The sequence below is a fragment of the Podarcis muralis genome, chromosome 5 (assembly GCF_964188315.1).
Source record: "Podarcis muralis chromosome 5, rPodMur119.hap1.1, whole genome shotgun sequence".
Classification (NCBI taxonomy): Eukaryota; Metazoa; Chordata; class Lepidosauria; order Squamata; family Lacertidae; genus Podarcis; species Podarcis muralis.
In genome coordinates, this window is record NC_135659.1 from 71,512,423 (window position 1) to 71,616,736 (window position 104,314).

General features: G+C 44.5%; 1 protein-coding gene across 4 annotated transcripts; it reads left to right on the plus strand.

Moving 5' to 3' along the window:
* Positions 1–8,385: 8,385 nt before the first annotated feature.
* MTCL2 (microtubule crosslinking factor 2) lies at positions 8,386–93,857 on the plus strand. Of its 4 annotated transcripts, none has more exons than XM_028734848.2 (15): positions 8,386–9,528; positions 37,912–38,136; positions 47,914–48,072; positions 60,244–60,306; positions 66,675–67,904; positions 68,889–69,062; positions 69,459–69,584; positions 70,990–71,220; positions 72,419–72,526; positions 74,249–74,419; positions 83,604–83,855; positions 85,214–85,279; positions 86,497–86,567; positions 88,476–89,937; positions 90,946–93,857. In XM_028734848.2, exons 1-15 carry the CDS (start codon positions 8,773–8,775, stop codon positions 91,093–91,095), a joined length of 5,244 nt encoding a protein of 1,747 aa, XP_028590681.2. In that variant the 5' UTR covers positions 8,386–8,772; the 3' UTR covers positions 91,096–93,857. The 4 variants fall into 4 exon arrangements, with proteins under 4 accessions (XP_028590681.2, XP_028590680.2, XP_028590679.2 ...); XM_028734847.2 differs by having other exon boundaries at positions 74,252–74,419; positions 85,208–85,279; XM_028734846.2 differs by having other exon boundaries at positions 68,892–69,062; positions 85,208–85,279.
* Positions 93,858–104,314: the final 10,457 nt, after the last annotated feature.

A 104,314-nucleotide genomic window follows, 5' to 3' on the forward strand; every position in this document is an offset into this window, starting at 1 on the left:
GCAGTTCGAAAGCACCTCCGGGTGCAAGTAGATAAATAGGGACCGCTTACCAGCGGGAAGGTAAACGGCGTTCCGTGTGCTGGTGCTGGCTCGCCAGATGCAGCTTGTCACGCTGGCCACGTGACCCGGAAGTGTCTGCGGACAGCGCTGGCTCCCGGCCTATAGAGTGAGATGAGCGCACAACCCTAGAGTCTGGCAAGACTGGCCCGTACGGGCAGGGGTACCTTTACCTTTACCTTTAAGGTTGGGGGTGGGAGGGGGTGTTCTCATCTAGACAGCCCAGGACCTCCATATACACTGCTCAGGCTTGCTTAGTGTGTGTGGCAAGCCAGACACTTTTGGGTTACCTGACCTCTAAAATCAGACCTGCTATGGAGCGCTTTATATACAGTTCATATTTTATCAAAGATTTACAGCAGGGCTGGGAAACCTGTGGCCCTCCAGATGTTGCTGGACCATAATTCCCACCATCCCAGATAGGCCAATATTTTAGTTTTGTGGCAAAAGTACTGTTTTGGTCAGATTTAAACTATGGCTTCAAATCCATTTGCAGCCATACAGAGAGACAACTGCCTCGCTGCCAGGGCTTCTGACACAATATAATGGTGGAGTAGACAGCCCCATTGATTGCTTTAGCATGCTGTGCCTGCAGCTGCTGTGTGCAAGTCACATGACTTCCTGAGATGCGCTGAATGCCAGCTTTGATTTACACGCTGATAATGTAACATTTTATGAGACACAGAGCTACAAACTACCGACGCAGGAGGACAGCCAAACAGAGAACACACACACAAAAGCAGCCACAGATTTATCCCCAAGTTATTGTTTAAATGCTTTTCTAGTGGAGGAGCATTTGTATCCACACTGTAAATGCTTGTTGAGATGAATTTCATAGAAACATTGAACTCTTGTTGAGTATTGCTAGATATCTTTTTGAATTTGCCAGTGCAAACAGAACCAATGGTTGGATTCTGATGAGGCTAGGTTCATAAGCTTGGGGTCCTTTTTCTGAAGTAGAGAAATTTTGGGATAGTGAAAAGTGGACAGGGTCTGAGTATTGACAGATAATTTCAGATGGAGTGCAAGTAAGTGCTCTGATGGTAATATGCATTATTTCACTTGTTTCAAAAGGTGGAAAGTGAGCATCATTGATTTTCTCTGGACTGATGCTACAAAGAAATATTCCTGCAGAGGGCATTGAGTAAGCCTGAGTCCTCAGTTTACCAGGGTTGGTCACTGCAGAGGCTGAAGCAGAAGCAAAAGGCCTGATGGAAAATAACAGCAAAGTTTGAAGAGCTATGTTTCCTGGTAATCATCAGGCAAGGTAAATTGGAAACAGCTACAAATTGTGCATATACACAAATGAGCAAAGCCTTAGGGAAAGCAGTAAGCAGTGGAAGTACAAGTTTAGTAGATACCATTGCCTACAGATGCAAAGAAGATACAAACCAGAATAAAACAGAGACAAAGGACCATCTGTAATACTGTTCCCTATTATAATATTTTTCTCTCAAAGGACAAAGCATCCGGAAAAGAGGCAGGGAAGTAAAAATGTTAAGATGCATGGCAATATGTAGATTTGAGACAAATTAGGACTATAAAGTGTTTCAGAGAGAAATAAAAAAGTGTGTGTGTGTGTGTGAGAGAGAGAGAGAGAGAGAGAGAGAGAGAGAGAGTTGTGAGTTGTGGTGGGGTTAGGGTATATGAGGCCTTGAGTCCTTTCTAATCCCCTGGATCTATCAAGGGTTGAGATCTGGTGGAGGATTCAGTTGTTGAAGCAGCCAGGCCAGTTTCTTGGAAATGGACCCTAAGAAAGGATACTGCTCTGTGGCAGAGGGCAAATGGCTGGGCTCCCCTCCCTCACCTGGCTCGTAGTAAGAAAGACAAAAGCTAGAGTTGTGTGTATGAGCTGAACTTAAAGCAGGCAGAAGCCAGAGAGTGAGAGTCATGATGGATTTCTGCTTGAATCCAAGGCTATGGCGATGGGAGGAGCAAAACCTTCTGGGGTATTAATGCTGTGAGCCCCTTCATCGTAGGCTCAGGTTATGTACATATGTAAATAAACTATTTTTCATACATATACCATAGTCTCCATTGTACCTCATTCCAAGGAAACCAAACCCTTGGTAAGCACCTGGAACCTCCTGGAATCTTACACTGCTCAGAGATTGGGATGGTGTGCAACATTACATTGAAAAATAGATACTTTGATATTTTAGTCCATTTTTCCGGTAACAGTCCATAAGACTAAAACTGAAGGATTCTGACCTCATAATAGTGATAATTTTCCCATTTGCCATCTTATTGCATAACTGCCCATTTTGGAAGGTTGTGTCAGTTTCAATGACATGTTTGCTGTGATGAGATGGCACTTCAAAGAGAATGAACACTGTAGTAATAATAATAATAATAATAATAATAATAATAATAAGAAGAAGAAGAAGAAGAAGAAGAAGAAGAAGAAGAAGCCCACCCATCCATCTGGCTGGTTTTCCCCAGCCACTCTGGGCGAAAACATATAAAACATGGTAAAACATCAAACATTTAAAACTTCTCAATACAAAGCTGCCTTCAGATGTCTTCTAAAAGTTATGTAGTTCTTTCTCTCCTTGACATCTGAATGGAGGGCCTTCCACAGGGAGGGCGCCACAACCGAGAAGGCCCTCTGCCTGTTTCCCTGTAACTTTGCTTTTTTATGCTTCTTCTATGTTGTAGTTTGGAGTCATTGTTGCAACAATAAAGATCAGGCCACCTGGCTGCTGGTTTGCTTCAATATCTTGGCTGTAGGCTTTTTTGACTGTCCCACCTAAGCCTGCGGAACTCACGGCTGCACAGTGAAGGCTGCAATCCTATTTCAAAGGGGAATTTTACTTCTTCTGAGGCTAATAGCCATACAGAGGGGGGCAGTCCCCATTCAGATCTCAGTGGAGAATGAAGTGATAAACCTCCCCTTGCCATGCTGCCTTCACAGTGAGAATTGCACTCCTCTAACTCCTTTTATTATTTATTGAAAATCAAGATTCATAGTTGCCTGGTACATAATTTAAGTGCACTTCTAATTTGGGTGGTCTCGTGATTGCTCTCAATAGGACTTGACATCTTGGTGCAGATGTGTAGGATCAGACTGCACATCTTGCATCAAATGACCACCACTATTCATGCTATTGTAAGGTGGAAAAAGGAGGATGAAGCTGGGGATTTGCATGGCACAGAAGTACAAAAATATATTTCAGAAAAGTGGATGTTGAATAATTTAAGCATAATGAGAAATGTCCAAAGGAATGAAGTGCTACAATCCAGGCTGGTGTTTTTTGGTCGCTTTTTTTTTTTTAAGTGGCATGCTATCTTCTTTTCCCAAAAGGGAAGCCATGTCTGTCTTTTGCAGCAGAAACAACAAAGAGTTTTTATCTTTCAACCCAGCAAAGGGTTGAGTCTGCCTGTCTGTGGGCTTCTTAATGTCAACTAATTTGAATTGACTGACTTGTATGGTATCTCTGCTTTCCTGTATTTGCTCATCTTTTAATCTCATCCTGCAAAATGTTCCACCCCCACAAGATCTCTCTCTATTATCTTCACTGTCTGATGAAGTAGGCTCCTGTCTACAAGAACTTATGCTGCAAGAAATTTGTTAGCCTTTGTCACAGGAGTCTTTAGTTGTTGTTTTTTAATCTACTCTTAGCACTTCCATGAATTAAATCAAGATAGGGCCCTCCAGATGGTGTTGCACTACAATTCTCATCACCCTGACCATTGGCCATGGCAACTGGGGCTGATGGGGGTTGGAGTCTGGAAGGCCACAAGTGGCAACTGGAAGGCAACAAGTGTCCCATCCCTGAATGGCTTGCAAGTACCGGTAATATGAATCATAGCCACACATAGACTCAATAAATGCCCTAGCCACAGTTGTTTTTGCTATTTTGCAAAGCACTGTGTTTACATCAATTTAATCTTAAGTCAGGGCTGGAAGGTTGCAAGAAGCATCCAGTCCAGGAGACGGCTTTGTCTGGCTATTAGGAGTTTTTTGTAATAGGATAATAAACCTCATATTCTGTGCATGCTGTAGAGCTGAAGAATGAATCCCTATTCCAGGGGTCGGCAAGGTTTACCTCGCCTGGGACAGTTCACTCCAGCGGAGATCCCTCTGTGGGCTGGATCACGTGCGCGCATGAGTACGCCCGCCCGTGATTTCCAGTGTCTGCGCAGACACGTTTTCTGGTGTCTGCATCTGTGCAGACACGATTTCTGGTGCCGCAGAAGTGAGTCCCCGTGCTGTGCCGGTTTAGCACAGTGTGCGGGGACTCGCTGAGTGGGCGGCTGGGTTCAGGGCAGCTCGGGGGCCGGTTAAATGACCCCTGTGGACTGCTTGTGGCCCATGGGCCTTAGGTTGCCAACCCCTGCCCTATGCTTTGGGAGTTACGCATCACATGCGAGTTCTGCTAAGCCCCCCCCCCCCCCCGTGTTGTGTTGTGTTGTGTTTTTAAAGGGCTGGACCATCCTTGCTGTCCTCTTTAACACAACTGATGTCAAGCTCACCACCATCTCATATTTCTTCCAAGGGCTTCAAGGTGACACATACAGGCTTCCCCTTCCCCTCACAACAGCCCTGCAAATTAGATTAGGCTGAGAGCTAGTGACTGGTCTAAAGCAGGCACCCACAACCTGCGGCCCTCCAGATGTTTTGGCCTACAACTCCCATGATCCCTACCTAACAGGACCAGTGGTCAGGGATGATGGGAACTGTGGTCCAAAACATCTGGAGGGCCGAAGGTTGGGGATGCCTGGTCTAAAGTCATCTAGTGAACTTCACAGTTGAGTTGGGATTTAAACATGGGCAGTCCTAAACTAGTGTGTGCAAAACAATTATTTCTTTGAACCAGTCAATGTGAAAGTACTTGCCCTACTCCTGTTTAAGAAGTTGGAAATTCCTGCTTTATGTTGATCAGAAGCAGACTTGACATGGTCCAGGTCAAATTAGATGCAACGTCATCGGTGCAATTAGCAACTGTTCACTAGTTTTGAAAAAGCAAATTGTAGGCATGGGGTCTCCCATCTGAACTCTGATGTGGGGAAGCGGGTTTTGTTAAATTCTTTGCCCCTGCTGCAGCCCATCTGGATTTCGTGCCTGCTATTTGCATTTGGGGTGAAAACTCTTATTCCTTTAAATGGCAGCTGTATCCACAATGCAAATCAGGAATACGGTGGGGTGGCAATCTGGATCAGAACTGCAGCAGGGGGCAGAAGGTATAAAACAAAAAACAAAAACCCTACCCGCATACCATGGTCCTACTCCTGATTGGGACCCTTGCACCTGCGATTTACTTTCGAAAAGCAATTAATTCCAAGTACTAATTATATGAACTCTGGAGAGTCCCATGGACTGCAAGAAGATCAAACGCATCCATTCTTAAGGAAATCAGCCCTGAGTGCTCACTGGAAGGACAGATCGTGAAGCTGAGGCTCCAGTACTTTGGCCACCTCATGAGAAGAGAAGACTCCCTGGAGAAGACACTGATGCTGGGAAAGATGGAGGGCACAAGGAGAAGGGGGCGACAGAGGACGAGATGGTTGGATAGTGTTTTCGAGGTTACCAGCATGAGTTTGACCAAACTGCGGGAGGTAGTGGAGGACAGAGGTGCCTGGCGTGCTCTGGTCCATGGGGTCATGAAGAGTCAGACACGACTAAACGACTAAACAACAACAACAAAAAATTATATGCACGGTGTCACATCTAGTTTGGCCTGCCCTGCAGAAAGAATCTGATGCAACGGCATCACTGAAGTTCAGCAGAGTTGCATCTGGTCAGTGCCTGAATGGAAGGCAGCTTGAGCTACTTGTGTATGCTTCCTCTAGCTTTGTGAAGGAAAGGTAGGGTATAAATGTAAATAATAAGAACAAGCCAGTTTTTAAGCTACGATTCTCTATAAGGGAGTTTTGCATAACTTAATTTTTAACCCAATATTTTATGGGAATTTTCTCACATGAAGAAACACAAAGATGAGATCACCATGGGCTGCACTTTCTTAGAAATGGAACGACAGCAGCATCAGCAACAACACCAAAAAAGAACTGCTGGAATACATGAAACTCCAAAACTCAAGACAAGGAAGAGGTTAAAGCTGTAGGATGAAGCCAGGATAATATTCAGATTCAGTTAAGGCTATATATAGAAAGTAAGGGAAGAACCCTAAGCTGGATTGATTGTGTTTGGAAGGGAACCAGAGAGGCTTTATCCAAACAAGCTGAAGGAATGCACCTTTGGCAACTGACTGTAATAATAATGGATATAAATAGTATTCCATAGCATAAAAAAACCTCTGGCATTACAGACATTGTAGATAAATAGAAAGGCTGTATTTTTGATAGCAGAATAATGCAGAATTCTAACTGCAGAATAATGCAACTCTCTTCAGATTATTCCAAGTAGTTTGAAGATAATGCTAGTCTTGATTAGCTGCTTAATTATCAAGAGGCTGGCTGATGTAGAATCATCATCATCATAAATTAACACTTTACAGATTTAAATAAAATAGCAATATAGTTGGCAACAGTGTTCAGCTTGAACATCTGGCCTGCATTGAAAATAAATCAAAGTAAATCCCATCAAGAAGAGAAAAGGAGTGTCAATGTGCATGCAAGCAATAATGGCAGTCTGGAGCTGGCATTGGACAAGGTGAGACAGTGCTACAATAGGGATTCAATGTTTATACCCTGCCTTTTTTCTAAGGAGCTCAAAGCAGTGTAAGTGGTTTCTACTCCTCTGTTTTATCCTCAACAACAACGCTGGTACTAGCTAGGGATGAAGGGAATTGTAGTCCAACAACAGCTGGGAACCCAAGTTCGAGAAACACTGTGAGTTTAACTTCTATGCCACAGTCACACCGGCTCTCTTCTTGAGACATGTCTGAGCCACACAGTCAAGGACTCCTCTCACATGGGGAAGGTTGTAGAGAGAAAATGAAGTCAAATATCGAAGGATAAAAGTAGGGAAAGAGAAAGTGTTTTGGTATTGTTGCAAACCACTGTGATAATTTTTTATGATACAGAGGCATATATTTTTATAAATACTATAAATAAAATAATCAAAGTCAGTCTAATTTAGCTATGTATGTATCATCTGCTTGAGCGAAGTCTTGAGTTTTAGAGCATGTGCAGAGTTCTTTTACCGAGGAGTGATTCTGAGAGCATCTTTGGACCCCTGATTAGATGCTTTCAGGAAGAAATACTGTGTGTAGCACAGTGGGAGAAACAGATGAGCAAGAGGGCGGGTGGAAGATGGTTTAAGAAGTTCACCTCCAAGGGTCCCGCAGCGGTGAAGCTGGCCTTTGAACTATTTGAAAAAAATATATATTTGGATTTGTAGTATAATGATGCACACACACACACACACACACACACACACACGTACACGTGTTCAGTTTGATGGAAGTCTAGCTTAGGAAAGCCCAGGAAGCAGATTTATTTACACAGTAGTAACACAGCAGGACATAGGAAGAAATGCGGAAGCATGGAGACTTGGATATGAAGAGAGTATAGAAGCCACTTCTGATGTGGCTGGTTGCTTCTTTCCCCTTACTTTGCAAGCTACTACTTTCAGAAGCGAAAGGAAATCTGTCATAAAGGCTGCTTCTGCAGAAACAAAAGGCAAACCGTATTAAATTACTCATGTCTTCTCTCGCTCCCCTGTCTGTTCTGTGGTTCACCTGCAGGGTCTGCCTCTTGTCCGTTCTCCCGAATGCAACAATTGCAGGGCTATTTCCTGATTTTTTTTTGCAATGATGGGCCAGATCCGAGATATTTCCAACCTGCTGGTCCTTTGGTTTTCTATAGGAAAAAAATCTAGCGGAGTTTGCAGAGACGGGGACATGGGTGTAGTCAATATTTATTTTTTTTGGGGGGGAGGCATTATGGGGGGGGCAAAACCGAGTTATCTGTGACACAACTGGTCAGTTAGTTAATTGTTTCTATTTATTTATTTACTTGATGGGGGCGGGACGGGGAACAGCATTTTCCCATGGACGGGGAGCAGCATTTTCCAGCCTAGTAGTTAGTTAGTTAAAAATACAGATGTGTCGGGGGCGCTCAGGCATATCCGGAAACTGCAAATACTGCAGTCTGGAAGGAAGGCGTACCTCTTAATCCCAGATACAATACGAAGCGCCACTGTAGTGCCGCTAATGTACTCTGCGTGTGCTCAGAAGAACTCATTACCCTGCATGTTCCTCCAGGGCTGAACCCCGGTGTAAAATAAAATCTAGGGGCTGAGAGCTCTGCTTGTACCGCTTCTGCCCAGTCTGCAGGATCCCGGGAGAAAGACGAAAGAGGCCGGCACGCCATGTTTCTCTCTCTCTGTTTTCCATCCACAGAGGGGAGAAAACTGCCTCGGCGCTCAGCCGTCCGGAGAAGGAGGTCGCTGTTGCCTCGAGGATCCGAGCGCCCCCCTCGGGCGCCTCTCTCCGCCTTTTGTTCCCAGACCGCGCGCGCGTCACCGGCTTAGCGGCTGGGCGGAGAAAGCAGAAGAGGGGAGGCAGGCGGAGGAGCTTGTTGCTGCTGCTGCTTTCGGCGAAGGAAGCATCGTCGCGGCGTGGCGGCAGCAGCGGTTTAGCGGCCAAGCTGACCCTGTTTCGCTCCGGAGAGACCTGTCTGGGGAGCGCGCAGCTCCGGAGAGAAGACGGAGCGGGTTTCCTCGGGCGCGAGGATGAGAAGCGACTGTGGCCCCAGAGCGCTCCGGGGCCCCCAGTGAGGAACCGGCAGCGCGCCTACAGCCCGCCGGGGATGGCAGCGCCGGCTGAGGCGGAGTCCAGCCAGCCCCTCGCCTCGGCTCCGGCGCCGCCACCGCCGCCTCCCGAGAAGAAGAAGCTCCAGCGAGCGCCGTCCCCGGCCAGACCCAAGGATGTCCCCGGCTGGTCGCTGGCCAAGAGCCGTCGCGGCAGCCACCCGGGCTCGCCCGCCTCGTTCTCCTCCGGGAAGCCGGGCGCGGGGGGCGGGCACTCGCGCCGGGCTGGGGGCGCCAAGGATGGCCGCGGCGACAAGAAGGGCAAGGCCACGCCGCCGGCGGGGGCCAGGGGCGTCGGGAAGGGCTCGGCAGGCCGCGCCGGGGCCCGAATGAAAGGGCGGAACCGCCTGGCCGCGGCGGGGGGCGAGGGGGCCGCGACCTCCGGCGGCTCCGCCAAAGGGTCGTCGTCGCGCCCTCAGCTGCCGCTCGCCCTCACGGACAGCAGCTCGGAGGTGTCGGACTGCAGCGCCTCGGAGGAGGCCAAGCTGCTGTCGCTGCTGGAGCTGGGCGGGCTGAGCGGCGGCGGCAGCGACACCGAGTCGCCCCCGAGCAGCAGCGCCCCGGCCCAGCCCGCCAGCGCCTCCGCCGACGGCGCGTCCCCGCTGCCCGAGGACCCGTCGACGGCCGCCTCGTTGGCCAGCAGCCGCCTGCCTCTCAGCGCCTCGCTGGCCTTCTCCGACCTCACCGAGGAGCTGCTGGACGCGGGCGTCGCCCGGGAGCTGGAGGAACTGCGCTCCGAGAACGACTATCTCAAGGTGAGGGGCGCTGGGTTCGCTTCAGGGCAGCTCGGCGGGGAGAGAACGAGCTCTCGGGAGCTGCGCTTCCCCACAAAACACCCGCCGGTTTCCCCATAGCAGCATCGTGCAACAGATCCCCTCCCCGACCCTAATCTCCGAGCCTCGTGGGACAAGGGAGCGGGCACTAAGCGGACCCAGGAGGGGCAGGCGTGTCCTCATCCGAAAAGAAGTCACGCCCCTCCTCTCCAACACCCCTCCCTCCCCAAAAGGAGGAACCCTCCTTAACTAAATTTTAAATTAAACAGGTGTTTTTCAGCAAAGCGAAACATTGACACCCCCCTGCACAGGGAAGACATATTTTAAGCTTGCAGGCCGTTATCCCTGTGGAACATGTTGCGCATCCTCAAACATGACATCTCCCTGCAGCCCTGGTCTGCATGCAGAAGGTACATAAGACAGCTTCATGTGTTCCTAAAAGCAGCAAACGTCTTGCTGTGTACCACTGGGAGATCATTTCTTGCCTTCACCTCTGTGCCTGGCATTGCATTACTGAAAAAGGCTTCTTCATCTTGCTGTGTGGTAGGATTAATGCCCCCTTTGTAACAGATCTTATGTGCCAGATATATTGTGACCTTAGGCAAGACCTGTTGCCACCCAGAATTTCAGAATGCTTCCTTGGAACTGGCGCTCTGTAATGAAAGATGATCTCCACCGTCCAGCATCTACAGGATGCTGGTTATGTGGAACATGCCCACATCTTCAGAGGCAGCACCTGCTGGCTTTCTAAAGCTCCTTGTAATTGGCATTCCTCTGCCTCATGGGGCAGTTCCTCCCCCAGCCCAGCATCAGTTCCTTGGAGCAGACACTCCATAGTGTCAATTACTTCTCTTCTCTAGAATCAAATGGAATAGCTGCCCCTCGGTCATATGTAACTGAGGCTTTGCATCACCTTCTAGCACAACAGAGCCCCAACATATGTAGAACCAGATGCCTTCTAGTGACATTAAGACCTTCTCTGGTATCAGAGAAAGCCATGTTGGTACTGATGCCTCTCATTCCTAAAGAAGGTATTGTATAGCATCATAAAGCCCCAAGGAGAAATATTCTTCATCTCATCAAACAGAACTTGCATATCCTTAGAGGAAGATATCTTCTATCTTGAAATCAAAGCTAATTCCTCACATCCCGGCATTTATTTCAAATTCTTTGCTGCCAGAATCAAATTCATAGTTGTCAGCGTCATGCTAAAAGGTGCCCAGGATTTTCTCTTGTAATAAATAGCTTGACTCTCTAGCACAAGTCATAGCCACATCAGTGTTTCAAGGAAGGCAGACTTTGGGGCCTAATTAAGCAAATACTTCCAGGGGCTATGTGCAATTTCTTAGGGCTGGTTGCAGGTTATTTTATCATCGTGGGAAGCCACTTCCCTGTGGTGACTCTGTATCCAAGTCGTAATGTAAAGCACAGCTCCTGATTGCTGAAGAGTTTCCACTGCATTACTGGGTGTTTCTAGGAATGCCTGGCTGTAGCATAGAGGGTCTGTGTAGAATCTGAGGAATCTGTATGATGAGTGTTACTGGTTATGACAGCTGGGACACAGAGTTGTGCAGAAGCCAGGTGAATGTGTTGAAGCACATCCTTTGACAGATATGTTCCCAAATCTACATTTGCAAACGCCTGGTGTATATGGCATTTCCAGGGGAGAAATGGTGAAAAGGGATGTTTTCACCACTCACATTTCTGCAGATTTTTCTTTGTAAATCCCCACTGGAGACATTTTCCCATCCTCCTTTTTCTGCTGATTTCAGAGCCTGTCTGGACCAAAAATGTTGAAAAATGACCAGGGAGTGGAGGGATTTGTATGGAAAAATTGACTGGTAGGGAAGACAGTGTTTGATCCTTGTGGGAGCTGGGGGCTATTTGCAGGGAAGAACCAGTGATTCTCTCCTGCAAGCACTCTCTCTTTCCACTTGCCAATTCTGTATTCTGAATACCCTCCTACAATAGCATGATGAGTGAATCGTGAAACCCATGTTTCTATTGTAATGTGTGGTTCTCTTCTTAATTACACTTGGTGGTGCACCTCTAAGTTCCATAATATTTATTAGTTTTGAAATTCCCAATCTGGCAAACAGATGATCTGATGTGGGGCAGCATTTGCATTCATCTCTATGTATCAGAATTACCCATTTTGGAGGTAATTAAGTTTTTGCAGGGTTTATTTAGTTTCAGACACACACTTGGTCCTGTTGGGTGTGCTCCCGTTCCCCACCCAGAAAGACGCAGTATATTTATATAGCTCTATACAGACTTTCAGGGCCCATCCACATGGAAATTTCTAAAAGTTTTAGAAGCACTTTTAGTATGCTTCTGGACTCTCCCATACATCCACATGTTGTTGTTGAAACTTCAGCATTCTCTTATATTCCTGGCTGTCCATGTGCAGATGGGCTGATCTGTCAGATACAGTATTGCATTCTACAATGTCAGTGCATTTTCCATCTTCAAAGTGGGGAAAATGTACCTGCTTTCTTGGAGGATGTTTTCCATGCTTCTGGTTTTTAGCTTAATTAATAGCATGGAAAGCTACTTTGCAGATGTGTCCCTAGAGTGACTTGGAGGAATCGTAGTGTTTGGATAATGTAAGAGCATTGCTAGACATGTAGCCCTGTGCTTTCTGGAATGGTAGGGAGTCTTTGGGCTGTTGCCAAGCTCAGCTTTTGCCTTGCTTCTCTTGGTAGTACTACTGAGCAGTGATGGGTTTATTTTGCAGGATGATGTTGGCATGGCAACGGTAGTAGGTGTTTATTGAATGGCTGCATATAACAACCAGTGGATTAGGTTGCTGGCTGAAGCACAGGCTCTTAGTGCCTCTGAGAGGTCTGGCAGGGTGGAGAGCAAGAGTCCCTTAAGTGTAAGATTATATTGTATAGTATTTGGGGGGAAAGCAACCAATATGCTGGTCTAATCTGATTTATATAAAACAAGCTAGGAAAAAAATCATTAGATATAGAAGATGGTTGTGCAACCATTTTTCTGGGGGATGCTTTATCTACCCAGGTCTCGTTCTTGCCTTTCAGAACAGTTGTTCTCCACTCTTTTAGCTAGAAGAGCCAGCAGTGGAATCTGGCATTCGGTGGGCGTGCATCCATGTGTAGCGTATCGCACCTGAGAAAGTCATCTTTTGCAACATCCATGGCTGAGAGTCCTTACTGACCCACTTGGTGACTCAGCCCTCCCCCATTTAATTACTGTGTTGGTCATTCCTACTCCCATATATTTTCAATCTGTGTCCTGGGTTTGCAATGTGCATGATTTCTAACTACTATGTTCAAGTAAGTGTTGGCTCCTATTTTTCCTACAGGCATTCCTTGTCATTAAACAAATGCTGTGTCTGTTCAGGTCAACCTTACCTTGGGGCGGGGGAGGGGAGAGGGAGGAGTAGAACAAGGGTTGTTTTGATGGTTTAAATACAAAACACCTGACTTCACCTTCCTTGCTATTATTATCTGCATTCTAACTGTCGAAAGCATAATAGATGAATAAAATTGTCCAGTAGCACCTTAGAGACCTGTTGAAAGTATGTCAGTTCCACAACATCAGGGGTGGTATTAAATTAAGCTTTACCCTGAGAAGACCCATTGGAATTAATGAACTTAACATAGCCCTGTTGATTAATTTCAGTGGGTTTATGCTATGTAAAACATAGTTGAACACCACCCACACTCAGCTCTTCCATAGGATTAGACAACTGCACCCGGTGGCATGATTCAAGGGACAGCCACATTAGAAGTTCCAGCACACAAATCTTGCCTCTTGATTTGCCCCTTGCAGTTGTGACACTCTTAGTTCATGGATGCCCTTTCCCTGCCTCAAGGCCAGCACTATGTTCTCCCTGCTTCTATTTGGAAGTTATGGATCTGAATATTTTTTACGCTAGAATTACACAGGCTTATAGTGTAAACCCATTACACCCACACATTTTATATGCGTGCAGCTCATTCTGATTTCAGAGGCTGGTGAACTTCTGAGCTATAGGGCTGGGGACTGCTTAGTAGAGTCAGTTCATACAAAGCCAAATAAAGTAGTTGGTAATTTTCTTCCCTTCTAAGCAAAGGGGAAACTGGCAGGAAGTCAAGACTTAATTTAGACTGGCCCTTCTTAGTATTCTGATATAAAACGGCTGTGCAGATTCAAAGTTGCCATGGTAATATAATAACATGCCATGCTAATTGGAATTACACAAGGACATTTATGCTAAAAACTGTGGGCATGATTAACAGGGCAATCCTATATATGATTCCTTAAAAGTAAATTTTAAGGAGTTTAACTGCAGTTTCTTTCTAGTAAATGTGCTTAGGTAGGACTATAGCAGAACACTGCAGTTCTATACATGTCTACTTAAAACTAAGTCCCATAGGGTTTAATGGAGTATAGGATTGCAGCTTAAGTCTCACTTGATTTTAGTTTTATATAATTAAGCGTGCACTTCACACACTCACTAAAATCTTAGGGACTGTTCGAGACTTGGCATTTCTACATGTTTGGCGATACGTCTGCTACTGTAAGGGTTGATTTTATCAGCCTTTGAAACTTAGCACCTTGTAGTTTGTTTTCACTCTAGTCAATTTCATTCTAGTCAATTTCAGCTAAATTATTTTTTCTCTATAAATATTTATTTTGGTAATATGATTGGTGACTAAGATAAGAAAGACAAACTTTGCAAGAGCTGATCTGCTACTTCAAAGCAGACCTACCGTATTTGCAAAATCTCAGTTTCTGTTTGATTAATTGACATGATCAAGATAAGCTTTTCAAATTTACTAGAGCATAAAAACAGAGTAGTACAAAGACCACACGTTCAATTCACAGTAGTCTTAAAATACTGTATGGCAATACAAAGTGTCACAATGTCCCCCCCCCCCCCCCCCGTCTAACATCTCAAGAGATCTGGATGAATACAAACTATTAGATTTACTTTCAGCAAGGCTAGCATTTCCAAGTCAAGTATGCTTGAGCTGCCCCAGTCTTGGCACTCAAAGCTGACCTTACAAAGAATTAAAAACAGACTCAAAAGTTAGTTGAATTGTAGCCTGTCATCTGCTCCAGTGTTGTATACGGATGTGATCCTGTTTGTTGCAGCAACAAAGCTTAGACTGGAGCCTCCATCCACTTACCATACTTAGGATTCACTTGACAGTGCTACCCTCATTTGAGGGAACAGATTTCCCAAGTCATTTATTTCCCCCATTCACCCTTTCTCGTGTATATGGTAAACACAGTGTTATATATCTGTCATCTACAGCTGTTTTTCAGGTTGCTGACTTAGCTGTCCAGTACACCTTTTGTGAAGGGATTGCTTGGTGGGTATGGAATTAGAGGCAGAACTCTTAATTAGAGGCAGACTTGTGGGGTGGATTAGAGGCAGACTTGTGGGGTGGAGACTTGATGGCACAGAACAAAGGTGGACATAGTTTTAGTGTTTGATTTCGTGCAAACTGGCTGAGAATGCTGCAGAGTTCCCTCCCCCCCATGATAAATTGTTGAGAAGTGAATTTTACGAGGCATCTATGCACAATTCAGATACAATAGTAAACCTGGGGCAGTGTCTAGGTCATGGGTAGGCAAACTAAGGCCTGGGGGCCGGATCTGGCCCAATCACCTTCTCAATCCAGCCTATGGATGGTCGGGGAATCAGCGTGTTTTTATATGAGTAGAATGTGTCCTTTTATTTAAAATGCACCTCTGGGTTATTTGTAGGGCATAGGAATTTGTTCATTCCCCCCCCCCCAAAAAAAAAATAGTCCGGCCCCCCACAAGGTCTGAGGGACAGTGGACTGGCCCCCTGCTGAAAAAGTTTGCTGACCCCTGGTCTAGGTAGCTACAACTATAGAAATCTGACTATACTATACAAAACTATACAAATCTATACAAATCTAGGCAGCAAGGCCTAGATAGCATTTCCTAGTAAGACAGTATGGTGGTGATGCCAGTAAGTATTTATGCCACCTGGGGCACTAAGAAAGAGAGAATTTTGGAATATTTAATAGCTGAAAAAACAATGCATCTGCCCTTTTTAAAACACGCACATACTCTACTTTCATCTGAAACCTGCTGTTATTTGGGGTGTACTCCTTTCTTGAGGATACTCTTTGAGCACCATTGCAGCTGCATCTAATCTTAGTATGCAGAACGGTGGGAGAAACCTGTCTTATGGGGCGGGCAATTTTTTTGTCACTTACTACTCAAGGGCTGCATGGTGTCAGTGTGTGGGGATGCCTTTGTTTTTGTTGAGTAAATTTCTCCACCCCCTCCTCTCACACACACTATACACAGCCTCCAAGCTTCATTATTACACACTCACTCATAAACAGAGTTGAGATCCCATCATGTCTCCTCCCTCCCTCCCTCCCTCTGCTGATTGGTGCTGGGAACAGTTGAGGATTATGCAGATTAGGATACACCTCAACACTTTCCATCCCCTTGACTGGGAGGAACCTATACATCCCATTGTGTAGCTGATTGGCATTGGAAACAGCTGTGGAGAGAGCTAATTAGTGGCCTCACCAGCTTTTCCCAGTGCTAGTTATCTGGATCTCATCCTGCACCACCTCTTGTTTCCCTACTGATTGGTGCTGGAAACAGCTGAGGGATGTGCTGATTCTTATAGTCTTCAGCTGTTTCCAGCACCAATCAGTTGCACTGCAGGCCACATGTAGCTCTTGAGCTGCAGGTTGTCTCTATGTGAATTAATGCAACAAGGGCTAGAAGCTTATGTGTATTTTGTTGCATAGTCCATTCACAGTAATGGACAGTCTCTTCTGTTTAGTTGTTTACTTTTGAGTTCTCATGCATAGTCAAGTGTTTCTGAAGTCATAGTAGTGAAATGGGGGACCCATGGGCAAAAAAAATATTCCTTGGAACCTATTCTTATGACTTACACCTGGTATTGGGAAATTAGTCCCTGGTTGACTCCAAGGCAAGGGAATGAGTAGTAGCCTACCAAAAAGCATATGTTGTCTGATTATTCCTTTCCATCTTCATTTTTGGAGAAACCTAGTTTCAGAATTGTAGGTTTAGCTAATTTTCCAAAGACCTAAGCATTATTTTGCTGCCTCTTCCAGCTGGTCAAAAGCCCCAGATGGACAGAAATGCTCCACTGTAAACTGAAAAGGAAAGTAAGCAAAATGAAGAATATTACTTGGTTGTTTCAAAGAAAGTGAAAAAGCTCCTGGGATGTGGTTGGTAAGCTGCTGTCTGCAAGATGGAGAGAGGGCTGGAGGTGAATTTTCTTGCCTTTAAAGGTCATCCCCCCATTAATGCTTTTGATAAATCACCCTGTCATGCCCAACTTATTATCTGGGGCTTATGAAATATTTCCAAATCCCAAGCACTTTGCTTTTGCAATGGCTCTTACTAAATGTATAAATGAAAATATATAACAATCCCTGTGATTTTTTTAAAAAAAACCTCAGACAAATCACAAAAAGCTGCTTGTGTTTGAGAACATTTAAGCACAACAGTTATTTCTTTTTGGATACAATGTTTATTTTAAAAACATGTTTCTCTAGGAGGAAACTGTTAAGAGTTCACTCTTGATTGGTTTGCAGTTATTATCACTATTATTTTCCTTCTCCAAACCCAAGCTGTAAAAATGTGGACAAAGTCAAGATTACTCGGTGGGTTTTGGTTTCAAAGACTAGCCCTTGTTCCTTCTTGCGTATAAACCCATTGCTGGATTTTTAGTTGTAGTTTCTGGGGGGAAATGCACAAGCTTGTCAGAAACGTCTGTCTCAAAATATCTATATCTCTGTAAGTTTGCTTCAATTCTATTGATCCGAGGAGCACAGTGCAGTCGTGTGTGGAAGCTCTTGTCTTAAGCTCTGTAGCTGAAGTTTTCCTTCCTGTTTCTGAGGAGTTGTACTGATAAGGGATGAGCAATCCACTCCATTTGACTAGTAGAATAAACATGCAAGGACCAGCCACCTGCTTCTCCTTTTCCTTTCTGGCTTCAAAGACCTGTTAAGAAAAGGAGATGGGAACATTTTCATGCTTGAGGCACTGTGCCTTTAAGAAACACAGCAGCCAGCCACGAGCCACCGCCTTGTCATCCCAGTGTGGGGGGAACAAGAGCTCTGAGTCCCTGTTCAGCAGAATGGAAAATGTGAGATGTGATATGCCGGCAGCTGCAGAGGGATGTGAAGACAAAGAATGGCACTGGAGATTCCATTTGCAACAAGGGGAGGAGAAATCTTCGAAGCCAATCACGTTTCAAAATAACAGGCATATGCCTTAGATAACTGACAGATGGGATTCGGAGTGGCCTTAGCCCAGGGGGTCCCAACTGGCCTTCTGCTCATCTTCCGATTCAGGCTTTTCCTGCTTGCTTTGTCTTCATACACCCCACATTAAAGTTGATCACCTCATGCCTTTCCCTCAACCCTCCCTTCTTAGTAAAAAGCAAAACTTGGCTATGAGTCTGCTTTGTTTTTTCTGTCTTCCCCAAGTGTGGTAGGGATATACACCAGAAGTCAGCAACAGGAAATGCTGGTCCTCAAACAGCCAGTGCTTTCTTATATTATTTATGTATATCCAACCTTTAGTCCATGGAAAGCCACACTGCAGGAATCTCATAAGCTCTAAGCTCCTAATTTATGCTTGCTTTTCCTCTTAATTTTAATAATAATGGAGCTGATAGGTGATTCAGAAAGTGTGATCCACAGAACTACCACTTCCATAAACAATCTGGAAAGTTGCGTTTTAGAATTTTTTCATCAGTTTGCATTGCTTCTCATCACATTGGTGCAAAAAACTAATAACATGTGAGTTCTTTGTGTCCCTAATGCAGCATGTAATAAGAAAAGCAATTTGTGGCACCTTTTAGTTTTCAGATAGAGCATATTTGCAGTAGCATTGCTTGAAAGCTTGTGGTTGTTTGGTTGTTAATTTATACAGGACGGTGTAAATCTGTGACATGATTTCCTCTCATCTCTCCCCTCCCCCACCTGCTGCTCCTTCTCATTACAGTGGTACCTTGGGTTACAGACGCTTTGGGTTACATACGCTTCAGGTTACAGACTCCGCTAACCCAGAAATAGTACCTCGGGTTAAGAACTTTGCTTCAGGATGAGATCAGAAATCGCGTGGCAGTGGTGCAGCAGCAGCAGGAGGCCCCATTAGCTAAAGTGGTACCTCAGGTTAAGAACAGTTTCAGGTTAAGAACAGACCTCCAGAACAAATTAAGTTCTTAACCTGAGGTACCACTGTATAACTTCTGAGCTGTCTGCTCTTTTGTTGGCAAGATGTGGGCACAGTGTTATTGTAGGGTTGCCATATTTCAAAAAGCAAAAAACCTTTTAGGAAGACCTCAAAATTGTTGAGTTCTTTTTAGACAAAGCCCAAAGTTGTTGTTGTAGTTTATATATTGGATTACATTTCAGGAGATGGGAGACAGACTGAACTTGGAAACTGCTGCATAGGATTGGATTGGAAAATCAAATCTGTGGTGGTAAAATTGAAGAAAGGTGGTCTATATTCTTTATACTGAGTCAGCTCGTATTTCTGCTAATTCAGTATTGTCTACACTGACAGCAGTAGCTTTCCTGGGTTTCAAGCAGGGTCTCTCACCCCCCAATCCTACTAGGAGATGCCTCGGATTCAGTCTCGGACATTTTGCATACAAAGCATGTGTGCTACCACTAAGCTGCATCCTTGTTGTTTAATAGGTCATAAAGTCCTTTGTAGCAGTTGCTGTTTGGGAAACGAGTCTTTTTCACTTCATCACGTTAATCCACCTAACCTGGAGACCCTGAAACTACTGCAGTCATATGGTGGCCCATCTTAAGACTTCCCTGTGGAAATCTTTCCTTATCTTTTCCTTGCGTGAATTACAGTACTGTTCCTTCTGTCAGTCTGTGGCTGGCAGTTAATTGAAAACTGCTGCTTTTGTTCCTTTTAATCTCTAAGGAAATGTTCGCTTGTTATCCCTTGATACCAATTTCCATGTTGCAGTGCGAGATCATAAGAATATGAGTTCAGCCCTTGCCATACTAGGTCAGATCAATGCAGCATTCCAACTTCCATGTTTTTCAAAATGTGGGCTCCCTGAATTAATACTGCCTTTTGGCGGTGAGGGGGGAGAACTGTACAAGATTATTCGACAATACTATAGTTACTTCTCAGTGTTTCCTTAATGTTACTAGGTATATGTAATTTTCACTGACATTATGGATGTAATAGGCAATTTAACATCAGTACAAAATACTTTCTGATTAAGACAAAAACCATTCATTTGAATCAAAAGAGAGGGTTTCAGATTATGGAGAACAGAAACATTTATTTGAAACAGTGAGGAGCTATCTTGGAAGGCGGCAGTTCAGGGATCACTCTGGTTCAGCAGGCTTCAGGTTGAGGCGTTGACTCTGCATTAGAGTTTGGGTTCAGCACTTCTGCTGCTGGTGTCTCTGACTCTTCTGATATGGCTGGTTCCTCCTCCGAGTCAGATTCTATCTAGGCTGCTGCTCAGTCTAGACCAGGGGTCTGCAACCCGTGGCTCCGGAGCCGCATGTGGCTCTTTTACACCTTTGCCGCGGCTCCAGGGCGGATACTAGCGAGGGGGGGAGGTGCATTGTGTGCCCCGACACTCCCCACTGTGGCGGGTGCTGTACTGGCTGTGACGTCGCATGGGGGCGGTGCGTGCGTTAGTCACGCACCGTCCCGACGTCACCTTCCCGCCCCCTGTCAGATTGGAGGGCGTGCAGGTCTATATTTGTTTTAAATGTTGCAATGGTTTTGCGGCTCCCAGTTGTTGTTTTTTCTTCGGAAACGGGTCCAAGTGGCTCTTTTTGTCTTAAAGGTTGCAGACCCCTGGTCTAGACCTTGTCGTGGTTCAGGGTATTTAGGACTGGTTTATTTATTAGCCCATTCAATGCAGTGTTGTTCTTAACTGGCAGTGCTTTTCTTCTAGAAAAATAGGTGCTGGTTTTCATCACAAAGTTGTTGCAGTAAGTGTCACAATTTTTAACCCCCCCCCCAAAAGCAGTGCCAGTATTATGTACCCTTGAGTACCCCCTGAAAAAAGCACTGTTAACTAGCCACAAATACCGGTAATAACTCTCTTTTAGAAGCAGGTAGATTTCTGGGTTTTTATAATATTGTTGCTTGTCTGTTGCTTAACAACGTTGTGGCATATATACTGGGGCAGCAGCTGTTGATGCAAGCCAGATATTGTAGCCCAACTGATGGTTGTAGAACTTACCTACTTCCTTTGCTCCTGTCCATTTCTCTCAAAATAGCTTGTGCATATACAGTTTATTGTGGTCCATTTATTTGCCAAAAAGTGTATTGGATGTAGAGATTTACAGATTAGAATTATAGGGCTGTCTAGCTGGGGTTGTAGACAGGTTGATGGATTTATTATTGGCATTTTGGATCACACCCAATCTCACAGCCAATCTAAGGCTGCTGTACTACCCTTCCTAGCGTGTCCTCCTATTGACCCCTTGGCAGCACATGCTAGGGCAAAACAAGCTTTGTCTAGTAGAGAAGGACTCAGGATTCTGGGTAGGTCTCTTGTATACAGCTGTTTCAGGATCTGATTAGTAGATTGATATTCCCTGCGGCAGTAGTTTAATATGTTAAAATGCCTTTAGGGGCATGCATCCATAAATAGGTTTTAATATTTGCAACACCAATATGAGAGTTTCTGCTGTAAACTCTTAAATAAGGAAGTCTTGTTATAAATGTTTCTTAAGGGTTAAGCAGCAATTGTTAATGGCAATAAGGTTCTTGAATAAATTTGCTGCTCTCTGCATAGGGCACAGTGAGAAGTATCACTTAATCTCATTTGAGAGTAAAATTGTTGTTGTTTAGTCGTTTAGTCGTGTCCGACTCTTCGTGACCCCATGGACCAGAGCACGCCAGGCACCTCTGTCCCCCACTACTTCCCGCAGTTTGGTCAGACTCATGCTGGTAACCTCGAAAACACTATCCAACCATCTCGTCCTCTGTCGCCCCCTTCTCCTTGTGCCCTCCATCTTTCCCAGCATCAGTGTCTTCTCCAGGGAGTCTTCTCTTCTCATGAGGTGGCCAAAGTACTGGAGCCTCAGCTTCACGATCTGTCCTTCCAGTGAGCACTCAGGGCTGATTTCCTTAAGAATGGATGCGTTTGATCTTCTTGCAGTCCATGGGACTCTCAAGAGTCTTCTCCAGCACCATAATTCAAAAGCATCAATTCTTCGGCGATCAGCCTTCTTGATGGTCCAGCTCTCACTTCCATACATCACTACTGGGAAAACCATGGCTTTAACTATACGGACCTTTGTTGGCAAGGTGACGTCTCTACTTCTCAAGATGCTGTCTAGGCCTGTCATTGCCCTTCTCCCAAGAAGGAGGCGTCTTTTAATTTCGTGGCTGCTGTCACCATCTGCAGTGATCATGGAGCCCAAGAAAGTAAAATCTCTCACTGCCTCCATTTCTTCCCCTTCTATTTGCCAGGAGGTGATGGGACCAGTGGCCATGATCTTCGTTTTTTTGATGTTGAGCTTCAGACCATATTTTGCGCTCTCCTCTTTCACCCTCATTAAAAAGTTCTTTAATTCCTCCTCACTTTCTGCCATCAAGGTTGTGTCATCTGCATATCTGAGGTTGTTGATATTTCTTCCGGCAATCTTAATTCCAGCTTGGGATTCATCCAGCCCAGCCTTTCACATGATGTATTCTGCATATAAATTAAATAAGCAGGGAGACAAAATACAGCCTTGTCGTACTCCTTTCCCAATTTTGAACCAATCAGTTGTTCCATATCCAGTTCTAACTGTAGCTTCTTGTCCCACATAGAGATTTCTCAGGAGACAGATGAGGTGATCAGGCACTCCCATTTCTTTAAGAACTTGCCATAGTTTGCTGTGGTCGACACAGTCAAAGGCTTTTGCATAGTCAATGAAGCAGAAGTAGATGTCTTTCTGGAACTCTCTAGCTTTCTCCATAATCCAGCGCATGTTTGCAATTTGGTCTCTGGTTCCTCTGCCTCTTCTAAATCCAGCTTGCACTTCTGGGAGTTCTCGATCCACATACTGCTTAAGCCTTCCTTGTAGAATTTTAAGCATAACCTTGCTAGCGTGTGAAATGAGTGCAATTGTGCGGTAGTTGGAGCATTCTTTGGCACTACCCTTCTTTGGGACTGGGATGTAGACTGATCTTCTCCAATCTTCTGGCCACTGCTGAGTTTTCCAAATTTGCTGGCATATTGAGTGTAGCACCTTAACAGCATCATCTTTTAAAATTTTAAATAGTTCAGCTGGAATACCATCACTTCCACTGGCCTTGTTATTTGCAGTGCTTTCTAAGGCCCATTTGACTTCACTCTCCAGGATGTCTGGCTCCAGGTCAGCAACCACACTACCTGGGGTGTATGAGACATCCATATCTTTCTGGTATAATTCTTCTGTGTATTCTTGCCACCTCTTCTTGATGTCTTCTGCTTCTGTTAGGTCCTTACCACTTTTGTCCTTTATTATGGTAATCTTTGCACGAAATGTTCCTTTCATATCTCCAATTTTCTTGAACAGATCTCTGGTTCTTCCCATTCTGTTGTTTTCCTCTATTTGTTTGCATTGCTCGTTTAAGAAGGCCTTCTTGTCTCTCCTTGCTATTCTTTGGAAATCTGCATTCAATTTCCTGTATCTTTCACTATCTCCCTCGCATTTTGCTTGCCTTCTCTCCTCCGCTATTTGTAAGGCCTTGTTGGACAGCCACTTTGCTTTCTTGCATTTCCTTTTCATTGGGATGGTTTTCGTTGCTGCCTCCTGTACAATGTTACGAGCCTCCATCCATAGTTCTTCAGGCACTCTGTCCACCAAATCTAAATCCTTAAACCTGTTCCTCACTTCCACTGTGTATTCATAAGGGATTTGACTTAGATTGTATCTTACCGGCCCAGTGGTTTTTCCTACTTTCTTCAGTTTAAGCTTGAATTTTGCTATAAGAAGCTGATGATCTGAGCCACAGTCAGCTCCAGGTCTTGTTTTTGCTGACTGTATAGAGCTTCTCCATCTTTGGCTGCAGAGAATATAATCAATCTGATTTCGATGCTGCCCATCTGGTGATGTCCATGTGTAGAGTCGTCTCTTGTGTTGTTGGAAAAGCGTGTTTGTGATGACCAACTTGTTCTCTTGACAGAACTCTATTAGCCTTTGCCCTGCTTCGTTTTGATCTCCAAGGCCAAACTTGCCAGTTGTTCCTTTTATCTCTTGCCTCCCTACTTTAGCATTCCAATCCCCTATAATGAGAAGAACATCCTTCTTTGGTGTCACTTCTATAAGGTGTTGTAAGTCTTCATAGAATTGGTCAATTTCAGTTTCTTCAGCACCAGTAGTTGGTGCATAAACTTGGATTACTGTGATGTTAAAAGGTCTGCCTTGGATTCGTATCGAGATCATTCTATCATTTTTGAGATTGCATCCCAGTACAGCTTTCGCCACTCTTTTGTTGACTATGAGGGCCACTCCATTTCTTTTACGGGTTTCTTGCCCACAGTAGTAGATGTGATGGTCATCCGAACTGAATTCGCCCATTCCCGTCCATTTTAGTTCACTGATGCCCAGGATGTCAATATTTATTCTTGCCATCTCATTTTTGACCACCTCCAACTTACCCAGGTTCATGGTTCTTACATTCCAGGTTCCTATGCAATATTTTTCTTTACAGCATTGGACTTTCCTTTCGCTTCCAGGCATATCCGCAACTGAGCGTCCTTTCGGCTTTGGCCCAGCCGCTTCATCAGCTCTGGATCTACTTGTACTTGCCCTCCGCTCTTCCCCAGTAGCATGTTGGGCGCCTTCCGACCTGAGGGGCTCATCTTCCAGCGTCATAACTTTTATATGCCTGTTGTCTTTGTCCATGGAGTTTTCTTGGCAAGGATACTGGAGTGGCTTGCCGGTTCCTCCTCCAGGTGGATCACGTTTGGTCGAAACTCTCCACTATGACCTGTTCATCTTGTGTGCCCTGCTCGGCATAGTTCATAGCTTCTCTGAGTTCTTCAAGCCCCTTCGCCACGGCAAGGCAGTGATCCATGAAGGGGTGAGAGTAAAATACTTGGTGCTAAAAATATGAGACAGCCAGAATTGAAGTACTTTTGAAATTTTTCTTTGCAATTGGGAGCCATGGTTGAGTATTAGAGAACAAGCTTCATATTCATAGGGTCCAAAATCCAATCCTTGGCATCTCCACCCAGAAGGATACAGGACTGAGAGAGACTTGTGCCTGAGATTCAGGACAGCCACAAGTAATCAGTTTTAAGTTTAGAAAAAAGGTGAGTCAGGGGAACATGACAGAGATGTATAAAATTATCCATGGTGTGGAGAAAGTGGATGGCCACCAACTTGGATGGCTTTGAAAGAGGGTTAGACCAGTCATGATGCCTATGTTTTAACTCCACTGTTGGTGGCTATATACCTCTGAATACCAGTTGATGGGGATCACAAGTGGGAGATGACTATTGCACTTAGGTCCTGCTTGTGGGCTCCCCATAGGTAAAGGTAAAGGGACACCTGACCATTAGGTCCAGTCGTGGCCGACTCTGGGGTCGCGGTGCTCATCTCGCTTTATTGGCCGAGGGAGCCGGTGTACAGCTTCCGGGTCATGTGGCCAGCATGACTAAGCTGCTTCTGGCGAACCAGAGCAGCGCACGGACACACCGTTTACCTTCCCGCCAGAGTGGTACCTATTTATCTACTTGCACTTTGACATGCTTTCGAACTGCTAGGTTGGCAGGAGCAGGGACCGAGCAATGGGAGCTCACCCCATCGCGGGGATTCAAAACGCCAACCTTAAGATCGGCAAGTCCTAGGCTCTGTGGTTTAACCCACAGCGCTACCTGCATAGGTGCCACCCCTTTATTCTCTGCATTGGTCAGACCACCCATGGAGTACCATGTCCAGTTCTGGGTACCACTATTTAAGAATGATATTGACAAGCTGGAAGGTGTGAAGAGGAGGGCGACTAGGTTGACCAAGGGTCTCGAGATAACAGAAATCAATGTGAGGAAGCAGATATATGTCTAAGAAAAGTTCATCTGGATGATGATGATGATGATTTTCTGAATTCTAATTTCAGGCTTTGACATACATCTTTTAGAGGAAGTTACATCGTTTGAATGAATTGTTTTTTAAAGAAAATGTCTTGGAGTGTTAATCCAAAATAAGTGCCACTGAATTCTATGATGTTTACTTCTGTTTAGTGGATATAGAAATTCAGCCTTACTGTGGTCTTTTTTATAATGGCGTTGAAAGCAATTCTGTTGAGAAAATGTTCTTGGAAAGGTTCTTGGTAAAATTTTAAACAAGCAACAATAGTGGTGCCGCAATAGTGGTGCCTCTCCTCAAACACATTTTAAAAATATATATATATTTTTTATTAGAGATTTTCTTGGGTCTCCCCTAACACATGTTGAGATTGTTGGTGGACTCTTGATTTAACTGGAGAAAGCACCAGTCTTAGGAGTTATACTGAGGGTGGTTTGTTTTTTTTGCCCCCTTCCAATGTATCATTGAAGGGCAATGGTATGCAGAACAGTAGGTGTTAGCAATAGATATAAGACTCATTCTGGCATTGCTAGTACATGAAGTCATTAGCCTTCTGCATACAAGCATTCTTTATCAGTATTCAACTGCTACTCCATGTACCATTCCTTATGCCACCCACCATCCTAAAATAGTGTACATGTAAGCATACAGTCACCATTCAAAGGGAAATTACTAGTGGTATTGTACAGCTGCGTCGGATGTTGTATACAAATATGAACTCAAGTCCTTGTTCCATAGCAGCTGCAAAAGAAAATACAGTTACTGGGATAAATTTATATCTAATTGTAGGCTGGTACTTTTATGGTTAATGAAGGCTGCAAGTGAACAGTATGCTTTACTGCAGAAATGGGAAACCTGTGGCAGCCAGATGTTGTTGGGCTACAACTTCCATCATCCCTAACTATTTGCCATGCTGACGGGTGTTGGGAGTTCAACAACGTCTGGAGGATCACAGGTTCTGCATCCCTGTTCTATTTGAAAGCTGAATATTCCCACTTTTCACTGAGAAGCAAGAATACATTTTGAACCAAGGTTAGCCCTTGTCCTAGACACCTCTACTCAAATTGATATTTAGCTGCGAAGGTTTCAAGTTCTTCGGCATCCATTCCAGTTTGCAGTAACTGTTCATATAGGCCTCCAAAATGCAGATCCAGTCAATATGTCTTATTTGCTCACCAAATACTTTGTTACCTTTTCCAAAACAAGTCTTCTTTGTCTGCTGTGTATGTTCCTCATTACCCCACGTCTGACTACTTGCATGTGTACAGTATTATACTTTTAAGATTCTTCCATTTCATAAAAACTGGGCAAAGGGCTACAAAAATATCACCTACTGAAATCCAAGGAGTTGCTTTCCTTTAATGGATTTGACCTGGTGGAAATTTTAATTTGATTAAATGGCACCTTGTAACAGATGCATGGGACGCGGGTGGCGCTGTGGGTTAAAGCCTCAGCACCTAGGACTTGCTGATCGAAAGGTCGGCGGTTCGAATCCCCGCAGCGGGATGCGCTCCCGTCGCTCGGTCCCAGCGCCTGCCAACCTAGCAGTTTGAAAGCACCCTCGGGTGCAAGTAGATAAATAGGGACCGCTTACCAGTGGGAAGGTAAACGGCGTTCCGTGTGCTGCGCTGGCTCGCCAGATGCAGCTTGTTACGCTGGCCACGTGACCCGGAAGTGTCTGCGGACAGCGCTGGCTCCCGGCCTCTAGAGTGAGATGAATGCACAACCCTAGAGTCTGTCAAGGCTGGCCCGTACGGGCAGGGGTACCTTTACCTTTACCTTTAACAGATGCAGTTCTCCAGACTCTTCTTGGGCATCCGCATTTTGCCACCAGCAAGACTTGATATGATCAAGGGGAGGGGGTTGCACAACTGGGGTTGCACAGCTGAAAAAAAGCCCTCTTATTTCTGGCTACCTACATAATCTTTAATAGTTGCAGTCCTAGACTTCTCCCTGAATCCTTGGAGAACAGTTGCCAGTGTCACTAGATGAACCAATACTCTGGCTTAGTAGAAGGCAGATTCCTATGTCCCTATCTTATTGCTCAGGCAACCTGTTTTAACTAATCGTTTGGCAGGGTTTTTTGGGGGTTTTTTTTTGCTGTAGTCCTGGCTCTTTTTGAGGTTTGTCTGGCTTCTGGAGTTCTCTTTGCATGTTCAGGCTGAACTCTGCCCAGTAACAATTTCCTCCCCTCTTTTGTTGTTCATTGCAGCTGTCCGAACAGAGGTTTCTCCACCCACTTCCTCCCTAGAAATAAATACCTGGGTGCAATGCTTTGATGCTGAGGCTTCTAGAATGATGAGTTGAATTGCTCTGCTTATTAGTGTGGGGTTTTTTTGGTTTTTTTTACAGTACCAGACTCTGCTTTGATATAAGTATCATTTATAATAGTGTCTTTCAAAGGAAGGTAAGCATCATTACAGACAGTATGGCCTTTAATTATACTTGCCAATTGAAACCTGATCATGGTTCATGGAAGGCATTTTTGCTGAGAGAGGCTTTGTGCAATAGCAGTGATCCCCAGACAATGTAGGTTTCTTTTCAGAAGCAATCTTCTTTCTGAAGTGTTTTTCAACAATGGACACCTCTCACACTGTGTGCTTGGACATCCTGCCCCCTGGAATTCTCTGATCCAAATGTGCATTCTTTTCGATTAATGCCTCTGCCCAACCACACTAATCAGGATCCCCTGCTGTTGAATACAAGCTAGGAAGTGGTCATACGATTTTAAAGTTGACAGTTTCAGCTTTGGAGGCCAATATTTATCTTCAATGATGTGGAGCTAACCTCTTTTAAAAGTATTGTGTGTTCTGTAAATTCTTGCAACAGGACTGGCTCTCTGTTTCTGCTGTGCTTCCTGCCAATTGATCCCCAAACTCTGCCCTCCAGATGTTTTGGGACTACAAGTCCCATCATCCCTAGCTAACAGGACCAGTGGTCAGGGATGATGGGAATTGTAGTCCCAAAACATCTGGAGGGCAGAGTTTGGGGATGCCTGGCCTAGGGGCTGCTGCTGTACTGCTAGGGAGATTGAACATGCCCACAGAGCTGCTGATAATTCCTTTTAGAACTCACTGCTTGGAGCCATAATCCAGGACCACTTAACTAGAAATCCAGTGCCCAGTGAACTAGAAGAAAGCTATAGGAAAGTGGCATTATTTTGCTGATTTATAGTGTTCTCCCCTGCTAGGGCATGGAATTCAACATGTATCAGTCTGCTTTGCTGACCTTTCCTGCCAGGCCTTCCAAGTAGATGGTTGTCCACAATAGCCTGATCTACCTTTTTAATGGTTTGTTGCCCTGAATAGTACTTGCTGAATGGCACTGATGGTTTTGCTGAATGGTACTAATGCCTTAACTAAATAAGTTATCTAGTGGTGATTAACAAGATGAAATATGCATGTGGAACTGGTTTGTGTGTGTGTGTGCCTTTAACTAGTTTGGGGTGCTGCTTTTAGGTAGCTTTCTCATTCTTTTTCATATCTTAATTTAAAAGAAGTGGGGTGAGGAAGATTGTTCTGTGATGGCAATTTGCTAGGATATTGCAGAGAACTCTGAATCCTCTGGTGCCCTTGGATATAATGCCTCATTTCATCATTGGATGTGACATGCTGGCCGGGAGGCAGGTTTTCAAAGCCATTGTTTGTGTACCCTCTTTGCTTGCTCAGTAGGAAGGCTTCCTAATGGGTGCCATTCTGTGATTGGCTTTCCTGTGTGGATCATCATAAGCAGATAAACCACTGATCCATGAAGTGCAAGAGGGGAATTATCTACCTGCTCCCACTCTCCAAATTCAAATGGACAAAAAGCCTGAAGGTCTCCCAGGGGGTGTAGGGAATGTGGCCAGCCAGGAGTGGCTAAGAGAGCTCAGCCCTCTTGTAGGAGAGCTACTGCCAGTGAAACAGGGAGCAACAGATGGCTCAAACCCCAGGGTATGAGCAACATTCCCTGTTGCTACTAGCAATAGGCAGAGGGACTGGGGAGAGCACAAGCAAGAGGGAGTTGATACCATCCCTTAGCTTACAATGTAGACTATCCCATGCACCATCTGGTCTTATTTTGTGATACCAGTATGTGGAAGTGATTTTGGATTTTCATTTCCTTTTATCTACATGAGTCATCAAATCTGATGCTCTGCCAGGCTGCAGGCTCCATAGGTCCAGGTCATTTGACTGGGTCTGTGCCATCTGGAGATGGTTCTAAATTGAGCTTGATACAGAATAAACCCATTGCTGTGTTGTTGGATTGGGGGTAGAGTGGCAAGCTGGTGCGTTGGTCAGCTGGAAGAAAATTGTTACTATATTGACATTAACTTTCTAAATAGTTCTTGTTTTGTGCATTTTGAGGGGAGAAAATTCCCATTCATAGACATACCTAGTGGTGTAACTGGGTGATAGTTTTTTTGGGGAGGGTACAGTTCAGACCCTGATCCATAGATAAAAGTGCACCCCTTGAAGTCTTCTTTCTTTGGCGATCACTCATAGCTGAGTAAGATTGTCTTCCATGAAAAAGGTCTTAACAGTGAGTCTGTGATTGTGGAGGCCATATAACACCGGTCCTGAAAGACCTACATTGGCTCCCAATACATTTCCGAGCACAATTCAAAGTGTTGGTGCTGACCTTTAAGCCCTAAATCCTTGGCTAGTATACCTGAAAGAGCGTCTCTACCCCCATCATCCAGCCCGGACACTGAGGTCCAGCTCCAAGGGCCTTCTGGTGGTTCCCTCACTGCAAGATGTGAGGTTACAGGAAACCAGGCAGAGGGCCTTCTCGGTTGTGGTGCCCACCCTGTGGAACGCCCTCCCATCAGATGTCAAGGAAATAAACAACTCTCTGACTTTTAGAAGACATCTGAAGGCAGACCTGTTTAGAGAAGTTTTTGATGTTTGAAGTTTTATTCTGTATTTAATCTGTTGGGAGCCGCCCAGAGTGGCTGGGGAAACCCAGCCGGGTGGCTGGGGTATAAAAAAAATATTATCATATATTATTATTATTATTATTATTATTATTATTATTATTATTATTATTATTTTATTTTCTAAACCCAAGTACTGAAAATTCATAGGAATAGGTTTGATCTGCTGATGAGGTGTGTGGTTTAAATTTGGGTCAACAAATACCCAATCAAAATTTAGTTTGGCTTGAGTAAATTACTTGGTTGGACCTCTAAATCAAGTCCCATTCGTTTTTCTTAGTTGCAGTCCAGAGACAACTGGAGCAAGTAAGGTTTCTTCACGTTGTGCCTTCTGGTTGAAATGCTGTGTCTTCACAGCTTACTCATCATACATCTGTCCAATAGGAAGAAATGAGTTTCCCCCCTATAGCTGAACAACATTGTTTTGGTTTAGGTGTTCCTCCCACCTACTGAGGAGAATCCTATCCCCACCCACAGTTTCCTCTTTATCTCTCTGTAAAGTATTTATAGAAATAAGTCCTTTCTCTCTCAAGTGCCCTCGCTCTAGGCTCTTTGCGTTCAGCGCGTTCCCCTCTGATACTGGAGTTTTCACAGTTATTCTTCCAGGCTGTCAGGTCTGTTTTATGTTTTAATGGTTGATCCTCATGAGGGAAGGTGATGTGCTAGTTTTGCTGAACTGGTTGAAGTATGTCACTCCTGGGAGGCAGTAGGTTTAGTTGTGTATACTCCACGTGTAGAGTCGTCTCTTGTGTTGTTGGAAAAGCGTGTTTGTGATGACCAGAAGAAGAAGAAGAAGAAGAGTTTGGATTTGATATCCCGCCTTTCACTCCCCTTCAGGAGTCTCAAAGCGGCTAACAATCTCCTTTCCCTTCCTCCCCCACAACAAACACTCTGTGAGGTGAGTGGGGCTGAGAGACTTCAAAGAAGTGTGACTGGCCCAAGGTCACCCAGCAGCTGCATGTGGAGGAGCGGAGACGCGAACCCGGTTACCCAGATTACGTGACTACCGCTCTTAACCACTACACCACACTGGCTCACCAGCTTGTTCTCTTGACAGAACTCTATTAGCCTTTGCCCTGCTTCATTTTGAACTCCAAGGCCAAACTTGCCAGTGAAAGTAGTCTGCCATGTGAAAGTAGTCTGGTCAATTTTTAATGAAATGGTGCTCTGAAAACCACTTAGGGAATTGATGGTGAAACCACAGAATAGAATCCTTCAAACCAGTACAGTGCTACCTCAGGTTGAGATCTTAATTCATTCTCGAGGTCCGTTCTTAACCTGAAACTGTTCTTAACCTGAGGTACCACTTTAGCTAATGGGGCTTCCCGCCCCCGCCACTCCACCGCTGCACGATTTCTGTTCTTATCCTGAAGCAAAGTTCTTAACCTGAGGTACTATTTCTGGGTTAGCGGAGTCTGTAACTGAAGTGTCTGTACCCGAGGTACCACTGTATTCTTTAGTAGGCAGTTGTTCACAGATAGGACAATATGAAAGAAAGCCATAAAAACATAGTCAGATGTCCCTGACTAGTTTATGAATATGCAGATGTGGTGCCTGCTCTGGGCTGGAGGTTTTCCCCACGTGCTTTAAAATGTGTATATGCACACACACTGAGCTGCATTTGATTGACCCATAGAGGAAGCCTGTGCAATGGGCGTTCTCTCTTCCAGTGGCGTAGCATGGGTTGTCAGCACCCGGGGCAAGGCAAGTAATTTGCGCCCCCTAACCCGTGGATTTGCGCCCCCTAACCTCTTCTCCCCACCCCCTGCACATGGCCCATGTTGTCCCCAGATAATGAATACAACCCACTGTGAACAGGCCTCAGTTGAAAGTTAAGTATTAAAATGTTTGGCTATATTCTGCAGCCCCATTGTTGTTAGGGATCTGGGTACTAAGGCAATTGGACTTCCTGTCCCAGGCAGTCAAGAGAGAGGCTTTTGGCCAAGTAGGACTGTGTGCCTGGCACAGAGTCCTAGGGGATGTCAGGCTGCATATTGCTCACCACTACCAGTTCAGGACCCAGGAAGCAAAGTCAGGTTGGGCAAGAGTCAGATAGAGCAAGAGGGTAGGTCTTGCTAATTGAAATTAAGCAAAGCAGAGGCCACAGTCCAAAAGGCAAACAAGCATAGTGGTTAGCATCCTGGATGGGTCCAAGTAGCACCTATATACTGGAAGTCAGGCAAGGCAGGCTTGAGTGTTGCTACAACAACCAGTAAACGCAGACTGAACCAGAATTAAACCTCCCTCTCACCAGCTAGCCCCACTGCTGATGCGTGAAGCCTCTTACTTTTCAAGGGGTCCAACCAGTTTTAGGAGGTATTTAGGAGTGGCATGGGCAAGGCTGAGGTTTCCAAGCTGTAGTGCTTAGAGTCTGAGGAAGGTAATGGGACCTCTTCAGGCCACTGCCGTCATGGGCTCTTCTGGTGCTGGGACACCCTCCTGGGGAGGTAGGGATATTATAGGCTAATTCTGAGGGCAAATTAGGCTCCAAGGCCTATTTCCGTGAGGAGGAAGAGCCCTGACCATGACTCTTGGCAAGCTAGGAATTCAGGCTCTGTTGCCTTTTCAAGCATGCTTGGTATCAAATGCAGCCTGGAGCCAGTCCACTTCTGGAAGAATAGATCCATTATTACCGTATTTTTCGCTCTATAACACGCACCTGACCATAACACGCACATCGTTTTTAGAGGAGGAAAACAAGGGAAAAAATATTCTGAATGAAACAGTGGACGTATCATTTTTGTGCTTCATGCTGTGGCCACAGACATGTGATCTGATGGTGAATTTGGGGTGACCCAATGCAAAAATCCTGAGAATCCCTGTGGATCCATGCTTTGTAACCACGTTTTTGCACCATTGCAGCCCCAGGCAACAGTGGGTGCGTGATTTTTTTGGGGGGGCAGGCTGTAGCCATGGACATGCTATGTGCTCTGATGGTGAATTTTGGCTGACCCAATGCAAAGATCCTGAGGATCCATGTGGACCCATACTTTTTAACCACGTTTTTGCACCATTGCAGCCCCAGGCAACAGTGGGTGCATGATTTTTTTGGGGGGGGACAGGCTGTAGCCATGGACATGCTATGTGCTCTGATGGTGAATTTTGGCTGACCCAATGCAAAGATCCTGAGGATCCATGTGGACCCATGCTTTGTAACCACGTTTTTGCACCATTGCAGCCCCAGGCAACAGTGGGTGCATGATTTTTTTGGGGGGGGACAGGCTGTAGCCATGGACATGCTATGTGCTCTGATGGTGAATTTTGGCTGACCCAATGCAAAGATCCTGAGGATCCATGTGGATCCATGCTTTGTAACCACGTTTTTGCACCATTGCAGCCCCAGGCAACAGTGGGTGCATGATTTTTTTTGGGGGGGGGGGACAGGCTGTAGCCATGGACATGCTATGTGCTCTGATGGTGAATTTTGGCTGACCCAATGCAAAGATCCTGAGGATCCATGTGGATCCATGCTTTGTAACCACGTTTTTGCACCATTGCAGCCCCAGGCAACAGTGGGTGCATGATTTTTTTTTTGGGGGGGGGGACAGGCTGTAGCCATGGACATGCTATGTGCTCTGATGGTGAATTTTGGCTGACCCAATGCAAAGATCCTGAGGATCCATGTGGATCCATGCTTTGTAACCACGTTTTTGCACCATTGCAGCCCCAGGCAACAATGGGTGTGTGATTTTGGGGGGGCAGGCTGTAGCCATGGACATGCTGTGTGCTCTGATGGTGAATTTGGGGTGACCCAATGCAAAGATCCTGAGGATCCATGTGGATCCATGCTTTGTAACCACATTTTAAGTGGGGAGGGAAGGAAAAACACAGAAGGCTAAGAATGCAGGAGAGGGCTATAACGTGAGGAAAGGAAGGCAAAAGTTTCCCCCCACCCACCCACACAAGCCAGCCAGCCTGCGCTCTCTCTCTCTCCCTCTCCCTCCCACCAGCATGACAGAAGAAAGCATTTTAACTGCATTAAGAACTATTTAGCAGCGAAACCTAAGCTTTGCCATCCCTTAAGAGGTACAGACACTGTAATCTTCCAGATCGCATGAATTTACAGGCAAAACACTGTTTAAGGATTTCATCCTTTTAAATGGAAGAAAGCATATTTGAATGCTGTGTGTCTCCAAAAACAAAAAGCAGGAAGTCAAATCAGAATTTTAAGCCGAACCTGTAATCTCTCTTCCCTTCACAAACATTGTTCCCTCCGGAGCAGGGAGAGGATAGAACGAGGGACGCTCTGCTCTCCCCTCTACTTGCCTGGAGGGGAGGGGCTTTCCCTGCTCTTTGTTCCGTTTGAGCAAACACAGTAACGAAACAGAGCAGGGTGGGCAGTAAGACCCTGAGGCAGAATGCAGGAAAGCCACCACTTCCTCTCTCACGGAGCTCCCTTCTCCCTGAAGCGCGGTTTGATTTTTGCCTCATTTTTCGGCTCCAGGGACCACACATTCGCTGCATAACACGCACAGACATTTCCCCTTCCTTTTTAGGAGAAAAAATCTGCGTGTTATAGAGCGAAAAATACGGTAGCTATACCAGATGCATCACTGCCCAGGACACTGCATGCTGGTAGTATTTTTGACTAAATCTGAACTGAAAGAACTTAGTGCACTAGAGCTGCTGAAGTATACTGAAGCTTTTATTTCATATTACTTTGACAGAAGTAAACCTACTTTTAGCTACTCACAGGCTGCTCGGTCTTTCACAGGGCTGTTTTGCTTCCCATTCCATTCCAGAACACTTGGAAAGGCTCCCATGAGGCCCTGGCATGCACCCACGTTCTCTGCCTCACTGACTTTGTTTATATAATTCTTTGGGTGGATCTTCTGGGTTTTCCAGGATCAGGGAAGTACAACTTTGTGGCAATTGGCTCTGATTCTGGAAACACAGTTACTGGAGAAATGTTTCCTATTCTGGTGCTTGATGTTTCTATACTCTTGAATGCCACTGCCACAATGCCACATCCCTCGTGGATGTGCTTCAGCATATTTCTGTGACCTAGAAAGGATATATTGGCTGAGTACAGTGCTCCAAAGGGACATTGGAAACTGTCTTGTACTAAGCCAGGCCATTGGTACATCTAGTTCAATACTGTCTTTGCTCACTGGCAGTTTCTCTTCAGGATTTCAAACGGGGCATTCCCAGTCCTATCTGAAGATGCTGGGGATTCAGCTTATGACCTTCTGTATGCAAAGTTCTACCACTGAGCTATTGCCCATTGCTTGAGTTTATGTCAGTGGCATTCAAGGTGTCATGTTGCTGATTGGTATCTTTTGAATTCCCTTAGAGCTCTTAACCATACTTGTAAACACCACCACCTTCTTGGGGAAGTGGCTCTTTTCCCAAGCACTTCTTTTTTCACTGCTTCAGGTGCAGACTTCTGGAAATTTATTAACATAACTGTTGTGGAGTTGATGGCTAGTCATCACAAATTTCTGTTTATGTGTTAGTAAATCTCCAGTTTGAGCACCACCATCAGAATAATGCAGGAGCAGGCGTGGTAAAAAATAGGGATCAGCAACCTTTTAAGACCAGTGGGCACATTTTGAATTTTGAGGGAGTGCTGAGGGTGCCAGTCACAAAATGGCCGCTGTGGGGCTATGGCATAACACAAAATGGCTGTTGGGGGACATGGCATAGCAGAAGATTAGAGAGTACGTACAATCATTGCTAATTTCCTCTCTCCCACCCACCCTGACAATCTCATGGGAAATCAGCTATATCTTGGTGGTCCTGACTATGGAGGAAGAGCTATCAAAGGCACAAGAACACTGTTTTCCCAAGTGCAAATCCTAAACCAATGCCTCTGCTGACACCCTGTAACCACTTACCTAGGAGTAAGCCCCAATAAATGAAGAGGTTTACTTTTGAAGTAGGCACATATACCATTGTACTGAAGAGTTAACAGTTTCTCTGTGCTATCATTGACAATTATATAGCATGTCATGGGTCTTGATTAAAAAAAAAAACAATTCTGTGTGTGATAAGCAGCTGTACAATATATTAAACCCAGTTCTTATTCTAAGATGAGTTCCGATAAAAATTCATGATCTTGAGCATTGCAGGTAAGATACTCAGGGGCAGACAGAGGAAGGAAATAACTTTGTGATCCATAAGGAAAAGTCTTTCCTCTCTACAGCACAATATATATTTTCTGATTTGTCATGGTTTTTTTTTTATCATGGCTGTTAATGACTTTTAGCAGCCATTTTGGAGCCAAGGTTTACAGTCTACTAGCTGGGACAGAGCAGTTGAGACTTCCTATTAATTTGGGGAACCAGGAGCTCCAGAAAGGACAGGAGCCCTTTTGACATTACTGTTGGTATAAAGTCAGAAGTAAGGATGCTGCTGCAGGTATAAGGACAATTTCTCAGGGAGACAGCTCTTGGGCCTTGTGACTGGTGCTTTGTAGCTTTCCTCTTGCTGTGCAGTCTTTTATCCTAGAGTTGCATGTTATGCACTCAGTGCCTTTGCTTCTAATCTCCTAGGGCTAATTAGTTGGATTGGCATTGCTTGGCTGCACTCTAGTTCTGGGTGGTCTTACATAGGGAGTTCCCCCCCAACCCCAACCCCCCATTTTGCCTGTAAATGGTGGCTTTTTAGCTGTTAATCTCACCCGTTGCTTGGTGCCTAAATGTTCTGAATTATGTAGTGCAGACGCGTGGAGGAATTTTTCTTAGTGCTGCAGTGGAAACATTTTCTGACATGTTCACAGTCCCATGTCAGGATTGCATTGGTTACTTCAATGCAGGTAATTGTTTTAAAGCATTCACAAATCGCTTATCCCCCCCCCCCTATAAATAGATGAAAAGGAAGTAATAGTAAACCAGTAGAATACTATTCTAGTAATAGTATAAGAATAATTTACTCTTATATAGTCCAGGACAAAGCACTGTCCACATCCCTGGTAGTTTGGGTTGGAGGGAACTGCAGTTCCTTCTCTTCTTATTAACTCTTTCTCTTGCCCCTTCAGAATAGGGGTTTTAAAAATCGATTCTCCATTGAAACCTCCCAACCCACATTTTATCTACTTACCATATTTATAATCAGGCCTTTGGCTAATTAAACCATGTATGGCCTTTTAAACTGTGAGGGGTATTGTTTTTGTTCGTTAACCTACTGGTTTTACCTCATAAGAAATAGCTTTGTAGAAGGACCCTGCTGTTCTGTTGGATCATACAGTAGTTTGTTTTGGGATTTTTAATGTGCTTTTTAAATAAATAAATAAATGCTGCCTGAAGACTTTTTATAGTGGAGAAGCACTGTAGAATATATAAACACACAGGTATTAACTGCCCTCCTCATTCGCTTGTCATATTCTTTTCTGATGTCCATCATATGCAAGCTTTGTAACGCTTGCCCTGTCCATTCTTTGACCATTGTACTTTTCTTCCTTAGGATGAGATTGAGGAATTGCGGGCTGAGATGCTGGAGATGAGAGACGTCTACATGGAAGAAGATGTCTACCAGCTACAGGAGCTCCGGCAGCAACTGGACCAAGCCAGTAAGACCTGCCGCATCTTGCAATACCGTCTGCGAAAGGCAGAGCGGCGCAGCCTTCGTGTGGCACAGACTGGCCAGGTGGATGGAGAGCTCATCCATGGCCTTGAACAAGACGTCAAGGTAAGCCTGCAGTTACAAGAGAGAAGACATTTGAATGGTCCTGGGATTTTAAAAAACCTGCTTTGTCCTGTTTCAGATTATTAGTCCATTGTGCTGTTTATTTTCGCTACTGGTATCTCTCCAAGGTCTTAGGCATAAGCCTTTCCAAAAACCCTTTAAGTTGGAGGTATTAGGTATTGAACCTTTGCTCTTCTACATGCAAAGCATGTGTTCCGCCAGTGCTGGGGTACAGGCTCCATTTGGTGTGCATTTAAGTTATGTTTTGCAAAAATAACTGCTTAGAAATGACTTGCTTGAAAATGGATCTGTTGCCATACTGACCTAGAGCAGAACTTGCAAGATTTGTGAAATGCTGCTGTTGGGCACTGTAGCAATTTCCCAGAGGAAACCACGAGGCTTGGATTCCTTTGAACAAACGTAGCCCACCTCTTACTGAGTCAATAAGGGCAAGATAATGGCAAGTAAAGACAAACAGAGATTGGAGTTGTAGCAGAGTAGACTCAATTCATCTACATGCCCTTTTGGATCTGAGTAAGAGGCAGCAGCAGATCAAGTCTTTTGTATTTTAATGCTTCCATAATTTTACTGGGCAAACATTGAAATTTCCATTGGGTGCAGAATTAAGTATCCTGAGAATCTCAGCTTTTGAAAGAAGCTTATTTCTGGCCCTTGTGACTGTGAAAATAGGCATGAAAGTGTGGGCAATGCTAAGTAAAATCTCAGAAGCCAAGTAGGTGGGGGACAGAAAGGCCAGGGTTTCATTACCCTCCATGGCTCCATTCTCGTATGACCAACAGAAGCAGAATAGAATATGCAAAGTAAGCAAATATATGCAAGTGATTGTTAATTTGCATAGATGTCATGGAATTGATCATTTTCTTGCAGAATTTGAATTACCTGTGGCTTGTTGGTTTGTTTATTTTTTGCTGTTTTTGACGGTCCTGCACATAGGCAATTCTGCATAAGTTCTTTCTAGTTCAGGCCTTGGTGGTGAGAGTGAACTGCAGCTTGCTCTGCTTGAAATGATTCCTTTGAGGAGTGGGGCCCCTTTAGCTTTTAATTGCTGTCTAGTTTACTATATAATGTTGAGTTGACCAATCTTGCAGAGAGCCAGGTTTAAGCTGGTGTTGCATTACACATAATGCAGGCTGAAATGGAGAGAAAACCCATCTCTTTGCCTTGGAGAACAGAGCTAGTGATGGGATCTATAGAACCCTGTTGTTAGCCGCCCTGAGCCCGGCTTCGGCTGGGGAGGGCGGGATATAAATAAAATTTATTATTATTATTATTATTTTCCCCACACTTCCTTCATAGAGCTTAAGACCATGCTAGATGTGACATTTGCTGTGTAATTGGTCTTTCTTGAACAAATAACTAGCATAGGAGCTCCTGAGCCAGATTTGGGCCATGGCATGGTGGGAGAGGGGATCCCCCCCCCCCCGTTTCCCTTTTATTCCTGCTGTTTTCCTGATTGGACTTGACTGCTATTTATCTGTACTGGGAGGAAAGCTCCCATCAGGATTCTGATCAGGACTGTGGGTTAACCCTGCTCCAATTCCTCATGCTGTTATTACAATCTGGCTCATCACATATCGCACGCAACCTTTGTGTGCATTGTCATAGCTGCATATCCCTTGAAACCTGGGCTCCCCAAACAATGTGGCATATTTTTAGCAGCAGCTGGACTCCTTGCTGTACTTCTGCTTCTACTTCACTCCCTTTTCCATTGCACAGACACTAGGCTTCTTGTGATGTGCAGACCTGGGAAGGGTTAGTGATAAGGATATGCTTTCTTGTCAGCTCAGTTTACAGTCATGGGAACTAAGCAGCTGACCAGAGAGGCTGAGCCCCTTCCCTGAGCTGCCCAAGGGCCTTAGCTAGCTCTTGATGATTGCACAGGCCAGCTGGGTGGTGCATATGCTGCTTAGGCATGGCACTTTATTGGCATTGCACAGTAACACAATCTGCTGGAGGAATGCCTCCTTTCTTGCTGCCTCCAAGGCCTGTTCCATTGCTGTGGCCCTTTGAACAAAGCTGCATTGCCTAATGGCATAGGCCAGGGTGAGGAACCTCAGGTGTGGGGCCCAAATACAGTCCTTAAGCTTCTCTATCTGTTCCTTGAGCCTCTCCCTACATCATACTCCCCCTCCCCCAGCCATATCATTCACTGGATGCACTTCATATTCTCCTTGAGTGTTTTTTCCTGATGTGTCCTTGAACTCTGATAATGCCTCTCCCCTGCCTGGATGGAGGATAGAGAGAGGTTTGTGAGTGTGTGTAGAAACCAGCCTACTGTACATTTACATTTGTTGCTCCTCCCACTTTTGCCTCTGGCCCCACCCACCACTGTCACAAGGCCCCTGGAACATTGACCCAAAGGGATGTGACTCTTAGGTTGCATTCGACAAGGAGCAGGATGAGGGAGTCTTTAAAATGCTTAGCCGTGTCGACAGCGACTGGCATGGTGTGGATGAGGGAAGTAAATACTGGGAAGGTTGTGCTCTTTGCGGGGGGGGGGGGCATTTCCACCATGATTAACAAAAGCAGAAATGTTAGCTCCAGAGCTCCAACCCTTTGGACATTCTCCAGGGGCGACTTGGATGAACATCCTAAGCAAATAGCGCTGGCTAGCCTTATTACTGTCTAAGCAGTAGAATTCGATTCTTTGAAAATACTTTGTTCTCCCCCTTTCCAATTAAAAATGAATCTGCAAGTTCACCTGCAGAGTTAGTTGTGCCACTGGTCCTTCCACGGGGCCTCTGTGTGAGTTCCCCTGTTGTGGTGCATAGACTTGAAAACAGGAGGCATTTAGCTGGTACAATTATCATCCCCCTGCTTATTCTGGTCACATATTCTGTGGTCTTTTATCCTCTGGGCTCACAGTGAGTGAAGGAAGGCAGTATGCTGTGTGAGAAGTTGGCCATCTCATGGCCCTACAGAGCTGGCAATTTGAGAAGCAACCCTTGTGCTGTCAATCCACATGGGCAAGCCTTTCAACTGGGCAGAAGTCCCAGACTCTGTGCATGGTCCCCCTTTCTAGTAGACTGGGGGGGGGGGGGAGAGAAAATAGTAATAAAATGTAGAGGTGGGTTTTTTTTACTTGCATAGAGACATGGCAGGCAAAGTATGCAGCTCTCTCTGTGCAATCAACTGTTGAGCAATTTTAATTAACAAAATAGGTGTTTTCGAACCTACCCATCTGAGGAGAGAAGGGCAATCAATGCCCGGCACTGCTGGCCATTTCCCTGCGGGGGCAGCCTTTGCTTGTAACTCTTTCTGTAGCAGCACCTGTGCTTTTATTTGGACATGACTCAGTGAGAGTAAGTGCAGCAGCCTCTCCACTTACACTGGAATGCTGTTCTTCTTCAGCTACAAAACGCTTTTTCATTGTTGCAGTACCTTTTATCCCAGCTCAGCAAAGCCTGGGATTGAGCCAAATGGAAGCTTTTAAACAAAGGACTGAACCTGCTGCCAAGTGCCCCAGGCTCCAGAAAATGGCAGTTTCTGGAAATGAAGCATGCCACAAGTGACGGATGACAATCTCCACCCAAGCATCCATCACTAACTGCTCTGTAATTAAGAGGATATGCTTGTGCAGTTGTTTAAAAGTAAATGTAGCTACCACCTGGACCTGATGGGGTCCAACAGAATGTATTCTCAGCATGATACGTGCATTGGAATGAGGTAGTAGATATCCTGCCCTACTAAACACTACTGTCCTCCCTGTTTCGATCCCGAGGGGCAATACTGCTTTGCTCAGTATTGTTGATTAGAGCTTTGGGCATTTGAAAATTTCCAGCTGCCATTATTGTGGGTGCTATGTGTTGGCAATGCCCAGTTCCGTATGCCAATATCTGAGTCTGCAGTAGGATTTAAATTAGCAACTTGAGGAATGCAAGCTGAGAATTTAACCTGTATGCCACAACTCAGCTAGTTCGAAAAGAGAGAACTGCAGGGAACATGTCCTTAGAAGCTTATTTATGCAAATAGGCCAAAGCAAGGCAGGCGTTACTGCCTGATCATTGTAAAGGCTGCAGGTTTTGGGTTGCAGCCAACTAAGTTCTACTCAGAGTAGACTCGCTGCAATCAATGGACCTAGGTTACTCATACTCCTTAATTTCAGTGGGTCTACTTATGGATGCAACCCATTTCTTTATAAAGGGCCAGCAGTTCTGGTCCAAACAGCTCCTTTCCATGCCTTCTGCCCCTCAGCATTTATATCACCATAGCTTTGAGAAGAGGCTTTGATACTCTGGAATGAGTGGGACAATCCTAACCATTGATCCATACTGCTGGCAGGGATTAGAAATTGACACCACCGGCAGAGGAACTTGGCCACCATGGAGGCCCTTTCTGTGCCCACAGAAATGTGGAGGAGTATATGCTGCCATTGGTGTTCCTGCCAGCAGTAGCTGGAAGAAAGTTCCCCAATGGGGGTGTTTCAATGATAGGGTGGAAGCAGAGCAATGGCTCTTCTGGATCCAAAGCCAGTCCAGTTCCTGGTGAGGGACCTGATTTGGGCGCATGTTGTGAGTTGGTGCAGCCAACATAGTTGGGAAAACTACCTTCCATTTTTTCCTCCTGGCTAGCCGGAGCCAGTCAGGCTGCAAATGCCACGGAGAGTCCCTTGCTCCATGCCCCCCCCCCCCTCAGTTAGGGTTTCTGTCTTGGTGTAGGGAATGATAACATCTTGTTCCACAGCTTGTAGTTTTTTTTATCACATGGTTCTTCAAAGTATTTGAACATATGTTTTGACTATATGAAGCCACATGGTACTGAGACAGACCATCAGTGATCCATCTGGCCTAGTATGGTCTCCTCTGACTGCGAATGGCTCTCTGGGGTCTCAGGCAGAGGGTCTTTTCCCCATCACCTGCTACTTGAACCTTTTTAACTGGAGATGTCAAGGTTTGATCTTTGACCTTCTGCATGCAAACTATTACTCATTCCAGAGCTTCTGAATGAGGACTAGGAGCATAGCCTAGACCCCTGGAGGCAGAAAACCATCCCAGGTGCCCAAATGTTTAAGTGTAGCTATTGAAATGGGTTTTCTCAGTCTCAGGCCAACACCCTGCCAATTATGTAATATAGAGCTACCTTATACTGAGCTAAAAGGTGACAAGGGGCACCCCTTTGCTCCCTCAGCAGGCTGTCTGGGGAGGGACAGATTGCTCTTGCTAGAGGTCTGCAGCAGCCTTATGAAATTGGGTTGAGAGCCATATGGAGACAGGTCAAGGGACACATGCTCGCCCACTATAGTGCATGATGTCCAGTTTTATCAGGGATGGGGAACCTACAGTTTTCCAGATGTTGCGTGTCTGTAGCTCCCATCACTGCTGCCAGTTGGCTATGTGGGCTGGGACTGATGGGAGTCCCAGCAACACCTGAGGACCACAGGCTCCCCACCCCTGAGTTCCACGCATGCTGTGTTCATCGAGTGTGATGCCTGGGGGCTGATTTCCTTAACTGGAAACAGAAAAGTTACAAAAAGCAACATTATAATATGTAACAAAAGATGTTTAAGTGTGAAAATACATTGAAATGTTAAAACCATGTTCACACTTTAATTTTTTTTAAAAATAACAATTGAGAAAACACGTTCACATTCCAGATGTTAATTACACCACCATTTGTATTTATACATTAGATAGCCATAATCAGTGATATACAAGCAGATTTAATCTCGGCTGCATCATCACATCATAATGAGGATATTAGGGATGTTAGAACTTTTGATAGCCATAGCTATCGATTCATGAGCTGATACATGTTGTAGGAGTATATGTCACATTTCCAGAGAAGAAGGTTGTGTTTTCAAAATGCAGTGTTTATTTAGCCCGTGGGTAGGCAAACTAAGGCCTGGGGGCCAGATCCGGCCCAATCGCCTTCTAAATCCAGCCCTCGGATGGTCCGGGAATCAGCATGTTTTTACATGAGTAGAACGTGTCCTTTTATTTAAAATGCATCTATGGGTTATTTGTGGGGCATAGGAATTCGTTCACCCCCCCATATAGTCCAGCCCCCCACAAGGTCTGAGGGACAGTAGACTAGCCCCTTGCTGAAAATGTTTGCTGACCCCTGATTTAGTTATTCACCCTTTACAGTCATACCTCGGGTTACAGATGCTTCAGGTTGCGCAATTTCGGGTTGCACACCACGCTGAACCCGGAAGTACTGGAATGGGTTACTTCCAGGTTTCAGTGCTCACCCATGCGCAGAAGCGCTAAATCGCGCTTTGCGCATGCGCAGACACGACGCTGCGGGTTGCAAATGCTGCAGGTTGCAAATGTGCCTCCCGCACGGATCACATTCGCAACCCGAGCGTCCACGGTAGTTTCTTCCAAAGAGGTCATTGCATGGACTGGCCCTCTTCTGAGCTAGATGTAGTGTGATAGTTGCCATATGCTTGTCACGGTGCATTTTTCTCGCTCTGCTCCTTCCCTGAACCCTGTAACAGCTGCCTCCTGGTTGCCTTACCATTTGCTATGATCAAGTGTTTTCCTTGCAGGAGCAGGAAATAACTGGAACTCTCCCCCCCCCCCCAACCTTGATGGTGTTGCTGGAGCCTCTGGCTAAGCTGATTCCATGCTAGTAGCTGTCCTACCATTTGCCTCTTTCCTAGCTCAGTTTTCAGTTCCCATAGTCAGGATGCAACTGGGGATTTGTATAAAGAAGTACAAAATGTGGGACACAGGGTGACTTTTCTAGCATCAGCTGTGCACTGTAGGTCACTGCATGCTTTTTTCCGTAATCCATTGTAGCATTCTGCCTCTCCAACCTGCCCTGTCCATCAAGATTGCCCTGGTAATGCCTTCGTTTTCTGTCCTTTGCCCTTCACATCTTTGTGGTGTAAAACCCATGCCAGTTTCCTGTCTAGCAGGGAGAAAGCCCTGTCTGCACATGTCAACCGAAGTTCCCCCTCCTGACACTTGAACATAAATATAATGGCCTTCTCTAACCTTTGCAGTTTCTTTACCATCACGCAAAAGAAACAAAGGAGGTCCTCTGTACAGTGAGGTAGTGCCAGTATTAAGTGTGTATATAGGTGCATGCAATTTTAACTGTAAGCTTGCTGTGGAAAGACTCTCATTTCATTTTGGGGGCATGTAACATTTTCAATACACCCCCCCCCCCAAAAAAAAACCACTCTGATTGAGCTCAGCAGAGACTTGTTCTTTGCACAGTACTGATTGGCTAGTCCTTATGTCAGTCTCAAAAATGCAGTAAAAACCAGTATAAGTGTAAGAAACCTCTGAAAGGGGGGAGGGGAGTTGAAAGATGATGTGGAATAATTCAAATTTATGTTTTGTGTTTATTGTAAAATGAAAATATAAAGAAAAAATATTTTTTTAAAAAAAGAGGAGGAGGCAATCAACATTCATTGGAAGCCATGTGTTTATAATGGGTGAAGGCTGTTTGGAAAGCAGAACTCAACCCGCAGCTGGAAAACCCACTTACGTTTGCAGGTTTGGCTGCATACAGTCTAAAGTTCTATATAGGTTCAGTGGTGCTTCCTAGAGATTCCATACAGGATACCCCTATTTTATTTGGGATTACACACTGCGGAGGATCTTGAAATTAGATATTGATGTTTTGCCATCTGGTCTTTCGGTTGCTTCCCCCGCCCCCTGCAAAAGTTCATTTTTTGTAAAGTTAATTTCCTCCTTCCCAGTGAAGAACCTCTCTTCTTTCCTTGGGCTGTGATAAAGGACTACCTATGACCCTAATTATCAGATAAAGCCATATTGTGAGAGCTTTATTGCAGAAGAGGTCAAGCCCAGAGGGTCTCTGGGGACCAGAATTCATTGCTTGGGATTTGCTGGAAAATGTTTGTGAACATAAAGTCATCAGGACTGTGGAACTACTTCCTGTGTCTACAGATGCATTAAGAGATATGCCCCATATTAAGAGTAATTCAGTGTTCCATGACTCTTCCATGGAACAGACAGTAAAGCTCTACCATGCCCCATTTTTGACATTTTTGTTTGAAAGTCTGAATCCTGAGTCTCAAATAGTTTAGGTTCAGTATTATTCAGTCTGTTCAACAGATTCACATGAATTGTGTTCTTTCCCATTTTACAGTTTTGGCATTTGACTTGCCCTTTCCCTCCTGAATGCTCTTCCTGGCTATACTTTGGTCGCACAATCTGAGTCTGACATGTCTAAGTGCCAGTGGCAAAGCCTATTTGATGCTTCTGCACCCATGATAGAGAATTACGTGGTTTTTTTTATATCCTCACATTACAGTAGGAGATATGGATGGTGCTACTGTAATTGCTAGACTACCCATTGCACCATTAATATTGACATTAGTGAACCTGTTTGTAACTTTAATATTTGATGCATGCTCTTCAGTTCAATACATTTTTTTAAAAAAATCTATCCTGGTTCAATGGCGAAAGCTCAGAGAGGATAATGTAGCACCACCAACTTGTTCCCCCTTCTATGCCTGTGGATTCACAGAGAATTATTAGGTGGTGACCTTGGTGCATCTAAATGTGTCTATATTCCCTTTAATTCCCATTTTGCACAGTTTCTGAAACTTGCTGATGTGCATCTAAAACCTGCCAGCCATCGCAGCGAACAAACTCAGAAGTGACTGGCATCTCGGTCTTGTATGTGACAGTTATTCCCTCTTCTGTAACCAGAGAAGCTGGCATTCAAAGCACCATTGGGCATAAGATCATGGACATAAGGGCATAGAACTTTTGTGGAAGTTCTGATTTTTTTGGGGGGGGGGCTGTGCAGCAAAGCATACACCATAATGCTGCTGAATAACAAGAGGTGCATCGTTTACTACAAGGAAGAGGGATTCAAGAGAATTTGGTTTTCTCCATACTTCTGATTTTGGTGCAAAGATGGCAAGATGTATATACAGTGGTGCCCTGCAAGACGAATGCCTCGCAAGACTGAAAACCCGCTAGACGAAAGGGTTTTCCGTTTTTGAGTTGCTTCGCAAGACGAATTTCCCTATGGGCTTGCTTCGCAAGACAAAACGTCTTGCTAGTCTTGCGATTTTCCCCCCGCTCCCCCCCCTTTTTCTAAGCCGCTAAGCCGCTAATAGCCTTTTAGCAGCTAAGCCGCTAAGCCTTTTAATAGCCACTAAGCCGCTAAACCGCTAATAGCGCTAAGCCGCTAATAGGGTTGCTTCGCAAGACGAAAAAACCGCTAGACGAAGAGAATCGCGGAACGGATTCTTTTCGTCTTGCGAGGCACCACTGTATTCAATGTAGGCACAGCTCTTGTGCTCCCTTACAAAGAGTTGCACAAATCCTTTTGATATCGTCCGATAGCATCACTTTTGCTTCCTTTTTCAGTGCATGCTTCTAATGTGCAAAGCCATGCTGTGTTCCCAAGATGGCTGCATTCTTCATTAAGAATAAAGTCTTGGGCCACATAAGAGGAGGGAGGGACCTGCAAAATGTGTCTCTTGCTAACATTTCGTATCTTGAACATAATTATGCTGGTACAACTTGAATTAAAGGATTAAAAATGAAATTTGTGCAAAATGCTTAGCTACAATTTTACGCTGCAAGCCGTAGCTCCTGCTTAAGCAATTTTGAATGTAAGCATGCATTTTGGAAGAAAATCTGTTTCTTTCTAAATAGATCAGGAAAGCTAAATGCCAGTGAGGATTTTGGAAGAGGGACAGTCCGGTGGGATATATATCCCTGATCAAAATAGAATATAAAGCCCAATGTCAGTACTGCTGGTAATATTAACTTGTGCATCAGATCTGAGGACCAAACCTCATATTACTTTTTGCTGTGTTTATAGGTAGCCAAAGATGTCTCTGTGAGGCTCCATAATGAACTGGAGACAGTGGAGAAAAAACGGATTAAGCTGGAGGATGAGAATGAGGACTTGCGCCAACGGCTCATTGAGAGTGAGTTGGCTAAGCAGGTGCTGCAGAATGAGATGGATAAGCTACGGGAGGTAAGTACTATCCTAAGGGATTGCATTTCTATCTTCTCTTTTCTCCCAAGGAGCTTTGATCAGTGTTCCAGCTTCACAGCAAGCCCACGAGTTAGCTTAGGCTGAGGAGGAGTGACTTGCTCAAGGCATATAGAATCTACAACATTACATCTTCCCAGGTCTCCTGCTTACCTCTTTGCTACTAGTAAGTTGTGTTCTAAACATGTGTTGGGAAGTGGATGAAATATGCAAAAGACATGAACTTGGATGGCCATCAAGTTGCTTGTTTGTTAAGGCTCCCTAAGGCTGTTTCTCCAAATTTACACACATCTACTGGCGCAGTACAAAGATTTGTATCTTTGGCTTTCCCCCCTTTTCTTTTATTTCTCTCCTTAATACACTTTCAATGGGCCATTTCATGTGGAGCACATTACAGTAATCTAATGTGAGTGTGACCAAGGCATGTGTAGCTGATCTCCAGGAAAGGGCTGGGGCACTAGCCAAAGATGTACAAAGTTGCTGCAGTGGCTATCTGTGAGTGCCTAGGACAGGGGCATTTTGTGTTTCTTCCAGCCTTAGAGTCACATTTTCTAACAGGCAATCTTCTGGGGCCACATACCAGTGATGAAAAGAGGCAAAAGTGAGTGGAGCAACATAGGTGATGCTTACCCCTGGGTTTATATTCCAGCTAAGCAGAAGCCAGAAGTTTCTACACACACACACACACACACACACACACACACACACACAGTGCATTCTGCATCCAGACTAGCAAGAGGCACTTAGTTCTGTTCCAGAGGCACATTCTACACACTAAAGGGGTATGTGGAGCAGAGCCTGGGCAGAGTGGCCTGGGTTGGTGGTGTGTGGTCTGGAGGGCCTGTGATAGCCCTGGGGGGCCTGGTAGAGAGCCTGAGGGGCTAAATGTCCCATGGGCAATGCCAGATGAAGGAGCACCCTCAAACTCTGATCCTGACTCTTCAAGCAGTGTGCAATGTACACCTAATCCTGACCTAGTCTTCCTATTAAACAACAGCACTTCCGTCTTGTCCGGATAACACATTTGCTCACATCCAGCTTGCAACTATGCTCCAACAACATTGAAGAACTTCTACCACCTCCCTGGTATCTGCTGGAAAAGTGAGATCCTGATGGCACCCAACCCCAAATCCACAGATAATCTCTGCTAGTGTTTTAATGTGGTTATTAAACAGCAACAGAAGCAAAAGGAAGCCTCGAGGAACACCATAGGCTAGTGGCCATGTAGCCAAGAGTCAGTTCTCCAGCATCAAATTCTGGGAACTGTCCTCCAGATAAGAGTGGTACCAGGGCAAAACCATTTCCCTTAGTTGCATTCTAGCCAGATGATTGAAGTTGGGGTTCTTTAGGAAGGGAGGGCTTCTCTTGGAGTCTACATTATGAATCATTGGAATTGAATGGAAGCTGTAATTTCAATGCTGGGAAATCAAATGCAAGCAGTAAAAGAGAACTACATATAGTCAACCTTTCCTACAAAGTCAAGGAAGAACAGAGCAAAATGGAGTATTGACCTGCAGTTGATGGTGATCAATAGTTTTAGGCTAGCCATTTAAAACACATTGTGGTCTTATCTTTTTCATGTCTGCCCTTTTGGTTCTTGTGTTTGCTGCTAGAAGCTGGAATGTGCCATATCCTTGCTTCCTTCAAGAGAAACTATGCATAGTTTAGGCACTTCTCATATCCATTTGATGACTTGCAGTCAAATGGTGTCATGGAAGTGTAGGTGAATGGATCTCAGACCACTAACGATCTCCTTGGCATCAGGTTCTGTTTCTGGTCTCTCGGCATAATGGTCTTCTGGTACCATTATGCTGTATAGTTCTAATGATGCTGTATTTAGGCGCTTCACTGCAGGAAAGTGGCAGTGTAACATAAAATAGTTGGGTCTTGCTGAAGTGCTAGGTAGCAAAGCTGACAAAACATGCATGTTCAATAGCTCCCTACAGGATTATCTTAAGGGAGAGCAACCAGTTCTTGGTGCTCACAAGGTTGCCAAAAATGTGGTGTAGAATGGAACTGTGAGTGAGGTCAGGGCAGTAGGCCAAAAGGAATCTGGTTTCCAGTTGCAGTCACAGCAAGAGTTAAGTGTCTGCAACATGGAATTACCCTAGCTGGAGTCAGGCCAGGCAAACTCCCTTGCTTTACTATCCTGATTCATTCTGCATTAAAAAATACAATGACCAGTTTTTTTAGCCCAAAGTTGACACACCTTGGTATTACCTTTTTTTCTATAAAACTAAACCCTTCCGGAGCAGTACTCCGTTGCACTTGCAGTGCTGTTTCTGTGTGAACTTAAATCTTATAGCAAATAAAACTAACACATAGGAAATGCCCAGCCAGCCCTTCTGCATGTTGTAGGCTTTGATCCACTGGATCAAAGAGCATCTTTGAATCGTTGCAATTGGAAAAAACCCAATGGCTAAAATGTTTTGATTTGAAAGACAGTTAAATTGATCTTTTAACCTGCTCCTTGATGATACCTGATGGGTGCTTATTTTTATATGTTTTATTACAGATATTTTGTGTGTTTTAAATTCTATTTTCCCTCCCTGATTAATTGCGGGGGGTTATTGGGTTGTTCTTGTTTTTATTTTGATTATGTATTTTGTGATTTTATATTGTGATTTTATCCTGTGAGCTGCCCTAAGATCTGTGGGTATAGGGCAGTATATAAATTTAAATAATAATAATAGTTCTTTGCCCTGACTTAGAATTGCTGCTAATGGGCAGTTTGGTTCTACTGCAGTATCTTGCCTTCTCTCAAAGTCTTCAGTTCTCTTTGCAGATACATGGGGGTTTGTCCCTAATCATGTGAATGGCTAACAGACTTGCAACAGGCTCTTATTGACAATTTAATTTCCAATATGCAATTATAAATGTGGGTATACAACAGTATGAAGAAAGGCTGGTTTATACATAGGGAACACACAGCCATTTCCTTGACCACAGCCATGGTGACAGGCTGCTGGAACCCCTTTCGTACACTTTTAATTTTTTATTCCTGAAGTTCTGTATCCACTTGCACAGCTGTATGGAGAAATGTTAGTGGGTGCAAGCGGACCTGTAAATCCCTGCAGTAATGCCTAGGACAAATTTCAGAACAGAGCAAATGGCCGCAAGGGCAGCTTAGAAGCCTCAGCCCTCCGTAACAATACTGGATAGGACTTGCAGCTTTTCCCTTTGCCTATTGTTCTCTAGGCAGCCTGTCTGCCCATCCACACAGCAGGCAGTACTAATGGGCATGAGATTGGTTTCTGAGCAGTCTGTGTGCATGATCTGAATAGCAAGTGAAAAGAAGTGCAGTAGCTGTCAGTGGGAGATGGGTGATGAAGGCGAGGAGAGGGTTGTCCTGTGGCCAGCATGCCAGACTGGAGTCACATGATGTGTGTACACAGAGACCCGAACAGTTGGTGTTGCATACAGATGACTTGGGTGGTGTGTGTGTACACAAACACACACACAGAGGGAGGGAGGGAGAGAGTGTAGTAGCATCTTTGTTGTGAAAGTGAAGGACTGGAACACATTGCAGCCCAGTTTTTCTTTCTGCTGCCATGCCTTCCTCTTCTTCCACCCCTGGAATATATCTTGAGAAATGAGAATAGAACTCATCGGCTTTCTGGATCACATTGGAAAGCTCTTCAGTAGGTTCCCCAAGGCATTGCTATAGCTCCAGAATGATGTGCGGTCTTGTTTAAAAAGCATCTAATTTCTCAGTGTGGTATATAATACTCCTAAGCATTGTGGCTGAAGCAAAGCCAGGAAACTGGAAGAGCAAGGCAAGAGGAGGAAGATCTTAAAATCCAAATTGCTGCTGAACGTCTGATGCCTCCTTAGGATCAGGTGGAGTAAAGTGGAGCTTTATAATGCTGCTGGGCTTTCGCAAGAGTGTTGTGTTAAGTTTCATACTTCTTAGTTAGCAGCCACAGTTCTAGGAGTATTATATCCCACATTGACAATTTATATCTTGGAGAGAAGGCTATTGATTCTGTGGCATTCTGGAGCAGAACCATATCTTGCACCATTAGAATCTGTTTTGTATTCTAGGATGAGTGTTCCATAGTTCACAGACCAGGATGCTGTTAATACTGATTTTCTCCACAGAGCTCCGTTTTTGTAAGGATGTGCTGGTGCTGTGGGTGAATTGCCTTTTCCCCGCCTGCTGTTGGTTAGCACCTCTTAACCATGTATTTACAGTTCTGTGTCTTGTCAACTGCTTCCTTGTGTGCACATGCTGGGATTGCATCTGGGGGTTGAAAGCAGTTGATTTCTGAAACTGTTCATTCTGAATTACCAGTGTGTGTGCAGGCAAAATTGTAAGTCTCTATGCTCCATCTAGATCCTCTCCCCACCTCCACTTCCTAAATCCCCAAATTTATGAAAGGCAGTACTTTTGTCTAAGACAGGGGTCAGCAAACTTTTTCAGCAGGGGGCCGGTCCACTGTCTCTCAGACCTTGTGGGGGGCCAGACTATATTTTGGAAAAAAATAATGAACAAATTCCTATGCCCCACAAATAACGTTTTAAATAAAAGGGCACGTTCTACTCATGTAAAAACACCAGGCAGGCCCCACAAATAACCCAGAGATGCATTTTAAATAAAAGGACACATTATATTCATGTAAAAATACTGATTCCTGGACCATTCGCAGGCTGGATTTAGAAGGCAATTGGGCCTGATCCGGCTGCCGGGCCTTAGTTTGCCTACCCATGGTCTAAGACAGCCTTTCTCAACCTGTGGGTCCCCAGATGTTGTTGAGCTACAACTCCCATCACCCCTAGCTAGCAAGGCCAGAGCTCAGGTATGATGGGAGTTGTGGTCCAACAACATCTGGGGACCCACAGGTTGAGAACCGCTGGTCTAAGAGGTGGCTAACTAGCTGTCTCCTTTGGCTCAACCAGCTGTGCAGCTGCCTCCATTGACTACACATTTCATTGTTATTAATGCACTGTAAGACTAGCTCTATATAAGTTGGGTTTCACACTCAAGAACTGGCACCTCCTGGGAAGATGAAGAGGTTACTTTGCATCATGTAGCTGCTATGTCTTTCAATGGAGGGAGAAAGGGGCTGATCCCTAGCCTGTTGGGGACTTGGCAGGATTCAAGCCCAGCACCAATTTCACCTTCTGTTTTCTTCCTTGCCAAGAGGCATTTGACTTAATATCTAATCACAGAATCCCTGTTTTGCAAAACAAACAAACAAACAAACAAACAAACAAACAAACAAACAAACAAAGCTTTTTATTAGTTTCATTAGATATTACAAGTATTTCATTCATCTTCAAAACAACACAAGATACACAAAATACACAGCAAAAAGATCATGAAGAAACGCCCATACTTAATGAAAGTCTTCAACACCATATGTCTTCAGGATCTTAAATCATGATTAAATAGTCTTCTACTTTTTAGTAAAAGGCGAAAGATTTATACGATCTGAAGAGAAACCAGAGTACTTTTTACAGGTGACTTCCATCTACCTCACTGCGGGTCTTTCCCCCCTTTTTTCTCTCCCTCCCCTTTTACTGTGTTCTTTATCATAATCTATGTTATATCCAATGCATTATTTATCAATCATGTAATCTGCGAAAATTGATCCAAGCATACTAAAGATTTTAGTTGGGAACAATACACTCACATTCCTTTATAAATTTTGGGTTTGTTTGATTCCTGATTGTTTCTGTCATTTTTGCAAGTTCCAAATAATCAAACAATTTTATCTGCCATTCCTCCTTCGTTGGGGTTTTCTCTCCCTTCCAGTCTTTGGCAATCAACATTCTCGCTGCTGCTGTTCTTTCCAAAAAATTTGGTATACTTTCTCCCGGATTTTCTGCAGCTACTATGTTTTGCCATTTTTCAGTGACCTGCCACAATATGCAGCTGTCCCAAGATTCTTGTGTGTCATCGGAAACAAGTTCATTAAGACATAAGCAGCCCCCTCCACATGTGTATTGCCTGAAGGGGTCAGTTTGTCATATTTTTATCAACTTGACCAAAGGGTGATCATTTATTTGGGGAGGCTCCCTTTTAAATCTTTGCAAACCTGTTACTTTTTAATGCATTCCTTTTTCAGTGGGCAGGTAAGCCAGCTTCCTTTTTCAAATGCTGGTGGGTGGGGAGGGGAAGCTCCTTCTTCTAGGCTTAGGGACTCAGCATTGAATCGCTTACATTTTTTTAAAGTGCAGGCAGCACAAATATTTGGGTGATGGCAGTCGATGAAATCCAGCTGGCTTCCCCCGAGGATATTCACACCTTTCAGCAGCCTATTTATACCATCATCCTTGGCAATAGTTCCAAGTGTACCACTGTTCTAATCTGCTCTAAGAAGAAACCAGCTAGGTGCAAACTTGGAGCGGTTGCATTTCTTCAATACATGTTTGAGGTGGAGACTCCGGAGAACAATCAGTTTAGGGTCTATTTCCTGCAGTGCAGCTTCAGTTATCCCATCCATTGTCTTTTGCAGTTGCCTGTTAACTTACAGAATGGTGCTCAGGCATGCACATAGTTGTCAACGTTTCCCTTTTTAAAAGGGAAACCCCCTTATTCTGAATAGGATTCCTCGCAAGAAAACGGAAAAGTTGACAGCTATGGGCATGCACAAACTACCTCTGGAAGGCTTCTGAGCGGTGGGAGGGGGCTTGCTCCTAAGGGGATTATGTGCTGATTATTCTCCAGCTGGAGGGAGCATCTCTGATAATTGGATAAGTGTTGGAAAGGCCAATTAATTGTCACGCGCACTGTTTGCACCTGTGGCTTCATTTGTCTTGCAGGGGGGAGGGATTCAGAAAGACTTGTTTATGCTGGAGCCTGGAGGGGTCTGAAAGGGAGCTTATGTGTGTGTCTGGTTGCATCAACATGGTAGCAGTCACATTTAATCACATTTGTTAGCTTTTGCTATCGGATGTGCACAAACTGCAGCAAAAAAGGGGGGGCATTGAAAACAGCAGGGCAGCCAAAGCAGTTATAAAACCAGCCAGATCCAGTCTGGCTTATGTTGGTGGCAGCCTACTCGGCAACGCAATGCTGGTCATGGGAATTACTTGTTGTGATGACAGAGTGACCATAACTATTATATTGTCCTGCACTGCTGATGCAGCATGTCCATCGACAGGAAGTTCCCCTGAAAAATTGGGGGGGGCATTTCCCTTTTTTACACCTCTCACTCATTGTGGAAAACCAGCTCTTTGCTCTGCACTTGTACATATTCTGTGATAAAACAAACATTGGACTCCTGACTCATAGTGAGCCATGTCCTGTGCAAAAAAAACCCAACTTCATTCTGCAATTTGTTTTGCGTTTTGCACATTTCTCTCTTGCTTTTTTTATTTTTTAAAAATTGCATCCTTGCACATGATCACTTGTTTGCATCATTGTGCTTTTGGTAATCATGGTGAAGGTCATTAAAGACACGCCCCCACTGACCACTGGAAATCCTCTGACCCCTTCTTCTACTACCCTGTGCATTATTCGTACACTCTTCAGCTTTTAAGAGCTCGGTATTCAGAATGCTGGGTCCTTTGTCCAATAAACAAACCATAAAAACATGCATTTATTTATTACTTATTTCATATAATTTATACACCGCTGGTTGTAAAAAAACAAACAAACACTCAATGCAGTTTACAGAAAAATATGACCACTGCATAATTACAGAATACCTGTAGCTCTGAGTGGAGACCACCAAAATGGGTTGCCATAGTCTGTGGAGGTTGGAAGTGCTAAAACACTACAAGGAATTCTAGACTGCTGCAGAAGGGACCCCCCCAAAGCTGTCTGTCCAGCAAACAGAGCCAGCTAGCCTCTATCTCACAGGCAGCTTGCTGGGTGTGTGTTCTTGGCCTTGGTGAAATTCATCACTGGCTTGTTCTTTTTTTGGCTTGTGTGGAAGGGTGGGAGCTGGAATGGCTGGCTCACCAACCTCATCAGGGATCATTTACTGCTGTGGTGCAAATGTGTTGGATTTCTACTGGAGATGGGATCAAGCAGCACCGTTCGGGTGCTGCTGTCTCCATATCCCTCCCTTGGACCTCCAGCTTGCTGTCTAGGGTGTGCCAAGCCACTGAGAGAAGCTGTGGCTTTTGAAGAATAGGTTTGTCCTTAATAGGAGTGGCCTGGATCTCTGAGCGTTGGCACAAGCAGCGGCTCACATTTCACAGCTGCATTTCTTGGCTATGGAGCTGTAGCACCAGCTTTTGAATATTTTTGGCTCACTATATGTGGACAGAATGGCGTCCAAGGGGCATCATTCTGACCTGTGTTATGACTTTTATTGATGTGTATCTCCCTGCTTGGTTTACTGAACCCTTTGTGGGAGTATTAGAGGGTGGGAGCGGCAGACCAGCTTTTCATTATAGCGAGCTTTTTAATAGCACTGGCTGCATTCCGTCTCTCCTGCAGAGTGAGGAGGTGCTTGTTAGGAGGCAGAAGAGAGACATAAATTAGGCAAGGAGAAACCTTTTATTGGCAAGTATTTACAAGATTTGGAGCTTCAAAAGCTGGCCCAGAAAAAAGCTATAGTCTTACCTAGTAATAGAATAAATTTGAGGGCATCAGGTGTCTTATAAGGAGAGATGTGCTGGATCAGGCCAATGACCTATCTAGTCTAGCATCCTGTTCTCACAGTGGTTAACCAGGTGCCTGTGAGAAACCTGCAAGAAGGAAGGGAGCAGAGCAGCACTCTTCCCACTTACGATTCCCAGTGACTTGGCATCCAGAGACATACCTCCAACAGCAGAGTTAGAAGACAGCCATTGTGGCTAGCAGTCATTGATAGCCCTGTTCTCCATGACATTATAATCCTAATCAAAACCACAGCAAATTTGTGTTTTATTTCAGACTTGCTGGTTGGGGAATGAGGCTTAGTGATGGCAGCGTACCTCTTTCTGCCCAATGAATCCCTGGCTGAGCTGGAATTTATGCCCAGGTCTCCACACTCCCAAGACAAATGTGGTATCTCCTGTGACCACGTGGGCTTCTTCTTCTCTGACACAAAGGGTGGCAGATAGGCTGATGCACTGAACCCACTTACTTGACTGCAACCCCATTAGGGCTTATTTTTGAGTAGACCTGGTTAGGATTGTGCTGTCATCTGTTAAGAGGATGCCAGGGCTGGGCTGTGGGCACCAGTGTGAGGGCAAGTCAAGTAAGAAGCCACAGACATAGAGCAAGTCAGAAGTCAGGACTGAAGAACAACCGAAGGAATGTGCAATTTCTCTCTGATTCTTTGCCAAAAATGCTGCAACCTCTGAGTCCAGTGGTTCACCATATGGGGCAGCCACCCTACAGATCCTAGCAGCTCCTGACAAAAGGAGGAGGGAGAGGAAGTTCTGAATCAAGCACAGCCAATTTTTAAAGCCACTTTAAAATTGCTTGATCCTTGTTCCTTTGGAATCTGAACATACATGTTATCTTGCTGAATCAGACAAAGGCAGGGTATGAAGGCAAGCAGCTCTGCCGTTGTTTATTCCCAGCATCAGATAATCAGAGGAATTCTGAACATTCAACAACCCAGTGTGCCCCCTGCTACTTGCTTGGAACAGTATAATGATAGCTTTCATCACTGGATGTTACCAATTCCTATACAACATAATGCGAACACAACAGTTGGGTTCCAAATTGATGGCTTCATTGTCTTCTCCCCTATTCAGTGTTCTACTGGGAGAGTGAATAGAATCTCTTCTATCTCTTGTTTTGTTGGAAGACTTAATCTGGTTTGTTAACTACCTGGCGAATAAGGCAGGTACTACAGATTACTAGGCTACTGGGGCATTAATTCAACACCAACACCACCCCAAAAAAAGTGGTTTAACGTGCAAATAGAAGGGAGGAGACCCTAGTTTGTGGGGAGCAAAGTGACTTGGAAATATAAGGTTATAATCAACTGCTTGCTTTTTGTCTGAGCCTTGCAAAGGTGGTTTTTCTGTAAAGCTTCAGCCAAGGTGATTAAGATGTAATCTTTTTTTTCATTGGACCTTGCACTGTTATTCTTTTCTCCAGCTTGAAAGCACATGTCTTGACTATGAATAGCCAGGCTGTGCCCATATGATCAAGAATCTTCAAAGCTTTCTAGCCCTTTATAAAGAAATCTCGACCTTTGATATCTCAGATATGGCACCTTATTCTCTACAGTGCTTTCCTTTCCTTTGTGTTTGTATGTAGGATGTGTTTCTGCTGCTCTCCAAATGTCAGACGACACCACTTAGCTATAGAGATGTGTCGATTCCCATACGAAGTGGCTTCTATTTTCCAATTTTGTCAGGAAAGCTAGAGTCATTTGTGTATGCTGCTCTTCTGGCTTTGCGCACAGGAATTGTGCCTGCCCAGATCAAAATGACAGTTTTCAACAAAAGTCACGCATGGATTTCCAAGAGCTTTAATTATCACTCGGGAATATCCCACCCACCCTCATCCGCTGGCTTCTATTAATGCATAGCACACCTGAATACAAGTTGTGACATTTAAAGCATAACAACCAAGGTTGGATTAAGGTGATGGGGAAGACCCAGGTGCAGTTTTCAGAAAGGGTCCCTCCCCATCCCCCAAAGGAGTGCAGGAACTTAAAAAACCCCAAAACCCATGCTGAATTAAAATCATTTATTTTAATATACATATTTGTATACCACAACAGACAGAGGTGGCGAGGCAGACAGTGGGTGCAATAGCAGTGAGTAAATGGAGGCAAGACGGCCCCTTGCAGACAGACATAGGCTCTGGTGCAATTGTTCCACTTCTACCATTATGGTCCAGCCCTGTGGTCCACACCTACTCCAGTTTATGCAGAAAGCATGCGATGTTTGCCTACTCCAGATGCCAGTCCAAACTTCCTTAAAACTAGATTCAGATTAAATGCTGTTGCGATGTGACTGGTGATTGTTAATAACGAGATATACACTGCATTACCACACTTTTCTGTCTCATGGCCATTTCCTTCACTGTCCCACCCTCCCTGGGCTCCATTGAAAGTGGCAAGGTCAAGAAAAAACTTCTCAGCTTCACTCGTACTTATTTCCTTCACTCCTCCTGCTTGGGTTCTCATGAAATGGTCAAAGTTTAGTGAAACCTTGCCAGTCTTAGGAAATGTCCTGTCAGATTCCTTTTTAAAAGTTAAGTACTACAGTGGTACCTTGGTTTTCGAACGTAATCCATTCTTGAAGACCGAGTTCTGAAACTTTCGAAAACCGAGAACTCAACAGCCGACAGCTAGGCCCCAGGATCTCACACTCAGCGGAAGCCACGTGGCATGTTTGACTTCCAAGGTGCGTTCAAAACCGAAATGTTCATCAATGGAGATGTTCAAAAACTGAAGTACCACTGTATTATGCATACTATTGCTGTTGGGCAGAAATACTCTCTCTTTTTTTTTTAAGGGTGGGGAAGTGGAATCTCAGACTATTATGGACTCCAGCCATGTCAGTTTCTACAGAAGTTTGTGGGTGAAGGATAATGCCCTTACTCATGGTGATAGAAAAGGAGGGGGAATATGTTAAGGACTTGTGCCTGTTAATAGCGCTCAGCTCGTTTTCTAGTTTTTTTTATTTCCATTTTTGTGTGTGCTTAAAGATTATTACAAAGTTAATATCTGAGACATTACAATATAATACAGCGTCATTAATTTTGTTGCTAAATTATATGTGTCATTCAATAAATACAAAACATACAGAATTAAACTCGTATATGATTCTGGGAGTAAAAATGTAGAATGCTAAAAAAAAAGGAAGCCCCTAAAAGTACTCCCAGCTGGTGACTGGATCAACAAATTTTAGGAGTTGGCTTTAATGTCAAAATACTATATAAGCTCAAGAGAAATGGGCCTAAAATAGAATAAATTTGTGGAAATGCAGACTCTTTCTATAATATATTGCTTGGTATGGTTTTGATAAGTTCTGAAGGACAAAGAAATATATGGGTTGTAATAAAAGACAATATGGTAGGATATAGAAAGAGTGATGAAGTTATGAAAATGAATACTTTTGTTAAATATCCATATAATTCACAATATTTCATTAATGAAGGGCTCATATTACTTAAACTCATTGCCTCTTTAACAGATTCATCACGTAAAAATAATTTTGATCAATGTGCGCAACATATTGTGAAACTTTGCTGGAAATAAATTCAGTAAATAACTATCCTTTCCATTACCTCTTCTGTTTCAGAATTCTCTGAAGAAAAGAGGATCACGTTCTCTTGGGAAGACAGACAAGAAGTCATCTTTCCAGGTACCTAACGCCTTCCTGCAAAGCAGCTTGCAAAATGCACTTGCCGTAAGGGCTGAACTGCTGGGCACTCGTGTAGTTGCTTCACCTTGTACCAGAGGACGACGGTCTCTTTCTCTTAACCCCATCAAGGGAGACCCTCCAGCTCACTGGTAGAGCAACACACTTTGCATAAAGAGCGTCCTAAGTTCAATCCCTGGCACTTCCAGTGAAAAGGAACTTTGCTAGCAGGGCTAAGAATGATCATAACCTGGAGAACCACAGCTAGTCTGAGTAATAGACCAGTCTATATGCAACAGTGAGCTGACTTAGCATCTGGCTACTTCAAAATGTACATTTCGGCTGGTCTTCAATTCCTGAGGAACAGATATGTGGAATGTATTTGCCTTAGCAAACATATTTGCCTTAGTTATCTTAACACCAGCTATTGGAATGTAGCTCCCTAGACTAGGTATGTTCAGCTTATTGTGTGCATGACCTGGCATAGGGTGCCAGCCCTATTCCCCCTAGCAAGAAAGTTGTGCAAATATCTTTTTTCAAGATAAGGAGGGGATAGAACTGACCATTGCCCGTAATTATTTTCTCACCATAGAGTCCTGGGTAGTGGACCCACCATGCTAGTATGCAGTGCAAGTTCGGGATCTTTTATTTTTTATTTTGTAGGCAAGCAAAGCAGAGAGCCCTGCCTTGTTTCTCTTGCAAAAGATGCCACTTTTAGCTGTTAGAGTTCAAGCAGAGGTGTGCGCTGTAAGAGGAATAGGCAACAGGCCTTTGAATTTTCAAATGTTCCAGCATGTCACCTGCTTCGGCATATTTACCAGTTGCAACATGCTCTGGCAAATAAATATTTTTACTTTCTGAAAAGTGAAAGGTTATCCTATATGCCCTCAAGTGCAGCTGGTACCATGATGCAAAGGATAAAAGCTGATGTTGAAACTGTGCACCAGTGGCATTTTTGTTTCTGTGCTTGTGCAATTACTACTTTGTATACGGAAAGGTACTAACCACATTTTAATCAGGTAGAAGAACAGGCTGGCAATTTTTATTTTTATTTTAAAATTGCCTTTGCATTCAATTCTTGGATTCTAGTGGTTAGATGCTCTGCATTGCGTTGGTTGACCCTGAGTAGCAGTGGAATATCTGGAATAAATTATCCAAATCCCCTGCAATAATGCCAGGGGGTGGCATTAGAAAGATGCAGTGATGCAAAGGAAATAGCTTGGTGACAGAATAAAACAAAGCTGGAATGAATTCCAGTCCATTGCGTTGCATTGGTAATGTTTAAATTGAGTTCCTGCCCCTCTCGAAGCCCGAATTGAAACCAAAATTAAAATTGTATTCAGAATACAACCATTTGTTACACAGATAGCTGGGGGAAATGCGCATGGTTCTGCTGAAACTTCGCACCTTCCTCATTTTGGCCAGTTAGCAGTGATCTGGCAAGTATATTCATGCTTTTGTCCAGATACATTTAAGGAACAATAGCACCTATGCATGCTTATAGCACATGATAGATTGAAGCAGTGGTAGACTTATCATCTTCACAGAAATAATTACAGGCATGTCTCCCTCAAATGCTGGTGTAAGTAAGACCAAGGTTTGTCCTGTAATATACACTGCAGCTTTATATACCATAAATGTTGATGAAAGGATAGGGTCACAAGCATTAGCCTCCACCACACCCTAGGAAGAGTTCTGAACTGGGTGTGGGTTGATGGGTGAGTTTTATTAATGGTATTTTAGCAGAGCTTAAATATTAGGCAACGCATATGAAGTGCTTTCCATGTGGGAATTTACAGTGTTTGAAGCAGTCCATTTGAAGATCCTCCATTTGTACAGTTATAAGACGTACTATCAGAACATCTGGAAAGACGATCTAGTCTCTGTTGCATCAGCGCTTTCCCTTTTCTGACACTTCTATTATCAGGCGAAGAGAATAATTATCTGTAGGGAGGATGTAGCGTCCTAGGAGAAAGTTTATACACTGTAATCTGAGTCTGTTTGAATTCCCAGTCTCCTCACTCTTCCGAGAGTTCTTAGACTTCCTGTTCACCTATATTGGTCTGCTGCACTTAAATATATGAATAAGACTATTATGTACACACACACACTTTTGCAAGCATGCTCTGCACAACCCCCCTTTTTTGGAAAAACATCTAGCTACATATAAATATATGATTTGTGTGAAATGAAAAAGAACCTTAGCAGAAAATTACTGTACAAGGTCCATCTACCTTCTCTGTGCAAATGCTTGGCAGCCATATGTTTAATTGGTGGCTCCAGGCTGATAGATTAGCAGTTGTTGAGTACAAATAAAATATTGTAGTTAAACTTTCTGTGTAGCTGTGCTTGGAATTCTATGTCCAAAAAAATGCTCTTTGAATAAATAACACAAATATGGCCAGTGTTCAAAAATCACCTCAATTTAAATGCTTTATGCAGTTTGCCAAATTGCACGTGGTCTGTGTTTCTTTAAATCCGAAAATGAGGGAAAGGGATGGGAGGCATGAAGAAGTATTGTTGAGGATATGGATATATAGGGAGAGGAGAGTGGAGAATGGGACTGGGACCGGGACCGGGATTAAATTTGTGCTTTGTAAGGGTACCCTGTCCCCCTGTCCATTTGACTCATACCTTCTTTTTGGACTCCTGAGTTTTATAGGATATCTTTCATGTTGGTTTTTTTGGATTTTAAATTCTATTGTAAACTTCCTTGAGATAAATGTTCACAAAGGGTGGGGTAAATAGATCCCAGTAAACAGATAGCAGCTCATCTCTTCAAATCTGTATGGCCGAAGGAGGCTAATACTACTAGTAGTACTGCTAGTAGCAGTAAAATTCATCGTTGCCAGGCAGGCTCCTTGATTTGGTATTAAATCTCCAAACTGGGAGCACTAGAGCTACAATGCCCACATCCATATGGCCTCAGCCTGAAGTCTTCTTGACATTTGAACCCCTTGAGGGATGTTCAAGCATTTGAAAAAACCAGGCTCCAAAAGCATTACGTTTTGTAAGTTAACTTTGCCGTGCAGGCTTTCCATTGAACCTTGGTGTGGAGGCTGTGCTTAGAATTCCAAAGCAGCACGAATGCTCACTTGCTTGCGTCAAAGGATAAACAGTCACTGTCTTTTCTTCTCTTTCATGTGAGATTTTTCTGTGCCTGGATCTGGTGCAGTGAATTTTTTTGCATGCGCAAGGACAACAATGCAGGACATTCTAGAGAGTTAATAATAGCTGCCTTTTTCAACTGCGGCTGATGCAATGTCAGGCCTGACCGTTGCAACTGAATGTTCACACTGTATTGGCCATCTGGAAAGGAGGCATTGAGTGCCTGGTGGAGAGTTTCTTTTCTGGGGAGGAATTTGTCAGTTTTTTCCCCTCCCTCAGTGAGCTATGGAAACAGGAAATGAACTAATTTTATAACCAAACAGTCATTTCTTATGAGGTAATATTCCTTGAGGGGAAAATTCAAATCCTCAGAGTTCCACAGGGAATTTGAGCAAATAAGTCTCCAAACTGTATAGTATTTCCTAACGGTTTGGAGGGCGGGGGTTGTGGGGCGGGGGAGGGGAGGCATTGGGAGATCTGTGAGAGCAGAGCGGGGATTTCTCTCTGCCCTTGTCTTTTGCAGGGAAGAGAACAGATTCAACCGTTAGCAATGTGCTTTTAGTCACAGTTATTTGGCTCTGTTTTGGAATGAGCCAGAAACACACTCCCAACTGTAAAAGCTGACTTCCTCCTTCCCTGCCATGTCACGGGGCCTTTCAAAAGGGAAATGTTTTCCTCTGTTTCAGCACGTTGCTCCGCCTTCGAGGTGAATTCACACATACAAAAACTAGGCCTTGGTTTCATCCGCAGGGTTTATTTAGGAGCAAGCCCTCGTAAGACCTAGAAAAGTCAAAAAGGTTCTGTTTCCTTAACCTTACCCACTTCAAACCCCCCACCCCCAGCGGTCCTACATAATCTTAGAGTTGATTCAAACATGCATTAAAAAAATGTGTTGAACAGGCTGTCCTGACCATGGCACTTAGTACTAAATGCATCATGGTTTTTTTGTGATCATGTGAACATAAGCATTTGGTGGGAGACTTGAAGATGACGCTAGGATAGATGGAGAATTAGATACTTTGGAATTTGATCAGCTCTCTTCTGTTTGCTAAATCAGTAACCAATTGCAAGTTGACTCCTTATAAGTTTTTCTTTCTCTTGAAACCTGGAGCATGACTAAACCTTTCCGCTACTGAACCTTCACCAAACTGGTTGTTAGTTCTGAAGGGTGCATACAGCTACCTGATTTTTCTTTTTCTTTGCAGCTAATTGCAGCTTGGAGAGGAAGGATTCCCCTTGGGGAAACAGTTGATGGGCAAAGTTTTAAACTCTCAATTCCTCCACCCCAAGTGCAATTGTCCAAATCCAAATAATCCCCTGTGGCTTATTTTAGGAAAACAAAAAGGCATTGGGAGATCCAATCACAGATCACACACATCATATTTAGAGTGACTCTTGGGGCAATTACTGAAATCTTAAGGAAAGGAAAATTAAGAAGGGGCTAGGAAGAAACTACTGTGTGTTGTAGACAGTGATGGATCAGTTCATTTGCAGTTTGGGGACAGGAGATAATATAATGTTATGGAAAAGGATACATTGTATCTGCTTCAGATCATCTCTGGTTCTCAAAGTCCTGTACTTCACCCCCTCAGAACCCAATATAGTCCATTAAAAATTAGTAGTACAGCTCTGGAAATATCACATATGCAAAATAGATTATCCAGAATGTGGGTGATTCTGGAGCATTTGAGGCTCATTTATAGTATTTCTCTTTGTATGGATACAATTGTTGCTTTTAATAGCTGATCAGTGCTTTAATTTGGGGTGGGGGTGAATTTGGCGAATATATCAAAAGTATATGTTTAAAATTATTCAGATTGGTCCGTCAGACTGACTGTCTCTCCTTCCCTAGCAAACTACCCTCTTCATTCTGGGTTAAGCACAGAATCTTCATCTGTATAAGATTCAAATTTTCAAAATTATGGGAGAGACGAATCTCTCTTCTCCTGGTGGGAGTGGTGTTCCTTTGGCCAGTGTTCGTCTTAGACAGCTGGGCTCTTTTAAGGATCTGTTTAGAATTGTAGCCCCAAACTCCAAACTAGCAATAAGTTCAGCTGAGCATAGTGGGGCTTTGTTCTGAGCAAACACACATGAGAGTACACAGCATATGCATTTTCACATGATACTAATATGAGGCAGGGTGATCTACTTGGGGAGTGACAAGTCTTCTCCACCCCAGTTTTGGAGTTGGGGGCCCAATCTTATTCCCCTCTCATCTCCCTTCAGTTATTGAACTTCAGGAAAGACCAAATACTTTAAGAGTTCTGTGACAAGGCTTTCTTTGTTCGAAGCCATACCAATAAAAAACCCCTTGTGTTTGAGCTGGCACTTTTAATCCACAGACAAAATAAGCCTTATTTTATTTTTTCTTGCAAACAGTGCCACAGATTAGATGTAAATTGTACAGCCTAAAAATGCAGTCTTTGTGTGTCAGAGTTTAAGCTAACTTAGAGATGTGCAGCACTGTGGACCCAGGGCAAAGCTGTTCTATTACTAGATTAGTTCATTCTGTTTATATTCTACAGAATGTAGCCCAAAGGACAAGTTTCTAGAAATTGAAAAGTGTGACCATTCTGCCCTTGAGGACTGGAATGGCAAGGGAAACACTATTTTCTATAAACTGTTGCCACTTGTGTCGGAAAGTTCCTGAGGGGGCTACTTTGGGGGCAGAAGAGACCAGACTAGCTAATGCAGGAGTGTCAAATCTTGTATCTGGAAACAATCAATCTGCAGTGTGTGTAGGGAGGCTCACATGTATATTTCAAAGGTAGTAAAACTGATACCACAGTGTACTCGTGTAAAAGGAACTGATTCCGTATTGGGCAGGGCTAGCCAACATGGTGCCCTCCTGATGTTCTTGGACTCCAATTCCCTTCAGCCCTAGCTAGCACAACCAGCGGTCAAGGATGATGGGAATTGTAGTCCAGCTACACCTGCCAGGCAACAGATAGGCTACCCCTAGCATAAGGTATACCAAACTTTCCTCCACTCAAGCAAAAGGGAAGCAAGACAATATTCCAGGATCATTGAGATAAAGAGGTTAATCACCGGAAACAAACAAAATGGCCAGCAGATTTTGCCCCATCTTGGCTTGCCTATGTGACATGCATGTAGATGTTACAAAGTTCAAGTATGTGGATTGTTAGTTTTAACATGCCATAATAAAGGTTAGCCTCAGGGATAATCTGTTTTGCACAGAGCACCCTGCCCAAAGTGTCATTTTTAGTAATTCTTGCACCGTTTGTACCTTTCTTTTATGCTAGGAGGACAGCGCAGACCTCAAGTGTCAATTGCATTTCGCTAAGGAGGAATCTGCTCTGATGTGCAAGAAACTGACCAAGTTAGCCAAAGAGAACGACAGTATGAAGGAGGAGCTGACGAAGTACAGATCCTTGTATGGGGACCTGGAGAGCTCCCTCTCCATAGAGGAACTGGCTGACTCCCCTCATTCCAGAGAGGCAGAGCTGAAAGTCCACCTGAAGCTTGTAGAGGAAGAAGCCAACATCTTGAGCCGGAGGATAGTAGAGCTTGAGGTTGAGAACCGAGGGCTGAGGGCAGAGATGGAAGACATGAGGGGCCAAGGAGACAAAGAACTCTTAGGGCAAGACATCCGGTTTGCCTTCTCCATGACAAACTGCGGGGACTCTGGGGACAGTGTGGTGGAGCTTAGGCGGCACTTGCAGTTTGTGGAGGAGGAGGCAGAACTGCTGAGGCGCTCGCTGATGGAGTTGGAGGAGCAGAACAAGCTCCTCATGAATGAGCTCAATAAGTACAAGTCAGACCATGACCTGGACATCACTCTGTCTGAGGACAGCTGCTCAGTGATTAGTGAGACCTCCCAAGAAGAACTGGCCACGGCCAAGGTCCAAATCAGTGAGCTGAGTGGCAAGGTTAAGAAACTCCAGTATGAGAACCGTGTCCTGCTCTCCAACTTGCAGCGCTGTGACCTTGCTTCCTGCCAGACCACTCGGCCCATGCTGGAGACGGATGCTGAGGCTGGTGACTCTGCCCAGTGCATCCCAACGTCGCTTTGGAGAGAGGTGCCCATTGGGGGAGAGAATGATGCCAAGGAGAGAGCACCTGGCAATGGCTTTAGCAAGTCGCATGAAAGCAGCCCCTGCAGGCTTCTCAAGTCCAAGGACTTTGAGACCCTCCTTGACATCAGGGACCAGGCTGCGCTTGTCAGCAAAGCCATTGATGTCCTGATCTCTGATGCCAATGGCTTCACCTCCAGTCTCAAGCTCTGCATGGACAACGACTGTGCAGAGCTGGTGCTGAGCGAAGCCATGGATAATGAGAGTATGACTGACTCTAAGCTGATCAGTGCCATTTTGATGAGGCTTGGGGTCCTTCAGCAGGAGCTAAACACCTTCATGAGGAAGGTGGACTACATTGGAGACCACCTGAAAGACCAGAAGGACTCCTTGCCAAGCGCCAGCTCCCAGGATTCCACAAAAGAGGCTCTGCAGAAAACCCATGGCTCTGAATTCCAGGTGAGGCTTTTCCTGAGATGTCAACAGTGACTCCCTGGCAGTGATTATTGCTTTATTTGCCCATGCTGTTTTTTCCTGCTTTAACAAATCAGAACCTGGCCCTGTTAATGTAACTTCCCTTTTCTGCCTCTCTTTTCTGAAATGACAACTAACAACTGGCTCACTGCATGGAACTGTGGCTAGTGATGAGGTAGGACTCTGGTTTAGTGGAGTGTGCATGAGGCAGGAGGAATATTGCTTTGAGAAGTGGAAACCACATTACAGCTGCTGCTGAAGAATTATTTAGTACCAGCTGCAGTCCATCATCATCTGGGGGACACTAAGTTGGAGAAGACCGGTCTAGGACAACAGCAGCTAGTGGAGCATCACTGCACACCTTGCCTCCTGGCAATTGTATTGCTACTGCTTGCAGGTAGTGGCATTGTGTGGGCTGCATCGGCAACTGCACCGCATTGGTGCTACCGATGTGCCCACACAGTACCCTTCCAGGTCATCCCTTCTGGTAAATGGTACTGCTGCTGTTGCCAGGAGGCCAGGCACATGCTGCTGCCATTCCCTATGGCTGCTCCTGATCTAAGGTAAGACCTAAGAAAGGGAAGGGGATCTGGGGAGGGGTCGCAACCTCCTGAAGCACACTCCAGTTTTTCAGAGTTCTATTTTTGTGCATGCTCCTGGCCCCCCCTCCCTTCCTCCCTCAACTAGCCCCACCCCAGGCACTGCATGGCACCATAACTGGTGTTTGCACATTTTTTCCCTCTCTCTCTTTTCCCCCCTCCCCAAACAATCCAGCCCACGTGTCTGCTCATTTTGTGTCTCCTTTTGTTTTCCACTTTGTCTTCTGCCACGGTAGTGAAGTTCCTCCTCCTCTTCATCCTTTTTGTTGTCTTGTAGCTCTTATTGTTCCTGAGACCCATTGTTTTGTTTGTTTTTTCTTTTCTTTTCTGCTCTTTTGGTTTGTTCTCATTAACTTGCCCATGCATGCAGCAGTCTGACTTTAGGGAGCCCCCCGACTGGGACATCACGGAGAGCAGGACCTCTGATCTCTACCGCAGTAGCAGCAGCAACAGCACCGCCACCATGGATGTGGATCCCAACATGGAACTTGACCGGAGCTACAAGTCATATCAACCAGAGGAGAAGGACTCCTATGTGTCTGAGGTAGGCGTCAAAGTATGTGATTATGTTCCCAAAGGGAGGCAAGAAGGCTGGAGACTCCGGGGAGAATAAGTTGACTGCAGAAATACTAGATCAACATATTTCATGTGGGTGGAAAAAAGAATGGCATGGCCCATATACAAATCTTGTGTTACCTATCCCAGTGTCACATGACAAGTTAGAAACAGGTGGACATGGCTGGAGACTGGGGAAATAGCCTAATAGGCCTAATTTGACCTACAGATCGGAGGTTCCTCACCATGACAACAGGATGTTACATACAGGCCAAGGTCACTCCCTGCAAGAAGTTGGCTGTTCTTCCATGGGCCTTTAATAAAAATATATTGCAAGGATGACCTACCTGACTGTTGTTGGCTTTGATTAAACTATTCCCCGCAGATCAAAGAATTGCAACTGGTCCTTTCAGAGGCTAATGAGAGCTTGAGGGGCCAACAAGAACAGCTCTCCCAGGAGAGGCAACTGAGGAAAGAGGAAGCAGAGAACTTCACCCAGAAAATCTGCCAGGTCAGTGAGATTTGCCTGGAGCCACTCTCCAGGCTGGAAGCTGAGACATGCAACAAGAGTACAGGAGGGACTAAAGGCACAGAGCTTAATCCCTCCCATTACTTCAGGCACATCCTAGTGCAGCATTGTATGAAAGCACAAAGCAGCTGCTACCTAGTTTGGCTGCCAGGAAAGAGGCAAATGCTTCCATATGACCCCTTAACATGCTGAGAGTACATTATCCATAACAAACATGATCTGAAAACAAACCTGAACTCGGCAGTCCTCTAGCAGCCAAGCAGAGTCATCTATGGGTTCTCTAGCTTTCATATAAAGATAGCCATTCTTTGTGAGACCTCTTCTGTCTCTCAAATCTCTCTCAAACTTGGAAGCTGGATGTTGGAAGATTCAGAGCAGACAAAAGAAAGTACTTCTTTGCACAGCCCACATAGTTAAATCGTGGAATTTGCTTCTGTGGGTTATAGTGATGGCTGTCAATTTGGATGAGCTTAAAATACTACTAGAGAAATCCATGGAAAATTGAGTTAGTAATGGTTACTAGGCATGAAGTCTGTGTTCTGCTTCCACTCTTGGAGGCTAAATACTTCTGTTGCTGGGGATCCCAGGTGGAGAGAGTGCTGTTGTCCTGAGGTTCTGCTTCCCATAGGCATCTGTTTAGCCACAGTGAAAATAGAGTGCTGGACTAGATGGACCTTCAACCTTGTTCTTCTTGTTCTCTTGCCTACTTTGTTCTGAGTGATGAATGGCAATCACTAGAATCCTCTAGTCATGTCTGGAACTTAGATATTTGCCCAGATGCATCAGCCACAGCAACAAGTGCCAGTAAAATATTGTGGCAAAAGGTCATTCATGGGAGTTATTAGTCAGGCCTCTGGGTGTATTTTACCTGCGAGTTTTGTATTTAGGCAACAGGCATGAATTGCAGCAGCTTGGGAAATACAGTTGATAAACACAAAAGTAACAACCCCAGAATTCTGGGATTTCTAGCTGCAGAAATTTTGGGAAGCATGTGAAGTGTCAGTGGAAAACTCAAGACATTTACTGAGTTGGAAGTTTGAGATGGGGATGATGATGGCTATGTCCTAGCCCAGAAGCCATCTTTGTGGTTTTTCATTGACATGTGCTCATAAACCAATGGTGCTTCTATCCTTTCTCTGTCTGCTACCATCCTGGTCCTTTCCAAAATACTCATCCCCCCCCCCTAAAACTAGTCATAGCCCCAAAACTGAGCAGCTAAAGTGAACTTGTGTGGATGTGAAAATTCTTTTATAAAGGATGTGAATGCCTGTGTCTCCAGACTTGGGAGTTTCTTTGCTCAGCAATCCTTGATTATTTTGGTGTACTCACCCTGTTACTTCACTCCCTATAACAAACCTGCTTTCCATCTCTTCCCATCCTCTGTCAGTTGAAGGAAGATCACCAGAAGGCCCTCTTGAGGCGAGAATTTGAGCTGCAGAGCCTGAATCTTCAGAGGAGGCTGGAGCAAAAGTTCTGGAGCCAGGAGAAGAACCTTCTGGTGCAGGAATCCCAGCAGTTCAAGCAAAATTTCTTGCTCCTTTTCATGAAGCTCAAGTGGTTTCTGAAGCATTGGAGGCAGGGAAAGATCCTACAAAATGAGGGCAATGACTTCTTAGAGGTATGGCAGGCTTTGAGCATGAGCTTCTCTGCTGACTAGTCAAAAGTATACTACTGACATTAAAGCAGATAATTCTGATCTTTTAAATCATGTGTTTTTGCTTCTATTAATTGCTTTGAGTTTGTTTTTCTACACTTCAATAAATTGCATAGATAGCCACAACCCATGTATTTTTGCTGTATCACAAACAGAAGGGAGAGAAACAGAGTGAATGAGGCTGCAATAATAGTGTGGATGAACTACATCACAGGTGGCTAATTTGTGTCCTTCCAGATATTGTGGTATTATAACTCCCAAATTCTTTGACCATTGGCTCCTGCTGGGCCTTAGGGGAGGTAGAGTCCAACAACATCTGTTAGCCACTCTTAGACTACATATTATGTCTCCTAGATAGCAGTGGGTGGTATCCTGGCTTCTCTTTTGGGCTCTATCAAAACTTGCCAAGAATGAGGCTCATATCAGCTCCAATTTATCAGTTGCTTCCTGTCTTCCATATGACCTTCTCAAGAACTGCTATCTCGCCTTTAGCATGTAAGCTGCTTTCTCAACTGTGAATAAAGTTCAGCTTGGTGAAGGTCGGCTGCTGAAATACAAGGCAGTTTCACACATGAGGCTTAAATGGACTTTGTTTTAGATTCTTCATGAAAAAGTGAGGTTCTTCACAGAAATATGAAGTCTCTACATTGATCTCTGTGTGTGTTCAGTTTCTTCTCTGCTGCCTGAACTACATTTATAAGTGATACGGAGAATCACAAGAGAGGCATAAATGCACTTTTTAGTGTCACAGATTAAATTGCTCTAAGAGAAGTGACTCGCAAGGCATCTTTTCATAAACTTAGTGATTGAAGACTTGGGAACAACAACCTCTTGGTAAACTAGGCTAGCATGGAATCCAACAGATGATTCTGCTAGGCACAAATGTACAGAAAATGTACCTGGGACATAAACACAAAGAGGAGAATGCTGTTGAAAGTCACTGTGATAATGTGACACAGAAGCATCTCTCGAGGGTGCACATTCCTATCTTGTTACAGTCTGTATCCTTTATCTCACTGTTAATCATCCTAAACCTGTTACCTCTGTTTAAAGGATCCAGTAGGTCAGGCTACTACTGTCGGGTCCTTTTCTATGCACAAAGCACTAGGATGCAGCCACTGAAGACTTCCACTCACTACTTGCCCTGCCCTGTGCTTTCCAGGTGAACAGCATGAAAGAACTGTACCTGCTGATTGAAGAGGAGGAGCTGAACCCCCAGCAGCAAGCAGATAACAAGATGTGTATCAGAGATACCTGGTCTCAGGACTCGGTGAGATGTGATGAGGTGCCCTGCTGGGGGAATTTTCTTCCTGCTTGGGATGCAGTGAAGAAAGTTCCCCACAAAGAGCACTTAGGCCTGTACCTCTGTGGTAGCTGAAGATCCGTGGCATCTCCCATTAAAAGGATCAGGTAGCAAGTGGTGCAAAAGACCTCTCATTTCCCGAGACTCTGGAATTCTGCCAGTCACAGAAGACAGTTCTGGGATAGGAGGACAAATAGTATGGGCTGAGTCCAACCAAGTTGTGCTGGTGGAACAACTTCTGTCTGTGTAACAGAAGTTCCTATCCCTCTGGTCTTCCCAAGTACCTTTTGCACCCCACCCAGATTTGGAGAACCACCTGTGCAGATCTGGGAGGTGGTGCTTGGGGAGAAGAGAAGGAGGGGAAGTTCTGTCGTGCAAATCATTCCACTGGCACAGCGACTTTGTTAGATGCTCCCCAAAGACCTGCATAGAAGGCAGCTTCCTATGTCAGTTCCTGAGACCTAGACCCTAAGTAATCCTTTGGTTTTTCATGGAGCACCAAAAAAGGGGAGGGGTTAGTGCAACTTTTTTTTTTTTACCTTCCAGGATAATTTCCCCTCTCTTGTACACTGCACATTCTCTCCACCCCAGAGGAGGAGGGATGAGGGCAACAAGTGGTGCACTCCCTGACGAAGAGGGGCTCATTCTGTGAAGCTGATTGTAGCAGCAGTGCAATTAATTAATGGGTGAAGGGAAAGAACCCTTAGATGGACAGCAGTAGTACTCACTGAGAACCAACGGAGGGGTAAAGCTGGAGCACAAGTTGCTCAGAAGGCTTGTCTATCCAGACCGTGCCACACTCTTCAGCCACCATAAATGCTAGAACTGTTCTCTGATGTTCACTGTGTTTTGTTTGTTTGGAGTATTTACTTTTGCCCCACTCCCTCCCAGAAAAAATTCCTGCCAATGCCCATGTGTGCAAAAAGTCTTAGATAGTCATTAGATCACCTATCCAGGGAAGATGTTCTTCACCAGCATTTTTCTGGCTGCTGATTCAGTAACTACTTGGTTACTCAGGTCAGTTTAACCTGGGCTGCTTATTTCTCCTGCTTTTTAACCAATCCCCACAAACCACAGAGAAGTACTTTGAGGCTGGGCAGGGCACAGATGTCTGCTTTTGCTCACCGTAAACTGATTATTCAGACTAAACTGCTTTTCCCATGAACTCCCAACTCTGAGAAAAGTGGCATAGTTTAAATTCAGTTTTTTTAAAAAAAATAATAATCAGTTAATGAGCTTCCTTATTGCATTTATTACTTTCACTTCACTATCATTTATATCTGACCCTTCCCCCAAGGAGCTAAGCATAGCAGGCCCCCTCCCACTGCTTTTTTATAGCAATCCTGCCAAACAGGTTGGGCAGAGAGATTATTGTGATTGGCCCTTCAGAATGTTGAGTGTGGATTTGAACTTGGGTCTCTCCAGTCTTAGTCCAGCACCCTAACAATTACACATGAACATACACGGGCTGTCTTGCAGGGGATTAGTCTAGAATCTAGATGACCCTTGGTGTTCCTTCCAGCTCTATGATTCTATTATTCTCCCTTCCTTTAGTTCAGAGTGCATGCTTCTCCTTCAAACCCCCCTCTCTTTTTGACTGCATAAGGATTCTGAAAAGTGATGGCCGTTGTCTATAACGTGGTGTATGTATGGCAGTCATACTTTATTATGCATTTTTTGTATTTCTAGCAGGCCAATGAGTATATCAAGACCCTATCAGACATGAAGGTGACCTTGAAGGAGCTGTGCACAGAGTTGCGCGAAGAGAGAAGAGGCATGAACGAACTGCAGCAACAGTTTGCCAAGGCTAAGGCGACCTGGGAAATGGAGAGAACTGAGCTCAAGTGTCTCATCGCACAGGTCAGATATCCAAGCATCACATTTTTACTCTCTCAAACTGCATAAAGTTTATCTTCACTCTAAACAGACAGCAGCACACATTCTCTGTGTTACCTTGCATGCTTCAAATCATGAGCTTCATTTAGGTTTGGCAAGGAGTGGGCAAGTGCAAACCATAGTTTGCCTATTCATATGTAACAGGAAACAATGACATGTCTAACCAAGAGTGATGGGGACCATCAGGGGTTCATAAATGGATGAGGAAGCACACAAGCCCAAATATACCATCATTTGGCATTATGTTTAGATCAGCCTGTTGCATGAGAGGTCTGTCACTGTATTGAGATATTCAGTCATTTCTGATGATTTTGGGACCATCAGGCGTGAAATAAGTGATGCTTTATGGTGAAGTGGAATACCCAAACTCAGAGCATGTTTTGATAAAGTGGGGATGATTCCCACAGCTTGTGATTTGGAATTGGGCTTGGCTAACAAATGAGATCCATTGTTTCAGAGACCCAATTATGAACCATTTTCATACTCCATTGTTATCCCAATGGAACCACTGGGAGGACAGTGTTGTATCTAGGTGGTACGTACATGAGATAGGTCGAGAAATGGATCAGGGTGTTCTGCCGCTTTTGTATTTATATTCCCCCCCCCCCCTGCTATATGCAGGAAAAGCCTTTTTGCCAGCCAGGACTAACATAATCTGGCACTCTGCCCTAGAGTGTGTTCTTGCAAAGAGGCAATAAAACTCAAGCTTCCTGACTGTAGCTGTGTGGGAGCCTGCTGCAGAAATGGCTGAGTGACAGTGCTTCTGAGCAAGAGCTCCCTTCAGAGGAAGCTGTAAGCCAGCCCACGGGCTTTCCTTCCATGTGTTCTCATTTCTTGGTTGATGCACGAGGGAGCCTCCAGATATGTACAAAGCAGCAGCTGCAAACCTTGCCTCTGGCATTATGCCTCTACACATACAGCTGACTCATGAGGAGGGTTTCCTTAGCAGATCCTGTGGCTTTCCTAGGCTGCCGCTGCATCAACTAAGAAGAGTCTGTCTGCTCACAAGCAGCACGGCAGCATCTGGGCATCCTTTGTCCTCTTCCCTCCCTACCTCCTGTTAACACAGTGGTCTGTTCCATACAGCCTAAGGGTTGTCCATAGAGTGTAACCTGTGTTGTCCTCATGTGTGCACATTCCTATAACCGCACGGCAGATGTAGCGCATGAACAGCACTGCGCTGCTAGCTATTTTTCATGATCTTGGTGGCACTTTTTCAAGTTGTCATGACAACAGATACTGTATCCAGGTATGCGCTGGGTCGCACATTGCATTCAGCACATAATTGCACCCTTGGGACAGTTTGGCAACAACATATACAGTATAGCAGCTTTGGCTTATGTGAGTTGGGCCCTAGTAATGCCACTATCCCCAGTGTGTTTGTCTTTTAAACCCTGATCTGTTAGGCAGGTTAAGGGTCATATAACTACTCTGGGAGCATGTGGCATTGCCAGCTGTCCACTCTAGTTGTTATAAGAATTATTTTTCAGAAGAAAAGTGTACAAGGGCATTGCTCTAGGGCCTTTAGAACTATTTCTTATGCCCCCTCTTTGCTACCAGAGGTCCAGTGGTCTGTCAGTAAGAATGAAGGGAGGAGGCAGGAGTCTCTCTCCTTCTTTTCTGCACTTTCGCTGCTCTGTCTTCTTTCTTGTGTTCTGGTTGTTCCTGAACTCTGTGTCTGTAAGCTGGATAAGATTTCCCCTCTGGGATAGGAAAACACCAACACATCAATATTTTGATAGTATGACAGCTACCTCTCCACATCGAAGAACCTTTTTCTTTAATGTGCCTTGGAGTTGATGTCTGGAGTTAACGTCTGGAGATCTGTCACCCTGACATCACAGAGCACATCTTCTGTCTCAAGTGTATTCACATTCATGTAGGTGCATGCCCAGAATTATTGCTTCGAGTTGCTTATTCAGCAGCTTTCTAAATAACATGTGTGTTGAGCTGGGGGGAGCTTGAAGGACGGAAGTGAGAAGACTGTGTCTGCCTCCTGGCTGGTTTTGTGGTTAAGATCAACAGTAACATCATCAGTCTTGGAGAAGGGTTGAGTCATCTCCCCTTCCACTTCCGTCACCCAGAAATAACTCAGCCCAAGCACAAATTCACATCTTGCTGTGCATATAACACTTCCGGTTTTTTACCCATAGATGCAGAACAGTACTGGCAAGGACTCTGTCCTCATAAGAACAGTGCCATTCTGTTCTCTCCTGCTTAAAATCTGGTACCTTTCTAGTAGAATGTGAGAGAAATCCCATGACTCTTTCTGCAAAGGGGGAAACAAAACCTTGATTTTTTTTAAAATAATAACAACCTGTTGTTGAGTTTGGGCCTTGGTAATCTCCTAAAGTCTTCCAGCAAAGCCTAAATGCAACCATTGGATGCGATCCTCTGGTTCCTTTTTCCAAAGCCCCTGTTTGCTTTTGTCCTTATGTAGCTATCCTGTGCTATTGTTTTTAAAGAGAGAGTTCCAAAATTCTATTGAAAAGAATGTTCAAATGCTTAATTTCTGAACAAGCTCTGACAAGTCTGAGCTAGGCCCAATCTTAAGGGAAAAAGCAACTCATGTGTCTTGTCTGGATGGACCTGGGAGTTCCAGTGAGCCTTTGTGTCCCCCCCCAAAAAACCCCCCACACACTGTCTAGTTTTGTTGCTCTTAGTCAGCTGGAGCAAGTGTGAATCCTCTTCTGTAGCTGGTTTTGGAGTGACTCTTCCTTCAAACAGCTCTTCTGTCTTACTGTGGATTCCAAGGGAACTGGAGGATAAAAGCAGCCCAAATTTAAGAATACTGCTGATGCAAAATAGTCAGGTGAGAAGTGAAGTGTGAAGTCAAGAGGATAGGATACTCTGCTTTCTGTGAACACAGATTAAGTGGATCGTTCAGGTTAACATAAAATGTGGAAAGGAAATGCTCCAACAGAAGACACTCCATCTCCCTCCCTGCAACACTTCGGCATAGTGGTGCTATATGGTTATCTTAGTGTGCTGCTTACTTTGAAATGGTAGAAGAATGACACATTCTCTGCTTCAAGATGGAGGGGGGGGGGGACCATAATCTACAAAACACACTGCCAGTCTTGAAACTGATCCCAGAGGCAGCAGTCCGAACTGTGGCCTGCAAACCACCAGTGGTCTGTGAGTTTCACTTAGGTCTATGGATTTGCGGTTGAAGACAAGAGACAACACATCCATTGCATTAAATATTGTTGGCCAGGCTCCTTTGGGAGGAAGGAGGAAGGAGGAGATATAAATTGAATAAATAAATGATAATTCATACAGATTTTTAATTGTATATTCATTGCTTCTTTCATTTCTTGTATTTTATTGCATTACAATTTGAATTCAATATATAAAAAGAAGCAACAAAAATACAATTAAATGTCATATAGCATTTAGCACTGCATCACAATTGCTATAGAAGGCAGAATAATCATTAAGACTCTCAACATTTTTCAAATGGTTCATGGGGAAGAAAGTGGTGGAACCACTGGGTTAAAAGGATAGGCATGCTGGTTGTGTTCCTTGTCTTCAAACCAACCAATTCCACTTTTAGTTCCCTTTTGGAATACACTCAAAGCTTGCATCAAGATAATTGATCTCACAAGATTCCCGGTGATGACTCGGCTTATTATTGATGATCTGTCTTCTTAGGTGGGCAAAGGGCCATTCCATTGTCGTAGTAATATCTGCTTTGTGGGCTTTCCCCTTAAGGAAGGCACATGCTTGGCCCCACCTTGCCTTCCAGCATCAATCACTCTTGTCTATAAATACTCATCTTCTAGCCAGCCAAGTGATCAGCACCACATGAAGAATTTGGGTGCAGCTCTTAAGCTGTTTCTATTTTAGCTTCTATTACTAACATCACCAGAATCTTAATGGCAGCAATTGAAGCTGGCTTTATTCATGCATTTTATTGATTCCCCTCCCTCCCTGCTTTGACTGAGATGAAAGGAAAGATACGCAGCATTATGTGTACCTTACCCAGGGTCTTTGGGGAAATAGGTTTGTTCAGAGGCAATTCATAGAAATTTTGTCCTTGTTCAGGGTTGTAGGGATCAATACTGATTGCTCTGGTCAAGCTGAACTGTGAGAAACTTGTGGTTTGCAGGAAGTGGAACCTGTTCCTGAGCAGGAGATATTACTATAGGTGTGATTCACCCCTTCCAAGAAAGCCTAGGGAGCACATTTGAGTTACATTACGAAGGAAGTGTAAGGCTCATGGAACAGCAGTGAACAATCCAAACAAGAGTGAATTCTATAGACCTTGTTGGGCAGACCTTGCCAAAATATCACACACGCACACACCTATTAAAATTATAGATTTGTATATTTTCATTGCCAAACTGATTCCATGCCCCCCCCCCCACAACATGGAATGAGATGCAGTTGTTAAACTGAGGCTGAATCCATTCTTATTTGTGCACTAATACCAAAGAACCTTACTCTCTCATCATGACATAGAAGGAGGAGCTGCCATGAGTTGGGATTTCCTTCTCACCAGCATGGCTGACTAATTGAAGGTCTTGATCAGTCTCTGATTGGGAACTTTCTGGGGTACTAGTATTACTAAGCATAATTCACCCTCAGGCTGGCATACAACAATCTAAGACACAGCATTAAAAATGTACACTTACAAAAAAATGCAACCACAAAAAATTACTCACGAGTTGATGGTTTGCATGAATAACTGTTCACACAGATCAGAGATAATGCACAGCTTATCTATTTGAAGTATTAGCCGAACAAATACAAGTAGAGACCTGCCACAACTTCCTCAGAGAAGAAAACAGACATAGATGCTTATTGTATTGGAGGAGAGCAGGCAGCGGGCTCCCAGTTTTCCCCCAGCCTAACAAATCTGACCCACTTCTTCCACAGGTAGCCTTATATGTAGTGAACACATGTCAGCTTCTGCTTCTGGGAGATTCCTGCTTTTTTGGTTGCTAGCAATTTACATGCTACAGATTGAGTAGTTTGAGGAATTTGGGCAGGGAGTTGGGGGAGGTAATTTTTGCAAGCACATAAAAGTGTTTAGACTGCACTGCCTGAGCCTTCCACTCATGTATTTGGCTTTTCACCCAGATAGCAAAGTTTGTTAATGGACTATAAGTTGGCAAATAAGCTGCAGTTACCAGAAACAAATTCAGTGTGCCCAGACAATTGATAAATGTGATAAAACAGATACTGCACCTACTAGAATAGTTTTCTAGGGCATGTCCAAATGGAACTGATGCAGAGCCTTGGGAATGCTATCCCCCTGCAATAGAGCTATGTGGAACACTTCGTCTTGCACTGGCATTGGACTGGATGCGCTTTCACCAGGAGCTCGGGTTGTACAGTGTGCACAGCTGACTCCCTGTGTTAAGCATGGTATTATTCTAGGGCAGAAAAAGTGCCCTAGAATAATACAATCCATCTTTGGTTGATTGTGAAGTTTGTTTTGTTTATTCAAAACTTCAATAAATATATTTTTTTAAAAAAAGAAAAAGTGCCCAAGAAATGTAGAAACTGCTGCCTGGGTGAGTCCTTAGAACAGAGATGGGGAATGTATGGCCCTCCAGATGTTGGATTTCAGCTACTACCATTCCTTTCCATTGTCCAGGCACAACACCAGGAGAGCCACAGGTTTTCCAGCATAGCATTAGAAGATAAAAGTAGTGCTAAAACCAAGATATCACTGCATACAGTCATTCTGCAAATCCAGGAGCATTTCTTGTTCCTAGTGTGGCTCCTCTGCGCCCTTGTTCTGCCGTTGAACAGGCAAGTGGGGGGTGGGGATAAGGAATAGAGCTGCTGACGCATTAGTCCTTCATTGTCATAATCTCTCCACTTACTTATACAATGAGGTGGCAGCTCGTGGTTGAGCCCTTGTAAATTGATGCTACTTTCTTTTTATTACAGCCTCATTTCAGCAGCTGCATGAAGACACATTAGGGTTATAATAATGAAGTCTCAAGTAATAACCCACTTGCTGGTACTTTGCTCTGGAGATGCCATTATTAGATCTTCCATGGATTCCCCCAGATGCCCATTATCTGTTTACTCACCCAGAATGGCATCTGCACTGAACTGCTGCTATGCATAAATGCAGCAAACATGTCCAATTATTATCTGATTAGAATAATCATTTCCTATTCAGCTGTCTGAGCTGTCAAGTGCCTGCGGGCCCGAGAAAGGGGGCTCCTAGAATGAGCTTGCTGTTCTCTGGAAGTGCAGTGCTGTGGCCTTTATTTTGTTGGGGCATGCATTTAACTTGCACACCTAATACATCGTGCTTGCCTCTGATCTCACACAGCTGGCACAATGGGTAGTATGCAAAGTGTTAACCCCAAGGATTCTCATTGCCCTTAATGCTAATCTCCCAGACAGCAGTTACGTAACCAACTTCCTTGGCATCAGCATGCAGTTAGCTTGTTACTGGACACCCGAAAGCAGTTTTGGCAGAGGCTGCCAACTCACCTTCTGTCCATCATATACAAGGAAAGACTGTTGGAGAGTCTCTGACTCCTGGGTGACCACAACACCAGTATTCTGTTTGTAAGCTGATTACAAGAGCTCACTTGCTGAGCACCATGATTTGGGGGCCTGGCCTGCTCAGAAGGGAATTGATTGCACTGTTGAGCCAATCATTCCCAAGGCATTTGTCTCTGTGTCTGCTTTGGAAGTCCCTTGATGCTGGCTCTTCCTTGCTATAGTTCACGCTTCCCCTTTCAGAAATTGCAGTTTGCTGGGCAGCGTGGCTTTTATTGAATATATTTAGATCCACAAATGGAACGCCCTTGTACTAGCCATGTCCTAATTGATATCAGCATGTTTGAATAGCATGTTTCATCTAAAGATTCTACGATTGCTGTGAGCTATTCTGTTCCATAAATAATTTCAGATGTCATGTTTCTTCCTCCTTTTTTCCACCTCTGAAAAGCATATTACCTATGGAGATGTTTACCACTATAGAAATGTTTTACTGCCATTATTAACACACCACACTTCAGAAGCAGCAGTCTCTTTTGCACAATGTTTTAAGTGGAATTGAAGGAGTGTGGTAATCATCCTCATGGTCACTGTTACATACAGATAAATGAGGGAGCTAATACATGGAGGTTTTCAGTAGGATTTAGCACTGTAGCTGGTGAGTCCTCCAGAGACCGTAGGTATTTCCAGAGACATCTAGAGTCCTGGAAGTATTATCGGCCTTTGCAGTGTCTCCCAAAACATCAAGCAAATAAGAAGCTGTAATAGGATTTAACACTATCCTCTATTTCTTCTCTGGTGAGGTTCATTTTTATTGGAATTTCACTTACAACATACCACAAACCCCCCACCCCCCAATACACAAATCCACGCTCATTAAACATTAACATAACATACAACAATACAGACAAACAAATAAAAGACTTCCTTTATCCTGTATCTGGCCTCCTTATTTACTTCTTATAAACTGTTTCCTTTATGAATAATTATTAAGATTTTTCTAATTATAACTTAAATATCCACAAAGTCTCCTGCAGACATTAATCGAAACAAGTCCAGGTATGTATTTTAGGGCACTGTTTTGTGAAGGACTCGCTGCATTTTCCTCGTGCTTTTTGAAACTCTTGTCTAGTGTGATCTCTAATTGCCTGTTAATTTGGCCAGTTCAATATACTCTTAACAGTTTATCTTGCCATTCCTTTTTTGATGGCACAGTTTCTTTTTTCCAGTTTTTAGCAGTTAGGATCCTTGCTGCTCCTGTGGCATAGAGGAATATTTTCTGATCTTCTCTTGCTATACCTGTGTCCGTTATCCCTAGTAGAAAAGCTTCTGTATTTTTCGTAAAGTTATACTTAAACATTTTTTTAAGCTCGCCATACACAATCCTCTATTTCTTCTGCATCAGCAATAGCAATTAATCTATCATATTCGAAAGGGGAATATCATAATTTGTTTTCTGTTTGTGGCAGTTTACGGTTAGTATGCTATGGGAACAAACTATTTCTCACGCAGTTCTCCGGCCTTGATCTCCATTTGTTATGGGAGTCATTCCTTCATGTTATGGAACCTTGTCCATTATCTCCCTGTTTCCAGACAGCTGGTTGCTGCATCAGCAATGTGCTGACCCTTGAGAAAACTGAGTATTTTTCTCCTTAAAGTAACTCCTTCCATAAAAAGGGCTAAAGCCCAGATCATACTCCTGCAAGCAGACTAATGATGTGCAACATCTAAAAAGCTGACCTTTATAACTCTCTCATTGGGTCCCAGACTCATGCGTATTAGTATTAAGTCCTGCTAGAAATAGGTAATTATTTAAAGCAGCAGTGCTCAGAAATGCAAGAACCACTGCTTGAATGAGAACAATTCCAATTAAAGGCAAGCACAGTGCCCCTTCAGGCTTACCCAGAGTCAGATTGGGACTTGCACTTCACTTGTGCAGTCACCGCAGATCATGGGGTTGGCCAGCTACACAGTCTCTGGCTGTAATTGATAGCTGTGCAGTCCAGGAGGCTGTCAAAGATGAAGCTGGAGATCATGGGGCTGGCCAGTCTCCCGATTCTGGCTGCACAGAGCTGTCAAACGTAGCTATGGATTGCCAGCACCATGGTTGCCTGCTGCCCTGATCTCCTTTCCTCCACTGCCTGTTTCTTCCCCACCACACTTCCCTAAAATAAAGATACAGTTCCCAGAGTTCCCTGTGAAGAGGGAATGCTTGCTAATCCACACTGAGAACTGTAGCTCTGTGAGGGGAATAGGGGTCCCCTAACAACTCCCAGCACCTCTAACAAACTACAGTTCCCAGAATTGTTTGTGGGAAGCCATGAGTGTTTAAAGAGGCATCATAGTACTTTATTTGTGTGGTGTGAATGTAGCCCAAGTCTGATTTTTACCAAATGGAAAAAGGGGAACATAACCAAGTTTTTAGTTACGTTGACATACCTTGTTCTGACCGTGTTAAATATTGGCTGCTTTGGAGAAAGGATATGAAGTGCTCCATCTCTCTCCAATTCCTAACCAGTAATTCTACCATGAATATATTCCATTGAACCTGTCCACCTTTCCAGCACAGCAAGCCAAACAGTCTCCCATAACCAATCTTAGACAAAGGCAAGGAAGCTGCGGCCTTTGATTTAATTGGGTTCCTTGACACAGCCACTCCCTTTGTCCCACACAGCTGGAATCCAAGCCTGGGAAAGGCCTGACAGAGCGAGCGCTCTCTGACTGGAAGACAGCTCTGAAGAGGGAGAGGGAGGAGCACCAGCACCTTCTGGCTGAGTCGTACAGCGCCGTCATGGACTTGACCAAGCAGCTGCAGATCAGCGAGAAGAACTGGGACCAGGAGAAGCTGGAGCTCCTGGACCGATTCAAGGATGAACGGCAGCAGGCAGAGCAGCAAGTGAAGGAGCTGCAGAACAAAATAAACCAGGTGAGAACGGAATACATTGTGTGGGTGCAACTCGCCCTCCAAAGTCTCAGTGAGCATTTCAGCAAGTGTGAATATAATGTGCATACCCTTAGCAGAATCAATATAGGATGGCAGCAATGGATGTTCCTGCATGAGCATAAGTGTGGGTATAGACGCAGAGTGTTGTGGTTGAGTCCAGTCCTGGATTTAAATCCCTGCCCAGCCACAGAACTCCCTGGGTGACTTCCAGCCAATCACTAGCCTATTTCTCAAGGTGTTTGGGAGAAGGACAACTCTGTATGCTTTCTGAGCATCATGGAGGAAGGGCAGGATAAAAGCATAATAATAATATGAATCAGGATAATGATGCTGGCCAACAAATGCCTATCCCCTAGGCTTCCTTGTTCCCATGAACACATGCATGTGCTTGCATGCAGCACACACACTAGTGGGGTACACATAACCCCCTCTTGTGCAGAGCTGCCAACATGATTTTCTGGTTCCAGGTTCCAACAAAATTCTACTGGGTGATGCTGAGTAGGACTAACATTTGATACAACCTTATATAAGAAGCTAAATTTGCATATAATCTGACTGCACTTGGCATTACATGCAATTTTATGTCCTCTTTTGCAGACGGGGTACAGGGCCCAAGGATAAATCAGGATCCACACACAATTAATAAGCTGACTGGCAGCCAGAGTGTCAACATATTAAGCTTTCCCCATAATTTCCAGACTAGAAGAGGCTTGACCTGTTGCATTTCTGCCTGCCTCACAGGTGTTAAAGGCACAAAAGCCTCGCCTTCCCTCCACCACCACACATCCCATCCCAAACCATGCAGAGAAATCAAGGTTCATGAATTGTGAACCAGCTATGTTACTGTAGATGCATGTGTGTTTTGGACATCAGTAGCTACAAATGAGGCACCTAAATAAAACTTGAGACCCTCTATCATCGCTCCTGCAGATTTTGCGTGATCTGCAATGGTGGAATAGATCCGTCTGTCCCCCAGTGGCACATTGAACACATTCCTTTGCCAGCAGTTAATGCTCATTGACTGATCCCCAGCCTGACCCTCTATCACAATGGATCCTAAGCAACACATCTGCCCCCAAGCTCCAGTTTCTCTATTAGTGATTGATTTTTTGAAACAGTGTCTCTGCCAGAAATATGTGGGTGCTGCAAGGAACACCCAATATCCCCCGAGTACTGTGATGCCAGTGGGATGTCCCTGCAGGGGCTGAACCTTGCAGTGCACTCATTAGAAACTGAACAACAACAAAAACAGGTTATTGTCCACAGCAATGCCACTTAGAGGACAAATCGGCTCTTATGTGCAGGCCCAGCACTAGAATTGCTTTGTTTTTCAGCTGCAGAAGGGAGCTGACCTCTGGGCTTTGAAAAACTCTGAAATGGAGAAGCATGGCAGTAGCTGGAAAGAGGTAAGCTGGGCAGGAACGGCTTTGTCCTAACCTGTAAAATTCAGGCAGAGATGGCATGTGTTGGGTGTGAACTAAAACCTTGCTCCAGAAAGGTGAATGGAAGCTGTAGAATTATGCTGGGGACAAATTATAAGGGAATGATCACATTTGATATTTGTGAGCATTCCAGATGCCTATGGTTGGCTGTGTGGTGTAGTGATTAAGAGCGGTAGTCTCGTAATCTGGTGAACCGGGTTCGTGTCTCCGCTCCTCCACATGCAGCTGCTGGGTGACCTTGGGCTAGTCACACTTCTCTGAAGTCTCTCAGCCCCACTCACCTCACAGAGTGTTTGTTGTGGGGAAGGAAGGGAAAGGAGAATGTTAGCCGCTTTGAGACTCCTTTGGGTAGTGATAAAGCAGGATATCAAATCCAAACTCTTCATCTTCTTCTTCTTTGGACACAGGGTTAGCTATACCTCCTCCTGGTTCAGCAAGGCATTCACTAAATAGGTTCACTAAATATTATTCCTAATATCCTCACTTATTGTGAGGATATTAGGAATGTGTTTCCTGAGAGGGGCTGTGTGACAGACAGAAATTCAACAGGGTCAGCTATTTCCATCTCTGCACCTTTGTGCTGAGGAATGCTGCATCTGTTGAATTTACCTGCATGCATTAAAATATCCTAGCCTTGGTCATGATAGCTATTTTCGATCTCTTAATAGGACTTCAGATTTCAGCTAACTTTGAAGTTCATTTCTATGAAAACTGTAACACCTAGAGCAGGGGTCAGCAAACTTTTTCAGCAGGGGGCCAGTCCACTGTCCCTCAGACCTTGTGGGGGGCCAGACTATATTTTGAAAAATAAATAAAAATGAACGAATTCCTATGCCCCATAAATAACCCAGAGATGCATTTTAAATAAAAGGACACATTCTACTCATGTCCGCGGGCTGGATTTAGAAGGTGATTGGGCTGGATCCGGTCCCTGGGCCTTAGTTTGTCTACCCATGACCTAGAGCAATGAGCATTTTGACTGAGCTCTTGACATCACACTGAATTCTGAAATTTAGGGGAAATCCCCACAGAACCCTTTTTTGCTGCTTAAGTGCAAAGTGAAGCCTTACATTCCTCTGGGAGGCTGACCCCTCTGCCCTCTTTAGCTAAGCTTCTCCAGGCCTGCCATGATGTTGCAAGGCACTACTGATGATAAAAGGCCTCTCTAATGTTCCTTTCAGACTCTCAATGAGAAAATCACCGACAAAGAAACTGTTTCCGAAACAGACACGAAAGGAAGCAACTTAAAAAGGTGAGATGTGTGCAGCTTCTAAGTTTTGCTTCTTCCTTCAACTCTTCACCATCTGGAAAACAGTCAGCCGGCTCTTCTAGCCATACTCAAGCTTAACAATTGGTGAGAAAAACACATTGAGGCCATGGGGTGCGGTAACACATGTTTTCCTTTTCTGTGCAAAATTGGTAGCTGGCAATACCTGATGCCACATTGGGGCCGAAAATATAGACTGCTTGGTTGTTTGCATGTGAGCCTATCTGTATAATTTACCAGCCTCCATACCTCTGCCTTCAGCAAGTGTAAATACACAAAATGCGTATTACCATGGAACTATTTGACCCTCATTGCATCTCTCAGGGACAGAACTAAATGGTGTGCATGCTCATATTTCTTATCATGCTTTTATTCTACTCCCTTGTTGAAAACACAAAACATGTTACCTTGATAATGGTATTGCCTTTTAATCACTGTATGCTATTATTTCCCCCCACCTGTCTTCCTTGTGTTCCCTGTAGGTGATTATTTAGGACAGGGGTAGGGATTCTGTGGCCACCCAGATGTTGTCAGCCTCCTAATGCCCATCAGCCCCAGTCAGCAAGGTTACTGGTCAGGGACAGTGTTAGAAACTGAGATATGAAAGCTAGGAGCTAAATGGCACCTTAAACCTAGGTTATAGGCACCACAGTGGAGTGTCTAGGTGTGCTTTTTTATAACAAGAATACAAAGCTGAAAATGAATGAACTGCAACTAAAACCTTATGTTCATTTTTCACATGGTCTAGGCCTCATTTGAAGACTGCAAAAAGCAACAACACCAAAGCCATACTTCCCCTGCCCACCTCCCTGATATTCTTATGAGAGTCCCTTCTCTAGTCTTCAGAGAGTGGCTGGAAGTGGGGAGGCAGAAAAAGGTCCTCCTTTCCTACCACTCTGCAGTTTTAAACTGAAATCTCAAGTGCAGTATTGCACCCAGAGCTCAGAAACTGTTCACACGACATGAAATTCCCTGTTACAAAATGTGCCCAGAACAATGGGTGTTTTGAACGCTGGTCAGGGATGAAGGGCACTGTAGCCCAGGGATATTTGGAGAGCCACAGGTTCCACATTCCTGATTTAGGGGGAAAAAAATCTGTAAAATGCAGGAAAAATTCCTAGTGCGCCTGATCAAAAGAGTACCCCATAAATTATTTTAGGAGATTCTTAGTGCAAAATGAGTTGTTTCCCTTTTCACACTGTATTGGACAATACAGGAGTGAGAAGTGGGACTTTCTGTTGAGCTTCACATCAATTCTACTGCAAGAGAAGTGCTTTCTCTGTGTGGAGTCACGACTTTCAGAGGCAATAAGAGCCTAGGACTAAAGCTCTGTGCAAAGAATTACACCGTGTGTGTGTGTGTGTGTGTGAGAGAGAGAGAGAGAGAGAGACAGAGACTGGATTAGGTGGCATTAATGTGAATACAATGAACTCACCACAGTTACTCTCACTTCTGTTTTAGCAATGCACAGCCTTTTCCGCACATGCCTCAATTATGGATCTGGGGGTCATTTCCCAACATTATTTACCCTACTCATAACTTAGGGGATAATGGAGATAGTGGGGAATGGCAGAAGACATTAGCCTTTGTAATGTCAGAATGTCCAAATGGAAGTTTGGAATACAAAATTTGAAAGGCAGGTCTGCAGGCATCCATCTGTCTTCTGTCCATTCTGACATTATTGAAGGCATGCCTTCCATCCTATTTTTCTTGCTTTCTTGGTCATCTTAAGAGATGACTTGGAAAATAATAGGAGAATTGGCCATCATCTGTTTAGGAACAATGAAGCAGGAAAGTAGATAAAAACTTCTACTTAGGAAGGACAGAGCCTGGAGGTGGAAATAAGACACCTTCCCTAATAAATGTGCTTGCTCCCTTCTCTTTTCTATCCAGGACCAAGTCAGTCTCCTCTATGTCTGAATTTGAAAGTTTGCTTGATTGTTCTCCTTATCTTCCTGGCAAAACCAGTCCCGTCATCGCAGACAACGTCCGCAGCAAAAAGGGCTCTCCAGCTACACAGGTGTTGCCTGACACTTTGAAGGACCCTGCAGGGTTTGCCCCCAATAACTGTGCCTATCTGAATAGTGAGCAGCCCACGCCAGAGAGCCTGACCACAGAGAAGCTGGATGTCTCGTCATGCAACTTCACCCAGACGAGCAGCTTCTCTGTGCAGGATCAGGCCCAGAAACATGTGCAGAGAAGCTACACTGCTCCCGACAAGACTGGGATCCGCATATATTATAGCCCACCGGTGGTACGTAGGTTGGAATCGCCCCTAGTACACAAGAGAGATGGGAAGATAATGGTTGAGCCTGGCTTCCTGTTCACCATGGCCAAGCCCAAGGAAGAATCAGACAGCTCCGAAAACATGTACAGCCGGTGGCTGTGCAACTTCTCCAAGCAGCACCGAGAGCTGCTTGACAGCAGTACTGTTAGCGAGAAAGCTGTGGCCCCTGTGCCAAGATTTCCACCTTCCCTGCATGACCTTGAGATCTCCGGCAACATGAGCGATGACATGAAGGAGATCACCAACTGTGTCCGGCAAGCTATCCGCTCCAGCTCCCTGGAGAGAAAGGTTAAGAGCACTTCCAGCCAGACAGTGGGATTGGCCAGTGTTGGTACCCAGACTACCCAGTCTGTCAGCATCGGTCTGCAGACAGACATGCCCAGGGGCAGCATACACAGCAGCAAGAGCTGGTCCCCACGAAGCTCCTCCCTTATATCCGTTCGCAGCAAGCAGATCTCGACCTCTCTGGACAAAGTCCACTCCAGGATTGAACGGCCCTGTTGCTCCCCCAAGTACGGCTCTCCGAAACTCCAAAGAAGATCATCTTCTAAGCTGGACAACTCCAAGGACCGAAGTCTGTGGAACCTCCATCAGACTAAACAGAATGGCTCAGCCTGGGCTCGTTCCACCACCACTAGAGACAGCCCAGTTCTCAGCAACATTAATGATGGCCTGTCCAGCTTGTTCAATGTTGTGGAGCATTCTGGGAGCACAGAGTCCATCTGGAAGCCAGGATGCCAGGAAAGCAAAGCCAAGCCAGAAACTCCTAAGTACGGGATAGTGCAGGAGTTTTTCCGGAATGTGTGTGGCAGAACTCAGAGCCCCACTTTGGCTCCAGAGAAAAAAGACCTGGTAGGAGGAGACAACAGCAGCAGCAGCAGCAGCAAGAAGCCAGAGCATTCCTCCTCAGTTGTGCCCCAGCAGTCGGAAAACGCCCCCAAGGTCCTTGACAAAAAGCCCTTGAAGCAGAGCTGCAGCGAGGAACCAAAGTTGTCCATCCCAGGCCAAGGTGGCAAGGACAGAGCCTTAAAGGAGCCAGACATCATCTCTGCTATTATTGCCAATGAGGTAGTGCTTGCTTGCTTTAAGACAGGGGTGGGAGACTTCAGGCCTGGGGACCAAATCTCTCTACCTGGCTCTCAGAACCAGAATATACCCCTTGCTGAACCTTCTTCACACCCCAAGTGCTTGTGCATGGTTAAAATGTATCTGAACTCTGATAACCCCTTTTGGCTGCCTGGATAGAGGCTGGTGTGCATGTGTATAGAAACTAGCCTGCTGTACAAAAGTATAATTTACATCAGTTGTTCCAACCAAAAGGTTCTCCACCGCTAACCTGCCCCTGCCTTCAGCCCTTCTGTGAGCTGAAATGTAGCATAGCATTATCTCCTGTCCAATGCATACTTCAAGGGCCAGAAGCAAGGATGTCAACAACCACCATCGTATATTGCTTTGGCCACCACTAAGCACTTAAAGAGACAAGGGGTCAGGTTTGGCAAGTGGAACTTCCCTGCTCTCTCCTCTTCCAGTGTGTGCCATGTTCCAGAGGGTTGGGCTGTGTCAGCCCAGCTTACACAAGGCACAGGTAATCAGAAATGTCTTGCTCCAGAAAAATCCCAGTGGCACCAGGCAAACCTCCCTGTTCCATAACTAGGGTGCCACTACCAAAAAGACCCTCTCCCTGGTAATTACCGGCCTCACTTCATTCTGAGGGGGAACTCTAAGCAGGTACGTGCGGGAGAAGGCAATAACCTGGTCCTAAACTATTTAGTTAAAAACAGCACTTCACCTGTTGCTAGGCTTTTAATGATGCATTTCAGCTATTCATTGTGCTTCAAATACATTATCTTCATATCATCCCTGTGAAGTCCTACTGCATTATCATCTCCATATTGCAGATTTGTTGCAGCGGGTGGGTCAGAGCATAATGGTATACCTTAACAAGGCCATGTAGGGAGTTTCTTGCTGGAGCAAGATCTGAACAAGGTTCATGTCCTTTAACCGCCACGCTGTGACAGATCTCAAGTTGCCCATTCTTTTTCACACGCTGCCCTTTCCTTCTGTCTCTCTTTGCAGGACGTTGCCTGTGATTGCAGCTCCCAGTCGCTGACTTCCTGTTTTGCTCGGCCGTCGCGCTCAGCTGTCCGCCACTCCCCTTCCAGGTGCAAGCTGCACCCTTCTGACGGCAGCCGGGTAGAAGAGAAAGCAGGGCCTCTGAGTGAGTGAGAGGGCTGCGCTTGCTGCCGTGCTGATGGAAGAGCAACCTATGCGCTGGAACTGCCAGTCCCTCCGGCACCTCTGGGACTGGCTACTTCTGAGCCAGCTGCAGATGAGGGGCTCTGCTCTTAGATACCCAGGGTGACACCATGCATCTCCTGTCTCACCTTAGCTCAACAGGGATACCGGCAGCACAGAGGCTGTGCTACGTGGGCAGGGGACAGAGTGGGAGAGTCTTGCTAGAGGTGTGGTTTCTCGGTCACTGGAAACCTTTCTGTCCCTCCCCCCTCTCAGTGGGAACACGACCTACAAGAGCTGGACGTTGCCAGAGTCTCGTGAAGCAGTCTGTGCTGTTTCCATGGCATTGGGTGTGTGTGTGTGAAAGAGAGCGTGTGTGTGTTGCCAGTTCGAGGAGATGCATCTCTCTCCTTTGTGAAAAAGGCATCACAGTGAGGGATTAAGGAGCGCAGTATCAACAAAGCTGCTTGGCCCTCCCTGCCTTGGTGGGGGAAGGAAAACAGCAGTCCTTCAGGAAACACTAGACAGCTGGTTTCAAAGCCTTAAGAACTCCTCTCAGAACAGCTGTACTATAGGATTTCCCCAGAACGAGGCATTCAATATGGTGTACAGAGAAAGAGGGCGGGGGGAGGGTGCTAGCAAAATTGCCACCAGGAAATGCCACCATAGCATAAGTGCTCCAGGCCATTGTGTACAAGTAGATTGGAAAAGCCCTGGATTTGCTGTGCAACCATATTTGCATGGATAGTTTTCCCCAGGTGTGCCCAGCATAACAATACCAGCACTGGGCCATGCACCCAGCCTGCACTGTGGTGCACAGTATGGTCTATTCAGAGTGCTGACACTCTTGATAAAACAAGAGTATGGTTTTGCGCTACTGGTTCTCCTGCACCTGACTTGTGGGAAACAGCCATGCAAGCATGGTCTGTGTTGCCTTCCTGTCCACGTGCATAAAACTTCCCATGATTACTGAAATGCATCAGTAGACCTGGACTTTTTCTTCTTCAGGCCTCTGATGCCATCTCCATGGCTCAGAACAATTGTTGCTTTGTATCAGCCTCTGTGCTTGGCTGCTGTGGTGCAGTTGAGCACCAGGAGTTCACAGAAAGAGTATGCTGAGTCCTCCATGTCTACAATTCCAGTCTGTTTCCATTTCTCCGCACCCCACACAGCGGGTATCTGTAGCTATTCCTAAGGAGAGTTGCTTCTGTCATTTGTTGTTGCTTGTTTTTCAACTGGAAATCTCAAAGCCCTTTGTGATTAACTTGCCTCTGTAAGAATAGTTTAACAGAGAGGAAATTGCTTGAGTGCAGAGGTGAACAAGCACAGAGCCCATAGAATGAAAATACAGATGAGACAGTGAATGGGTAGAAGAGGTAGCATCTTTTCAGTGCTGCAGAATATTCCAAGTTCCACGGGAGGCAGGGGGTTGTGTGCCTGCTGCATATCTCAGGGCAGAGCTTCTCCTATGTCACACTCTCCAATGGTTGCTGCCAGTGCTCTACTAAATATTTTGATGGTTGCTAGTTCCTGTGAGTCAACCCTCTTCTAGAGAAAAGGTATTAATGGGGATCCTCCAGCATCCAGTGTAGTGCATTATCTGCTCATACAAACAACTTTCAGGGCTCCAGCAAAGGATCTCTCTTTTCATTGACTCTTCCGCTTTGCTGAGGGATTTGGGGAGCAGGAAAGTTTTGCTTCTCCCCACCTCCAGATTCAGTAGCACAGATTTGTGTGTATTGCAGCTCTTTGTAGCTCACACTTCTGCAGGGATGTCATCTGAAAGGTAGGACAATATGCGAGAGCAAGCCCTGGCTTCCTTGGAAGTACCCTTCCAGAGAGAGCTGGCTCTTCAGGAACTGTACCACTTGAGACTGCAGCTGGGGGATCAGAAGTTAGAGTGTAAAAGAGAAAAAGCAACTCAAATCTCCCTGCCAGTAGAAAACTTGAATGTCAGGCAGAATAATCAGCTAGAACACACTCTACCTCTGACATGTCTGCTTTCCATAGGCAGGACACATGATGTGAGCAATTGTTTAAACTAGCCACGTCACCCACTCGTGAAGTGGTATAATCACATGGAAGGGCTGTGTACTATGTGGCTTTTAGTTTTTGTTTTAAAATATACATCAGCCTTCAGAGAGGATTCGGGAGGAATATTCTTTAGAGGTGCAGTAGAACCTGACTGATCCATATCAGAAGCTCAGTGGGTCAGTTTTTTGTTGTTATTATTATAAAACAGCAGGTCATCCTTATAGTCTGCAGAGAAGATTATCACAGCCGCCTCTATCAGTGAGATTAAAAAAGAGGCTTGGAAAGCTGAAATGAACATGAAGTTTCTTAAACCCACAAATCTTTGCAAGCAGGCAACTTTTTTTAAAAATAAAAACAAATCTTCTGAAACCTGCATGCATTTTGGCTGACTTTCAATTGATACCTTGCAAGTCATAATTTTTAATTTGTATTTTTAATTTGAGTTTTAGTTTTTTCATATGTGTGATAAAATTCAGGAGTTCAATTCATTATGTAGCTAATTAGTAATGCAGCAATGTAAATGTCTGTGACATATTATTTAAAATAACTTGCAAAACAGGGAAAATATTGTTTGTTTGTTTTTTTGTAAACTTTTGACATGTTTACAACTGAAGAGACCATAGACATGGCTTGGTGTACTTTGTGCTAATTTCCCCCCCTCCTAAATTCTGCACCAAGCTAAGCTGAATTTTGCAGTGAATAAATTCTGCTGACTATTATTTGCTTATTTTTGCCTACTATTATTCTGCTTCTCCAAGGCATGGAGAGGGGCAAAGGTCTGGGCAGAACAGGGTGACTTCACCCTGGCACCTGGAGATCCAGCTCAGCCCCTTATCCTCTGCTCCTCAGAATTGACTAAGACCACTCATCCCATTTCTCATATACTTTCATGCACATCCTTTCTTTAAGGACTAGAGTGGCCCTCATATGAGCTAGAACTGAGAGGTTTTGCTGTTGCAATCTCTCCCCATCCCCAACAAGGAATATTTCTGATTGATTGGTCTCAAATATTTGCAGCTCACTTATCACTAACACATCATAGTCAATCTGCCTTGGTCCTTCCACTGAATCTTCTTCAATTGTAAGCTCTGTTTCTTTACAAAAACATTAGCTGAAAGAGACCAAGAAGCCATTCATAAAATGGTATTTGAGGAATGAATGATTCCTCTGGGAATCATGTCTTGAGTGCCTCTTACTCTACAGAAAACTACTGCTTGCTTTCTCGTCAAGTGATGGGCACCTGATCCTCCTGCAGCCTTCCTTGTCCTGAAGTGCATGTCTATTATGTTTGTTATTAAAGGTCCATGGGTCGGATTCAGCTAGCCCATTCCGTCACCGGAAGCCAGTGCAAGGACTCCCACTAGCACATTGGGGCTTCTCCCTGCTCTTCTCCCCCCCCCCCCAATGCCTTCCTCCAGATCTGCTCTGCAAGGTCAGTGCAGTGTACAGTGGGAGGAAAGCTTTAGTATTCCCTGCAGCCAATTGATCAGTTTAGTATACTTTTCTCCTGTGCTTTGGGCACCTTCAGAATGTATTAGCTGGTGATGTTAAACTAAATCCTGGCAAAGGCTCATTGAAAGCATCTCTCTGCTTCCTGTTTTGATGCAGCAACAGGCTATGTTGAGCACTGGCCAAGGGACAGAGAAACCAATGTAACTTTAAATCCTTGATCTCCGAAGGAGTTTCTTTAAATACTGCTATTCTCTAAATTTGGGAGCAGGGAGCTAGGTGAGGCAGGCAGAAGATGAGCTAAAATAAAAATACCTATTGGATTATGAGATTGCAGGTGCAAAGCCGGGGGCACTGTCCTTGTATGACAGTCTGTGGATCTGCTGATTGTGTTTCACGGGGATACTTAGCTCATTCTCGGGGGAGAAAATCAGCCCTGACATCTAATATGGAGCTGGTGAAAAATTATTTCAGGGGCCTGGAGGAGGCTGGAAGCAACTCTGCAGAATGCGACCAGACATTCCCAGCCTAAGAACCTGTATGCTGGTAATTGCCTGGATATACTTGCTTGGCTTAACAGACAGGCTGCTAACACTGCCTTGGCAGAGCAAAGGGAAAAAAGGGCCAGCACCACATTGCCAGGTATAGGATTCTCTTGAAGCCAGTTCCTGCATTACTTGAATGGCATTCACTTGCAGAAGTGCAAGGGCCTTCCACATTCCCTTTGAGACGAAATTGCAGGGAATCTGAATCCCAAGGCATTATTGCTTCATTTAAAGTGACATAAAGCACATTTAAAGTGACATAAGGACTGACTCTTGGTAAGCACTGCAAGTCAAAATCAAAATAGCGTGCAGCTAATGAAAGACAATGGGGCAAAATACACAAGGAATGGAGTCTGGCAGGAGCTGCAACAAGCACATTATAGCCCCCCACCCCCGATAATGTGGGACTCACATAATTCACTCTCAGGGCTGTGGGCTCAGAAGGTTATTTATTCAGCACAGCCGATTTAGCATTGATTCCTGTGAACTGCTGCAGCCTTTTCCTAGGTAGCTGAGCTGCTTCCTTTTGGCAGGCCAGCAAGATCCATGCAAATATCACATCTGTGGCCTTGTTCTCTGTCTCCATCCAACTGTGTGAGTGTTTCAGTTACCACTAGCAAACGCAGAGCTTGTAGCAACTAGGCTGCGCCGTCGCCACCAAGCGCCTTACTGTGCCAGGGGAATGGAGATGGACTGCCTTGCTCTTGCTATCTTCCACATGCAGAGCTGGGCAGAAGCTGGGTCTATTCTCATCAATAGAGCAGAAATGCAAAGCAGACACTGGCAGCTGTCCGGCTCAGGGCTGGGCAGGATTTTCTGGGGCAGCCCCTTTCTATTCCTTGCATGAGTTTGTAAAACGGGGTGGGCAGGGAGTGGGGGTTAAAACATGCTTGCTAACTCCCGGTGTAAATACTTCCTTTTGAGATGGTTTTTTTAGCATTTTCATTGGGAACTCCTTTTTTAAAAAGAATCTTCTACTTTTTGGATTGTGATTCCCACCCCCCATTTTGACAAAAATGCCTTTTAATTATTTGTATATTCTTAAAAGTTTGTCCTACTCTGTAAATAACTGTGCTGGATATTTCTTGAGTATTGGAGTTTATGGATCCTGAGACACTTTGCCATTAGCAAGTAGCAGCTCTTGCCCGCAGGCAAGATAAAACTTGCAGCATCCCTTTTGCCAATAATGCTCCAATCTGCAACATGTCTCCATGCCCACAGCAGTTGGGCTTTACCTTGGCAAGGTTGGTGTGGAAGGCTTGTGACTGAGCACATCCTGAGATGTGGACAGAGGGTGCAATCTGATCCACAGCTTTGAAGGAATCTCAGCAGAAACTGGGCCACCCTGATCAGCATCCCTAGGGGACTGGCTGTTGTCAAAATTGCTCTATCCAATTTTTACAGGAGCTAATTCAACTACTAAGTTTCCTATGCTCACAACTGGTTAAGTTGGTCCTGTCCTATTTTCTAGTTCCCCCCTGTCTCCAAGAAAATCTGTGCATAGCTGAGGATCTTGGTCTTCCCCCATTCCCATGCATCCCATGTGTGCTCTCAGCCCATGCAAAACTCTGCAGCACTTAATGTACAGCTGGATTATTAGTTATTGCCAGTTCAGCTCATGCCGAAATCTCTGTCCATCACCCCTTGTTCTCATGCTTCCTGCAGGGATCCTAGCTCTGTGTGCACGCAATTACTTTGGACTGAGTTGTGTGCAACACAGCACTTGTGTATGGTCTGAAGGCAGTTGAGGCCACAATCTTGCTGAAACTAAGCAGGTATGGATGTGGTCAGCGCATGGATGGGTGACCCTCTCCAAACCCCCATGTATGTATGCCACCTTGGGAGGGGTGTCTCATGATGGGTGAAAGGTGGCATATAAATGTAAGAAAAAAATAATTCTTATAGAAAGGATCCTCGGGAGGCAGCAATTCTGAGTGTCAAATAAATAGGAGAGATGCTTAACCCTCTCCATTTCAGCTGTCTTCCTGCTCAGAACTGCCTCCTTGCTTTTCCTCATGAGCAGTTCCAGATGTATATATACAAGGATAAATGAGTATCTGGAGCACTATAAGGATGAAACAACTTGGGGCATTTTGAGCAGAGCAGCAATCCAGTGAAAGGTTTGAGTTCCTTCTCCCGCAACTCTGCAAAAAATTGCAACTGTCTGAAGATGGTTTTTTTGGCACTTTACATATAATTTTTCATTTGCCCATGACACTGGCTTTGTCAGTAGGGGAGGAGGGGGTGAGGGGTCTGTCTGAAAAAGCTCTGCTTGCCATTTTCGGTTTGCAACCATTTCTTCCCAAACTGGGGCAGTCTTCTCACAGATAACTCTGCCAACTCTTTTTGTCTGTTCTGTCACCTCTTTGCTTGCTCTGCATCTCCCCCCCAGCCCAACTCACAGATGAAAACAAAACTTCTCCACCCTACACACAATTAATATATGGAATTCTCTGTTCCAGTGTGTGCTGATGGCCACTGTTTAGATTCAAAAGGCAATTAAATGAATTTGTGAATGGGGATCTTTATATCGGTGACCATTAGACATAATGGAACGCCCATGTGTAGATGTACTATGTCACTGAATACCAGTTGCTGATGGGAGGGGGGAGCTGTTGCCTTCACCCCCTGCTTATGGGGATCCCATAATTATCTGGCTAGCCACTGTGGGAAACAGCACCGATTTAGAGGGATGTTTGTCTGATCCAGCTGGTCTCTTGCGAGTAAGGGTAAAATAAATGGCGCCTTAGAAAGAGAGGAAAGCAAGCTAGCGTTGAAGGGTTCTGAAGTCATCACTACTACAACTCTTTACACATAAGCAGCTTCCCATTTGAGACTGAGGCAATAAATTAATTGTGTGAGGACTTTGCCGCTTCAACAGTCTGGGGCCGAGTACATACAATAAATTTGAAAGGGCCATAGATGCCTGTATTACGCACACTTATCTGCCCCCTTTCCCATCCTGCTATAGTAAAATGGGTCTGCCGGATTTTTGAAGCACAACAAAACCAATTCGAACAGAGAGAACAGGAAGTGGCTGCTACTAAACCATAGTTCAGCACTGTGCCCATGAACAGCAGTGAGCCTCAGGCTCAAGGGCTCCTGCTTCCTCTCTTGTGTTCAGCCAGGAGGAGACAGAAAACTTTTGCTTTCATTTTCAGCTAACCAATGTTGCTCATTATGTCTGAACTGAGAACTGTGGTTTGTGTTAACTGTGATGTAGGGAAACAAGCTAGGATAGGTAAGTGTGGTTTGAAGATGGCTTATTTCCCTAAATCATAATTAACGTGAGGCATGGTTTGTCCAGGTTCGGAGATAACAACCACAGTTTGTTGAAAATGGAAAGGAAAGCTTTCAATCTCCTTAGGCAATTGTAGCCAAGGAGAGGAACTCACTGCTACTCATGTACGTAGCACTGAATGGTGTGCTAATAAGGCCAGTCTGTGTACTGAAGGGCACAATAATCACATACAAAACTAGAAGAAGAGGATCTAGGTGACCTACTGACATTGGGTGGGTTTTTTCTCCTGGAATTTCATCATGGCACTACTGTTGAATGCTGGTCCTAAATATAGCTAACCACAAGCAGACCATACCCTAAGCTTTGTGCCTCCTGCTGGTAGAACATGGAGCACTTGCAGCTGTCTGGCTTTTATAGGGAAATCCTCCCCTCTTGCCTAATAAAAGGGAGTCAAGTGACAACAGGTGCTCACACTTTATCATGTTGCCACCTTAGAAGTGGTCAGGCTATGGCCAAACTCCTGTTACAACCATCCCCATTCCCATTCCCTAAAAAGAATAAAGGCAAGGGGGTCTGTCGTGTAAGGGAAGAATTCCTAGAGCCTCAAGTGGAAACAAGAGTCTATCCTAGCTTTCAGACTAGACTTTTAAGGAGAGGCATTTCTCCTCTTACCCTGTTAACTTTCCTATTCATACCCAGTTTAAACACGTTTCTGGCTTGTTTTCAAGACAAACTGATACACACAACGTTGCATACTGCTAGTGCCATGATATGACTGCTTTTGCTGCCCCTTTCAGGTGTATGCCAGGGATCCATGGCCCGGGTTTACATCTTACCTATGCTAAATGCCTAAGTGACTGGTGCCCCTGTTTAAACAGTGATGTCTGTCTAGTGGAATGCCACGTGGGTAAACCCTTGTGTCGTTTTTAATGTGCTGTCAGCATGTTTCAAGCAGGTCCCATTCCCTTGGATTTTGCAATATCCCTTCACAGATTTTCAAACACATTTTTCCCCTTTTGTCTTCGTTGCATTACCAAGCACTGAGTCTTGGCCTCATTTCTTCTGCTGGCCTTTTCTTGCAATGTTTTGCTTTAATTGTGCCCTCCCTGCTTTGGCAGGTGCCTCTTCCTTTGTTTTCACTTCCTTGTTTGCAGTGGAGCTTTCCTTCCATTCTTGATGTTGCGTCTCTTCTTTCATTTGACCATTTAATCTTTATTTGCCTTCCTCTCACTCAGCCTTTGCCAACCTGGTGCCCTCTAGATGTTTTCAACTCCCATCTTCCCCCTAGCCAGCATGGCTGGGGCTGGAGGAATTGTAGTCCAAAACATCTGGAAGGCACCAGGTTGGCAAAGGTTGCTGTAGCCCTCTTCCACTTCCCTAAAGTTTTATGTTCCTTGGCATGACATCCCATTGGCACTCCTCATCTCCACCAGAAGCACCACTGTGCTGTCTCAGGGCTGATTCAAATCACTAAATTTCACCACACGATCATGTACATGTAAACTGACTCTCTGATTGTGGCTGCATTTTTAGCACACAACTTCAGGGGGGAATTCAGCAGTGTGAACAGAGCTCTGTAGTCCCCAGCAGTGTATATGTCTAATTTTTATTTCACATACACATTTCAATGTTCCAATTTTATTATTTTAATCCTCGTATGTTATGTATCACATTCTTCCCTCTGTATCTTCCTGAATTGGTCCTGGATCCACCCCCTCTTCTTTTTCTTCCTGATAATCACCACTCGCTCCTTTGTCTTACCATTCACCTTTCTTTTTCTGTTGCTGCTTCTCTTTTCTTCAGCCCTTTGTTCCTCTTTGCAACTTTTTATTTAGCATTTTCTTCCACCTCATATGCCTTCCATCCATTATTGCTTGACCACCAATCATGGTCCTTGGCTGTAAAATCATTGTTCCCTAGAAGGCTGAATCATTCCTAATTGGTTTGTGTTTCTTTCAAGTATACACCTGTAAATCTGCTCCATCAATTTTCCACATGAAACATGGTGGATCCCCAACCCTTCCAAAAATCTGCACCAATTCTATCTATCTATCTATCATCTATCTATCTATCTATCTATCTATCTATCTATCTATCTATCTATCATCTATCTATCTATCTATCATCTATCATCTATCATCTATCTATCTATCATCTATCTATCATCTATCTATCTATCTATCTATCTATCTATCTATCTATCTATCTATCTATCTATCTATCATCTATCTATCTATCATCTCTCATCTATCTATCTATCATCTATCTATCTTTTATGAAGTAGTTCAAGGGCTGATTTTTGCTCATTCTTCTTTTTAAACAGGTCATAGCCACCCGGAGCAACTCGTGCCATACACATTTAAAACTGAGCTACAAGTGTCCCTGGGAGCAATGGTACATAAGAAGAAGTTATCCCTCCCAGGGAGATGGTATGAGGGAAAACATGGCTACTGCCATAGGGGTAGCCATTTTTTGTTTTGCACAATGGGTCCATGAGTGCTGTTGTGCTTTTTCCTCCTTAACAGTCTCCCTGGAAAGGATGGCACATCATCACATCCCTGTTCTCCCAGGGACATTTGCTGCTCCATTTTCAACATGTACAGCCAGAGCCATGCTTTCTAGCTACTCCAAGTGCCCATTACCAGTTAAAAATAATGTGCAAAGCCAGGCAGAGGAGCACCTTGTGGAATTTGGTAAAGGTGTAGAATCCAAAGCAGACCACATTCCAATCTGCATATTGGTGCAGATAAGCTGAGTTGTCTTTAGATTTCAGAACCACCAAATTCTTCAAGCATCACAATTCCCATTTGTATTCCAGAGTCTGACAACTACTTAATCTTCTGCTCTCCTTGTTTTTGTCCTTTTCAGATCCTACTGAGCCACCATAATTGCTCATCGGGAAATGTATTTTGGCTTGTTGACATTTTCACCTTTGATGCTTGCTTGCTTACTCCACATTTTCAGAGAGCACGTTGTGCTTCCTCATCTCCTTCAACAATTCCATTACTCCTTCCTTGCACTTGATCATTTCTTCTCATTGTTTTGACTTCAGCTTCTGCATTGCATACAGTGCATGGCTTTTATGCCTCTTTCTTTCACAGCGTTCACCAGTCATTCACTTTGTGCTTCCCTGTCTCCTTGTTCTCGTCCCAATTTCCCTCTGCCCATCACATGCTTTCATGCTCCTCAATTTAATTTCAATCCAGAGGCCCTGGCAGTCCTGAATTGTCTTTCCCCCTTGCCCTTATCTTCCATCTGCTCCCTCTCTGAGTACATTCCCAACCCTTCCTCAAATGCCTTTCTTTTTTGTCTTTCTTGTTGTTCATTTCATTTATCAGTCACTTTCCACAAAGCATCTCAACTCCCCTTGAGTCATTTATCTTTCTCACATTCTTGTGGTTCCTCCCATCTTTCCTCTCTCTATCCTTCCAAATACCCCACCCCCCAGGCCCTTTACTGCTTTCAATACTTCTATCCTGCTTTTTTCTCTGGGCATCTTCCATGCACACAACTTCTGTACTTCTTCAGTCATGTATCTCTGTTTCCGTTATGTGCTTTCCCACTGTCCTTCTGCCTTAACCCTGGCTTCCCCAGTCCCACATTGCTCCCTGATTTTTTTCGACTTACTAGTCCCCTTGTTCATATTCAGATGCTCTTGTATCTCTTCTTTCTGCATTTCTTATTTGGTCCACCATCAATATTTACTGCTCTGTGATGCTGGTGATTGTGCTCCTTCAGTTTCATTGGTAGTGAACACACACAAACACACACACACTTATCATTCCCTTTTGTCCATGTGTGCACCCCTCCACTTCCCTCTTATTTCAGATCTTACACATTTCTGTTATTTCAGGGATATGGTTTCTCTCTGAAATTAGCCTGTAGTGGTACTATTCCATATTTCCCATCACTCCTCTGACAGCTTTGAATAGCAAGCAATTCCCTCCCCTCCCAAGTTCTTAATTTCTCTTCTTTTCCTGATTTCCTGGCTTCAGCTCAAAAGAAGCCCTGATCAAAATAACACGCCACTTTCATTACACTGCAGGGTAGATTTAACAGTCATCCATATCAGGCACTCCTTGTGCTGTGCAATAGGGGAGGCATTTATTGCACACTCCCACTGCATAAAGGGTTGTCTTGTTATGCATTGCACCACTCTGTAAATTATCCTTTGTCCATATTCCGGTGTAGGAGGCAGCCATTTCTTCCTGGAAAGCCACATTCCCAAAATATATCATCAGTGCTAGCACAAAATAGCTGATATTTTACATTTTGTACTAGGGGCACATGTCCAAGGAGAAAAAACATGCCCCATCAAGTATGAAGGGCGTACACATGCAAAGTTTGGTATGTGTCTCTTAACAAAAATCAAACGTGTCTTCAGTCCTTTCCAGCTCCTGTTACAGAGTTGAGGACACCTAATCTAACATTCTGGAAACAATTGGGTTGTTTGTGCTGTTAAGGGCAGGATGCAGCTCATGCTTATGGTTTCTTTATGATTCCCAGCTAAGATCTGCTGGATCAGACCAAAGGCCTAACATTCTGCCTGTGGGAAGTCTGCAAGCAGGACATGGACACAACAACTCTCCCCTACTCGTGTTCCCAGGCACTGGTATTCTGAAGCATCCTTCCTACAGTACTGGTAGCTGTTAATATTCTTAGATCTGTCTGATCCCCTTTTAAAGCTGTACCAGAGCTCCCTCTACCTGGTTGATAGCACCATGAGCACAAATACTCACAAATTCACAAGAAGGGCCCCCAAGTTAGTGGCCCTCATTACATTTTGTGGTAGTGAGTTCCATTGTTTGCACAGTGTCTGGATGCCACCTCCAAAATTCTAGCTCTTCAGTTTGGAAGAGAAACCATTTCCACTATTGCTGTGATCCATGCTGCTATAGTCCAGAGATTCAAATTGGCCCTCCTGGTAGTTGCACCTTCTTGTTATGTTCTGACCTAGTTTTGTGTGAACATGGCAACCATGTGCCCAGTCAACTAATGCCTTCGCTTGCCAAGAGGATTGTAAATATTCACTTTGGATTGGGGCATGTCTTGACCGTTGTTTTTGGCAAAGGGTTTCTGTGGGAGGCTGTTTTCTCCAGTCTTTAGGTTGAAAAGGTTCTGTCTGGTCAATTTCTTCAATGTCCACAAGCTGGATTTTTTAAAAAACAAAACAAAACAACTCCAAGTTCTCAAACACTTGTAAATGGTCTCGGGGCATTTTACACTGAATTGTTGTAGAAAATGAGAGTCTAAAATCTGTTGAAAGAGCCATTAAAAAAAACTCTATTAAAAAAAAACACCTGTCTCCATTTTGTCATTTTACTTCAGTAGTCATTATGTTGTTGCTTTCAACATCAGGTCTGACATCTGGTGTCATTGTGGTATCTTTAGGATTCTATCACTCATACATGAAAGAAAGAGGTAGAATACCCAGGAAATATCACTGCTGTAGTAACTGTTATATGGAGTCCCACACATACATTATTTTTTAGAGACATCCTCTGTGATTCAGAAGGACTCACTTAGATCTCTTCACCAGTGTTGTTCTACGGCGAACAAAGCTATAGAGAAAATGTCAACATATAGGTAGGCACAGTACAGAGCCAAATTCACTAAACCAACAAACAGGCAAATTTACCTGCAGCGAAGCTGTTTTTAAATTATATATCAATGTTTTATTAGCACTTTAAGCATTTGGAACAGCAACCTATGCTTTTCTAAAAAAAGGAGTATGTGCTAAGAAATGTTGCAACAAATCTCACCATTTCTGGTTTACAAAATGCGTGCATGGAGCAGTAGGAGAAAAGTTTTTTTTGCTTTAGCACTGCTCTCAGTCTACTAGCGAAGTAGGAAATAATGAGCTACTGCTGTGGCTGGGAGCAACTACATATAACAATCTTGCATCCTACCTCCCAGTTCTTTAAAAATGGTTGGAGTCTGA

Bases quoted from the DNA above. Each gene is read 5' to 3' on its own strand.
- MTCL2 (XM_028734845.2), top strand. From the start codon at position 8,773: ATGGCAGCGCCGGCTGAGGCGGAGTCCAGCCAGCCCCTCGCCTCGGCT. The intron at 60,307-66,674 runs GTACCTAACGCC...CTTTTATGCTAG, and splicing joins ACAAGAAGTCATCTTTCCAG to GAGGACAGCGCAGACCTCAA. The intron at 67,905-68,888 runs GTGAGGCTTTTC...CCATGCATGCAG, and splicing joins CCCATGGCTCTGAATTCCAG to CAGTCTGACTTTAGGGAGCC.